Source organism: Pithys albifrons, chromosome 21 (genome assembly GCF_047495875.1).
Source record: "Pithys albifrons albifrons isolate INPA30051 chromosome 21, PitAlb_v1, whole genome shotgun sequence".
NCBI classification, from domain to species: Eukaryota; Metazoa; Chordata; class Aves; order Passeriformes; family Thamnophilidae; genus Pithys; species Pithys albifrons.
In genome coordinates, this window is record NC_092478.1 from 7283291 (window position 1) to 7427469 (window position 144179).

General features: G+C 45.9%; 3 protein-coding genes across 6 annotated transcripts in view; 1 reads left to right on the top strand and 2 right to left on the bottom strand.

The window, feature by feature from the left end:
- Window positions 1-2138: 2138 nt before the first annotated feature.
- Window positions 2139-81613, bottom strand: USP32 (ubiquitin specific peptidase 32). Of its 4 annotated transcripts, XM_071574946.1 has the most exons (35): window positions 81570-81613; window positions 77026-77094; window positions 50795-50922; window positions 46538-46643; window positions 45849-45967; window positions 42773-42932; window positions 33932-34063; window positions 32131-32238; window positions 31257-31372; window positions 30837-30899; window positions 29212-29295; window positions 26667-26728; window positions 26482-26584; window positions 25028-25220; window positions 23580-23755; window positions 22719-22859; window positions 20386-20545; window positions 18067-18221; window positions 16933-17014; window positions 16356-16430; window positions 15678-15816; window positions 15333-15438; window positions 14357-14530; window positions 13437-13611; window positions 12688-12839; window positions 11847-11958; window positions 10799-10998; window positions 9505-9689; window positions 9043-9129; window positions 8018-8138; window positions 7188-7379; window positions 6350-6614; window positions 5528-5940; window positions 5171-5263; window positions 2139-4513 (listed from the first exon to the last, which is right to left on the bottom strand). In XM_071574946.1, the coding sequence occupies exons 3-35, from the start codon at window positions 50855-50857 to the stop codon at window positions 4340-4342; spliced, it is 4686 nt and encodes a 1561-aa protein (XP_071431047.1). In that variant the 5' UTR covers window positions 50858-50922; window positions 77026-77094; window positions 81570-81613; the 3' UTR covers window positions 2139-4339. The 4 variants fall into 4 exon arrangements, with proteins under 4 accessions (XP_071431047.1, XP_071431048.1, XP_071431046.1 ...); XM_071574947.1 differs by lacking the exons at window positions 77026-77094; window positions 81570-81613 and adding an exon at window positions 72364-72618 and having other exon boundaries at window positions 25175-25220; XM_071574945.1 differs by lacking the exons at window positions 77026-77094; window positions 81570-81613 and adding an exon at window positions 72364-72618 and having other exon boundaries at window positions 20428-20545.
- Window positions 81614-93903: 12290 nt separating this feature from the next.
- Window positions 93904-121340, bottom strand: APPBP2 (amyloid beta precursor protein binding protein 2). Its single transcript, XM_071575021.1, has 13 exons — window positions 121172-121340; window positions 110622-110710; window positions 109756-109907; window positions 108960-109083; window positions 103679-103847; window positions 102734-102823; window positions 102185-102252; window positions 102002-102107; window positions 101574-101698; window positions 101305-101390; window positions 100732-100922; window positions 100173-100338; window positions 93904-99390 (listed from the first exon to the last, which is right to left on the bottom strand). Exons 1-13 carry the CDS (start codon window positions 121310-121312, stop codon window positions 99137-99139), a joined length of 1761 nt encoding a protein of 586 aa, XP_071431122.1. The 5' UTR covers window positions 121313-121340; the 3' UTR covers window positions 93904-99136.
- An 8546-nt stretch (window positions 121341-129886) lies between these two features.
- Window positions 129887-144179, top strand: part of PPM1D (protein phosphatase, Mg2+/Mn2+ dependent 1D) — a 23306-nt gene continuing 9013 nt past the window's right edge. Inside the window, exons 1-3 of the mRNA XM_071575047.1 lie at window positions 129887-130504; window positions 135731-135959; window positions 138068-138192. Coding sequence (XP_071431148.1) covers window positions 130057-130504; window positions 135731-135959; window positions 138068-138192 — 802 coding nt within the window. The 5' untranslated portion in view covers window positions 129887-130056. The remainder of the gene's footprint in view (window positions 130505-135730; window positions 135960-138067; window positions 138193-144179) is intronic.

Genomic DNA, 144179 nt, shown 5'->3' on the forward strand with positions numbered 1-144179 from the left:
ATTAGGGAAATTGCTGAAGTCTCTCTCAATGAAAAACATGATTTAATCCCAAAAAGACACATCTATGTGTCTGTATCCTAAACCACCCAGGATGTCACCATCTGTTTAAATTTGGGAGCTACTGAACACTCCTCAAGTGAGCAACTACTTTGAGACTCTGCAAACACACTCAGAAAATTCAATTTACATCAAATCCAGAAGCATCCTTAACATATTTTCACATTTTGCTTAAGGGACCTTATCAAACCTTGCTTTTCATCTTCACAAACAGGAAATCTTTTACACATGATCGAGGAAGTCGGAGGCTTGTCCCAAACAAAAGGCACAATGTCCTGAGCTTCTGAGAGGGTTTTATTTTCCTGAAACGATAAATCAGCAGCATGGATGGCTGCACTTCCATCACTTCTGGCTCCAATTTACTGCACCTGAGGGAGCAAGTGTAACAAAAGGTATGATTAATACCTACGTGGATGCTGCGGGCGCTCGGCCAGAGGCACAGCCCGGCACGTTCTCAGGGCACTGCGGGGATAAATCTCCCTGATAAGGGAGAAATCCATGACATTCAGCTATCCAGACCCAGGGAAAAGCAGGGACACAGCCCCCTGTGCCAGCCAGAGGAGGGCAGGGAGCAGGGGATGCACTCCAGCCACAGCAGCAGCTCCATAGGAGATCAAAGAGCTGGATGGAGAGGGGAAGTTCCTCTGGATTGGGTTTCAGGCCCAAAACGAAGTGCCAGTGGTCCCTCCGTGGGCAGCAGGGCATGCTCAGGAGCTGGGGCATCCATTCCCCTGGCACACTGGGGGAAGGAAGAGGCTTTGGCAGGGGAGGGGCTTTCTCTGCTGTGTCTTTCCCCTCCCTGCCAGGAGAAGGATCAAATCCTGATGGATCCACGTCTGAAAGTTCACTGACCACCCTCAAGTGTAGCACAAGCACTTCCAGCACTTCAGACACAAACATGCAAGAGGAAAATTCCAGCACAGCTCATTTCACATCACTCCTGTCCTGCAAAATGTGCTCTACTAATTTTGGAGTCCTCACCTGGGACTGCAGCTCCACTCTGGGAAGCAAAAGGGATCCAGAGGCAGAAACAGCTGCAGGTTTTGGCAGGAATGTGATCCCTTCATCTATTTAACAGCCCTGCTACACTTGTAAAGCAATAAGCACTTTACCACTGACAACAGCACATGTGAACATCTTTGGTAATTAGAATTTTTAATCTTTTTAAATTGCACTTTCAATACCTCAAAGCCTTAAGAGAGGAAATTCACGATAGGAACAACTAGAGCCCATGTTCCTTCACTGAAATTCAGTGTTCCATATTGAAAGTGCCCAAGTGACTCCTGTGACACTGGGGGATGGTCCCACTGGTGGGGAATGACCACTGTGAGTGCTGTGAGAATTGATCCCCAGGCAGTGGAGATGACTGAGCTGAGCTCAAGTGCCACCCCTGAGTGCTGCTCTGACAAACACAGCATGGCTGGGCCTCGCTCCCAGCGACAGCAGCTCCTCTGGATCACCCTGGAGACACTGGTGTGTGCCAGCCCTTGGAGAAACACCCATTCAGCATCTTGAGGGGCCATAAAATAAGAGCAAATTGTTCATTTTGCAGCCAAACAGCATCTTTGGCAACACTCAATCCCACAGAACCCCCAGCAACAAACACAGCTCACCGTGGGCTTTGGGCTGGTTGCCAACTCCACCAGAGTCACTCCCTTTTTGTAGCCAAAGCTTGCCCAGAGGAGATGTCTGAGCACCTCCTACAATCATGAACTGTGAGAAGCAGCAGCACGTGAGGCTCCAGGACTGCACATCAAGTACCTGCAGCTCCCTGTCCCAAGGACAGCAGGGCCAAACCCTCCTGTACCTGAGGGCTCATTTCACTCCTCAGACGGATCCTTTTCAAATAATAACCACACTCATCAACAGCACCACTAACCAAGGGATTCCACTGAGAAAATACCCAACTTACCTCTTGCAGGCCATAAAGAAGCTGCCAAGAAGTGCTGGATGCTCATTCCCACATCTTGGTTTTTGGATTGGCAAATACATTTAAGTTTAGTGAGAACTACACTAAAGCACAGGCACTTCAAAGCAGGAAAAGGGGTATTAAAAATTATCTGACAAGAAGTGACACTTCATCTGCATCCACAGTATTTAATTTGTTTGAATAATATAGTTACAGATAAACAGGTTCACTCCATATACAATTACCAATACCTTTGTTTTAATACAGCTCATATTCCAGTACATCAACACTATTTTATTTACAAGGTATTTATGTACATTAACATCTTTCTAAAGTCAGTGCATTGTCAATAAGTTTTTATACAATAATTTACAAAGTGAATGTAGTTAATAGTTAACTTAATAAATTTACTACTAATTCATGAATTAATTTAATTTAAAAAATTAATTACAACCAATGTAACAAACACAGAAGATCAAATAACATTAGTAGATTGTGCTACCTGCTTAAATAAAACATTTTAAAGGAAATCAGTTGAAAATCTTTCACTTTTCATGGAGTTTGCGGAGGGAGGAGCAGACAAGTGGGTATTGAAAAAGCTTCTGGCCTAGAAATTCCCAAGTCATGTTTGCTTTTCTTCAGGCTCAATGTTTAGACCACTTTGAAGAACAAGACCAGAGAGGATGAGGAGCAACACCTGACAGGTGGGACAATACTCATTTTTGGAACAGATCTGCAGTCCCTGAAGAGGCACAACCTCCAAAGGCAGGGAGGGCTCTGCCGGAGGAGCAGCGAGATCAGCTGAGACCATATCTGAGAGGGACAGAACTCAGATCTTCCTGGAGTGAGGAACTCACTGAAGGTCTGGCATTCCTCTAAAACACCTCCCCTGAATCCAAACATCAACTTCAGAGAACCACGGAAGGAACAGTTTTGTAAGTGAAGACACAAAATCCAGAGAACTGGGAAGGTGACACATGACAACAGTAATGAGCTGCTTCAACTCAGCCGAAGAAAAAAAAGGCCAAAAGAGTGAAATTTTTATCCTCATTCAGATATGCAAACGATTTAACACTGAAAATGTTTAAGGAAATGCCTGCTCAGAAAACAACCATCTTTTTTTCCAGTCTCTGCTAAGACTCAGTCCCGCTTTCCCTCGTGCAATAAGCCCCTCGAATTTCAGAGCACGTTGTGCAAGGGCATGGAAAGCAATTCTGGTTTAATTGCAAGTATTTGCATAAACTGTTGTGTTACAAAAAAAATGAAAAGGCAACCAAATTTTGAAAGCAAGAAACTCCATTAAATTATGAAACAAACAAAAAAAAAAGATCTCCATCCATGAATGCTACGAGAGCTCCCTGACAGCCACAGCTTCGTCCTCCTTGGGAATACACAGTGGATAATTCACAGCCATTCACTCCAGAGCCCTTACAACAACAAAAACAAGCTATGGTTTGCAATTCAATTATATGCATTTTTTAAAAGTGCAAATTTAAAAGCAACACCAGTCCTGGAACACAAGCTCAAGCATCTCTCCTTCCAAAAGCTGGGAACGTTGTGTGCAATGTGCACAGTTTAAGACACCGTGAGTGCAACCACAGCTACTCTCTCCAGCCTGAAGCTTCTTCTGGAGGCAGCTCAGGAGTCTGAGCCAGCACTCTTCAGGCAGAAAAGCCATTCCTGAAACATGTTGATCTGCACAGCCAACACATGGAGAAAACACAATATAATAAACCATTCAAGTGTAGAAATTAAGCTCTTCTCAAAGGATGATTTGGTTGTGCTCCCAACATACAGAAAGAAAGCAACTGACACACATTAGTGGTGGCAAAACTGGGAACTTCTCTTACCCTTGATGATAATTCTTTCAGTTTGTGCACTTTTCCTTCTCTTTGCTTTCCCTGTTTTGCCAATAAATGCAATAAAACTGCAGGAAAAAGGAGGTAGCAATATCATGTTGTCCAAAGACAACACTACAAATTGGTTTTCCCCATTACCTTAAACCTAACGACAGCCTCTGGGGGTTCTTAGAACAGTTGGTAAACTCTACACTGCTTTGTTTAGCTCTTATTTGGACTATTTAATTTAGGTCTTATTTGGTCCTAGTTGGCTTTTCTCAAACCATTTGATTTAAAGGCCAGTGGCAGTCTCAGCCTGACGTCCAACATCAGAAACGTTCAGAGCGTGTAGTGAGAAAACAGAACAAAACGATACTATTTGATATTAACTAGTTAACCAGGGGGTTCTTTTTGTGCTTTCAGCCCACAGGGGACCACAACTACACGTGGGGGCCGTGTCTCAGGAGCACTCCCAGCACACCTGGGCTGCAGGGGCTCAGCCCTGCTGTCCTCACAGGGCCAGGGCAGCTGCTGCTCACTGCAGGACGCAGTACTTCTTGTAGTCAGACTCGAAGTCCTCGTCCATGCTGCTCGTGTCTGCCATCTTCTTGCCATCGATCTTGGGCAGGAACTGGGCATAGTCCACCCCCTGCTGCTCGTAGAACAGAATGTAGGCAGAGTCTGTGTCGATCTCATCCGGGTGCAGCTCCTGGGGCAGGGAAAACACGGGTGGGAAGATGCAACGGGATGATGGTGTTACTGTCATTGAACTTTAAACACACACGATCACCCTGGAGAATGTATTTTTAACTGGCTGTTTGTAACACAAAAAAAATCACATTTCTGCTCTCTTAATTTGCTATCAGGCTTCATTAATTACTTGGAAAGTCTGACAAATTTTATAGTGATAAATGCAAATACTTCAAAATGTCCAGAACTGAATTATTCACTAATTGAATACAAACTGCTCCCATCATGGAAACGTATTCTTGGATTGCCATTTTTAGTAATTTTCCTTATCTTTGTGCAAAATAAGCATCTTTAACTGTGGGAGCAGCTGATGAACAGATGTCACCTTGAAAAAAAAAGTCTCATGTACAATTTCAGTTAATAATTCTAATATTTATCTGCTGCAGCTTTTGAGATGCTCATGATTGGAAACAACAGCTCTCACCAAGTGCCTGGTTCAGGGGAAGGTGTCCCTGCCATGGCAGGAGGCTGAACTAGATGAGCTTTAAGATCCCTTCCCACCCAAACCACTCCATGATTCCATGCCTCTATAGTGTTATTTCTTTGGCAATAGGTAACCAGATTATTATTTGCTAGGAAAAGGACTGATTATTTGCTAGAAGGAGGAGTGCTTTACCTTACAGCTGCTGTCATTGTAGCAGTACCACTTGTTGTTCGGGTTTTTGGCATAAGTGACATAATGACCCCCTCCCATAATTCCTGAATGGCACTGAGGAAAACGAAGAAGAAAATCAATTCTGGATCAAACATCCCATAAATGATTCACAAATTCATTCTCTGTGAGTGGCAAAGGTTCATGACAATCTATACAAGCAGAGAGACACTTGTCACTTGTACTCAGTGTGCTGACTCAGTGTGCTTTGCTCTCCTTCCCAACAGCCCCCAACCTGCTGCAGGGAACACAGCAGAGTCCTCAGCCAAACCCACACCCCACAGAGGTGTTTTCCCTGCCCAGCAGGGAGGGAGCACCTACCGAAATTGCATAAAGGTTGTAGATGGGGTTAGCACACACATCTTCTCTTTGGTCGTCGGTGCCGTCGTCCTCGCTGTGGGTGTCCCCCTGCCCGCCGAGGCCGTTGCTGAAGGAGCTCTGCTCGCACAGGTACCCGTTGGCCAGAGGCCCCTCGCTGTCCTGGGCACTGCACAGCTCCCCCTGGCTGCCCCCCAGCCCCTGCCCTTTGGTGAGGGCCTCCCCCTGCTCCTGCTCGCTGCCGTTCTCTCTGTTGGCGTCCAGGTTCTCTTTGCTGCTGGACAGTTTGTTCTTGCCCAGCTGGGGCAGCCGCAGGCGCCCTTTGCCTCTCCCCAAAGTCCTTGGGCTGCTGGTGGGGCTGCTGTTCTTACTTGAGGGACAGCTGGTTCCACTTTTCCTCCCCAGAGATGGAGATGCTAAAACAGAAAACACGAGGATTACTAAGACAGGTAAATGCATAGTCTGAATTCCTTCTTAAAAAGTGATTTTTTGAATAAACAAACATTAAAAAACAACCCACATTTTCATTAGGACTAATGAGTAATAAACAGAACTAAAAATCTATCTGTGTGCACACACAAGGACTCCTAGAAACTGAAATTTAACTCTTCTGTGCAGCAGCACATTCCTCACTCCTATTACACAAGTTGTTACTGAGTGACTTTTTTATTTTTCTTTCATTTCTTATGGCAAAGCTTCACTAAGAAACACTGAGAAATATTTCCAAGTGTAGAGCTATGGCCAAACCCCCCAGACATTCAAACTGTGTTCATATTATGACTGTTTCCCTCTGCACTGGCTGGAATTTCCTCTATCAGTGCCCACCTTTGACATTATTCAGGACTGTGGTGCTGAGGGAGGACGGGCTCCTGTTCAGGGTCTCTCCTTCCCCTGGTGTGCCAGAGCTCTGCCCATCTGCTTTCCTGGCCTCTGGCTCCACCTGGAGCGTCAGCACCTTCCTCTGGCAATGACTTGGATCCCTTTGTACCAAAAAGGCACTTGGGTCAAAACTTTCTCTGGGGAATTTGACGATTTTCTGAGATTTTATCCAGCGGCCGTTGACAAACTGAAATCTTTTCAGGTGAATGATCTAAGGAGAAACACATGGAGAAAATTAGAGGAGGACAATTAAATTCCAGCAAATGATTTCAGTGTTTAAAGAGTTTTCCTGAAAACATACACATTTTGTTGTGTGCTAATAAATAAAAGCAACAAAGCTGTGTGCAACAACTTGGACTTTGGGAGCAAGCTGGGAAGATACAAAACTAATATTTTCATGGGGAACTGATGGAAGGGGTTGCTTCAACTCAGTGATCAGCACTGTCTGTTTTGAATAAGTAACCAAATTTGAAAAATAAGAAATGCAGGTGTTCCCCATGTAAAGATCATGTTACCAGAAAGCCCATTTGAGCGTGAATTCAGTGTCAGAACAGCTCACACTGCACACAAACCACCACCATTTCCTGCCATGGAGCAGCTAAAAACATTCAGAAGGATTGGAGGTTTGCTTTATTTGCCTGCATTACAGAATTTCACAAAGCAAACTAAGCCAGTTCCCTCCTGAGACTGAACAAAGTAAATCATCTTCAGAACAAGCGATTCAAATTTGGGAACAACGTACTCTGCGTTTGCTGCTGTGGAGGGAAACTACACAAGATCGTACCAAAATAGGGGGAAGCCTCCAGAGATCCAGTTTTTTGGTGGCCAAACAATGGGTCTTGCACTTGGAGCAGTAGTACATCTCATCCTCACCCAGCTCCTCCTCACTGGTGAAGGCTCTGAGGCAGCTGTCCAGGTTGATGGGCTCTGCCTGAGCTCGGCGGCTTTGCTCAACACTCTCGTGTTCTTCCACGATCTGAGGGGACAGGAAACTGGGTCTGAGCTGGAAACATCCACCCCCTGCTCTGAGGGAGGTTCTGCTCCCAGCATCACACAGGTAACTTCAGCGAGTTGTTTGGAATTGAAGATAAAAACTAGATGTGCTAGGTCCTGGCAGAAAATTTATTTCAATCGTGAACAGGGAGATATAAAAATAATACACTGTCCTCACTCTTGGGCTCTGCTTACAAATCACCCATAAAGCACAACTTTATGGATTCAAGTCACAAGTTTGACCAGTTATTCCAAACAAACTCAGCCACAGCTTTTTAACTTTATATAGGTTTTGTTGACTCAGTGAGGTTTACTCACATGCATAACTGTTTATGGTTATAGAAAATTTATCACATTACCATATTTTGTATTATATCACGAAGACTAGATCAAAAGCAACTCACAACAGACAAAATGCACAGCTGTGGCTCTTTAAAAGCTTCCCTTCCACATAAGAGGTCTACCATCGACATCAATTAATCCAGAACATTCTGCTCCATGATTCCTGACTTCAGTTTAACAGAAAATGGACAAAAGCATCAAATAAATAGAAAGAAACCCAGGTGAAATGGGTTGTGCTTCAGAGCAAACCCAAAGAACAGGGCTTTGTGTTGGAGTTACCCGTTCCTGCGACGTCTGGTAGCGCAGGTGCAGCGCTGTGGGGTCCCAGTCCACGGCAATGTAGGCATTGCCCACGCAGGCTCTGTCCTCAGAGCACTCAATCTTACAGCCACGGCAAAACCTGCACCACAAAGGCAGATTTGGTAAGTCACCTGCCCAGGAACTTTGGCATTAATCCAATTCTGTTCCTGGTTTTGTAGCGCCAGAACCCTCCAAGCTGCAGGCCCTGCCTTGGGTGTCAGGGGTGTTTTATACAACAACACTCAGTGTCATTTGCTGTTTTCCTACAAAGCTTTGATGGAGATGAGGAGCTGAAGCCCTTGGGTGAACTGAGCCAGCTTCCTGCACAGGATCCAGAGGAAGGTTCCTGCAGTGGGAGGTGGCACTGCCCTTGGCAGTGGGTTGGATGAGATGAGCTTTAAGGCCCCTTCCATTCCATGATCTAATGCTGACCAAACCTATGACTCCAAAAAATTACACTGCTTTGTCTCCTCAAGGAATTTACTCCATGATGACTAATCAGCTGCAAGACACTTTTTTTTAAATGAGTATATGCCTGAATACCTTTCCAGCAAGGGGCTGAAATTTTCATCATGTTCAGGGAACACTCCAAGCACCCTTCCAGGGGGAATTTCTTATTGCCTATTTTAGTTCTTACTCTTCAAATGGCACAGAAACTCACAAGGGTAGACAATTTACATCTGAAGTTTGGTTTTGGAAGAAACACCCCCCTAATCATCCAAGTATGTGGACATACATCCCTGCACATGCACACAGAATACTTTGATAATCTCATGTCTGACTCTTAATTTACAGCTTCTGTGCCAACTTTCAGCTCTCCAAGTCATGAAAGCTGCTCTACAGTGCAAGTCTGCCTTGGGAGAGATCTGGGGAAATTAGATTCCAGATTCTCATTGGTCGATATTACCTCTGAAGTCTGAGATGTCTCACCAAGCCATTACCATAAATTCCCTTTCTGTTGGAGTGATTGATTCCCTGCTGTAAATGGAAAAAGGACAATTTACCTGTACCATGGACACCAAGCACAAGAATTCCCATCCTTCTGAACTACCCTGAGGGTGAAGGGATACTGATAGCCCATGCTGTCATCACTGAAACACAAGAGAACACAACATCACACAGCAGCACTCACTCACTGCCAATCACCCTCCTTCACCAGGCTGAGAAAAACCCACCAAAAACTCCTTAAAATTAAAATTTTGATTAAACTATTAAAACCTGCCTTTCCACAGCCTAAATTTGTCAGATATAAATAATTATCAATCACTTGACAAGAAAAAAAATCCATTTGTGTAAATCCACCCTTTAAGTGCAGCAACACCAAAAATTATTAGAAGGTATTTTTATCACTGCCATTATTATGAGAAATCAACTCTGAAAGAAATTAATGTAATTTTCAGTCTTGTAACCACGTTTAAGGTGCTGTGTTGCATCCTGCAGGGCACAGGCTGGGCTGGCAGACTCACCAGTCCTGGGCATGGTTGCTGGCCTCCTGAGGGGGCAAGGGGCTGGCCAGCCTGGACACCTGGATCCACACAGCATCATACAGGTCTCTTTTCCGGGTGTGGACCGTGCAGGGCACGATGAGGGGCACCCCAAAGAGGCTGGGCCGGTTCTTCTGGGATGAGAGGAAGTACAGCTCCGTCCGCATCTGTGTACGGCAAACAGGCACTCACAGCGAGGGTCACCAACCCACCTGCATGGGCACCCTGGGACTTGCTTCAGGCTTGGGCAACTAAAACTAACCATTAATTCTATTAAAAGCACTTCAGTATTTCCAGTATTAAATACTGTAAATTTTGATCATTGACTTGAAAAAGTTGTGTATTTTTTATTATGGGAATTCAGGCACTAGGCCATGTCCAACATCAGCCAGGCAGAAAGAGACCTGGGGGTACTAATTGACAGGAGACTGAACATGAGCCAACAGTGTGCCCAGGTGGCCAAGAAGGCCAATGGGATCCTGGCCTGGATCAAGAATAGTGTGGCCAGCAGGCCCAGGGCAGTGACCCTTCCCCTGGACTCTGCCTTGGGGAGGCCACACCTTGAGTGTTGTGTTCAGTTCTGGGCCCCTCAGTTCAGGAAAGAGATTGAGGGGCTGGAGCGGGGCCAGAGAAGAGCAACGAGGCTGGAGAAGGGACTGGAGCACAAGTGCTGTGGGGAGAGGCTGAGGGAGCTGGGGGTGTTCAGCCTGGAGAAGAGGAGGCTCAGAGGTGACCTCAGCACTGTCTGGAACTGCCTGAAGGGAAGTTCTGGCCAGGTGGGGGTTGGTCTCTTCTCCCAGGCACTCAGCAATAGGACAAGGGGGCACGATGGGCTCGAGCTCTGCCAGGGGAAATTGAAGTTGGAGAGCAGAAAAAAATTCTTTGCAGAGAGAGTGCTCAGGCATTGGAATGGGCTGCCCAGAGAGGGGGTGGATTCCCCATCCCTGGAGGTTTTTAAACTGAGCTTGGCCGTGGCACTGAGTGCCATGATCTGGTAAAGGGACTGGAGTTGGCCCAAGGGTTGGACTTGATGATCTCAGAGGTCTTTTCCAACCCAATCCATTCTATGATTCTATTTCAGTCATACACAACATTCTATATTCCTTATATATTCCTTATATATTCCTATATTCCATAGGATGTGTATGAGAGAAATGTATCCTGCTCCCTCTCCTTAGGAAACAAAGATTAATCATCATATGGACATTCAAAAAAACGCCTTTTTTATCCTCCTCCCCAGTGTGTTGCCCAACCCAGAGCTCTGTGAGGCACTGACCATCTTCCTGTGCACTGCAATGATGTAGCCCGTGCAGGGGCTGTCGCCCAGCGAGGGCAGGTGGCCGTTGGGGGCCCAGCCGGGCTGGCCCCGCTCGCTCCCGCACGGCACCACAGTGTTGGGCATCCCGTTGGGAATCAGCGCCGGCTTGGCCACGTCCCCGTTCATCAGCACGGTGGGCACTGCCTTGGTGGAGGTGTCTGCAGGCACAAAATGAAAGTCCCAGTTATTCCCAGAGCTGAGCCCAGGAGTTTCACCCTTTCCATTCTGGGCTCACAGACCGTCAGTGGACACTGAGCCTGCTCACAGGTGCTCTGTGCAGCACAACTCTCGTCTTGTCTTTAGCACAGAAGGTCAAGTTTTCTCCTGAACTTCTCAATTTGTGCATTTCAAATAAACAGGGTGTGGTAGTTTTGGTTTTAGTTTTAGCCAGGCCTCAGTTCAGCAGGCCCAGAGAGTCTACACAGATTAGAGGGGACAAAGATCACCTGACTTAAGCAATCAAAGAGATATTTCACATCATTTGACATCAAAATCAGGTATAAAAGAAGGTGTAGGAGGTGCCTGGCTCAGTCCCTTCATGGCTGGGTGCTGAGTGGACCTGCTATCATCATTTCTGGGAGTGTTGAGCCTCATTCACCACTTCATAGCTATTTGGTTTGGGAAGTAACTTTGTTCTTTGATGTTGGTTTTTTCCTCTCTTGCCAAGTATCCTTCGGGGGGAGCTTGCTGGAGTGTTTTTGTGAGCTGGAGTGGTGGAGGTCTGTGTTGTTTGGGTGGGTGATTCGGTAGTTGTTGTTGCTGGTTTGGTTTTTTCCCCCACATTTGTATATATATATATCATATTCTGTTTTTAATTGTCTCTCTTTTGTATAAATATAAGCAGTTTGCTATTTCAGGTTTGGGGTTTTTTTTTCCCCTTTTCTCCCCTTCAGTTATTTTCCCTCCCTCCTCTTCCCATGGTGGGGGGGTGGATTCTCTCTCTGTGGTGGGCAGTTGGCACTTTTCCAGCTCTCCCTAACAGAGGGAGATGAAGGTTTGCTCTCACCTGCCTGCACAGGGCTCGCTGCCGACGTGGGGGAGCCGGGGATGGGGATCTCGAAGGCGCACAGGAACCCGCTCACAGACAGCCGAACCTTCTGGTTGTCCTGAGGGAAGTTCTGCAGCACAGAAGGGAAAGTCTGTCAGACACTTCAATGTGTGACTCCAAACGTGTTTTGTTCTTTTGGAAACCGCACATCTATCAGCTCCCCCCTCCCTCCCATCTGAGCCCTTCCCCCCTTCTAGAGAAGGAAGGAACCCACCTTTCTGCAGCAAAACCTGAGAGTTATTGATGGTTCTCTTAACAGACTAACAACAGTTTCATTTCAAGCAGTTACAGTAAAATGTGTTAAGATCAGCTCAGTTGGTTAAAACTTGGTTGTAATAATGCCAAGGTCATGGGTTCAATCCCCTGTGTGGGACATTGACTTGAGAGTTGCACTCAATGATCCTTGTGGGTCCCTTCCAACTCAGAATAGTCTGTGATTCTGTGATCTAAATACATTTACAGATATACATACACACTATAAAGAATTAAGCCAGTCATTATACACCTTGACAGTGCTTGAACTCACCACTTCTAATTTGAGGTTTATTACCTCAATATGATTTTATCCTTTTTTTCCTAAAACTATCATTAGCAATCAATTCTGATTTATTTACAGCAAGCCAAATTACTGTTTAAGAATGAAATAAAAGTTCATATAGAGATATAACTAGGCTGACTTTTTAATCATACTTTCAGTTAAAATATTTCACAGTTCTTGTACAAAAAACTCAATGTCAAAAAGAAAGAAGTAGTAACAAAAATATCCAATGTAAAAATTATTAATTCTTTTTCCTCTCACCTTTATATTGGAGCTGTGCACCTCTGCAAGCAGGATCTGTTCTGGTTTGAGGCCACAGAGCTCACTTAACTGTTTTTTCAATCCTGTGTACTTTTCATCCATGTTCAACCTCAGGCCATATCGAACAGGAGTGGTACCATCTAATTTAATTACTTTAAAGGGAAAGAGAAACACTCTGGTCAGCAGCTCAGAAGAGTTTTAATCAGAGTAATATATGACAGCTCCCTACTTACTGCAAAATATTTTCCCTACTTGAAGATATGATTTGTTTTATTTTCCCAGTCAGTTTTCAAGGTCTGCAGGCAAATGCCAGACAATCCCTTGTTGCACAGGCAGAAAAAACGGTTTCAAAATTTGATTCACTTTTTATCATCTTTTCTTTTGCCTCTTTTCCAGCAATACACAGTCCCTCATAGCACAGTTCATGACCCATATTGCACTTCCCCTCTGCCCTTGTTTTTTTCTCTAGGCCCCACCACAGTGAACAGAAAGAAAGTTCCCCAAATCTCCATTTTACACATTTCTATACTAAGTCCTTCAATCAAAACCAAAAATGGGCCACCTGCCTTCTGTTTTTACAGGTTTTATCTTAGTCAACTGTATTGCAATGAAAATTTTTGTATTCTATTACATTAAAATGACTATAATAAGCACGAACACAAACAGAATGTGAAGTTTTACAGCTGTTCTACATACACAACTTTTATTTTAGCAATGACAGTTCAGAAGGAGTCAAACACTCCACTCACCTGTAATTTCTAGGTGCATGTAGCTGTCCATTGGCAAAGGCAAGGATAGAAAATTAAAGGGGTCAAACCTAACACTTATATGGCCACAAGTCTTACATTTCACTTGTGACTTCAGCTGTCCATGAAATAAATCTACAACAATGGATCTGTTTCTTCTCAGATGGTTTTCCCAGGCCTAAAATGAAGAACAAAAAAATAAGAACAACTTAGGAATTGCAGATTATTTCTCTGATCTCCAAAGTTTCCCAGACCTATGGGAGTCAAATTATTTCCACAGAAGTTGCATAGTAATTTATAATAAATAGGAAGTACTTCAACATAAGTAAAGAAAAGTCCACAACTAACAGAAATATCTGTTAGGACATAATTTAAAGTACTTCTGGAGGATCATCAAGTATCTTGAAATATTTTTACTCTGTAATTCTGAGGAGTTGTTCTAATCTGTTGTGAAGTATCAACTTTATACGTAATACATAAAATTAATTTTCAGCTCCAAGATCATATTGGCTCCTTAAATCAGAGCTCCAGCAAACTCCACAAGATGGTGCAGTCCCAAAAGAGCATGACCACAGAAAACAGAACCCCACCAGCAAACAAAGCCCAACCCCACAGAGTTGAACTCCAAATGCACAGATCTCAAGCCCGGCCCCACAGATCTCAAGCCCGGCCCCACAGAGCCAAAGCCCGGCCCCACAGAACCAAAGCCCGGCCCCACAGAACCAAAGCCCGGCCCCACAGAACCAAAGCCCGGCCCCACAGAACCAAAGCCCGGCCCCACAGAACCAAAGCCCGGCCCCACAGAACCAAAGCCCGGCCCCACAGAACCAAAGCCCGGCCCCACAGATCCAAAGCCCGGCCCCACAGATCCAAAGCCCGGCCCCACAGATCCAAAGCCCGGCCCCACAGGTCTGAAGCTCTACCTCTGCTGCCACCTCCCAGTCTGGCCGACCGTCACTGTCCTTGAGTTCCACATATGGCTTATCATGAACTCTGTTCAGATCCTCGTGCAGACCATCCAGAAGGAAAGCCAGGAGCTCCTGGGAGTCTTGCTGTTGGAAGCCATTGAATCTTGGAGCATATTTTGCTATTGTCCACTATAAAACAAGTCAGAAAGTTGTTTAGTAGCACATATTTTATGATATTATAGCAAGGTTATTTAGGCATTAGATCACATCAAACCTAAATTTCTATTTCAATCATGTGCACTATTTTGTATTTCATATGATCTATGTGAGGGAAATGTATTCATGCTCCCTTTCCTTAGGAAATAAAGATTATTCATCATATGAACATTAAAAAAATCTTTTTATTTTAATACTTTCAAAGTGTGTTACACTTTGAAAATTGTAGCAATAAATCATAATATTGTAGACAAGACAGATGCTGTCAAAGGGCACAAATTCAACTGCCAAGACCTAAAGGGAATCCCTTTGTTTTCAGAACAAAAGCTCAAATGCATCACCTTTTGTCTCTAAAAAGGGCTATAAAAGCCGTTATTTTATACCACAACCTCTGAGTCACATCAGGTCACTTCTCTGACCTCACAACACTGAACCACATATTCCACACAACCCCTGAGCACCAGGACTGCTGAACACTGGCCTCTTCCAGGGCATTTGCCCCTGGCACTGCCCCTTCAAGGGCACCTGCCCTTAAAAGGTAAGAAAGCAAATTCCACGATGAGTTTGGAGCAGCAAAGGTGATGTCTGACTGCCCAGCGTGTCACTGGCTTCAGGGCCAACTTCCAGCACACCCAGGTTTCCTTCCCTTTCTTTAGGGAAGACACTATTTGAGTCTCCACACCATTACAACACAGGTAATAAAAGGAGAAAGTCCCCTAAAATGTTTATTCCAGGAAATTCCTGCCTCCTGCCCCGAGCCCCAGCACAGACTCACCCGCAGCTTCAGGGGTGCAATGTTCTTCTGAGTGCCACTCCACAGCTCCTGCACCAAATCCCCATAGCACTTGGCCATGTGTCCCTTCATTCCTATGGGATTTGTCCTAGAAATCACAAAGTAATTAACACCATATTAAAATTTAGCCACAGTTCAAGCCTGCAGATGAACAAGGCAGTAGAAAGGCTTCTTTGCTCCCAGAAACAAGAGGTTGTATTTTCATGTCTCTAATCAGTATCTGCTGTGCAGCTGGTAACACTGAATTTAAAAGGTTTCTTTAAACGGAGTTTCGGCTTTGAGAACAGTATGAATCCAAAATGCCAATGGTCTCACAGAGAAAATTACCTGTTAAGTTCATAGAGATGCCTTCCTGAGATGAAATAGCGGGTGAGGGGCTGCGTGTTGCTGACACACTGGATGCTGGAGTTCATGAAACACGTGTTCCCCAGATTGCTTAATCCTGTAGCACCCTTTTCAGTGGGAACTGAGAAAAAAACCATCATTAGATCAGCTGTGCAGATGGGAAAATCAGAACGTTCTACCAGTAAAGGCATGACCTTTTCAGAGAAACCAATTTAATTTAACCTGCTCCCAATTACAGTAGCAGAGATGCAGGAGATGTTCAAAACACCTGCTCTCAACTCTGCTGAGCAGAAATTGAGGTGTTTTGTTGGACCTGATCCACCACAGATATCAGTACAATCTACACAATTTATCTGCAGGTGAATAATTATGGTACTGAAAATTCTGGATTCATTTGTTCAAATTAATTCCTGACTTTAAAAAGACCCAAGATAATAAACACAAAATCCAGAATTTGCTATGTGGCATTTGCTGCTGCATCTGAACATCTATAAATTCACCTGCCTATACACTCAACCCACCCACAGTTCCAGCCTTTAAGTTCATATAAAGACCTGTCCCAATGTTAAGAGCACTTATATTAAAATAAATTGTCTCACCATAATACACTCTTGGATATTTCTTCTCATCACAATTCAGTTGCTCTGCTGCAACACTCACCTTTGTGCCTGTCTATTTTACTGCTGTTTGCTATAAAAGACATCTCCTCTGGCCAGCTCATGTCTTTGTTCCGAACTGCAAAGAGATATCAAGAGGAGGTTTTAAAAATTGTTCTTACTCCATAGATTTGAAGAGGTTTAATTAAAATTTTCCAACATTTGAGACTGGAAATTTGTTATTTTTAGTTATTTTTTCTAGTTTTCATCTTTGTGTTTCCAATCCTGATTGGAACTCATTCTAATACTGGCATCCCTCCAGCCATACCAGAACATCCTTGGAAAGCAGCCTTGAGATTGCTTTCCTGCTGGATAGCAAATTTCTGAATGCTTATTCTACCATTTAATAAGGATCTCTGCAGATCTGAACAACTCAGTTCACTTCAGGAATGATCACTAATATTTTTGTTGTTATGAGCCAACAACAGATTCAAGTGTATTTCAAAACAAGGACAAATTACATCTGTTTCCAGATCAAGTGTGACAAAACAATGCAAACTTTCCTACTGTGGCTTTGCCACCACCTCCCTCTGTAACCCCCCATTTTTAGTGCATAAACCAATCACAGGCCCTTTTTATACCTTCTATTACTAAATGCTGCTCATCCTGGATTTTAAGATATTCCAGTCTGTGATCTTCATCATCCAGCAAAGTGAGATAGTTCTGCATGAGGGAAAAAAAAATCCTTCATTTCGTTCTTATTTTCAGGTACAAAACACTCAGAGCTTCAACCTCAAAGCAATGACATTAAAACAGTGGAATGCACAAAAACTGTAAAACAAGGAGCAAGAGTTTGGAGAGGGGCTGATTCCAATGGGATGAGGTTTAACAAGTGCAGGTCCTGCCCTTTGGCCACCCCAACCCCCTGCAGCGCTCCAGGCTGGGCACAGAGTGGCTGGAGAGCAGCCAGGCAGAGGGACCTGGGGGGACTGAGGGACAGGAAGCTCAACAGGAGCCAACAGTGTGCCCAGGTGGCCAAGAAGGCCAATGGGATCCTGGCCTGGATCCAAACTAGCGTGGCCAGCAGGCCCAGGGCAGTGACCCTTCCCCTGGTCTCTGCCTTGGGGAGGCCACACCTTGAGTGTTGTGTTCAGTTCTGGGCCCCTCAGTTGAGGAAAGAGATTGAGGGGCTGGAGCGGGGCCAGAGAAGAGCAACAAGGCTGGAGAAGGGACTGGAGCACAAGTGCTGTGGGGAGAGGCTGAGGGAGCTGGGGGTGTTTAGCCTGGAGAAGAGGAGGCTCAGGGGAGACCTTATCACTCTCTATAACTACCTGAAAGGATGTTGTAGCCAGGTGGGGATTGGTCTCTTCTCTCAGGCAACCAACAGTAGGACAAGAGGGCACGGGCTTAAGCTCTGCCAGGGAAGGTTTAGGCTGGATATTAGGAAGAAATTCTTCAGAGAGAGTGCTCAGGCATTGGAATTGGCTGCCCAGAGAGGGTGTGGATTCTCTGACCCTCGAGGCTTTTAAGATGAGACTGGACATGGCACTGAGTGCCATGATCCGGTAATCACAGTGGGGTTGGATCAAGGCTTGGACTTGATGATCTCCGAGGTCTCTTCCAACCCAACTGATCCTATGATTTGCCAAATTGTAAAGGAAACTTATTTATGGCCACTCTGACTTTTCAGTGCACGTGTATTTAATAGTTTCTAGGGAGGAATAAGATGTGAAAGAGCTGGAGAGGAAGGCAGGAAGCCAAGGGGCCAAGGGTACCTCACTGTTGTAGAGCCAGAGCCGCATGTCCTCCTCCTTGATGCGCAGCCGCTGCGACAGGTACTCGTGGATCTCCTTGATGGTCTGCATGCGGCTGAAGCAGCCAGTGTAGGCCAGCACCCTCTTCAGAGGAGCGTTGGGAGAAGGGACATTCCCTGCATTCACAACAGAAGGGGAAAGGATCATCTATCCCACTGGCATGACCCACAGGGCAAGTGAAAGCAGAGCAGTGACACACCGTGTGTGCCAGCAGGGCCCTGCAGGGGGTACCAGACAGTCCCAAAGCTCGTGTTCATGGACAAAATAATGACTCAGATGGAAAACCAGCTGTTCCTGACCCTCTGGGACAACAAACTTGCTACCACAAAGCAGATGAATTATGTCCCTTCATAGCAAAACCTATTAGAAAATTGCTCCCCTATGAGTCTCTTAGGAAATAAATAATTCCAAAGAAGTTTTACTACTCTTTTTGTCTCTTAAAGACACAGTATCAGAGGCAAAGATGAATTTCAAAATAAAGGGCTTGAAACTCTCCTGAGAATTTTCCTTTTGAGAGAACATTGTAAATAAAAAATGAGGTCCAAAAAATCAGTCTGACTGTTCTTGGGAGCAGCATGAATTTGCTTCAGGTCTTCTGTGGAGCTAAATGCTGATCTGTGCAGAGAAAATCAGCCTGGAGTTCACAATAAAAGTATTCTGAATAACTGAATTACTCAAAACACACCCAGGATTTTCACTAAAATGTCTCAACAATGTCATGTTTGCAAGACAAATTAATTCCATCAAAGACTGTTGCTCTTTATAACATGAGCTCATCCTTAAATAAAACATTTGCACAAGAGATGAGACCAACTCCAGATAAAATTTTTTGGAGCCGTTTGAGTTTAAACTTTGGAGGTTCCCCACTCCTCAGAGACAGGTCTGTAACACACTCCTGAAAAGCTTTTATTATCCAGCCAAACCCAAACTGGGCAACTGCAGTGCTTAAGTGACCTGAGAAGTGACATCATTCTACTTGCACTGTAAAAAGATTAAAATAAAAAGAGCAGAACCATGTGAGAAGATGCAACATGATATTATTACATGCAATCTGACAAAAGAGGAAACCAGTCTGTAATCAGCTTATCAATCAGCAAAGCATCAGTCTTGCTTCAGAATATCAAGCAAAGTAGTCATTTTTTCCCAAGAAAACAAACCAGCATTTTCTGAGATTAGGGATCAGAGGATTAGTTGTAAGATTACAGCAAGAAGCACATTTGAGAACTCAACAAGATTAATAACTGATTGGATGATCAAATTAGTGCAGTGCTAAATAATTCCCAATCAAGATCAAATTTAGCACAGGAGAAGATTGTCTTTATTTGAATTTGGGCATTTGAGGATGGCCAAAGGAAGCAGTTTCCATGTGATGAGGTCAGGTAGGAAGGTGGATTTGGGAGCAGGCAGTTTCTGCAGCAGAACTCGGTCACACAAGCAGCTGTTGGCTGCACCTGAGCTCTGGATTCCAGAGGAGAAGTGAGAGATGGAGCACCTGCAGGAGGGTTCCAAACACAACCTGACACCAGCAAGGCTGAAGGACTGAATTTTCAGTAGCCAGGTGAGCCCATTTCTGGGCAGCTGACACAGTGGATACAAGTGTGGATCTGTGTGTGTGAACATCAGGGATTGCTGCAAACCCCTCCTGCAAGTTTGCAGCTGTGCAGGAAAACTTGGGACAAATCCTGCAACACTTCCCAGCTGGAATCTATATCACAGTCTAAACATTCCTCCTGTACAACCTTCTGGTGAGTGTTACCACACCCATTAGGACAAATACATTTCAGCTGGGCGTTCACACTTTCTAGTCAATTGTCTGTGTGAACCACAACAAATAATTGTGTTCATATTCCATTAATTCAATCTCTTTCTAGAGAGCATTAAAAAACTTTGGGCACCAAAGCCCAGCTGCCCAAACATCTCAGACCCAACTGACTGAACATCAAGTTAATTTATTGTCCCACTGCACTGTCAGACACCCCCACCCCGATGCAGAGGTGCCCATTCTGTGGCTACAAACACCCAAACAGGAAGGGCAGGGCTGGCCATTGCTACCAGCTCAGCTTCTGCAGGGCTCATTTCTCACTCTCAATTCTTTGCAGTAACCATGCAAATCAACCTCCCTGCCAAAGCTCCCTCTGCCTGTTCCTGCAGGAAGGGGCAGGAGGAAAAGCCTTTGGATCATGGCCCCAGAGAGGGGAAGAGCTGGGCACAAGCAGAGCCAGGCAGCTCCAGCCTGGGCTCGCTCAGAAACTGCACATTCTTGCTGCATTCTTAAGTTACCTCTGGGCAAGTGCTGAGGGAACATTCTGAGGCTCATCATACCCATATTGACCCAGATGTTGGGCTGTGGCGAGCGCGTGGCCGGCTGCTGGCGCAGGAACAGCAGGTACCGCGGGAACAGCTCCAGCTCCGCCGCGTTCGTCTTGCTGTTCTTGATCACCTGAGACGGGGGCAAAGGGTGAGCATAAAAAGGGGTTTTGGAGTTAAGAAAAGGCCTTTGGAGCTGCAGGCAGTGTCAGAGGCCTAGTAGTTGGTACTTTTTGGTAGGGAGATGTGAACACTGAGAACTTAATTAGTCCTGTGAGAAAAACCAGCAGGCTGGCAAAGCCAAAATGAGAAAAGGAGGTTTGGGGAAGTTTTATCCATGAGAAAGGAATATTGAAGAGATAAATTTCTCATGGGAGAGAGAACATCTGGGCAAAGAGTTGCATCCAATTAGAAGCTGTAATAAGGTTTATAGACACTGTGATACAACCTATAGAACTTGGCTATGGGTGAGATTTGATAATATATATTGTGTAATTTGGAGTTAGAGTGTATCTTTTTATTCTTTCTTCCTTGCCTTTATCTTTTATTTTTTTTCTTCATGAAGTGATTTAATAAACTATCTCCTGTGGGACACCTGTGACCTGTGTCCCCCTCTTTCAGCCATACACCCACAGCAAAGCACAGCTCAGAGCTCCGTGGTGCAAAGGGTGGGGAATGAATCCCAGTGGGAACAGGGAGCAAAGATTGGAATAAATGAACTGGGTTTATTGAGAGGTGAGAAATCTGAACTTCTTGTGGGGTCTTGGGCAAATATTCACAGGAATGACAATTTACTGATTTCTAAGCAATTTTTGGAGCTTATTAGCTGCAGGTTGTCAAAGGCAAACACCTTAGTTAGTGGAGCAGAGCTGTCTGCACCACACCATGGCAAGAACATTTTTCTCATTCCTGAAATATCTGTGAATCTGCAATGAACCTCATTAGTTCCACACAGTGTATACTGCAATACTGAAGTTGCACAGCTGTTGAAAACACTGACAAGTGCTGCATGAGACATTTGTTTTGAACTTTTTGAATTAAAACCTTCATGTTGTAAGAACAGACTAAAATTTACTTTTGGTACATTTTGATATGCTGACAGAAAAAGCTGAAATTACTCCAAAATAAGTTTGGCAGCTTTTCAGTCACCATTTCCACAAAGGTTTTGCTACCTCAATGTGCCCAAACATAGACATGTATAAATGGAGGGAACATTCACTGATTTTGTGACCATGTGAAGCAGAAGAAAGCACTTAATTGGTGAGAAGCAACATAACACACTGAAGTGCCACAGGACTAAACCTCAGTTATAACAAAAACAACAGTGATGACATTTTCTGAGAAGAAAGCACATTAGTTTGGGTATAAAGTGATGTGGCCTTTTCTGGATCATGAAAGGTGTTTGTTTCCATGGAGAATGTGTGGGAGGAGGGAACAGAAGCCAGTGATTTTTCACTGTAAAATAATTGGCAGGACTGGAGCCAACAGAGAGAGTTGTCAACAATGACAGAGCTGATTCCCTCCCACCTGTGACACTGTTTGTTTGTGACAGCAACCACCTCAATTCCACTGCCAGCACCTAAAAACCCCTTCACCTGCTCTCCAAGTGCAGCTCCTACAGGAGACCAAGGGCCACAGCACACACCAGTGGATGCAGCCAAGAGAAATTTAATTTCTGGCACTTTTAGGTGCACACACTCGTGCAGCTCCAGCTCTGAAGTGCTTCTGAGCAGCTGTTCTGACAGAGAACAGGCTCTGCCTCTTTCCTTCCCTGGGCTCACCTATTGCCATCTGCTTTTCAGCTCTTCCCCAAGTCCTGCAGGTTGGGTTTCTATGACACTGACTCTGAAGGAGCAATTGTTACCTTCCCCCACTCCAGGAAATTGCCAGAGACAAGAGGAGGGTTTTCAGAGCTGCAGGTGTCCCAGTTTCCATTTTATAGGATTTGCACACCAGCTGAAAATTGATCTCAGCTTTCCAAGGTGAGTGTTTGGATGCCAAACCTTTTAAACTGATCTCAGGTTGACTTGGGGCTGCTTTAGCAATCACAAGTGGAGCAGCACCCCTGCCCTGCTGCAGGATCTCCTGGGGGTTGTGCTGCAAACCTCCTGCTGAATATCCACAGCTCTCTGTCCATCTGGGAGACCGATTTTTGCCAGCTTGCTCCTCCAGGCTCTACATTCAGACCCTCCAGCTGGGATGTGTAAGAGGTTACCCTGTGCCACTGGCAGGAGCTTGGACAAATGAGGTGGTTTGTATTTTCTCTGGGGTTATGGCAAGTGAAAGTGGCTAAAATCCCAACTTACCGGCCTGGGCAAGGACAGATTTGCTCCATACCAGTGGTAAAGTGCTCTCCAAACTGGTTCTGGTACCATCACATAGTCCTTTCCTTCAACCAGCTGGGGAGATCTCTTTAATCTTCCACCCTCCATTGTTAATGATGCAGCCTATTAAAAAAACAAAAGGGGGGATTTTGTCACATCTCAAGTGGGAAAATTAGTAGACAGCCACAATGATTTTAGTTCAGGGACACAGAACACTCTTTAATTATTAAAAACCTTCTAAGTAGCAATTAGCAAATGCTTTCCAGGCTGAAAGATGGTATTTAAATGTAACAATGATCAACATGCAAGTTTCACTGTTTACTATTTCTCTAAAAGCCTGTCCAGGATAAGATTCATGTCGAGTTTCTCTGCTGTGTCACCTACTCTGACAGCTCTGGATAGAGAAACCCAACTCCTGCTCATTCTTGATGGTGCTGGTCTGTGTTTCATCTTTTATTTGCATCAACCCTGCAAATCTGTCAGTTTTACTCTTTAATTAACGATTTTCTGTTATGAACAGCAATAAACTCATATTCAGGTGGAAGATACCAAAGTGTTTAATTACCAAAATATTTTCCTTTTAACGCTGCAAGTTGTGTTTTCACAGATGCCAATTATAAAGGCAACTTTTTTGTAAGAACATTTTTCTCACAAAACACAAAGCAGCCTTAGAAGTAGGAGACTGTTTTTCCCTCTTAAAATAAAAGCTGAATTTTGTTTTGTGACAAAGAAGGGTCAATTTAGAATTAAGCCACTCTCAGAAAAACCCCAAGACACAACCAGCTGTGACAACAGGAAGCTAAAATACACTTTTTTCCCTGTGTTCCCAAGGCTCCCACTCACCTTCACTGGTTCTTGTGTCACCAGGGGCTGGTTGTCAATGGCTCCTGGTTTCTGAGGGTTCAGCTGGAGCAGAGCATTCCCGTTGGCTCCCAGGAAACACTGGTTGTTGTTGTCTGAGGTGTTGTGCTGCCTGGCAAAGCACACCTCGCTGCCTGGGCTGCCAGGGAAAGGGGTGTCTGGAACAGAGCACAGGGCGAGGAGGAGGAGGGAAAACAGCTCGTGAGTCCATGGCCACAAAGGAAGGAGTTACACACTTGTAAGAGCTACACCCCTGCAGGAGCTACACCCCTGCAGGAGCTACACCCCTGCAGGAGCTACACCCTTGGAGTTAACACTCCTGTAGGACTTACACCCCTGCAGGAGTTACACCCTTGTAGGAATTACACTCCTGTAGGAGCTATACCCTTGTAGGAGTTACACCCCTGCAGGAGTTACACCCCTGTAGCCCCTTTGTTCTGTGCAAGTTTGCAGTCCCTGACACTGCAGAGTGAGAAATGGTTATCCCTCTGCAAAGCAAAGCAGGGGATGGGTGGGCTCCAAACACCCCTTCACACAAACACAGCTCTGGATGAGCAAATGTGGTGGCCATTTGTTCGTGGTCTGGGTGTTTGGATATCAAAATCCTGAAATTCTTCCACATCAAACTGAATACACATGCAATAATGCCTTATTTTACTTTTTATTTCTGCTCCTTCATGCAATAATGCCTTATTGTATTTTTTATTTCTGCTCTCTCATGCAATAATGCCTTGTTTTATTTTTTATTTCTGCTCTTACTCTGATGGAACCTGCTTTGGGCATGCAGAATGCTAAATTTCAATTAAACAAACAAAAAAAAGAACCTTTAAGCTAAAACTTATCTCTCTTCCTGCCCTTCCTTTATTTCCCCCAACCCCTCTCCCCAAAATGATCAGAGTAATTGACCTAATTTAAATTGAATTTATGATTTTAAAATACCAGATGCAACATTCAGATCACTTACAAGGAAATAAATATCTCCAATTCTCACCAGACCTCACTGAAAACCACCCCTAGAATCTCTTCTTTCACAAAGATGGCTTTGGGATCTGCACAAACTCATTCCAATTTCAATCACATGCCCTGTAAAACTACAGATATGCTTTTCCTGATTTTTTTTTTGCTGCTTCTTTCCTCTTTTCAGTGTGTGAGGTCCTGTCATTGCACAGCAGAGTGTAGAGCCAACAAGGCACGAGCTTGAACAACTTACTGTGAGGAGGGGTGGGGGAAATCCACTCAGAAAATAAAGGATAAGACCAAAAAAAACCCTTGACAAGAATTCTGGAAACTAATCATAGCACAACATGAAAACTCCTAATAACCCTCCAAGTCCTGCAACCCAAAAAACTGTGTCATCCCTGTGGCTGGAGGGATCCATGCAGGGTGAAAAGCTGCTCTACATGAAACCTCCAAGGAAATAAGGTGCTTACTGCTGCTGGTGGACTCTGAGGCTTCGGAGGCAGTAGAAATATTATCTGAAAACTTTTCTTCTGGTGCACTGCAGTAATTAAGACCTCCCACTCTGTCTTCTCCCTGCTCTGAGGGATTGGCTGGAGCAGCCAGGAGGGAATTCTTACCTCCACTCAGCACAGATGAAGGCTCTATCACAACAGGGTTTGCATCCTGCAATTGGGAGGCAAGGACAGAAGTGAATTATGAGCCCTGACCAAAGACAGGGCAGTGAGAACAATCACCCAAATTCACCTGGCACATCACAAGCTTTACTGAAAATATCTGCTACATCTACCACTAAAACATCTGCAGAAATAATGAGCCAAAAGTAAAGCAGTGGAATAAACCCTTCTGCACATCAGGAAAATTGGGAAATGCCAGAATTATTTCCTCTATCCAGATACATAAAAATACACCCATTTCAGACAGCTATCATTACAGACTGTAACTATTTGAAGATCTGTTGTTCAATTTTATCTGGTTAAATGAGAACAGCAAGCACAGGAACAACAAAACATTCTTTCCTCAAACCTGCAGCGTTTTCACAGCAATTCTGAGTTAATGGCCTTGTGCCATCATGGAAAGGCTCAGGGATGAAATCCTGTGCACACTGAGCACTTCCACCAGCACAGGGATCAAATTACCTGCTATTTCAGGCATTCAAGGCATCACTTGTCCAATTCATTGGGCACAAAGAATAATTCTCATTACATGGTTAGTTAATGCCCACATTGCAGTTTTCTGAGTACTCTCAGTTATTTGTTTTCATAAATTCAATCAAATACTTGCAGGATTACTTAAGATGATGCAAAACTCCTTTGAGAAGTTTATTTCACTAGTTTAACCTGCAAATGATATTTATCTCCACCTCAATTAAATTTTATTGGATTTAATTTTAGTAGATACACTTTTTTTGTAAAATTCATAGTGATGCTTTAACTTGAACATTTGAGTTGGAGGGTACTAAAGAGCACCAGTAACTGTCAGGTTTTAGGACTCCTTGGATCACCATCAGGTACTGGAATACTCTTCATAGTCCCTCTAAATCAAATGACACCAATTCCCCCCTGATTTGCCCAGGAAACGCACAGTCTGTACTTGTCCAAGCCACAACAAATTTTTATCAAGTCAAAATCATTCTCAAACGGACCACAAGGCTTGAGGGAAGCACTACTGTGAGTGTGTTCTCTTTCAAACAGTGTTTTGAGATGCAGGACTGAGGGAAGAGATGCCACTTTAATGAAATGCCAGTGAGAACCTCACCAGGTAACAACCACTCAGCACAACAATTATTTCCACCAAGAGACAGGAGGTGCTTAATTTCAAGCATTACTGGTTTGCTCCACAATATATTTCCACCAGCACATTCCCAAATATAAGACAGCACTTATTCAGTGTAGATTATTACTCTTATTATTATTATTATACTTACATATTTGACATATTCTTTCCACTGGTGCCACCAGGGCATAGCAATGAGGAACCAGTTGTGCCCTGGCTGGAGGCCATACCTGCTTTCTCTTTCTAACCAGCCTCTGCACACAGAGAACAGGAATTAGGAGCTGAAATAGGGGGGTTTGAGAAGAATAAAAGGTGATTCTGAGCAAAGAGACCCACCTGATGATCTGCCCCTCCTCCTCGGGGGTGGCAGGTCGCAGTCCCAGCACGATGTGACAAACCTGCAGAGGGAAGGGCAGCCTTGTCAGGGGCCACACACAGCAGCAAACACCAGCTCCAGGGGCAATTAACAGCAGCCTTTTTAATTAGGCAGCAAGATGAACTAAAATGGAACAAATCACTACTACTAAAGAAGCATTTTCAGCTCTGAGATCCACAACCTGTTCCTGCCGTGAAGACAAAGACACTGAGAACGTCAAATGCCCCAAGAGGTGAACAGTTTTCAGTATTTAATGGAGTTTAATTATATAGCTAATCATTATTATATTTACTACAGTTTATATAGTTCCTTTTCTATTAGATGTTACATTTTATAGTTTTTAATTATTATTATTGTATTATTATTAGTTCATTTCCATAGTTTTCCTTATTTTCAGGTGTGAAGGCCACGCTGTGGGAGGTCCCAGGACTGACATGGATCAGAAACACAAGTAAAGGTGTCTGATTTCTGCAGAAAGGGAAAGAGGAATTGGGAGAACAGAAGCTGTGGAAGAGGATAAACTAAAGGTGAAAAAAGGGGAAAGATGGGAGAAGTGGGTACATCTGGGAGTGAAAGGGAAACAGGCACATGGAGAAATGTCACACTAAAAACACTCTCAAAGGGTAGAACATCCTCTGCATGTCTGGGGCTGGTTTTCTTTCTTTTCTCTCACTTTTGAACCAAACACAGAAGAAAAAGCACCATCTCCTGGGCAGCTGCCTGAGCTGGGGGGGGGAGGTTATTCCCAGGACAAGACAGTCCCAGTTCTGCTACTCATACCATGATTTACAGTCTTATGTCTCTTTTGAGGCCATCAATTTGCATCTCAGCTGGAGATTTCTAATGGTAAAATATCTTATTTCAATATCTGTTGCAGTGAGGGAGACCATTCCACAGCCTGAATGAAACAAAGGTCATGAGCTGGGGGGAAGCAACAGATTTCCAGCACCCACACCAGGGCTCTGGTGTTTTCTTCTGAATTCCTGGAACACTGAGCTAACAGGAGAGCCTCCAGATAAACCAAACCCTCTGCAAACAAAGCAAGTTGTTGACAGGCTTTCCAAGATGCTGAATTTTGAGCTCTTGTCTGCAGATGAGGCACAGATCAAATGCCCAGACAAATCAATGCTCTGCCCTGTGCCTCACATGAGAAAGCTATCAAAAAAATAAGAATTAGAATTAAAACCTAAAATCAAAATACAGCAACTGTGCCAGGGGAAAAAATATGTTGTAAATGAGGCTTGCAGTGAGCAATTGTAGCAGTGGTGGTTTGTAATCAGCACTAGGACAGATTTATTACAGGTTCATTCATTCTTTGTCAATATTGCAGAGATATTTGTTGGTTCATCAATATTAAGTTATGATGGGATATTTCATGCTAGACAGGCCAAAAATAAAGGCAGCCCTTCTTGAGGAGACTGCAATGTAAGCAAAACCTGATGCAATCAGAGAGAAAAAGAATCTGAAGAACTCTCTGGTGTTATTCTTTCCAGCTGTGGCCTCAGAATACTCTCAAAATGCCCTAAAGTTCTGGGAAAAGTGTCATTCAAAATACAATTTATAAAGCAGTGATGGGTCACAAACAGGAGAGTCAGCACGTGCTATTCAGGCAGCTTTTCACAATTACTTTATTTTTTAAAAAACCCCACACAGCTTCTCTCTTGCTTAAATATTTTTCTGCTCCAGTCTGACCCTGTCACTGGTTAAGCTTCACTGGGAAGATGAAAATAGAGCCCACTGGTTCTCCTTGGAAAAACTGAGATGGTCAGAGGGGGCTGGAGATGAACACTACAGTAAATAATAATATTAGTAATCCTCAACTCCAAGTATCAACCTCTATGGAAAACAGGAAAGGAACAAACTGCAGTGCAAGAAAATACTCTGAGTTTCTTTTCCTGCACCAAGTGAGCCAGAGCTCAAATATGGCTTTTAAGGATTTACAGAAATCCAATTCAAGCTCAATTAAAACCGAATTCAGCACACCCTTAATCCTCAGCTGCTGCAAGAGAGCAGTGATAGGGTATCACAGCTTTCAAGGGCTGCTGCATCAAAGAAGCAATGAGAGGTACCCCAGAGGGCCTGAACAGAACATGCAGAGGGAAACTGGTTGTAAAATATAAAGGGGAAGAGTCAGAGCTTTTTCCCATTCCCTGTGTCACTTTTCTGGCAAAGATTTGCCCTAAACTCCCTCGAAGATCAAACACAGCCTTTGTCTAATGGAAAACACACCTGCTGAGACACTTGGAATTTCGTTTTCTAAACAGAACACCAGGTTCACTTTAACAAACTGTGCTTTGGGCATCTCCATCCACAGAAAGGAACAACAACCAAGCAGAGAATCATCTGTCAAGGGAACTCTCAGGGCTGCAAAGCCACATCCCTTCCTGCACGAGCCCAAACGTGAGCAATGACACAAGTGCTGAGGCTGCACTTTGTGGCCAGGCAAAGAGCTCAGGGGTTAATTAATTACCATGAATTTCGAGATGAAATTTCCTGTAAACATACCTGAAAAAGCAGATTTAAAAACTCATTGGCAAGTGCACTCTTCACACTCCAGATCTGGTAGTCCTCCAGAGTCAGGTGTCCGAGCTTAAAGGGAAAAGGAGGGAATGGGAAGGAAAAACCATCAAACCACTAACCAAGTTCTGGTAAAATGCTCATTAAATGCCTCACACAAGGCATGACAAAGCCAGTGCTTTGATCAAAAGTAGCATCTACCACTTGGATAATAAAACTTGATCCAATGGAAGAAGAAAAACCCAGTTTTAGCAAAACACACAGAGCCAAGAGAACCAAAAAGCTTTGGGAGGAGAGGAAGGACTATGCTCAGTGTGCAACCTCTGCTCCTTCACTCAGCTTTAAAATTCAGATCCCCACCATCTCCATCTCCCTTTGTGGGTTGGGAAGAACCAGTTTGGATCACCGAGTCCTTATGATCTCACCCAACAACCCCAGTCCCACTAATTCTGAGTCCCTGCCAAGCCCCAGCAGGGCAACACTGTCCAGCACCACTCCTGATTTCCAGTGACTCAGGGCTGGGATCAGTCTGGGGTTTCATATGGGAATAGAATTCCTGGCCAATTTTACAGCAGTGGCAGTTGCTCTGCCTCCTCTTCCAGCCCATTTTCTCCAGGGTTCACACAGGTCAAAGCCAACACACGAAAAGAGGTTAAATAATTTATGTAATTACTGCACCATCAGCTCTTTCCAGCACTACATTGATGATGCAACTATGGAAGATATTCTGAAGACCTAAGTCATTTTTTTAACTCTTGGTGGAATCAAGACTGCTGTACCCTTGTTTATAAACTACCCCTTTTTTTAAAAAGCAAACAAAGGATGAAAGAGAAGTCACATTTCCCACAGCTTTGGCAATTAAAGAATTGCAATAAAATATCTGCCCACCACTTTGTTGGAGAACAAGGAGGCAAAACAACAATTCAAACCAGTAATTAAGCATTTCTAGGCATTTTTTATAGTTTTTCATAAATTATTTATTGTTTCCAGACACTATTCCCAATTAGTGAAGCAAAGGATGAAATAATGGAAACAACTTCCCTTCTGTTGTTGGAGGGTGATAACTCCAACTCTCCTCTCCTCAAAAAGCAAGAACATAATTCCAGATTTACACCCAGCTCACTGTAAAGCACAATATAAACTACAAAGGCTTTGTGTTTTATGTCATGACAGTCACGACAGACCCCTCCATGGTTTCACAGAGGCACATCTCAGCACAGGAGGATAATGTGTCTTTTTACAGCATAAAATACAAGATAAACTTCTACACTGTCTTTTTCCTAAGGTCATTTTCAACATGAAGCACAAGAACAAAAGCATCAGAGTTACAGCTGGTGGTAGTTCTGCACAGCAAAGCTTTGCAAACAGTACAGGCTTTACATTCATTTCACCTGGTTATGCATTTCTGGGTGAGTTTCATACATAAAAATGGCTTATAAAATTCAAACCTTTCACAGAACAATGTGCTATAAATTTTAAGGGAAAAGTGACATTTCTTGAGATTCTTTTACAGACATATCTGCTCTAAATGAAGCACAAGGTTTTACTTTCTTATAAATCAACTGAAGACACTGGGGCATAAAAATGACAAGAAAAGAACAGCGAATCCCTACCTTTGTGTTGTCATGGGTATGCAAAATATCTTCTACAATTTCATCCAAACCCATGTCCAGCTCCTTAAACAAAAGGATTAGAAACCAGAGTTAAAGTCTCCCAGCACTCTCTGGAGCTGAGTGTGATCAGAATGAAAACACAACTGCAGGAGATGTTGATGATAACCATGTAACTCAGAACTGAGGGCTTCCAGAGAGCTCTGCTTTCATACCTAAGCCTTCCTTACATGAAAGAACATTTGTAATAATCCAATCCCTCTGCTTTGGGCAGGTCAAAGCCAAGCAAGGCAGCTGAGACCATGGATGAGGGAGCTCAGGAAGCCTGGAATTCCCTGCTCCCTGTTCAAACCACATGCACACTCCACCTTTGGAAGGATGACTTTAGGAACAGAAGGCAGTGAGGGCCCAGCTCCAACTCACAGGGATTCTGTCTGTCCGATTATCCTTCCACACCTCCAGCAGTGCCACCACCATGTCCTTCAGCTCAGCGCGGGACAGAACCCCGTCCCTGTCCACGTCGAACACCTTGAAGCAAACTGAGAAAAAGGCAATGACTCCTCTGTTAGAACCCCTCCCAGACTCTCTTTTTTCACCTCTTGCAGCACTTTGAGTGCACAGAGTCCCAAAAGATGATTTAGTGCTGGCAGGACCCAAGTGTGGAGGGCAGGAAATGGAGCAGCTGTGCCAAATAAACTGAAATGGAGATTCCTGCCCCCTCTGCTGTGTTTGCTGCTGTCACACAGCAGGGGCCAGATGTGCATCCAGAACTTTCCAGGCACTGGTGGCTGTGGAGTTGCAGCAATATGGCTTTGGGAAAGGAGGGAACAGAAGTGTTTCAAGACACAAGGACCTTGCAGGGAGCCAGCTGAGGACTGGGCAGTGGGAAGCCCCAACATGTCATTTACCACAAGACAATCAAATAGGACATTTGGTTTATATTATATATAATAAGCAGTTAAGTGTTTGCATTTTCTACACTGAGAAACAAACTTCTGCATCATAATGCACAACACTGCAAAAGAACTTCTGAAATGTATTTTTTCCCAGTTTGATAATTTATGTGAAACTACTGGTAAGTTATAAAATACCCAGATTAGGTTTATTCATCCTTTATAAAAGGAAACCTTGGTATTTAAAATTCCTCTAATTTTTTAACTTTAAAGTCTGTCACCTTTCCCAGGCACACATTTGTTCAGTGGAGAAAAAAAACCCTTAAAATGCAAAACCAACCAAACCTCATTGCTCAAACTGAAAAACCCCTCTAAAATTAACAGTTAACATTTTCCATACTTACACTTCTGTCTTTCTGCCAAGGGTCCCCTGCAGCATGCTGAGAGCCCACAGGAAATTTCTTTAAAGTCTATGTGATTGTCTCGGTTTTCATCAAAAGCATTAAACAAACCTGCAAAGCACAAAAGCATCTCCTGTTACAGCCCCTGCCAGTCCCACCCAGCACTTCAGGAGGGGCTGATGGGGAACACTGGCAAGGAGAAGTACAAACACTGATCATTTATTCTTATTAAGTGCAGTAAAGGTAATTAGGCAGGACTAAGAGCATCTGAAGGTGAATTAGATGGCTGGTGTATGGCTGGTCAGGCCAGGGGTGGGGAGGGATGTGGGAATTCTGAAGGTGCTCACACCCTCCCTGTAAGGACTGACTTAGAGGGAGCACCTGAACCAGTGTGGTCAGGACAGGCCTTGCCCCAGACAGTCTCAGATCCAAATGCCTTGACTTTTCCAATGTGCCTGGCAGAAATTCCTACAGATATCACTGAATTTCACAGCAAATTTGCCCTCAGGAGCTTTAATTACCAGCCTTCAAAGGATTTATCAATTCCATTCCTTCAGCATTTACAACCTTTTTTATCCCACACTTGACAATGACTCCACACAAGCCATGGAATGACCAGAAACCTCTCCAGCCTCCCCACAGCAGCTGTGTAAATTTATATCACTGAGCACACTCACGAACCAAAGGATGTGGGGATACATCCCCCTATGGAACTGGACATAAATTCTGATTTCTTAAGTTTGAATCCACTGCAGATGAGTTTTCCAATTGCCAATAAAGCCAAGCATTTGGTGATAAAAAACTGCCACTCCAGGACTGCAGACAAAAAGCTGTGTGCCAGTGGAGTGCTCCTGAGTGTCCTGATGTGGTGCAGCACGTGGCAATTCCACAGCTGCAGCTTCCAGTTCTTACCAGAGTAGCTTCAACTGGACAGACCAGTTGGGTTGTTAACATAAATAACAACATAGAAATCTCCTGACTGAGTGTCCTGAGTTAACTCTTCCTCAACTTACACTGCCAGGGAAGTGTGTTTCATTGGCTGCATGATACAACATCTGACTTGGATGTCTTATTTAAATAATTTATTTTATTAATTTATTAATTGCCATTGAATACACAAAACTCACGTTTTGCAGTTTAAAAATGATCTATTTTCTCTCACTCGGGGACAGCAGTTTGCCATTACAGAATCTTAAGGAAGCCATAGAAAAATTTTAAGCAACTAGAGGGCAACTTATCCATAAATATCATAGAATCAATAGGGTTGGAAAAGGCCTCCGAGATCATCAAGTCCAACCCTTGGCCCAACTCCAGTCCCTTTACCAGATCATGGCACTCAGTGCCACGGCCAAGCTCACCTTAAAAACCTCCAGGGATGGGGAATCCACCCCCTCTCTGGGCAGCCCATTCCAATGCCTGAGCACTCTCTCTGCAAAGAATTGTTTTCTGCTCTCCAACCTCAATTTCCCCTGGCAGAGCTCGAGCCCATCGTGCCCCCTTGTCCTATTGCTGAGTGCCTGGGAGAAGAGACCAACCCCCACCTGGCCAGAACTTCCCTTCAGGGAGTTACAGACTGACAACTCACGAATGAAACACACCGAAGCATCACTTCCCTCATCCATAACTCCAGATTTCCCAACACAGAGATATTTCTCAGGCCCCTTTTCCCATTTGCAAACACTCCCAACCAGTGGAATGATGGAGTCACTGAAGCCTCAGAGACACTTCAGAACAGCCCCACTTTTGCAGTGTGTCTGTGCCCTGAGCAGCAGCAGCAGCAGCAGCAGCAGGTCCCATTCCATACCTTCACTCAGGGAGGGATGGATTGGAGGGGACACCAAGGGCGCAAACGTCTCCAGGTCGAAGCGGCCGGTCCTCGACTGCGCCTTCAGCAGCCAGTAGCGCTTCTCCAGGTCGATGATGTCGGACTCCTCCACTGCATAAATCAACAAGGAGGACACCAATGTTACCTTCTCCACCTCCAGAATCTCCTGCCCTATTCCCCACCAAGGAGTGCAACACCAGGAACACCAGCACAAGTGTTCAGAGATCCAGAAATGACCTTATCCTGCTGCTAAAGGCTCCTGCAGCCTCTTTGTTTTCACCTATTTCTCTCCTTGATGAATTTATATGTACAATATCTTACCCAGTATTTAAATCCCCCCCAAAGATGTAAAGTAGCATTTAAAGAAAAAAATTAAAGTCTTTTTATGGAAAAAAATAAGGTAGTGCTTGGCTGCTCTTGAAAAATTCCCACTGAGATTTTTAGCCCTCTGACACAGTAACAAGGCAACGTTTTCATGTGGCATTTAAACTCTGCATCTCAGCATTATTTTTTCCCAAATACAAAGTCTGTTTCACATTATTATTTATACTATAGAAACATTTAGAATGCCATTCAACATTAGGGAGTGATGACACAAACCTGCAAGACGCTTCATGCAGAGGAACTTACAAGGGAACTTAAAGAAAGGGGGGAAAAAACCAAACTCCAAAATCAACAAGCAAAACAAGGTGCTCAACAAGGGTGGCTAAAAATAGCCAGAGGAAGAAGAACTTGTGCTTTCTTTCAAAACATTGTATACAAATGCTGGTCTCCTCATGCTTGATCCTTGAAATTAAATATATATCTAACAAGATTAAGTTTCTGCTCAACAATACTTTTAACCTTTTTACATATGCAAGTGTGTCACAACACTGCTTTAGGTCAGTGCAAATTAATTGGTGCTCCAATAGATCTGTAATGACAAAGCTGTCTATATTAAGAACCACTACATGTGATCTCATTCCCAGATGGTTCTGAGCCTTTAAATCCACGCCAGCTTTCTAATAGGTTTAACTTGAGCTATTTGGCCTGGTTTAGTCCGAGAAACAATAATAATCCTGTAAGGCTTAAGAGCAGAAGGGCCCTCCCCTAAAAAGTGATGCGTCCAATTGAAATTTTATTGATTTCTTACCCTGTTTCTGTCATTAGGAATAGTAATTGACTTAGAATAGTAACTCAGGTAACCTGCAATGGCATGGACTAGTTGTAACACCCAGCATATCACATGGTGCATCAACACACACACAACACCTCACCCTCAGCAGCAGAAAGGTTGGAAAAATCTGAGTGAAACATTAAGTGGAGTTGGATTGGAAGAGGTTTGCATCTTCCTGTAAGGTACTTTGAGCTGGAAAAGTGATATCAGGGCAAACATGTCCCTTGTCCTCTGTGCAGTCACAGCTGGACCCTGGTGAACAGGGCTGGGAACCCAACCCCATCCCTGCCTCTGCCAGGGCATCACCTCCAGCTACTGCACCTTTCCACGGTGACACAGGAGCTGATCCTTTGTCCTCTCCCCTTCCTTCCTACATGGATCAATTCCCTGGTCTGGTTTACCATCTCCTGGCCCTTGGCTGTGTTGTAATCACAAAGTCATTGGGGTTGGAAGGGACCTTTAAAGGTCACCCACTCCAACCTCCTGCAGGAACATCTTCCAGTGGATCAGGATTCCCAGAGCTCCATTCAAGCTGGCCTTGAATCTTTCCAGGGATGAGGCATCCACCACCTCCATGGGCAACCTCATCCCCCAAAATTTCTCCCTCTTAGTTTAAATTCATCATCCCATATCTTATCACTACAGGCCCTACCAAAAGTCTGTCCCCAACACATATGGAAGCAGTAATTTAAATAAATGAAGGGACATTATTCTACTAGAAATCAAGATAAATAGTTATTTCTTTGAAGATCAGCATATGGAAATATCACAGTCCTGGTATCAGCTCATGATCCCAAGCAGGACAGTCAGGTGATTGAGAACTGGCACATTCCAAGAAATACAGGGAAATACAGAAGGGCATCCCAGGGATGTCTCCATCATCATGCCTGGATGGTTTAACAACATACCTGCCCCTCAACAGTCAGAATATCAACACAGGGGAGAGAATCTACCAAATAAAATCCTTCCCTCAATCTTGCCACCTCTCCAAGTGTCAGGGGGTACATCAGGGACAGGAGGGCTCACCAGGAGTGCCACCAGGAGTGAGGAGGATCCGAGAGCTCTCTCAGTGCCCAAACACTGCCCAGAGAGGGTAGGGCTGTGCTGGCACCTTTGGGGTGGCACATCCCACCCCTGCCCTCATCAGCACACACAACAGCATGATTGGGCTCTCTTGTGGATGAGCATGTGAATCACTTTGTTCCCTTTAAACCTACCTTGGAACAAGGAGGAATAACAAATGGGGGAGTGTCACTTCATTCCTGCAGTGATGCAACACCAAGAACATTCAAGAACCTCAGGGATGCTCAGATTGTCCTCAGTGAAGGTAAATCTGCAGAACCTGCTTCCCCTGGCAGGTGCAGTATTTATCTTTGGTAATTAAGAACTGAAATATTGTTCTATTTTGCCAGAGAACCCTCCTCAAATATCTACAGTAGAAGCCATTTGTATTCTAGTTTTTTAATTGCACATCACAGATGTTTCTACAGCAGTAACTTCTTTGCTTTATTATTTAATCTCTGAAAAGAAAAGTTATCAGGAGGCATTTCAGTCAGGCAGTGGTTGAAATTATGTGATCTTTTAAAAGAGTTTTCAAATAATCACCTTTAAAATAATAGCTGGTAAATATTAGCATAAGTGTTACATATTTATTGTAGCCAGGGCAGACCCAGTGCATTGATTTTTCTGCAGAAAAGCCAAACATTTTAGAAAGTAAAACTACCAAAGTAGTAAATAACATTCTTAGTCCTAATCAGCCTCTCACAGATTAGGCTGAGCACAAGTAAGAATGTGACAAAAGAATCGTTTTCACTCCTGGTCCCAAGGAATTGCAGCCCAGGGCAGCAGCCCCAGGTAAGAAAATCCAGGGGGTTTATTGGGCTGCAGCACCAGGGAAGGGAAGGGGAAGAGCAGCTCAGAAAGGGCAGCTCAGAAAGCAGCTGTTGCATAATTTGATTTCTCCAGAGTGATTTTATGCACCTAATCCTGTAAGTGACTCTCAGGATATGCAGTGCACCATCCATTCCTCCTGAAATGGGAACTAAAACAAGTCTCTGGCAATTTAGGGTCTGTGCACATAACCAGCTTTGTTACATGAAGCACGATAAAGGCAGACTACACTAAACACCCAAACACACAAATGTGCAAGACAAAACACCTGATTCTGAGGAGGTTTTGTAGAGATAAAGGATTTCATCCTTTCAAAATACAAACTTATTTTCCCTAGTGCCTGTTCAGATCACATCAAAAAGTGTGAACTGGACTTCCATTCACACCACTTAAAAAAAAGTATCATATATACAACACAGTCCAACCCATCAGAACAGACTTTCCAGGGCAAGTCATTATTAGTTTCTGTTAATGACCTGTATGATATGATTATTTGAGGTCACAAGGAGATACCACACACCTGTGAAATTTAACCAGTTTACTCCCACGTGCTGTTCTGTGTCTCCCTCATCACTTGTCCATTAGAAAGACCAAACCCTTTCAGATCTGTGAAATTACAAATGGTGTTTCTTGGTTCAGCTCTTTGAGAATTACACAAAAATAACCAGAGGGGTGACAATGTCAAGCAGACCCAAAGCACATTCTTTGTGATGTAAAGGAAGAACAAGTAAACATTTTCAGCCAAAATATGGATCTAAAACTGGAAATCTACTAAAAATGAGTTAATTCAGAACCAGCTGCCACACTGACCAAGTCAGGTTGGGTGACAGTGATAAACACTAAAAATACCCCCCATCTTTCATTTTAATGCCATTCCCATCAAATGTATGCCCTTCTTATACATTCCATACACAGTAAGCCATGAATATTCCTCTGTCTTAGAAAAAAAAGCACATTTTCATTTCAGGCACTATTTGTTACAATTCTTCACACGATCAGAATTCACCAAGTATTTCAACATATTAATTTTTACCCACCTATTGGTACAATCCTCTCTGGTTCACAGCAGCAGAAACATACCATATTCCCAACATTTTACCTGGGACTTGGCCTGTCTTGTTGTTTACCATCATCCCCTCCGGGCAGAGCCCAGTCCCTGCTGGCAGCTCTTCATGGCGAGGCAGGAGCAGAGCCCCAAGCACTGACACAGACTCTGTTTCTGACTGAACACCCTCGTTTGTGGCTTTCAAATTAACCCACAGAACACTCTGGGACTTGGGCACCCAGAGCTGCTTTGCAAGACACAAAATAGCCTGGGAACTAAGAGGATAACAAGTGGCAAAATGCAGATTAAGTGATGCCAAGGCTTTTACTTATTGGCCTGGGCTGATGTCACACTTTCATCTTTTTGCTTTTCCTAATTGAAAAACAAATACACAGGGAAGGGGATATTATAAACTCAGCCAAGAGAGATCCTTGTGTGTGTCAGACATGACTGTGCAGGTGTTTATCCAGCAGAACATGATTATCAGTGCCTTGAGATGGGAACACCCCAGGAGAGGCAGGACCAGCACGGCTCCTCTCAAAGCACAAGTCTCCACACCCTGGGGAAAAGCAGCACAGAAGGAAAGATGCTCCTACAAAGCATCTTTAATAAATGCCAAACCTTCAGGATTGGCTTCTATATGAGATTAAGAGATGGTGTTTCAAGAAGGTAGAACAGCTGAAGTGGAAAAGCTCCAGAACATGAATTTAACAGCCAGACAGGCTTTCAAAGTGAGCAGAGCAAAGGGATCACCTCATTGCACTTCCCTTGTGCACTCCCATCTCCAGTTCCCATCCAGCCCAGGCTGACAAACCCAGCTCTGACAGAGGAGTTCAATTCCACAACACTCAGCTTTTCACTTTTGTGCTGTCTCACAAACTGCCTCTGTCATTTCAACCACCCTGCCTGGTTATCCAGGGCTTCTCTCAATTATTATACTGAATTAGAGGTAAATGTATGTTCTAAAATGAAATTACTACACTGATTACAGGCTGTTTTAATTGCACCTCAGTGGGCAGGAAGAGCAGGAGCATTGTGATGGATTTTTCTGACAACAGAGGAGAGTCTTCAATTCAAAGGAGAATTTGGATGTTATTTAATCACAACTCAGTGACACAAGAACTGGGCAACAAAGAAGCACAAATTAAACATTCTGTCAGTTTGAAACAAGTAACCCCTCTGAGAAATGGCAGGATTTTCCCCATGGAAAAGGACTGAAAAGCTGATTATCTGACACAAACACACCAACATGGCACATAAAAAAGGCAACCAGCCCCTACATTGCAGCAGAAAAGTATTTCCAGATAAATGAAGGAGATCAGTGAGGTCTCACCTGGGTCTGTGTGACAGTAATGTGGGATTTACACCACAGTGCTCTTCAATATGGTCACTTAAATATATATATATATACACACACATATAAATATACATGGTCATACCATGAAACTGAGAAAATCCAAAATACTGCTCATTGGTCAATCTTAAACTTCACATCCCTGAAACTGCTTTTTTAGAAACAGAGGTCCAAAAGAGACTTGAGTTATTTTGTCAGCTTTCAAATGAAATGATTCTTATTTCTGATTTAAGTGAAATGGAACAAAACTTGATTAAAAGCAGCGACTTCCTGTAACTTTGAAATTTCCTTTCTAATTATGTGTTGAGAAATTTAATTCAAGTCATCTGCTTACCAGAATGAATGTTATTTACAAAGGAAAAATTAGTATTCCTTTGTTTCCCTGATAGCTCAGCTCATTAAGCAAATTTAAATGGAGTCCCTGATGCTTTGCAATAAAATGGTTGTTGTTTCTAAATCAATGGGAATAACTCTCCCTATTTTTATCAGTGCAATTTTTTATGTCTCTGACATGTTATCCCTGGATGGGAGTTGGATGAGTGCGAGGTAAGGCTGGGAGGAGGCTGAGCTGGGGCCAGGAAATTCCTGATTGCACCAGCAAGTGTCACAGCTCAGCTTTCATTTTACAGTAGAAGAAATGTCAAAACTTCCCCTCTTGCTCTGTCCTGTCTGACAGTGTTGGCCTCAGTTTCCCAACATGATTTCACTTGCTGGTCCTTCCACAAGGCAACCACCCTCCAAGGAAGGCACAGAACACCAGCCCTCAGTCTGACCAAAGCAACTGTCACAACAGCTCTTGTTGTTTCACACACTCAGCTGGGTTAAAAACACCTCAGTACTGGATTTCTTACTCTTTGCATTGGCCTGATTAGACTGAAATTACCTCTAAGTGCTCAAGCACTTGTATTTTCCTTACTTTGGCATCTGCTGGATGAGATTCCTGTGCTGTCGAGAATCACAAGGGAATTCAGGAATATTGAATCTGATCTCCAGCTCCAAAGTGAAATGTCACATGAGCTTCCCAAGGCTGGGCACAGAAACCACAGGGCAGTTTTCTGGAATGCACTGAAAAGCTCCACCCCTGCCCATGAAGATTTAAGAATCACTTTGAACACTCCCAGGTATTTTCTGTCAGTTTTTTAACTGATTTTTTCCCTCAGTTCCACCTTCATTCCACTCAGCCACCTGTAAGTTATCAGTAAAGAATCAGGGGACACCCCCAGCTCTCAGGGTCATCTCTCAGTCACCTGCTGCAATACAGAGCCCAGACATTTATGGGTTTTCTTTTTTTCCCCTGAGAACATGAGCTGTGTTGAAACACCCAAGGGAGCCCCAAAATGCCACAAACTTATTTCACAAGGCTTTAAAGATGTAACTTCTCCAACAGAACATGCAGCCCCAGGGCCAGCCCAGCCAGAGTGACCACAGCACCTCCTCTGAGGAAAGAAGGAGAAACACTTCCCCCTGTAATTCAGGGTACACTGTCAGATGCTGCAAGACACAGCAGTGGAAGGAAATTCTGATAAGCCAACTCGATCATGGAGAGATTAAAACCAAGTAGAGAAATATGACTGGAATTTCTAGCCCTAAAATATGAGGAATTCTAAGGTAAGAGGAGCTGAGTTGAGGACTGGCATTTCAGAGATGATGGATGTGCTAAGGCAGAGGCTGGTTAAGCTACTGGGATTCTCTTCTGACAAAGGCTGAGCAATTTCAGAAGATGAAAAGGAAGGAAAAACTAAATCCAACAGGAGAAACAAATATGATGTGGAACCATTTTTTTTTCCAAGGATCAGAACAGATTTTGGCCTCACTCATTTTTTTCTAATAAGCTTCTCATCCAGTCTCCTTAATTCTGTTTTTAATTATCACTTCAGCCTTAATTGCTCTCATTCTTGGTTTAAACTGAAAAAAACCACTTAGCCTGGAAATTGAAGATAGAAAAACTTTTTTCTTGATATAACAACAGAGGAGTGGGTTGGATAAAGCAGAATATTATGCTCTTCAGTCATTTCCCTCTTGAAGGATGTATTTTGCACATCCAGCTGGGACCAGAGTTGAGAGCCTGGCTGCAGATGAAACAGTGACAGGTGTGTCAAACCCAGAAAATGAAAACACTCTTAAATATGAAACAAAATCTATTAAAACAGTAGCTCTTAAATTTAATTTTTTTTTCTAACTATAAACCTCAATTTCAGTATAAATAAACTTCCTGCAAAAACACAGTAAAAACTGTTCAGAAAGATTCAATTTCAAAGCATAAATATCCCCAAATCAAAATCAAATTAAGCTCTGAGGTACCACCCAGAGGCCTGGGGAAAAGCTTTCTTTGAACCCTGAGGGTGAAGGACACCTGGCAAGGGTGGGGACGTGGCACATCCCAGACTGGCACAGCCTGAGAGCTTTCCCAGGGCTGAACTCCACAAAGTTCACAGGGTTGGGTGTTTCAGCCTCACCTCTCACAGCTCAGAGTATTTCATGGTGTCTCCTGCAGCCTCCCATGGAATGCAGATAAATTACCTGTTTACACACCCCTGGCTTTATGATGCATTTTCCCCTTAGATGAAAATAATTTCAATGCTCATTTTTAAAACCAAGAGAAGGATTTGAATGTTGCTTTGCTCGTGTGACCCCCCCATTAAGGAGATGAAATGCCACTCCCAGGGCAAAGCTGTGGGCACATCACACCCAGCCAGGCTGCTCAAACCCTGCCACCCCCACTGCATTCCCCTCCTCCCAGGGATCCAACCCCACAGAGGCTCTGCTGGAATGGGTGCCTACAATAGACTTGTGCAGCAATTATCATTTACCAGCCTTTTGGGTTTAGATTTCATTTAAAAACCAGCTGTTCCTTCTTTTGCAGTAACACAGACATAGGGAAGCACTTGTTCTTTGGAGATTATTCCTAACTGCAAATCCTGAGGAGGCTTCTCTGCAGTTAATTTAGTTCCCTGCCTATATCACAAGCCAGGAATACCACTTGTTTCACTGCAGAAGCAAATGAGGAGGCAACAATTATTTTTGAAACAAGCATTATTTTCTCAACTGTCTCAATAGTTTTATGATCCACTACAAAGACCAAATATAAACCCAGCCACTTCAGAAAATTAATTGTCAAAGAGAAGATAATTTTATCACTTTTTTAAACTTGCTTAGAGGCAAAGTTCCACCCCAGCAGTGTTGCAAAGGCAGCATTGTTATCTCCCAACAACAACACCCCACAGTGTCCTTGGCCACAGCGACGTCTGACGTGGCCCAGCACGAGAGGCAGAGAACAAACCAGGACTTTATCTCGCCCAAGGAGCCACCATGGCAGAGCAGCAGCTGGAACTGTGAAGGTTCTCACAGTGTGCAGAGGCAGCAGCCTGTACTCACAGTGTGTGACTCCAGCCAGGGTCTGGTAGAAGGTGGGGGTGTCACTGTCATCGGTGAGGGTCACGTACACACCCCCCGAGAGGAGCCACCGCGAGAACGTGAAAGCATCTTTGTTGTGCAACAGCCACACCCTGAACTTCTCATAGTTCACCTTCTCACCCTGCAAGAGACACCAGAAAATGGGGGCTGTTTTTCTCAGTGGCAGTAAACAGGAACGTCCAGCTGCACGAAGGAAAATCGGGATGATGTCCTGGAAAAAGAAGCACTGCAATGATTTTGGGGTTTGGAGCAGTGCCTGTTTTTCCCTTTGCTTCTCAAATGCAGCACTGGGAGGGACATGAACTTCTCAGCCCTCTCTGCATTTCAACCACCTACTCAGTGTGGCCTTTGGAAACTCAGTTACTCTGAAACTCAGGTTAAAGGGACTAAAAGAAAAATGGTTACTCACAGTCAAAATGGAATAGGTTATTTTTATGAATTTATTATCACAGATAAAAGCCCTTCTGTGCCAAATAACAGGTGCTATAAAATCATAACCATTCTGTCATATCTGTGCAGATATACAAACACTTCACACAGAAAAAAGGGATTTGGGAATAACTAATGCCATGATTAAGCACTGCAGTAACATGTCCATTTTGTGACCAAAGCCCCTTTGGAGCACACATGTGAACATGACATTCCCAGGATCTCCTCCCTCAGTCTCTCTTGCTGGATGTCCCATGGAGCTCCTGTTCAGCACACAAAAGCTACACATTCACAGAATTTCAGTGCTGGAGAGGCTGTTTAAAGCATTTAGTTGAATCCTTTCCAAGCTGTGCCCATAAAACCGTAAGGATCAGCAGACTAATTTCTACAGGACCTACAAAACTAACTAAAATAAAAGCAAACCCATTATCAGTAGACAAACTCATTATACGGAGATTCCAATCTCCAGGGGAAATAAACAGGGGTCTGCAAAGTGGAAGAGGTTTCAAGTCATTGATTATTTAAACTCCCCTCATATCACAGACCATTAAACTTCACTGAATTACATCTCTACAGAATCCAACAATTTGCATTTGGCCACAGACTGTCTGCAAGTGCCAACTGCAGAACACTGACAATCCACATCCCTTTGCCAGGCAGTTCCAGAGGCTCATCCCCAGCACTGCCACAGCTCTGGCTCCTGTTCCCAGGGCAGGGGACAGCTCTGAGTCCACACACTCACCCTTTTTAAGCCTCTTTTCCCCAGACTAAGGACTGCTGCATTTTTCTCCAGCAAATCCCAGACTGGTTTGGGTTGGAAGGGACATTAAAGCCCATCCAGTGCCACCCATGCCATGGGCAGGGACACCTCCCACTGTCCCAGGTTGCTCCAAGCCCTGTCCAACCTGGCCTAGGACATTTCCAGGGATGGGGCAGCCACAGCTTCTCTGGGCACCTGTGCCAGGGCCTGCCCACTCTCACAGGGTAGTTTCTGTAATTTATTATTATTTAATTTCTCAAACAGTTTGGACCAAAAGACAAGATCATTTTCTCACTACCTGCTCCCCTCTTCCCCTCTCCTTTTTGCACTGCTCCCTGTAAATGCAGCAAGAGCTCTCTCACTGAGATTCCAATTGTTCCAATTTGGGAAGGACAAGGAAAAGGGACAGAAAAACTTTGGACAGGAGGAAAAAAAAACATTTGAAGCAAGTAAAGTCTAGAGCTGAGCCATGATGGAACTGGAGCAATACAGGTATCCCTGGATTTGTTCCCTGTGTTTCAGAAACAAAAGGAAAGCTCTGGTGTGTTCTAAAGCTTCTATTTCTAGCTGAGTACATGCAATAATTCTGAAGAGCACAAGCACCTATAAACATCACCCTTGAAAGCATCAAGTCATCCTCCCCATGGCAGGAAGGAAGGCCCACAGCAGGAGCATTAAACCTTCTCACTCTCCTGCAATGGCTGAGGATTGTCAGCCCAGTAAATCCTGCTGAGTGGGCTATTTTCATTTTAAAAGAATAATCAATATGTAGCATCTTCCTGAGCAGGAAAATGCTCTGAAGCCAGATTGATACTTCTCTTTCTGAGAGCCTTCATAAAGTATTTCTGGATTTCTTGGACAGTGTGCAATTAACTTGTAGGGTGCAATTCATCACACCATCCTGATGGGAAGCTATAAATAGGAAATTAGCAGTGTGGGCCAGGTCCAGGAGCTGGACTGCAGTGTCCATCTGAGCTGTGACTCCAGCCAAGCCTGAGGAATGGAGTCACTGCCTGCAAATCCCACATGATCCCAGAGCCAGATCCAACGAGCCTGGCTCAGGCAAAGCCCAAAACCAAAGTTACCTTCAATACAGGACAATAAAATCTGAGGTAATTAAGCAATCTGATATCCACAGATAAAGCTCCAAGTCAATCCATTTGTCAGGGGGATGTACAGTGATGTCTCGATTTTGCTGATCTTAGTCCTCTGATAACAAACAAAGGAACCAGAGCACAAAACCTGACAATTCATCAGGATCTCTGGTACCCAAGAATCAGCTATGAATATATAAACACCAACAGCCTGTTTTAGAGCAGGACTGCAGCAAGCCTCCCAGATTACATCTCCAAAACAACCTAAAGCACAAACAAATGTTGTAGCTCCTGGCAGGAACACTGAGACAAGAGTAATACTATAAAACTATTATTTTTAAGCACCCGTTGCTGCCAGGCATTTTTAAATCCAGGGTGCAGATTTTCTTTCCTCTCAGATCTGTGTTCCAGATTTCTTCCCTAATTGCAATAAAATGGCCACACTAATTAATAAGTTCCCAGTAGGAATATTAGTATTTAAATTTACCTGATAACATGATTACCTTTGGGAAATGGTATCTTTCAAGGCAGCAGAGTAAGGGCAGGAGTGTGGAGAATGCCTGCACTGATATAACCAAACTGCTATTCACAGCCAGACAAAATACACCCAATATTACATCAAAAACCCTTCAGCTTTTACCCAATTTAAACAAGGTCAATTTGTTCCCCTACATGCATGAGCACAAAAAAAAAGCTACTTCATTTAATTTTTATTCTCTTGGAAATGCAATAGGTTAAAACCTGCATGAAATACCTCAGAGAAACATTTCTTGAGGGACTCTGGGACCTTCCCATCAACCACATGCAGCATCTTCTCCATCTCATCACGGACAACATAACTCCCAGATTCATTAGAGAAGAGACTGAAAATATCTGAGGAAACAGAGAGGTGTGTAAACAGCTATGGCAGTGACATTTGTCAAATTTTAAGTTTATAACAGGCTGAGAAAGCCAAAGGATGTGCAAGGACTGAAGGAATAAAAACTCAGGTTGATCCAGTTCCAGTAGAGCTCTACAAGGTTTAGGACAAGATGTCCATTCTCTTTCACCACTGTAATCAAAAGCAAAATAAATACTATCAAGTCAGATTAACAAAGAAGACAAAACAACAGTAGGCAGTAGGCAGATGCTTTCATTTGTTTTGAAAAACATCAATGCCATCCTCCCTCCTCTGCCCACATACAGAGATTGTCAGGCTTTCAACAGGATCCCAACACTTACACTCAGGAGGACTTAGCAAATATTTCATTTGATGATTATAGAAACAAAAATGCACTCAAAAATATAGCTAAAAACGTTTTAAAAAATCTTCTCTTTATTGGGAAATGTATGCCCTGCTTACACATAAGAATAGGGACCACAAGTTTTGTTTGCTTTACATGAGGGTATTTTACACTCCTCAACCACAATCTTGTTGCTACTGTTAAAAGTTACACCACTTACATTTTGTTTTCTCTTCCTCTCTGCCTCTTGTCAGCAGAACTAACCCGACTATCAAGTTATTGAAGTGCAGCCCCTTGGATATTCCTCCAAATGAACAGTAGATAACCTGCAAGAGCAAACCAGAGGAGTTAACCAAGGCCTGGGCATGCAGAGGTGGCAGAGGGAAAAGCAACAGCTTATACTGAGGCTCCATCTCCTGCAGCACAAATCTCTCCTTCCATCCCTCTGGAGCAGGTCCAGGGAAGAGCAACGAGGCTGGAGAAGGGACTGGAGCACAAGTGCTGTGGGGAGAGGCTGAGGGAGCTGGGGGTGTTTAGCCTGGAGAAGAGGAGGCTCAGAGGTGACCTCAGCACTGTCCGGAACTACCTGAAGGGAAGTTCCAGCCAGGTGAGGGTTGGTCTCTTCTCCCAGGCACTCAGCAATAGGACAAGGGGGCACGATGGGCTCAAGCTCTGCCTGGGGAAATTGAAGTTGGAGAGCAGAAAAAACTTCTTTGCAGAGAGAGTGCTCAGGCATTGGAATGGGCTGCCCAGAGAGGGGGTGGATTCCCCATCCCTGAAGGTTTTTCAGCTGAGCTTGGCCGTGGCACTGAGTGCCATGATCTGGTAAAGGGACTGGAGTTGGACCAAGGGTTGGACTTGATGATCTCGGAGGTCTTTTCCAACCCAATCCATTATATGATTCTATACCTCAATCCCAGTGGTGAATCCTCAGCCCAGGCTGGAGGAGATGGGAATGCCAGAGCCCTGTGAGTCAGGGCACTATCACAGGGCTGCTTTCCACCTCGAGGCAAAGTTAAGCCAGGACTGGGAGTGACCAAACAAAACCAGTCATGAGCCTGTCAAGGGCACTGGTTGGACCTGGCCAGCCCCACAGTGCAGTGGTGGCAGGAGGAGGTGAGGGAACACCTCGCACATTGAAGCTGCACCAGATTTCCTGCTGTCCCACAGACTCCCTGCAGACACCTGGACAGTGCCCTGGCACCTGCAGGGAACAGGGAACCCTCTGTGCCCACCCCACCCAGTCCCTCTGCACTTCACACCATTAACATCTGTCTGCAGGCACTTCAGTGCAAAGGAGGGATAACACAGGAGGATTTAATTCTCCTGAAAACATTCTGTACACCCTCAGCCTCATTCCACTCAGACAGCACTGCTCAAGTACAGTAATTTCCACAGGGTGCTCAGCTCATCCTCTTCTATTACTCAAGTTTAATCCATTTACAAATGCTTGAAGGGCTAAATTATTAAAACTAAATTTGTGCTTTATTTGGACACAGGGATTGTACAGGCTTCATAGCAGAGATTTGAATTCCACATTTTATGTCTAATCACTCTGTTTTCACAAGATGCCTTTAAGGCTGCACAGCCCATGTTGTCAAATTACCTTTATATTACACTGGAATCATTACTTATTTTAAAATATGCACTTAAAACATCCACTCACTTCTGCTGACCTTTGTACATCTCAGTCATGGTATCAGCTGGATGCCAAATATTATATTTATGTATTCAACATAACACATTGTCTGCTCCTGATATAAACATAGAAGAGGAAGTCCATGAGAGTGCCCAATGTATCTGTATTTAATATATGGAATTATGACCACGGGCAGCTGGCATTGCTTTGAGTGTAGCTGCTTAATCATTCCTTGGGAAGAGTTCACAGACACTGAATGGTCACATAACAACATCTAACAGTGATTAGTGAGTGTTTTTAAAGAAGGGGCTCCACAATTTTTCACATTAATGTGCTATTTGGAATCTTTTAACAATATGCACCATCCAAACGTGATGCACTTTTGTATTTTCCAAAATTACTTCACACTGTTGCAGCTTTACCTAAAACAGCCACACCAAGACTATCACAGCAATTTACTTTTCAGGGTGTAAAATTTAGTACAATCACATGGTACAGAGTAATATTTTTGTAAGATTTAAGTCTGACATGTTGTGTTTCATGAAGAGCATAACGAGATGGTTCTTTCCTGTTAGAAGCAGCCTCAGTCTGCCCAAGCAATGCCCTTGGGGTCCCCATCCCTGGCTCTGTGCCCACAAGCTCTGCTGGTAGAGCAGGGGATGCTCCAGACATTCTCCTGGCTCCTCTCTCTGGAGTATAAGATGCCCTGGATCCCTTCCTGGTTTGATCCTTATGACCCCTGTCCTCTCCCTCCCAGTCCCTGAGGAGTCTGTGTTCCTGTTCTGGCAGCCCCCTCAGCGTGTCCCTCCTGTCTCTGTTGGCATCATCCCTCTCCCTTGGCATTGCTGGGGCTGCAGCTTGGCAGCACTGAGTCACATTTGGAGCAAAAGCTACACTGACACAGCTCCTGAGGATCCCTGACTGCTCTGTAGGAACCACCTCACAATCACAATGTAGGGAGGTAATTACAGCAGATAGAACTTAATGAGTCACTGGAATGACTGCAGGGCCAAAGGAGGAGCTCCTTCCTCAACACCACTCTCCTCCTCAGTCTAAAACAGAAAACTCTGAAAAAAAGCTTTCTTGAAATATCATCATCCTCCTCCTCCTCCTCCTTCTCCTGTCCCTTCCACCTCCTCTGCCCAACACTTTTACCACCAAGGTGCCCACAACTGCATTTGGTAATTACAATAATTCCTTACATTTAAAAACAAAAGCTGTGTTCAAACTTCTCACCCCTGAGCATCTTTCCTGCAGTTTAACACCACAGACACAGCACACCCCTTAATTTTGTTTTATTAATTTCTCCAGCTCCATTTTCCAAGAGATCTTTTGAGAACATAACTGCCCAGAACATGTAAAATATGTTTCCTGTGTACAACAATCATGCAAATTGACCCAAGTTCCAGTGGTTTCAGTTCTCTGTTCCATGTTCCTGCTGCACAACTCCTGGGTTTTTAATTTAACCAAGTCCTGAAGGCCCATCACTACTCAGATATGAAAAACTCTTACTCAGAACATGCAGAGCAGCCAGTCCAGCAACCTGAGGCTGAAAATGATCTCTTTAATGACTGAAAGGCTGCAAACCCAGCCCAGGGTCTTTAGCTGCCTAATGACTTTGCCTGCCTTTCCCCAGCCTGCAGCCAGGAATTGCAAAGCATCCCTTTACAGTCTGAGCAGAATCCAATCCAAATTTTGTCCAAATCTACAGTATTCAAGCTCACAGACATGATCCAGCTTTGCCTGAGTCTGTGACTGCCACAAGTGCCATCATTTGCACTTGACTTTTGAGATGAGTTCTCATGAGGTGCCATCAAAAACCAATTATGAGTCTTCCATTAATTTGATTCTACCACCTGGAAATCAAGAACTACTGTACAACCATAATGAGTGTTAAAAGATAAAATCATCACCAAAATTGTGGCTTTAAAGACAGATTTTTAAAAAATAAAATAGATTAGCCAGAAGACATTCGAAAATCCAGAATCTCTATTTGTGACCAGATCAGTAATTTAATCCTTAATATCAACATAAAAGGGATACAAAAGTACAAGTTAACTCAGCATTTTATATTATTTCAAACCAGGGTGAAGTGTAAAATACATTTTTGGCTTTATTTTATGGGCTACCAACAGTGAAAGAATCCAGAAAACAGAACTCAATACTGAAGAGAGGCTTTATGGGCAAATCAGACCCTTCCCTTTAATTTGATGGTGTCAACACACACTGAAAATTGTCCTGCTAAGCCTTAAACACCCACACAAACCCCAAACTGTTTACAGAAGTGAAGAGTATCACCCTCTTTGTCAACACTCAGGGAAAGGAGGGAAAGAAAAATGGGGAAAAGATGAAGCTTGGGAAAAAGTCCCTGTGCCAGGGGAGACAAAGTATTTATATCCACACAGCACATTTTGATTCTGGCTACTTTTCAGTCTATTTATACATTTATTATACATAAAATTATTTTAAGAGCTTGCAAAGATTAACCTTGCACTTTGGAAAACAAAGCAAAAGCCACTGGAATCCCAGAGAAACCAACAGCAAATAAAATCCTATTATAATGGCTTTGTTACAAATTGCCAATCTTTTACTTCCCCAAACCTACACCTGCATACTCAGGTTTACTTCAGAGCCATCCACCACCTCTCTGGGGTTGGAATCAGCAGCCCAGTCCAGCTCCCATCCCTGACAACCCAGGATCCAAGGCTGGACCATCATCCTCAGGCAGGGAATGCATGAAAGATGGAAAGGGATTCCATCAGCTCCTGTATAAGCACATTTGTGTGTGCACATCCATGGCCTGTGGCTCCCCAGAGAAACACCAAGCTCAGGGCTCACCTCAGCAACTTTGGGGGGGACTCCATCACCAAGGACTTCCCTGATGAAGCACTGCTGGGTCATATAATAGGAGAGTCCACAAGTCCTCTTGAAAGCATCTTTCAGCCTCTTCAGCTCTATGTCTGTGACTGTGGTGAGTGAGAACACAGGGAAAAAAACAGCAAATAAAGATGTTAGAGAAGGGGAATAGCTTAAGGAATCTCAAAATTCTACATGCCTTACAGTTACCTTTACAATAAAAAGACACAATGAAATTAAAATGCATGATTTCACTTAAATAGGGGGAAATGTGACTCCTGGCAAATGAGATCTGATAATGTAATCATCCCTGAAAAGAGGGAAGCAAAGCAGACCTATAGTTAACATCAATGTGAACACCAGTTCACTGCCTGAGTTTTCAGACTTTCATGGTGTATTATAATTTGTTCTAAATTCAGCACCACAACTGTCACACCAAGGCAAATGAGCCAGTTTTATGATCAGTTTTACACTGCATGTAAGCCAGAGGAATTATCTGCAGCCACCAGTGGTGTTACTGAGAGCAGCTCCAAGAGCACCTTCATCTTGTAACCAATCTGATGTTCTGTGTTAAAAAAGATCAAATACTTCACTATCACTCCATGCTCACGAGACAGTGCAGTGAGGAAGGATGTAATGGGAATAAAACTTTGGACTACCACCTGAGATTCCCTGCCCAGCCAAAATCAGTCTGCCAGCTCAGACTTGTTCAGAGCTGTCAATGTGGATGAGCTGATGCCACCCAACCCTCCTGGGCCTGGAGCTTCCTGGAAAGCAGGAATGCCTTCAGACTTTACAAGCACAAAGCAACTTCCTACCAAAGTGCTGGAGAAGGGAAGTGTCTGGTGGAACCAAACAAGCCCTTTGCCCAAAGCAAGGCTTGGCCTGGAGCCCCTGGAAGGTGCAGGGGGAGTTCTTTACCCTGCAGAGGCTGCACGTGGGAGCTGTGCCACTGTATTTATAGCAAGGCATTTCCCTCACCCTCATAGCACGAGCCAGACAGAATCAACACTGACATGGCCAAAGGCTTGTCAAGCTCTTTGTCAGCCAAAATAAAACAGAGCCCTCGAGGGCTTAACCAGCACTCAGTAAAACTTCTACATTTCAGTTAATTCATTCATCAAAAGCAAAATCAATCCTTAAAAGTAAATCACATTAAAACGTTCCTCCCTAATTTTAATCCTTGTCAACACCAAAGTAGACTATTGGCTCCCCTCAACAATTGTGTGTAAAAACAGGAATTGGGTTAAGTTTCTTCTCAGATTTTATTACAGATTCTGGGTACTTCTGACCAGAAAGAAAAACAGAAATCCAAGTATAGACCCCAAGTGTGAGCCACAAATTTTATTACAGATTTTGGGTACTTCTGACCAGAAAGAAAAATAGAAATCCAAGTATCTAAGAAATAGACCCCAAGTGTGAGTCCCGCAGCCCCAGAGCTATCAATTAGCACAGTGATGATTAGCATCATCACACCTCTTGTTTTACTAAACCAAGCATGCTTTAATTACCTGGCAGAAGAATGTTGGTACAATGCTGTTACCTGCCTCATCTGGGGGTTAAATTTCACTATTTCACAACAACATCTGTCCAGAAAGGCATTTTTTTCTGTTCTTGGGTCTTTACATGCCATGCCTTAATGAGCACTCGAGGAAGAAAGAAATGAAGTGCTTCACCTCCTCTCACCCCTTCTGCACAACAGAAAATTTTCAGCCAACAGGGACAACTCCCCACCAGGTGTTTAATGAGTGAAAGCCTGGGATTGTCAGGAACACAGAAAGGGGAAGCCACTGGCTTTGTTCTTTTGGCAAGGCAAAGCAAACAACCTGGATCCCAGGCTAAACCAAGCAACAGTTCTTTGATGAAAATACCCTCATTTATTGCAGGTTTTATAACCCTACACACAGAGATTTTTAATTAAAATAGACTGGGTTCTGGGTTCATTCTCCTCAATTTTTTTTTGATCTTCTCACCAGTTAATCCAATCAGGTTTGGGGTCATTTGGCAATCAAGTTTCTACCCAAACAAAGCATTAACAAGGCTGAGCTTACAGCACCCATGACTGCCCTGTGTGGGCTTCAGGCAGTGCTTGGGAGCAGGAAAATCCCACATCAATGTGTGTACCACGATGGGTGGGAACAACTGGAGTCCTGGGGAAGGTGAGGGGAAGGTTGGGAACAAACCTTGTCAACCAATGCCACCAAGACCTTCCAAAAGGATATTTAATAAATGTGATAAGTTGATACTGCTAGTCCATGTTGTATCTCAAAAGCAAGTTATTAGTGCCAGAGACCACTTAATATTATTGTTTGCATACAGAAACTACAAAACAGGTCATGGACTAACAGGAAAGGTAATTACTTCCATTCCTTCCCCAGCAGCCATTAAAGTGACTGATGCTGGCCATTTAAAATCATCTGCAAAGCTTTGTAAAGATAAGTTCATTATGCATCAAGATCCAGGCACAGCAAAGTACAGCTGAAATGAGCAGGGTATAAATCAAAGATATTATCAGTGTTTACTACGAGTCTGGAAGACAAAATATTTGAATACCAAATCCCAACACCGAAGTACCAATTACTCAACAGAGATGGAACCCGATGGTGTGTTGAGAGGAAATCAAACTAAGTCTTCAATTATTAAGGACAAATTTCCAGAAGCAATACATCTATTACTACAATAATACTAGAAATCAGAACACATCCCCAGAAGCCACCTTTTTCCTCTCCATTCCACAAGCCCTACACTCAAAGCATCACACACCAAGAGGTATTTTAACCCTGCCTTCAGATGTAACTAGACTTGACAACTCTGTTTCCTGAAGTTCTTTCATTAAGTACATTCCCTTTTTCCAAAGGCACAATCCAAACACTTTGAGTAGCCAGTTGTCTACAAATACCTCAGAAAGACCATTCACAAGCTGCTGTCCTTGGACACAGACACTGCACTCCTAAATACACTGTTGTTGCATTCACAACCTGACAGACACAACCAGAACATTCACAACTTCCCAAAATAAGTTCATGGCAGTGAACACAGCCAAACCCACCTCCCCATCACACTCACCCATAACAGGTGGCACCACCTAAAAATTATTGTAGGGAAAGGGATGAAATTGGAACTGCAAATCTAATCCTTTACAGCTGAAATTATAGAAGTTTTTTTTTTATTGAGAGTTCCTAATTGAAAGTAATAAAAGTTCCAGCAGTTAGACACTGTGTGGTAATTCTTTAAAATGTATCTGCCCACTTCCAAAAAGCATCATCAAAACCAAGGGGCTTTTCCTCAAAAGGGAAAAAGAAGTCAGGGGCTGTCTCTGTGTCTGGGTGAACTTTGCTAACACCAGCTCGGTGCTACCTCAGCTGGAGGGTTTCCAGCAAAGCTGCAGACAGTTTAACAGGAGATTAGCACTGCATCCACCTCTCCAGGGAACAGTCCAGCTCCAGTTTGTTTAATAAAGTTTAAATGAAACCACACAACCTCAGCTAAAGATGTCACCCAGCTTTAAGTAATTGTTCCAAAGCTCCAGCTCACCAACTGCTGAGGGTATTTTTAGTTTCACAGAGTTACTTACACTCAGTGCTGTTTATATGGACGTACAACCCCACCTTGCTTTCCAATTCCCACCTATCCAGGGAATGACTCGGGCAGTGCCTTCCCCAACAGTCCATGCTGGAGTCCACCCTCCCTGCTCTGCCCTCACACACTGATCATTAACCATCCTGGAGTTTTCCTTCCACACTAAAACAGTACCTGAAGCTCAAACTCTGCGAGCCCAGATGCCCAACTCAGTTTAAACCTTAAACCTGGAAAACTGGCCTGACTCTCAGAGGGATCCCTGTCAGCTCTGCCACAGACAGCAATGGGAGCTGCAGGGCATCTGGCTCAGCAAAAAATACCCTGCTTTTATGCAGAGGCCTCATGTTGGACACCCCAGCCTGGGCTCCAGAGGGAAGTTCCACTGGGAAAGGAGGGCAGGACACACAGCTGAAGTCACCACCCTCCTCCTCCTCCTCAGAGCTGGTTCATGTCTCCAACACTTATTGTCTAGTACTCAAATGCTGTAACATCCACATCAACTACTCTCCAGTTTAAAGACTATTCTGTATAAAACCTGTCACCCAAATAGTGTAAATAAACCCTAATTTATGTATCACATAGTTCCTCTTCCAGCAGGAGAAACTAATCTTTTTGCTTACCCAGTCTGGAATATAAAAGTTCAATTTCAGAGGTACCTTAAGTTCTGTTTACACTAAGCTGGAGGAAATCAACTGTTATAGTGGAGCTTTGGCAAGTTTTGCAGCCACATTCTCTATTCATTTTAGAATCTCTATTCACTTTAGAGACCTTTATTTTTTTTCTTTCCACATCCTGTAGCTCTAATCCCACCTCCACCTTCTTGACTTTCATCTTGGAAGGCTCCAAACCACTCTGGGACATGTGGGTTGTTCAGGTCCAGCCCAGCCTCTGTCCCTGCCAGACAAAGGGCACACTCAGGGCACTGGGCACCTCCAGACAACAGAAGCTGGGAAGCAAATCCCTGTCTCAGCAAAATCTGCCCTGCTGTGACCAGACTGCTGGTGACATTCATTAGGAGTCATCATAAAAATACATGACTGCATGGCCAAATACACCTAATATTGATATTTTTGCTTGTTCACTTCCTGTTTTGGAGAAAGAGAAGAAAATGGTGACACCAAAGCCAATTCTTCACTAATCAAAGTACCCACACTGCATATTCTGTGATACTTCCTTAGAAACCACACTAAAATTTGCAAAAATTACCTCAATAATATTTTATTTAAATACTGTAAGAAAGTAGTTCAAATCTTCCTTAATTACATAATCTTTTTTAATGATTCAACACTAAGAAATATTGGCATCAGGAATTCAAGCACTACATTCTCTTCTTGGCCCCAGTAACTAACCTGGAAAGCAAGAACAGTCACTCCCCTTTCCACGTTGCTGCTCGAAGAGATTCAAATGAAAGATTTCCAGATGCACTGAGAAGCACCAGCATCTATGAGCAAGCACTGCTGCTTAAGCTGCAACAGCTCACACGTGAAGGAGAAGCATTAAAAGAAACAAATGTTCATTTTGAAGTGAGTTTGTCTAAAGGTTAAAAGTGGTCAGGCAGGCCCAGTGGATTTATTACAGCTTAGATAACATCAGCACTACACACCTCGCCTGGGACACCTGCAGGGAGGACGAGCACAACAAATGCATTTAAAATTCCTATTTAGTGTTTATTTGGAAAGTCAGACCAACCCCAAAAACACCTTCCCTCACAATTCTTTTTCCCCCCTGTCCCAGAAAATCCAATGGCAATGATGTCAAATGCAGGAGAGATCCAGAATGAGATAGAAAGCACAGCTTTGCCAAGCAGAGCTGTCTGTTGGAGCAAAGGGGAAGAATAAAAGCATTTGAACTCTTAATCCTGCCTGAGACATTCAGGCAAGAGCCACTTAACCTCTCTGTGTCCTCTCTCCACACTAAAATGGAGATAAATTCTACTCTGCATCAGACAGATGTGTGATAAATTATCTAAGATACTGCAAAAGTATTACAAGCTGCGACTAAGAAGCTGCTTTAATGAGTAAAAAGGGCAGAATCCTACGAGTTTAACTGGGGGAAGGTGGAATTAATTTGTCCTGGCTACTAAAACTGAGCAATTAACATCACCTAGAACTAACTGGACACAGAAACAACACCAAAATCACAAAAGCAACATGCAAATCCTCACTGCCCTTGGGAGGAGGAGCAGGAACCACAACAAAAAGCCTCAAGTATTTGACTACATGAAAAGAAATTACTTCTAGTTCACGGCAAAAAAGAAAAACACCTCAGCCAAATCAAGGCGAGAAGACCACAATGTATCGACAGTGATGACAATCAAAACAGGAAACAAAGTATTGCACAAGCAGGAAGAAAAAGCCAGAGGATAAAAAGGTCAGTTCAGGTGAAGGGTCAGGGAACTCTGAGCTCATCTGCCTGAAGTGTCTCTCTCTCTCTCTAGTAGGGCTGGTACTTTCCCCCAGAAATAAAAGCATCAAAATGCCCACAATACTCTACAACACACACACAAAATGTGAATTTCCAATGTCACCACTCAGTGAAAACCAACTTGCTAAAAACCCCAAATCCCCCAGCCCTGCAGATCTCAAGCACACAAAGCAAGCAGTAATTTGCAACCATCAGCATAACACTGCATTTATTCTTTACTAAAAATAACCAAACCTGAACTCTAATAAAACAACTTGCTCATTCTTCAGAAAGCAAGAAAAAGTCCCTTGTCTCGAGCTCTTCCTCACTTCCACCTCAGGTTTTCAGAATTCTAATATTTTGATTTTTAAGTGACAATTTTAAAGGTTCAATATCAAACTCACAGGGCATATAATTCTCTAACCAGACAATTATCTTCCCTGTAATCACTTGCTCAATATTTCCCCCAGGAATCTTCATCCTAGTTATACATGGAAATTTTATTACTTTTTTCATTAGTCTTTATTGTGACTTAATGGCTGTGGTTATGAAGTTGTCAAGAACCAAAGCAATTACTAAAAAAGCTTCTAAAAGAGGTAAAATGTGCAAGTGAACATAAAGAATGTTTGGGAACAACCCCAAATAGGGACAGCAAACTGCAAAATTGCAACTGAGATAAATGAACCAGCTCTGAGTAAAAAGTCAACCTCCACACCCACACATCCCTGCCAAAAGGGAATCCACTGGGGAATATTTTGGGCAAAAACACAGTCAAAAAAATCCTGCCTCCCCTAAAGGAAAAAATTAACCCACTCTTCAGGAATCTTTCATAGCTGGAGTATCAAAAATGACACCACTGAATTTGCACCTCCCTGAAGACTTCCCAGTCTCAACATGCCATTCACAAACCCCAGGAATTTAAGGATAACACCACCAAAGTTTTGGCATTAAAAAAATGAATTATTCAAGCCAGCTGTGCTTTTTTTTCTCCTCCCATCTGTGCTTTGGGCAGCAGTGGCTCATCCTGGGGATAAAGCTCTGTCAGCCCCTCCCCAAAGCATGTCTGAGGTGTGACATCTCAGTGCAGGGAGTGGAAGAGACTCAGTCACTGCAAAAGGACCTGCCAGTTTTCTCCAAAACCAGCACTTTGCATTGATGGGACGCTGCTCATCCTCAAAGAGCTCCCTCCCAGGGGTTCCCAACCCCAGAGAATGCCAGCATTCCTGGGTCATCCCTCTGGAGCTCCAGCAGGACACACTTTCATCCCTCTGGAGCTCCAGCAGGACACACTTCCATCCCTCTGGAGCTCCAGCAGGACACACTTTCATCCCTCTGCAGCTCCAGCAGGACACACCTTCATCCCTCTGGAGCTCCAGCAGGACACACCTTCATCCCTCTGGAGCTCCAGCAGGACACACCTTCATCCCTCTGGAGCTCCAGCAGGACACACCTTCATCCCTCTGGAGCTCCAGCAGGACACACCTTCATCCCTCTGCAGCTCCAGCAGGACACACCTTCATCCCTCTGCAGCTCCAGCAGGACACACCTTCATCCCTCTGCAGCTCCAGCAGGACACACCTTCATCCCTCTGCAGCTCCAGCAGGACACACCTTCATCCCTCTGCAGCTCCAGCAGGACACACCTTCATCCCTCTGCAGCTCCAGCAGGACACACCTTCATCCCTCTGCAGCTCCAGCAGGACACACTTCCATCCCTCTGCAGCTCCAGCAGGACACACGTGGCACTGCTGGCATTATGTTGGCTGCAGGCAAAGCCCACAGCAGGAGTTTGGGGACAGCCCTCCCAGTACACCCAGTGTGGAGAGGAGCTGGGAATTAACAGCCAGGGAAATAGTAACAACGGTGTAACAATGTTTTCATGGAAATCTTACTGGCTGTATTTTCTGTCCTCGGGAATTAAAGGAATGGGATTTGATTTGCTGCCTGGCCCCACCCTGGGAGCCACAGCAAGAACCTGAACAGTCCCAGAGCTCTGCAGAGCAGCACAGGCAATGCCACCACTGGCACAAGGGCACACAGGCACAAAGCACTGCCATGTTGGGGACTACAGTAATCCCTGTGGCCAGTTAAGGAACTGGGAAACTCATTCTCAGGGATGGAACAAAGCAATTCCCAGCCCTGGATCATCACAGGAGGCCACTTCTCTCACCCATGGGCTCCTCCCGTCCTCTGCTGGGGAGGGAAAGGGGGCAAAAAAGGGGAGGGGGCAAAAGGGAGGCAAGTCTTAGGTGGTTTGACACAGAGCACGAGCCATCTTGCAGCAAGAGCACTGAAAACTGAACTCCTCTCCAAAAGACAGAAGTGTGGGCTAAAAATAACCAGGAGTTTGGGAAGCCCCAAATGACCCCTGTCTGGGATGTCCATCCTCACCTGAGTTCCCAACCTTCTCATTCCTTAATTTTCTTTCCACTACTATTTTGTTCATAGTGGTTGTGGTTGGTATGTGATTTCCCAGGGTTTAGCACTCTGTCTTTTCAGCATTTAAATTAGTATTTTGTCCTATTTAGATGAGAAGCTGAACTCTGCTCTTCTGAGCTCTCCCTCCACCAGTTTTCCTGGCAATTACTCTGCAAGTTTGTGCTGTTAGAGGTGAGCAGAGCAGCTTCTGTCACAATTCAAAAAAGCTGCTCCCACTTTATCACCACCATGAAAATCATCTAGACATTTATGCTTGTTAAGATTCACAAAATTACAATATACAACTCATTTCCAAGAAATAAACAGCCTGTTAAAATGAAAGGCAAATGCCAACTATGTAAATGCAAACACCACATAAGGACCTTGCTACAAAATAAATTGTAATACAACAAATATTTCATACTCTATCTCCCAACAGTGCCAAAGATACTAAATGGAGTTATAATAGGAATTGTTCTTTAAATAAAAAAATATAACCTGCAACTTGTGCATAGGAAGGCAGAGTTTGTATCACTTTTGGTGAGGATGAGAGGCAAGGAAGGAGGTCTAATATGGGACTGCTGGTGTAGTTTTGATCAAATACTCACTGCAGTGTTTCCCTCTGACAGCTAAAAGAGCCAACTCTAGTAAAGCACAGCACATAAATACTATGACAAGAATAATATAAGATTCAGATAATATTTATACATTGCTATATCTTAATTTCTGAAGTCGAAAGAAAAATATTACTCACTTGCAAGTCAAGTGTTCTGGCACAAACACACTCCATGCATGAATTCATATATTCATATATGAATATTCATATGGCCAGTAAAAGGCTCTGCACTTCCAGCCTTCCTATCCCCAACTCCTGGGGATGCATCTGCCTAAAATATCATCTCAAACTCACAAGCAAAGTGAACTATTTTACTGCCAGGTCACAAATTCACGCCTCCTGTTGCACTGTTAAAAACACATAACAACAACTGGCCACACAACCTGGGAAAGACTGAAAAATAACAGCAGAATCACAAAGGGAAACACAGGCCTGGAGAGTCAAGAAATAAAACAAAACTACCATGTGGTTAGTTCTGGGACCCCATTACAGGTTTGGTAGAACACCAAGAACTGAATGAGAGGTTTATTTTTTAACAGACAACAGCAAACAATTGGCATTACTATTCCCAAACTCCATTCCCACTGCTCCATCTCCTGTTAAGAGAATTCTCAATTACTCTCAGAAGATTCCTATTTAGAAGATTTACCCTAAAAGGTGCCATGCCAGTTTTGCATCACAAAATTTATGTCTGAAGATATTCAGCATTAGGTGTGTTTTATCCCTAAGGTGCTCCCCTGGGAAGAATGAAACAGCATATTGGAGTGTTGTGTTCAGTTCTGGGCCCCTCAGTGCAGGAAAGAGATTGAGGGGCTGGAGCGGGGCCAGAGAAGAGCAACGAGGCTGGAGAAGGGACTGGAGCACAAGTGCTGTGGGGAGAGGCTGAGGGAGCTGGGGGTGTTCAGCCTGGAGAAGAGGAGGCTCAGAGGTGACCTCAGCACTGTCTGGAACTGCCTGAAGGGAAGTTCTGGCCAGGTGGGGGTTGGTCTCTTCTCCCAGGCACTCAGCAATAGGACAAGGGGGCACGATGGGCTCGAGCTCTGCCAGGGGAAATTGAAGTTGGAGAGCAGAAAAATCTTCGTTGCAGAGAGAGTGCTCAGACATTGGAATGGGCTGCCCAGAGAGGGGGTGGATTCCCCATCCCTGGAGGTTTTTCAACTGAGCTTGGCCGTGGCACTGAGTGCCATGATCTGGTAAAGGGACTGGAGTTGGCCCAAGGGTTGGACTTGATGATCTCAGAGGTCTTTTCCAACCCAATCCATTCTGTGATTCTGTGATTTAGCCAGAGCCTGTGCCAGCTGCTTGGGAAGCAGTGCCCAGTCCCTGCACTGGCACTGCCCACTCACACCAAGGGGGTGGCTCCAGTGCAGGGCCCCACACAAACACACTGCCCATTGTCCCACAGACACACAAGAGGCATCAGAACAACTTCCCCCAAAGAGCTCCAGTGCCCTGAGCAGCAGCAGCAGCTGGAATCTCTCCCTGAACCCCTAAGGAGACTCACAAGATCTCCTCAAGGGCATTACAGTCTCTATTAGCAGCAGTACATTTACATAATAAATTATGAACATTTTATAGGATTCTATATTTACCAAATGTTTTACAGTCTGCTTTGTAACCTCTCCCTGTGCCACTCTGGGCTGCTGCAGATATTCAGCCTGTGTGCTGCCCTGGACTCAGGGATGTTGTGGTTCCTTCTCCTCTGACCTATCGACAGCATGATCTACTCATTATTTAAAGAGCAAGATCAGTTCTCACAAGACATTTACACCACTGTTCTTTAAACGAGGTGATTAGATTTGTTAATGGCAAAAAGATCAATTACAATTCCTGAGGAAAAGCAAAGCAGCTGCGAGATTGGAACACAGAGACCAGAAGGTTCTTCCATCAGTGTCCCACTGCCACCAACCTTCCCTGGGACCCTCTCAGAGCACAGACCACGCTGTCCCCTCTGCACCCACTGCTGGTGAGGACTGATCCTAAAACGCTGCTGCTTCAGCTATGCCAAGTGCAAACCCACTTTTTAAATGTCTACACTAAAATCCAGGATTCAACTGTATCACATCACAAGGAAAACGTGCTAAAAACCTTCTTTACAAGGCTGGGAAATTTCCAGTGCAGAGTAAGGTCTTGGTTCTGGGTAACACCTAACAGCTAGAAACAGGGATTGAAAAGAAGTGCTTCTTCAGCCCAAAATACATTCATGATGCCATATTCAAGTTCATTTTTAGAACAAATTCAATCTGCAAAACTCAAGTTCTCATAATTACTATCCCAATACTTTCAGTTCTTTTTCTCCACATCCACAGACTTATTCAATCTGGCACTTCCTGTTCTGTTTAGGGCTCTGCGTTTCTTCCACTTTTTTTTCCTTCATTCAAAGTCTCAGAATTCTACAAGAACAAATTTTGCAAACTAATGGAGTAAAATGGATCATTAAAACACTTCCAGTAACTGAAGGGAGCCTACAACAAAGCCAGAGAGGGAACTGTCGTGGAAGGACACAGAGAAATGGGTTCACACTGAAAGAGGGGAAGTTTAGGTTAAATATACAGAAGAAATCCTTCCCTGTGAGGGTGGGCAGGCCCTGGCACAGGTCGGGCAGAGAGAAGCTGTGGCTGCCCCATCCCTGGAAGTGTCCCAGGCCAGGCTGGACAGGGCTTGGAGCAACCTGGGCTGGTGGGAGGTGTCCCTGCCCATGGCAGGGGCTGGGACTGGATAATCTTGGAGGTCCCTTCCCACCCAAACCATTCCATGATTTTAACTCAGAAAATCCAACTCAATCAGCTTTGTGCTTGTACAATCCCACTGAGACAGAAACATCTACCTGTTAAAATATTTCAGCTCAGGATTTTGCTGCCAAAGCCTCTGGCACAGGACTGACCCTGAGCACTGCCATTCTCACCATACTTGAGATAAGGAACATCAACTCAAAACATAAAAAACATAAGCATGTGCTCTGTATTAAATACTTAACATGAAATTAAACTGTGAGTGGATGACAACTGAAAGACCAGCCAGCAAAAAGACAGATATAATGTGAATAAACCCACTGTTTTGGAGGAAGAATTCAAAAGGGCTTGTAATAGGTTTTATTTTTAAAGAATGAAGCACACATTTTCACACAGAATGCAATTATCTCTTATTTTGGCCTGCTGACATTGCTTCTCACAACTTGTGGGTCTAATTCAGACTCTAAGTGAAACAGCTTCAAAGGATTTAGACATACAGAAAAAAAATCCTCAAAATAAGTGTCATTCATTCCTTTTGCCTTTGTGACTGCCCAGCACTGCCTGTCCCTGTGGCTGCAGAGAACCTGGCCTGAAGGAAGCCAAACCTCTTTTTAAGGCACAGAATGTCTCAGTGACTATTTAAAACCACTCTAAAAGGCAAAGCTGAAGCATCTGACAAAGCCAGAGGTTATTTCTGCCCATCTCAGTCTGTCTGGCATCACCCACCATGAGGAAGGGGTTGGTCCTGCTGGTTCCAACAGCATCCCTGTCCCAGCACCCTGGTGTGCAGAGCACTCCACCTTAGAACCCACCTGGTTAATTAGTACCATTATTCATACCCTATTTTGCCCCAAATTCCCTCCATGGTAAACACAGTTTGCATCATTTCCGTGGGACAGGAGAGGCTTGTCCTGTGTTGTGACAGGTGGGGGTTGGTCTCTTCTCCCAGGCAACCAACAGTAGGACAAGGGGCACAGCTTGAGCTCTGCCAGGGAAGGTTTAGGTTGGATATCAGGAAGAAATTCTTAACAGAGAGACGGCTCAGGCATTGGAATGGGCTGCCCAGAGAGGGGGTGGATTCACCATCCCTGGAGGTTTTAAACTGAGACTGGATGTGGCACTGAGTGCCATGATCTGGTGATCACAGTGGGGTTGGATCAAGGCTTGGACTTGATGATCTCAGAGGTCTCTTCCAACCCAGCTGATTCTGTGATTCTGTGACAGGTTAGAAGGAGTGAGGAAAGCAGGATTTAAACAGCCTGGAGAGCAGGGCATGTCACCTGAGCTGCCACGTCACCCCACCTGTGCCAGCTGATCTCTGCAGGGCAGGCAGGGATCCAAGCAGAGATCCAGGCAGGGATCCAGGCAGGGATCCAGGCAGGGATCCAGGCAGGGATCCAGGCAGGTGACTATTTCAGTGCTTCCACCACTTTTACAGTAACTAAAGAATGCAATGGTAACTAAACCCAGGCCCTCACAAACTGCCTGATGATCCCTTGGCCAGACCTTGCTCAGCCAAGTCCTCTCTGATTCAACTCCAAATAAAGGCCTTGCAAATATTAGCGTATTTTTTTTCAAAAAAGTGATTTTGTTCAATGATTCTATTATTTAATCAAGAATCTCACATCTCTGTCTTCCAGAACTCAGGCTCACGTCAGTAACTCACTCAAATAATTAAGGGACTTTTCTTTAATTGCCACTATGATGAATGACTTAGTGGTCTACACAGATTATACCCTGCAGATTTGGGGAACCTCTACAAAAACCACGTGCAGACACATTTGGTGTTAAACCAGGATCTGAACTGGTTTATCCCCATTAAAAATCCAAAATTCAGAGGAACTTTTACCCCAGTTTAATAACCCAGCATTTAAATTAAACTTTCCAAACACATCCCCACCTACAGGGACTGCATCAGCTAAAGACAAGCCCGTAAAAACCCCCTTCCTCAGAGGTGTTAAGAATTCATCAGGTAAAAAAGAAATGCCAGGTGTTATTACACAGCTGAGCTGAAAATACTGAGGCTCCACAGACCCAGCCATCACAACCACAGGTAAGGTGTCCCTGAAGAAATCACAAAAGAAAATGTGCATTAGGATTTTGCTGCTCTTTAGGTGAGCAGGGGATTTTGATTCCAGTAAGTGCCAGCAATGATCAAGCATTCAAAGTTTTGTGAATTGGAGCCTTTCAAACTCTCAGGCAGAATCTACCTTGATGGATTTTTCTTCTACATTCATCTTTGTCCAAAGGCTTCATTGTCTCATTATGTAAACGACCTTTTCATATGAAAATTAAATGTTAAAGATGCTTTTTGTAGTTCTTCAATACTGCAAATATCACATGGACATCCACAATAATTCAGACTAAGCAGAACATAAAGAAAAAGCACCTGTTTTAAGCAATAGAACAAATGAAGAAATAACTTGGTTTTAAAAGACTTAAAAATTGAAAGTCTTAATTAGAATTAACCTCCAGAATTTTCTTTCCTATGCAGAAATTCAAACTAGGAAATCATCAGGCAAAGAAAGGCTTAAAAGGAGGCCTTTAAGAGCCCTAAAACCAACTGGGTAGTTCAGGTTTACGTCAGTCTTTGAAATAACTGAAGTCAGTGGACAGAAACAATTCCAGTATTTGAAAACACAGCACTTATTCTATCCCTCCTCTGTTGGTTTTCTGTGTGCTCACTGTTTTTGGAATTTCTTCTTGGACCAAAAAAAGAGCAGGATTTTTTTAATTACTTAATAACAAACTCATAGCAGGATTATTTTAATAATAATTAATAAATAAGTCTACTCCTTCCTGCCATGGTGTCAGGAGCCAGAAAGCCTCTGACTGTTACAAGTCAAGTAAACAGGATCCAAAGTAGACCCCTCTTATTTTCTTTCTTTCACATTTTGTTAGAGAAGCTTCATCTTGTTCTGAAAGACTTCCTAGTTTCTATTTGTGTCATTTTTGTTTGGTTTTTTTTTCTCTGCCAGGTGGATTCAGAACAACATCAAAACAAGGCTTCAGAAAATTCAAGGTGAACAGAAATACTCCACAGAATCTATCAGGTTGGAAAGCATCTCAGGAGGTCACTTAGTTCAACCCTGTGCTTGAAACTGGGTCAACACTGAACTCAAACCAGCTTTGTCCAGGCAGAGCTTGAAAACCTCCAAGGATGAAAGTTCAACAACTTTCTCTGGGCTTGTATATTTAAAAAAAAATAGCCTGGTGTTAGAGGAGGAAAAAACAGACACTGATTAGAAAGAAGTGCCCATGAAAATAACTGATCTCAGTGATTAAAACACAAGAAATAAAGCAGAACAAGCTCAGTTGGTCTATGAGATACACAGGCACATAATCCATAAACCAAATAAATGTTGTCAGGATTGAGTTTTAGTCTATATCAAGCTAAGAAAATACATTAGGTATAGAACAGCCCAACAGTGGTGCTTTCATGTATATTAAGATGTTTAACACTCCATAGGAGGATTTGTTCAGCTCACCCTTTAACCTCCAGCCCCATTCCCTCCCCTTTGGCAGCTCTGCTGACACCTTTAATTGGAATCTCTAACAGCTGACATGACAAAATGCAGCTGATACTCAGACTATGAGTATTCAGAGAAGTGATTCACCTGTGCAGTGAGAAACCAGAGCATTCCCAACATTTACTGAATCATATTCCCAGTTTTAAGAGGGTTTTTTCTTTTAAGATGTTTGACTTTTTTTTATTTATCAAATGCCTACACTCATAAATGCTCTTTTCTCAGACTTGCATCTCTCTGTGCACATCCAGCATTGAGCACTCACCATGCTTGGGAACCACCTAAGAATTACTAAAAATCTACTGAAAGGTATGAAATCAGCTCCCAGAGAGCCACAGCACTCCCAGGAGCATAAGCAGAGGCAACATTTTCCCCTAATTCCTACGTTTGCAACTGGTGTTTCATAAAGAACATCTACAGACCACAGAAGGCAGCTCAGGAAAGGAAACTCAGTTGACTCCACTGTACAAATGTTCCTCATTTCCAATAGGAAAGGACTTGGGTAGTTCTAAGTGAGAGGCTGAAAACCCCCGAGGACACTTCTCTAAACTTGGCACATGACATAAAAGAAGAGAAAGTTGCTTAAAGTTGGCAGATGAAGAACCACAGATTAAAAAACCCTCTTTGTTCCAAGAGATCAAGAGCAGCCCTGGGGAGAAGGACTTGGGGGTGCTGGTGAGGGAGAAGCTGGACATGCCCAGCCCAGAAGCCCCCGTGCCCTGGGCTGGCCCCCAGCATGGGCAGCAGGACAGGGGGGGATCTGCCCCTCTGCCCCACCAGGTGGGACCCCCTGCAGAGCTGCCCCAGCCCTGAGGGACAGCACAGGAACACGTGGAGCTGTTGGAGCAAGTCCAGAGGAGGCACCAAGTTGATTAGAGGGCTGGAGCAGCTCTGCTACAAGGAAAGGCTGGGAGAGCTGGGAATGCTCAGCCTGGAGAAGAGAAGCTTTGGGGTGACCCAATTGTGGCCTTGCAGTGCCTGAAAGAGCCAACAAGAAAGATGGAGAGAGACTATTAACAGAGGCCTGGAGTGACAGGACAAGGGGATGGCTTCAATCTGAGAGGGTAGTTTTAGATTAGATATTAGGAAGGAATCCTTCCCTGTGAAGGTGGGCAGGCCCTGGCACAGGTGCCCAGAGAAGCTGTGGCTGCCCCATCCCTGAAAGTGTCCAAGGCCAGATTGGACAGGGCTTGGAGCAACCTGGGATAGTGGAAGGTGCTCCTGCCCATGGCAGGGGGTGGGACTGGATGGACTTTAAGGTCCCTTCCCACCCAAACCATTCTGTGGTTCAGTGAACAGCAGCCTCTTTTCATTAGTTTGTGGAAGTTTAAGCAGAGTCCCCAAGTGACTCCTGCCTTGCAGGACATGTTCAGCAGAGACTACACTGAGGTACCCTCCCAAAACAAGCATCACAACTGAATGCCAAAGTTGTGAAATAATTACTGCTCTGTGAATTTGAGTGGCTACTTGCAGCTCTGCAGCTTTATAAACAGGAAGTGCAAAGCTGTGCATTCATACCTGCTTTCATCATCTGACAGAGCCCCAGAGCCATCACACAGTGGCTGACAGAACAAGCCTGGCTGTATAATCTAGACTGTCTCCACAGTGGCTCCTATTCATTCTGATTGCTGGAAAAAAGGCTAAGAGAGATCCAGGCATTTTCATCACATGCCTCTGAAACACAGAGCAGAAAGACACAGGTTTATACCCCTAAAAACCAACACATTCTGAAGAACCCTCACCTCCCTGGAATGTTCATGCACTTTTTTTCAGATATGAGAGAAAATAAAGCAGAACAGTTTCCTTCTTGGAATACAGAAAGAAGAGAATAAACCACCAAAATGGTTCCCTGATCATTTTTCCTAAAAACACAACCGGGATTTAAGAAGTTAATTTTATAATGTGGAGTAATAAAATACCATTTTCTATGGGCTCAAGGGCTGAGTCCATGGATTTTGTCACCACACTGAGATGGACACCCTCAAATAGATGATTATATATTTGCACAAGTTTTCCATCATCCCTCTGTCAGATTTATTACATCTGCACGCTTGAGGCTGTTAATGATCAGACACCAGATATATTTGCCTTGATTTAAATAAAACAAATGTAGCTATTTTTCAAATTCAATCAAGACACAAAAGGTCATTAACAAGATTTATCCTCTGCCCATCACACAACATTAGTCACACACACTAAAACCAACCTTCTTGTGAATTAAAGTGGGTTTTCATCGCTTTGACGGGCTTGGAGTTCTCCAACTGGTACCATTTTTAGAGATACCCAAACAGGAAAGAAAACTGCCTTCAAAAATCACTATTTCCTGAGCTCTCCAGAGGCAAAACCTGTGCAATTGATACACCTGCCAGTTTTGCCTCACTGTTAGCTGGCATTCTACATTTCTGAACAACGGCACTATTTTTGTGCTTTCTTTTTGCTCTTTTTCTCAGAGATCACTGCACAAAAAACCCAACACAATGCCATGCATTTACCAGCAGCCCCTGGTTTCCCCAAACTCCACACTCCCTGACCACACTGGTGCTGTGGCAGTTCCCTTTCTGCCACCTGAAACAAAAATTGTGCCTTGCTTTAAGCAGAAGGAAAACTGTGCCTTCCCCTCTGGCCCAAATCTGACAGATCCCTGATTATTCACTGCCATTTCCTCTGTTTCAGTGGTTACCTGACTCACTATTTGGTGTAGATAAGCTGGAAATAGCCTGAGTTAGACCAGCTCTAAACAGCATTCACAGAAACTTTGCCTACAGATTCTACAGTTTCATAATTTTCAAGTGTCTTCACGGATTTCTGCTCAGTCTGTGATTATCCTCTGGAAGTTACTGAAGCAGAACATGTTAACACTCACTGGGAAAGACAGTCCTGAGGGATCTGAGCTGAACTGGCCACCACCACGGAGCCATCTCCTTCCTGGACAATTCTTATTCAAATATTCTACAGACAGCTCAGTACAGTGCAGGAGCTGCTGGGATAATACAGCAGTAATAAAACACAAGGCAATAGCACTGGAGATAATACAATAGACATAAAAGGTTCTTCCTTTTATAAAGTCTTAGTGGCCCAATGACAGCACTTTAAGGAACTGGATGACAAGGCTGGGAGCAGAATAACTACAAGATAAAGCATATTTTAGAGCACCATCTCCTTGGCTTAAGGCAAGGCCTAACACTGGGCAAGTCTCAGGGGTGAGCACCCAGCCATCCTGATGGACAGAGTGGAGGAGAGCAGTGGGAAATCAGAGGCACACCTTGGAAAAGGCACCAAACCAAAAGAGGACCCTGACTGACCTGCAGCACTGCCCAAGGAAAACTGCTATTGGAGCTCAGGACTAACAAAAAAGCAACAAACTCAACAGCCACAGAATCAGTTTGTGCCATCACGAACTCAGTTTGATACAATAACCAACAATTTTATGCTCAGTTTGGAACCAAAGGCTTCTTACTTCACCTCCCATGACCTGCCTGTCAAGTTCACCTCCCCACAAAATCCATCTCCAGGAGGGGCTCTGCAGATCCAGCTCTCCCCACAGTGACAGATCCCACACCTTTCCCACAGCAACACCCAAAGCAGTGCCTGTGGCTACTAAAAATAAGACGACCACAACTGGCAAAATTCATAAAAAGCAGTGTCTGAAATAGCATCCCTTCCTTTCCCCTCCCAAACTGCACAGCCAGACCCAGAGCCTGGGGACACCAATGTGGCTCTGTGTGACCCGCACTGGGGGGCACAGGATGATGGGTCACCCACAGCACAGCACAGCCAGCTGTGCCAGCCAGGGCAGGGCAATAACACAGCAGTCCTGCCTCATGTTCGAGGTGGAAAAGGCCAATAACACCAGCCTGCTCCCACAATTTCCTCTCCTCCAACTGAAGTTGCATTTTAGCTACAGTTATTTATGTTGTGAGCGTTTAACCACAACACCTCTGCTCACCTTTGGCTACTCCCAACATGCAACTGCAATAAATACAACTGCAGCCATTCAGAGTTTCAAAGAGGGCCTTGCTTTCTGAAGCAGCATTCATGCAGATATTCTGAACAACTGAAATTAAAACCAGTGTCTCCAAAATATGATCACAACTCTCTGAATGATTACCACAAGTATAGTTAACCACTACAGATTACACATGAAGAATTCAGCTGAAAACCTGTACAGTACCACCTAATACAAAACTTTCTCAGCGTTTAACAACCAGACAACCATGTCAGAGAAGGCAGATCTAATCAGAGAGAAATGTATTTGGCTTTCTTTTATTAATGTTTGTGTTTATCCATTATCTCTGTTTGTGTCCACAGAAATGCCCCAAGTACCAGCACCGTTCTGTGCAAGTAAGAATGGTCTAACAAATAATGTTTTGATAACTAGCCTGTTTTATACATACAATGATTCACTGGTTAAGTAAACAACATAGTTATTTAGCAAAACATCAATTTATAATAGAGTGCCTAAAACAACCTTTCTGTTCTCCTACAGAAAAACAGTATTAAATGTCTCATATAGAGAAGAATAACATGAAAAAACCAACAACAAAGGAAAATATTATATTCACTGCAGAGAAATAATTTTAAATAACTTTTTAAGAGATCAATCTTATTAATTATGCAACATCCAGACCAACTTAGACTTTGAAGCATTTAAATCTAATGTTAAAATTCAAACCACTAATTTTTTCTTATTTATGAAGTTTAGAATACACATTTTGAGCAAATGAATGTCTTTTCCACTACAGAGCTTATTTTAAACACTTCCTGGTATATTCAACTTCACACCTCACCAAGCTGCATTTGTGACTCCAGCTCCTCTAAAAATACGTGCAGCAAAGCTTTTAAAGACTTTCTATACTTTCACTAGCAGTGGAATTCTTCAGGGCTGTTAAAATCTGTAACACAGGTGAGTTTGAACCACATGTTTGTTTCTTCTCCTTGACAGTACCTTGCTCCATTTCCTACTGACATGGCATTTGTCAGAGGCTCCACCAAAAAAATTAGAAAATATTTAACAAAAACCTCCTTTCACATCAGTTTGTTTCTCTTTCAATGAACACTCAGCGGTTCCACCCAGTTCTCCCTTATCACTCCTGACATGCCTCTCACATTCAGGCAGCAACAAAAAGGGCGGCCATAGAGTGGCCTGAGCTGCTGAATTTTATCAGTGTTCCCGTATCAAACAGGTGAGCTGCTCTACCTGCACCACGAACACACAGCAGGGCAACAGCTACAACCCCCTGTCCTGCCCGCAAACCATTCACTGCTGAGAATTCCTGTCCCTCTTTGTCCTTGGCTATCCCTGCAGCCCGAGGAGTGCCCGGGTGTAGCTGCGGCCGCCTCGGAGCCCCGCACTGCGAGCATTCACCGCCCGGCTTGTTTATGTCCTCCCTTCGCTGGTTCCTCTTTAATTCCCCAGGAGGGCTCTGGAGAGGGACTGAAGCAGCGACAGCGATCCCAAACCACGCGCGGCACATCCACATCCACCTCCCACCCAGCGGATGCGCGACCCGCGGGCACGGGGGGAGGAAACACGGGAGCGGCGGCGATGGGAGGGCCGGGAGCGGCCAGGGCTGGCACACCGGGAGGGCAGTGCTGGCACACCGGGAGCGGCCAGGGCTGGCACACCGGGAGCGGCCAGGGCTGGCACACCGGGAGCTGGCACACCGGGAGCGGCCAGGGCTGGCACACCGGGAGCTGGCACACCGGGAGCGGCCAGGGCTGGCACACCGGGAGCTGGCACACCGGGAGCGGCCAGGGCTGGCACACCGGGAGCTGGCACACCGGGAGGGCAGTGCTGCCACACCGAGAGCTGGCACACCGGGAGCGGCCAGAGCTGACACACCGAGTGCTGGCACACCGGGAGCGGCCAGAGCTGACACACCGAGTGCTGGCACACCGGGGGCGGCCAGGCCTGTCACTCCGGGAGGGAGGGCAGCACTGCCAGATGTACCCAGGGCAGAGCCGGCGGAGCGGCGGCCAAAGGCCGGGCCGAGGGCAGAGGGGACGAAGCCGGCGGAGGGGAAAGGAGAGGAGGGGAGGCTTGGGGGGCCTTCCGCGGCCGCGTTAGACAGCGCAGAGACAGATAAACACATAGATGGCCGGATAAATAAATAAACGACGGGCTGGGGGGAGAAAGGGGCGGGGAAGCAGCGCCCGAGCGGCGCAAGTGTCTCCGCGCTGGGTCCGTCACGGAGGGGCCGCCTCACCGCCCGCTGCCGGGGGGGACACCCACCCTCTCTGCCTCCCTCCCTGCCGCCTGCTCCCCGCGCTGCCTCACCCCTCCGCAGCGCCTCGTCGTAGCCGAGAAAGCCGATGCGGGACTCCTTGGCGCCCATGGTGCCGCTCAGTCCATGGCCGCGGCGGCGGCGCCCGGCGGAGCCGCTACCGACGGGCGGGCGGGGGGGGCGGAGGCGGGGCCGCGCGGGGGGAGCGGGGGCAGGATGAGGGTGAGGATGAGGAGGGCGATGCTGAGGAGGAGGACGAGGAAGAGGCGGCCGCGCTCCCGCCCCGCCGCCGCAGCCTCCATGCCGCGGTCACGTGGCCCGGGGAGCTTTGGGAAGGGGGGGGGGGGGGGGGGGGGGCGGACGCGGACGGCAGCGCGCGCGCCGCGTCACGTGACGGAGGGGCGGGGCCGCCATTGGTGGGGAAGCACCGCCCGCCAAAACGCGCCGGCGCGCGCCACCCCCCCCACCCCGACATGGCCCCTCAGCCCTCAGGGGCGGCCCCGGCGGGCGCTGAGCGGCCTTTGGGAGCCCGAGCGGCCGCAGAGGAAGGACCTGCCAGCAGGAAGGGTTGCTGGCGCTGTCCTGGCGCACGGGCACTTCGAAACCCGGCGCTTGCGAAAGTGTCGTGGGTTCCCGTAAATGCGCGCCTGTGAGAAGGGAAAGGCTGCGGTGCAACGGGGCGCAGGGCGGAGCTGCCTCAGGCCGCTGGTGAGGATGAGGGTCCGGCTCTTCATCCCTCATCAAAGCTCAGAGCGATCTGGAACCTCAGCCCCTCCAAACCTTCACAGCGAACTGGACCCTCGGCCTGCTCAAATCTCGCAGAGGATCAGCCCCTCAAAGCGCACAGGGAACTGAATATTCATCCCCCTCACACCGCGCAGGGGAACAGCCCCTCATCCCCCTCAGACCCCACAGGGATCAGCCCTTCATCCCCCTCAAACCCCACAGGGATCAGCCCCTCATCCCCCCCAAACCCCACAGGAATCAGCCCTTCATCCCCCTCAGACCCCACAGGGATCAGCCCTTCATCCCCCTCAGACCCCACAGGGATCAGCCCTTCATCCCCCTCAGACCCCACAGGGATCAGCCCTTCATCCCCCTCAGACCCCACAGGGATCAGCCCTTCATCCCCCTCAGACCCCACAGGGATCAGCCCTTCATCCCCCTCAGACCCCACAGGGATCAGCCCTTCATCCCCCTCAGACCCCACAGGGATCAGCCCTTCATCCCCCTCAGACCCCACAGGGATCAGCCCTTCATCCCCCTCAAGCCCCACAGGGGATGGTGTTTCTCCTCCAAAAGCCCCCAAGGAGCAGGGCTGCAACCACGGGGTGACAGTGGGAAGTTCCTGTTCCATTCAAATGCCCTTTCACTGAAACAGAAACACGGGCTGAATTGTAAAAGGATCGGAGCCACCTCTGCCCTTTGCTGTTCTCCAGCGTGTTTGCTTTCAGCATTCAGCCCAGCGCTGCCACAGAATGGGAGGATTTCCCAAATGGCTCTGTTACAACACCGAGCCCGGTAACCTACCCTGGGTCACTCCTGAGCACAAAATAAGGAGTCTGAAAGAAAACACTGATTTCCAAGGGCAGCTTGTTCCAAGGATTGTTCCTGCGCTGAAACAAAGCCTGTGAAAACACCAGTTGCGAGTCATTCCCTCAGTTACTGTTTCCACAGGGAATGATGTGGCCACATCAGAGCTGTGGAAAGGTCACGCCAAAGGTGCTTTCTCGCTGATGTAAGTTCATGCGTAGGTATTTTTATAGCAAACATTCCAAGCAAATTTCATATCTGATATGCACGGCCAGGAATGCTGCTTACAGAGACGGGGCCAAATTTCCCCTCATGTGACCCCAGTGCAAAGACACAACAAATGAAATAAGCTTCTTAAAACCTCCCTAGGGTTTTCTTTTTTTTTTCCTGCTATCATCTGAATTGTTTATTATCTTAGACTGTGACATATTCAAGCAAAAAATCTCCTACAAGGGACCTTTTGGCTCTGGAATACAGACTATGAGGGTGAGAGGGAGAAGGTTAAATGATTTTTAAAAATATAAATTAAATTGTTGGAAATATATTTCACTTACCAGCCACTTGTTACATATTTATCATTTAAAGAGTAAAGGTAGCATAGGAATAAGATGAGTTAAGCTCTCTTGAAATATATATCCTCTTATTTCTACGCTACCTTTACACATCTCCTTTGAATATAGTGCCTCACCAAGCAGCTTTCAATTTAGATACAATATAAACTCTTTAAAATATTTGAGAGGATGAATTCAACAAACATGGCAACCTGTCAATCAAAAGTGTAAGTTGGCAATGCCAGAAACAGCTGAAGTCTGTTTTATCTTGTGATTAAGTGCAGTATTCCAGCCCCCAAGGGTGGCATTCCTTGTGCCACACACCATTTGTGATGGATCACTTTCCAAAAGTACTGACTTGCAGCTGAGGAGCCGTGGATTAATCCCTGACTCCACTGTGGCATTCCCGTGTGACCTGACATGTGGGGATGATCTTTTCATGTTTTGGTTTCTCTGAGTTCCAGGGATAACGATGCAGAGTCGCCTTTGGCTTGGAGCACTCCCAGGTCTGTTTCACAGTGACGGAACCAGCCAGGACAGCTCTGGCTGAAGCTGCTGCAGCCATTGCAGTTTAACTGTCCTGCATCTACTCCAACGCTGCAACATGGGGGAACACCCAACATCCCTTTCTCTGTGTGTACAGAAACCCATCCACCTCTTTTCAGCTTTCAAAAAACCTCAACAAACTCACCTTTCCTAGTTGCTCTTCTCTAAAGTGCATCACTCCCCCAGTTTCTTAGCAAATTCCCTTTAGGCCAGTTTCAGCTCCCCTTTTCAGTATGGATAACCAGAATTTTGTTCCATTTTCAGCTGAGACCCCACCAGCACTTCACAAAATTATTTCCATTTTTATCTGTTGTGTTCTGACAGGACCTCTATCTGTAGCATGAACAAGCCTTGCTGTCAGGCAGCAGAGATTATTAGGCAGTATTTGGGTTTTAATGACACCTGGTTCACTTGCTAGACCATGAAAAAAATTAATGTCTAAAATTATAATCACAAATCAGATCCTGCCACCAGCTTAAAGTCACAAACAGCTGACTTGGTACAAAGGAGGAAGCAGAACCCTGTAGTGAGCAATTCCTTCCTCTAGAGGAAGAAAAAGGGATTGATGGTTCATAATAATGGTTAACACTTCATATTAAAAAAAATAAGCTCTTTCTGAAATACTTTAAAACTATGCATTACCTTAAAAGCTTGCTGCTTTTCATAGTTTCTGAGACTTAACCCGAATTTTTGGATAACATTTTAAAAAATCCCAACCAAAGTGACATCTCTCATGTCCCAGAGATACAAACAATGTCTAACAAACAGTAGAATTCTGCTTGAGGAGTACTTTAAAATAATTTTTTCATCCATTGCATGCACCGTGGCTTGCACCAAATTTAATAACAAGGATATTCCAGAGTGGAAAGTCAGGCTGGAGCTCCCCTGGCAGTGTCTTTGTTCAGATTAAATTAAGCATGTTCTCAAAGGCACTGAAGCAGGAACCCAGAGATAAGGCTGCCTGTGCTAACCATGGATTAGATCTGGCAGTAACTTTTTAATGAAGCCTTATTGGGAAGCACAAGATTATAGATGTTGTTACTATTTAAATGCCATGTCAAAGGTAAATCAAATTAAGGTAGACTGAGTTTAGACTTGTATTAGATGAACTGAGCTCCTCTTTCAGGTAGAGAAGTGCTATATATGCAAATCGAACTGGCTGCATGTCCTTTGGATTGCTGGGATTTATTTAAATTTTCTCTAATCACAAATTAATTCATGAGCATTTATCAAATATCTTGAAGTGTCTTTGCAGCACTGTCAGGTATCTGTGACAAAGCAGGTATTCCCTGCTGCCCAGGAGCCTTCTTGGCACAGCAGCTGTTGGTCACTGGGCGTGGGCTGCAGTCCACAAGAACACCAGGAACAGGGAAGGATCCAGCTGAGGCTGGAGCAGGCACCTGCCAAGGAGGAGGTGTCTGGAGTCACAGCAAAAAGGCCTGAGCTCAAAAGAGAGGAGTGGAACTGCTGCAGTGACTCAGAAAGAGTTCTGAGAAGAGCAGTATAAGGCTCTGGGATTTCCTGATTAGTATCTACTAAAAACAGAAGCCAAGAAGGCAACTTTGAGGCCCTGATGTGTTATTGGCTTCTAAATCTGTGCCTCTCTTTCCCCAGTATCTCTCTCCCACCCCAGGACATGATTAATCTTTTAAGGACTGTGCTTGGAACTGGACGAACACCAGACAACTGTTACCAATTCCTGCTTCACAGACAGCCCTGACAGAAGTGCAGCAGAGCACATCCCAAATGTTTGAGAAGAGCAGAAGGTGGGAGACAGAGCACTCAGTCACTGCAGGCCTACAGTGTTCTGAGCTAAATGGTTTCATAGCTCTCTAATTACAATGAACTCATGAATGAGAGAAATATCCCAAATCATTTTCTGCCCATCTGATTCTGATGTTTTCAGAGGGAGAAGGGAAACACAAAACACTTCCTCAAAGAACAACAGCACTACATTTGCAAACTGAAACTTCTATCCCATTCCACATTCTCTAGAAAACAAGTGGTTTAGAGTGTAGCAGAAGGTGACATTTGTTACAGATTTATATGAACTAGAGGGGGAAAAAAAAGGGAACAGATTCTTACCAGGACCCTTCTATTGTCATACAAGCTGTACTCCCACACTATTGCCAACATGGACTTTGTAGCAGAATACTGCAAGGGAAAATTAAAAATTTAATTTATTTTTTTAAATTAGATTACATTGAATTTAAAAAAAAATAAGAAAACAAAGGTAATAATTCTAGAATCCAGTTTTAATAAGCTCATTATAACTAGCAGCAGATAAGAAAATGAAGTCTTAACATGTTCTTCTTTCTCAGGAAGCACCACCCAATTTTTAATAAAATTTGTGTTTACTTTTTAGCCACAAATACTCAAACAGTATTTCTGCAAATGCAGCAATCAGCTTCCTTGATGAAGGGGTGTGCTAAGGGATGTGTTGAAGGCAGTGCTCACCAGGGCTGCAGCGTGGCGTAGTCAGGGGACTCTCAGAGTGAGATGATTGGGACTTTTCCCCTCCTTTTCAGTAGGAGGACATTTCTCTTTTCACACCTGCCCTAGAGATCTCTCACAGCTCAAGCAGTTGCTCATCCCCACCCACCCTGACACATCTGCCTCTGCCCCACAGCCAGGCCTTCACCTGGCATCATCCCCTGCTACTTCCTGGCAGCAGCAGACACCTCATCCCCTCCTTCTTCCTGATGAGTTACAGGCAGGGCGGGGAGGCAGGAGAGAACAGCCTGTCCCTCTGTAGGGCTGGGCTGTAGTGACAGCACAGCGTGGGGGTGACAGGCAGGAGTGACAGCCCTGCTCTGCACACCCACCCACGCTGCCAAACACCAGACCTGTATAGCAGGTTGTAGCAGATACGGAAAGGGGCTTTGCACAGCAGTGCCCAGAAAAGACAGCAAGGGAAGTGGGAGCATGTCACAGCCTCATTTGAGCTGTGGATTGCCTCTGTTTAGTTCTGCCACCCCTTTAGAAGAGAATTAATTACTGTTTTTGCTGAGCTGCTTCCCCCTGGTTGTTTTTGCTCAGTGAGCCAGTGCCAGGTTTGAAGCTGCTCAGAACTGCTGCTCACATTACTACTCAATCCATATTTCAGCTCATGATATTAATAGTGGCATCTCCACAACCAAGGAAAGTGAGGCACGTCACACGCGTCCGCAGCTATTTTAAGGTTTGTGGGTAAGTGATCCCCCACTTTTCCTGCAGTTGCCTTTGAAAGATACAGAAGAAAACACCATAAGGCACCCTCCACTCTTGATGTTCTCTTAAGCAGAGCTTCTCTGTGCGTGGAAGGGTGGCACGATCACACTTGAGGCCCACAAAGAGCAGTAAAAACCCCTTTTTTTCTCCTGCCAGACCTTGCTGACATTCCTCCAACCCAGAAGTAACCAGGTGCCACAGCTAGTGACAGTCACAAGGTAAGTGATAGTAGATATTTTTATAAACACCATGTCCTTCACGATTTTCTATCAACCTGTTTGATTATGCCATACACAGGGAAAGTGTGACCGAATTAATGAGCCTGCTGGGGTGCACAGTGAGGGAACAGACGAGCTTTGGCAAGGCTGTTGTTAGCACTGAAAAACTGTGACAAAAAAGAGGCAGACTGCAACCCAGACGTGTGTCATTCACAAAGTGAGACATGCTATGATTTATCAACGTAACAACAATTGACAGGAACACAGATCTCCCATTTCAAAGTGTTGTCTCTGTGTAGATTAAGAGTAGTATCTGTCATCAGGAAACAATGGGAAAAGAAATATGTTTGATAGAAGCAATTCTGTGCTCTCTCAAAGACAGAACCCTCTGTGTCATTGGAATGGAATTAAAGGATTTCTCTGCCGTTCCATCCTTGGCAGCAAAAAAATAAAAGGTGTTGTGACAAGAGGAAGTGCAAATAATAACAGAAGATCAAATGAAAGGAGTGGCTTTGCAAGAAGTGACTAACGTTGACTCTGTTCCAGAAGAGTCCAGATTGCGTAGTGGAAAGAGGAGCTTGTGTGGCCCCCAGAGTGCGGCACACACAGCGGGCACGGCCTCACCACGGTGGCACCACGGGGCAGCTCTCCCTCTCAAAGAAAGGGCTTCTTTCTTCTCAGCTCCCCAGCTGCTGCACACAGGGTCCCCAGCATCGCAGCAGTTTGATTGTTGTGTACACAGAAAGCAACAGCAAAGCATCAAACATGGAAGAGCCTCAGGAACGCTTTGCCAGCAGCTGATACAGTGGGAAGTGCATTTCAAACCAGCAGGGCAGCAGCAAAACAAAAGCCATGGAGCCAGTACTGTCGTGTCATTTGGCACATCCTTGCACTTCCCTTAGTTCTGCTTCGGATCTTGGAAGGGAAGGCCAAAGCTTCTTATTTGCTAATTAAGGTTTCACCCGACTCAAACACTGAACAAAGGACCTCCCCAAACAGAGGAACCTGCCAGTCTTCCTCACCCTGCCAACGGGCTGATATCTCAGTTCGGTGCTCTCACAACACAGAGAGTAAAAGAGCCCTGGATAGTGGCAAGTACAAATGTGTGCACACACACATTGTTGTGCTGGCACACACACAACAACCTGATCAGGATCCAGAAGTTCCCCCTCTCTGTTTTTGTTCAGAACACTGCAGACACCCTACTGACAGGGGCAAAACAGAAAGACATGAAAACAGCAGAGCTCTATTTTATGGTGTCAAATGGCTAATGATAGTAATTAAGGATTTAAAAGGCCTTTATCGGGCCATTATCTAAGATACCATCATGCCTGTAATCAGTGAGTGAAGAATTGCCTGATCAAGCCAAGAAGGCAACAAAAATAGCCCGATGACTCTCCATCTGCTCCTCCAGCCACCACATCCCACCTCACTCCCTGGACACAGCAGTAGGTCACAACAGGACACAGGTTGTTTTCCTGTCACTTCAGCTGAACATGCAGTGGCTGTTGATGTGTGGGCTCCCAAAACAAAACATACATCGCTGCTGGACAAGTAGCTCCAACTACATTCTGTCTTGCTGCTTTTGTGGATTGATTGTGCCCATGCAGCAAGGAAAAGCATTAGGGGCTAATCAAAAATTTGCCTACTAGATTAAGTATTTGCAGGTGTATTTATTTTATAAAATCTACTGTTAAATTATCAATGAAATCCTTTGGGTAGAAGTCCAGCTACTCCTCAAAGAGCTTTCAGCTACTGTAATAAAAATTAGGCCTGGAATATGGAGTAGACTCTTGAACAGATTGTTCACAAAAGAAGGCAAGTTCAGAGTAGGTGGAGGTTGCCAAATTGTCACAGTTTGAAAAAGAAAATTGTTACGTTCAAGGAAGGAGCAATTTGAAGTTCTTATAAAGCACTTGGACACGAAGATGATAGCAAAGAGTTTCTCTACTCATTTTGTTTTCTCTTATCACTTTCCAGCTGTTCCTTCCCCTTTCAGGTAGTTGCAATTTATCCTTCTATTTTTACCCACACAGTTTGCTAACAGCTTTGGAGTTGAGATTCTGCTGCCTTTAGTGATGAGGTGCCAGCTGTGCATCCCTGCAAGCTGGGGCATGGACGACCTTGAAGTGTTCTGGGTGGCCAATCAGGAAATGCCTCTGAACTGTATTTCCTCTCTCCCAGAGAGCACCTCTCCGTTTTTAGCAGGAGATATATATCACTTTACAGCATCCAAAGCGTTGTGCAGATGTTTGCCAGCTAATGCCAACCAAAATCCCTCCCCTCCCAGCCTGGTGTTGCCCAAGCACCAGCCCCTCCGTCCCACTAGCCAGCCTAGGGAGCTTTTTTCTTCCTTCTCTGCAGGATTATTAAAGCAGAATGAGAATGAAGATAGCTGTTAATTTTATGTCACAGTGAGAAAACTGAAGGTCTTCAGATCACACTTTCTGCTCAGTCTTTTAATTGCAAAATTGTACGTCAAGGTTTGACACAAGTTTCTCACCTCCTCATTTTCAAGCTACTAGCAAACAAAACCAGACAAAATTGCCTTTTTTCCCCTACTCTGCAGAGCCTGCACAATGGTTTCATTTCAAAGAGGTGAAATGTTGCTAATTGCTAGCATATTCTAACAAAACTTGTGATTTTACAGAGAGCTGTGTCAAACTAAACCAAGTTATAGGTCAGATTGTGCCAATCTTTTAATCATTATCACTAATTCCCTTTGTGATTTACGTCCCTCCCCAACTTGTGTCTTCCCAGGTTCTTGGAGCCCCTGCCTAGCACTGCTCAGCTGCTCTGTAATTATTCCTCACACCAGATCCAGCAACAAGACATTCACAGCACACTCTTCTCACATTTTTTTTCAACTTTAGGTACAATAACAGAAATAGAAACTTGAGACTTTGAGGCAAGAGACATGGGATTCTGAGTGGAAAGAGATGACTAGAAGATTTTTTTCTAAAAAAACCCATAAAGGATTGAAAAAAAGATTGTTGAAAGGACATAGTGCCTTTCTTTTTCTGGATAAGCACTACTCTAGACCATGGAATACTCCCACTTCTAAATGTGATGCTTAATAACCTGTTCCTAATTTAAAATTAAATTTTAAAAAAATGGTAATATTCCCTAAATAAGGTGGAATGTGACTTTCTGTGATCCTCTTCCAGGTCCCACACTTTGTGCCTCTGCCATCAGCCTTACCTTAACTCCACAGTGCTTTGTCCCGTGGTGTGCCATGACCCTTCCCTGGCATCCCAAGTCGCTGAGCCCCACCATTCCCTGCAGCCACCCACAGCCTCTTTCCCTTGGATTAGGCTCCACCTTCCAAGATGGAAAGGCATGTCCTGCCTCTGGGTAACACCCAACACGAGGGGATCTGAGCATTTAGAGCCTCAGCTGGGAACTGCACAAGCAATAAATCACCCAAGCCCGTTTATTTCTGCTGATCAATGTTACATAAGGTACACTGGCCATAAACTATAAACAGCATAAAATGCACTTCTTTGCATTCCAGAGTGTTGGGGGAGATCATAAAAGCACTTAATGCATTATTTAAGCCATTTAAGGGAGATAGCACAACTGCTGTAATTAGCAACAGTTCTCCAAATCCCCATATGCCAGACAAAGGATCACGTTCAGCATTTCCAGGCTGGTAGGAGGGAATCAGAACATCATAGAAATTAAATGGCACGCACTGCTTTTTTTTCCCCTCTGCCAATCTCAGCAGAGCCCATGTTTCATTACAGCCTCCCCCCTGCACCATCATGCAAGAGACTGAAACCATCACGTAAAGAAGACTGGCCTTTTGGGGGCTTATTATTTTAAGCATAACAGGGTGTTGAAGGCTTTAAGAAAGAGAAATTAAGCAACTTCTGACAGCAACATTCTGCAGGCTGGAGGGGAATTTCCTTGCTTTTGTCTTTTAATAAAACCAAAATGAAAAAACCCAAACCTGACTTCCTCATGGAAAATCCATGAACTGAAGTGTCAAGTGGAAAGTTAAAAGCACTCCAATGCTTTGTGCACTCAGAGTCAGGCCGAGGGCAGTGGGGTGGAAGGCACAGGTACAGAGCAAGAGAAAGGGCACCAGTGACAACAGGGATGAGACTTGAACACAGCCAGGAGCCTCAACTTCCTCACCTTGGGCAACCTCAGGGCACAGCCCCTGACCAGAGGCCTCACCGAGCCTGGTGGCACCCACTGCCCTGGGAATCATCACCAGTCTGACACTCCTGTGCCAGGAACAAGATCACTGGGGGCAGGTATCCAAATCTAAAGGAACAGGGAAAGGAGGTACAGACTGAAGAGCCTCTACCCTAAGGGGAGGCTTAGAAACTGAGGGTGCCATGACTCAGAGAGGAGAGAGACCTGCTGCAGGCAGTCTCCTGGCTCTGAGCTCAAAGATTTTCCCCAGTGAGTTGTTCAGAGAAAAGCATCAAGACTGAGAACGTAAAACATGACAGGACAGCCCCTTCTGGTGGTCTGACATTTGATTTCAAAAAGAGGAAAATCCCTTTTTGTTCTTTTACAGCTTTTATTATTTTTGCATTATCTCTCCCTCATTTCTTTTTGTTGCTCCCTTTGTGGGCTCCAGTTTGCCTCACACATTCAGGGCCTCCCTAATCCCATGCCATCCCCTTCTCTGTTCCCCAGGCATGGCTGGCTGGGCAAATGTGATCCAGTCTCATCATTTTCCAGGCTTCTCTGACTCATTGCTATGATGGTGGGTAAATTTGTTAGGGAGGGGAAGTGAGCAAGGCAGAAATCACCTAGGGAGTTCACATTATGTGATCCAAAAAGTTAATAAAAGAAGTCAAATTATTTTCAATGCCCAACTTGTTATAAATTTGATTTTACAAGTGGCACCAAAGGGATGGGCTTATTAACATCTCATTAATAGTGCCTATTTCGATTTGCATAAAAACTTATGAAGCACAATAAGAAGAAAAGCCTTTAACTATCTTGTTTCTCACAGGGTGGAAGTTGCCAAGTATGGAGGAAACTGATAATGCTCTTTCAGTTCCTAAGGACTTCAAGCAACTTTAAAAAGTTTTATGACAGTAGCAAACACCATTAATAAGCTCATGAACAGCTGGCTGAGAAGCCAAGGACAAACATCTACAAACCTGTTGAAGCATAAAATAATGTAGGAACACCTGAAGATACATCTGTGGAGGAGGAGGTGACCAGCACCTCAGGTGAGTCATGGGTAACTTTGGGCACTGTGGAAGATCTGGCTGCCTGTGTCTTCCAGTGTGGGAACACTTGGAAAGCACCTGATTGGATTTTGCAAGAAGTGGATAAAAGAGATGCAGGTGTATTTATGCTTTGTACACACCACTGGTCACCAATCATGTCAGTGTTTATACCACATTACTTCTAACAAGGGGTTAAATGAGCAACTCCCAACGCTTGCCAAAAAGCAACTCCTGTGGCATGTTAGGATGCCTCTAATAATGCCACAGAGAAACAATAACTGGCCCAAATTCTCTTTCAGATCTCTTCCCCTGATACTAGTTATTAACTTGAGCTGTGTTTATTGGCACCCAGCTGCAGGGAGGAGATGGGTCTTTGGTTGGCTGTGAAAGTTTCATCACCCTTAAGCACCAGGAAAGGAATTTCCAGGTGGAATTAGCAAAGCCTCCACCTCTACAGTCCAAGTAATTGCTGAGTATCATTAATCACTCCATCAAATGGAGAATTCACCACCCTCCTGGTAAGAACAGGTTGCTGGAAAACATTCCTCATTACAATTCCTATTTGGCATTGCATTGCAATACATCTGGCAGTGATATTTGGGGTTTATGTTTAACTAAACCACATGTGCAGGCAGTTGGTTTAAATATAATGTAAAATACCTGTGTATTTATCTACCTTTATCAGCTCTCCTTCCTGGGATTTATCAGTAAATAAATACCCTATCATATGCCTGCATATATCATATGCAACCAGATCCAGCACATCACACGTGGTAATCAGGCTAAATCTGCCCAGAGCAGCAAATTACAAACAGCAGCACACACAGAGCATCTCCCCAACTGCTTCCTTTCTGGCTCTGTGCCTCCTCTGCACTGCAAGAGCTGCTGCACTACAGGAGTTGGGTAATGTTTGCACTTGCACAGCTCCTGGAAGACGAAGACACTCAAATACAGAAATTAATATTCACAGGAGAGCTGTCAGGGGAAAGGGAAGAGTTTTCCCTGAGGTGCACTGTTACAGTACAGTGTGTTTGACTGGCACTTGGGCTCCTTTTCTTCACAGGGAGAAACAGGAGATGCATAATCTGTTTGTACTCTGACTTTCCCCCATCCAATTAGAACATCCTTTCAATGCATTCCTGCCATAAGCAGGCAGTAGAATCCCAGAGATTTACATAGATGTGGTCTGTGTTATGCCACTCTCCAACATGAGAGGCCTCAGAGTAGGAAGCCACCTTGTGTTCCAGAGGAAAGGGGGAAGTGGTGCAGCCACAGCCTTGTGAGGCTCAAAGACACAGCTCACATCTGATCTCGCAGGAGTCAGCCAGGCTGATGGACAACTGCTAAATACAGTGAGATCCTCAGATGAAGCCTGGCCAGAGAAGTCCATCTGTGCCTCCTACTTGTATATTCCTGGCTTTGGCTGAGCTCCGAGTGCTGCTTGCACTGAAAGGTAGAACAAAGACCTGGCTTTTCAAGGGGAGCTCAAGGCCTTCTCAATCCTCTGGAAAGTAAAGTGTACACATGATAAGCCAAGAGAGCCATTCCATGCTGTGGTCACATGCTGTGTGGAAGCTGTAATCTCCCAAGGACACAGATATGGCCATGCAAATATGGATTATGCCTATGCTAACAACCAGCTCATGTCCCTAGAGCTCCTAAATGGCTTTTAATCTGGCTGCTAATGCCGGGGAAAGCTCGTGCTGAGGAAGTTTCATTTCTCTTGTGCTCCCATTAGCCAGGAACTTGCTGCCCTTCCATGCCCTGACTTGGGAGGTGAGGAGGACATAAGCTGGCAACTTTTTGGTTTAAATCTTTTTGGAGGTGGAAAGGAGAGAAGCTGCCTGCCACAGAGGGGACAGATGTCACGATTGCAGGCAGCAGGCACAGCAAGAGCCGTTGGGAACAGGCATTGAGAAACCAGCTGCATTTTCAACACCCCCTTCAGCCAAACCACCTCCAAGAGTCCTCACAACAAGCAGGCTGAGGCAGCACAAGACACTCTGATGTGTGCTATCACCACTGCTTCCCTCTGATGTGTGCTATCACCACTGCTTCCCTCTGCAGAGCTTACCTTGTGTAAAGTGGCACATAACACGCCGTGAAATCCTAGCATGGGTTAGACAAGCTGCAACATACCTCAGATGGTCCAAGCAAGCCTAACTGCAAAGTGTTAGCAGGGAATTGTCTCTGCTTCTGCTCAGCACCAGCGTGTGAAAGACTCCTGCATCCAGAGCTGACAGCAACATCTCGGGTGTGGGGGAGGAAGGACGCAGACACAGGAGGGAAAAGGCTGCAGACATCTTAAGGGGAAGGCTTGTCTTAATGAATGTTTGTCATTATTGAATACAGTCATGGGGAAAGGCCAAACTTCCCTAAGACAGGCTGAAAACAAGGTCGTGTCTCTGTCTCAAGACCCACCAATTGGTGCCTGCCCAGGGTGAGTCCCTGCACGGGCAGTTGGCTCGGTGGGAGCCCAGCACTGCCGGCTGCTCCGAGGAGCTGCTGGCCTAAACCATCCACACTCCAGCCAAGAGCAGAGCCAGGCCCGGGGGGACCTCAGGGACAGGGGCCTTTGTGCAGCCCTTGCCAGGACTGTGGGTGCCAGAAGCGACCTGGCACAGGAGCCCAGCTGAATCACAGCTGCAGTAATTACACTAATTGTCCAAGGGACACAACAATTGCACTTGTCTGACTGGTCAGGGCATGATGGAGTCCAGCACATGTTCCTTTGGGAAAGCATTTCACCTGGAAGTAAATTTCCAAAGCAGAGTCCCTTTAACTCCAAGCCTTGCCAGACTTCTTCCTGGCAAGGGCAGTTTATTCATTCCTAACAGGAGAGCTTTAACAGAGATGTCACCCAGGAGAGAGATCTCACTGCTGTTGGCTTTCACCATCATCTGTGAAGGAGGTAACCCTGAACTCCCAGTACACTGTGATGGGAATTGAGGTCTCAACTCCAACCAGCTCCCTGAAAACACCCAGGGTGTAGCCCAAGGTCCCTGTTCCCATCAAATGGGACTGTAGGTCATCACCAACTCAAGGCCAGTGCTTCCCCACAACATGGCTCAGCAGAGCCAGTGGGAGAGCTGAGTAAGACCCATCTTGGACTTTCTGGTGCACAATCTCAAGAGGGAAACTGTGCTTGCTCAGCCCAGGAGCTGTGCCCACACTCCCGAGAGCCAACGCTTTTCAGAGCTGCTTAATGAAGTAGGTATTCAATTATCATTAAAAGTGCATAAGAATTAGGTGCCTACTTTAGATCCCTTTTGGTAATCCTGCCTTTAATAAATTACAAGGTAGACAATGGCCACCATTTCCTAATGGCATCAATCAAACACAGGCTGGCAGGCCCTTGTGAAGTGGAAGTGTGTGGTTAGGTGGGTCACTGGAACCTCACTGTGCTTTGTCTGCAGTTTGTACTCCTGGCACTGACTCACTGCAAAGCTGTGCAATGGGTGTGTCACTCCCAAACCAGACCTAGAGAGCAGAATGAGGAAGAGAACCAAGTTTGTATTCATGTGCACAATCCACATCTTTCTTTCCCCAAGGATGCTGGAGCAGTTTGTCCCCCTCTTCTCAGGATGGATGGGAAGCACCTGCAGAATCTGTATGAGCACATAAAAACCAGTCAAGGGAGTGTCTGGTGAGAAAACAGGAGGGTTAATACCCAAGAGTTGTTCCTGCTGTTCTGACTCTCAGGGGGTGACTATACCCAGCAGCTCCATGGGCTGATCCATGTCAAAGGAGATGCCTGTTACTGAGAAATCTGTTCATCAAAAGGACTTTCCCCGGTGCTGTGGCAGCTGAGCTGCTTTTCCCAGCACTGTGGGCACAGTCCTGGGAGCTGTTTGCTCACCCCGTGCTTCCAGTCACGCTTTACAGATCAAATCTGATCCAGACCTTTATCTGAATCTATAGAAATTAAACTTTGAAACTGTAAATTAAACTTTGAAATTCGTGACTGGTTCAGGTAAAGCCTGGGTTTGCCAACAGTGACTTCTGTGCCTGAGCATCACCTACAGATGGGAAGGAAACTGCAACAGCTCCCTGGGAACACCAACTCCAAAGGGTTAACACATTTAAGCACACTCATAGCCAACCATAAACATATCTCCTGAGCAAAGGCTGGGTACACCCAGGAAGTTCAAAGGTCCACAAGAAACACACACTTCAGGAGTTTATTAAAAAATAATTAGAGTCAGATCGACTAACAAAAATACAAAAAAAGAAAAAAGTCAACTAAGAAATTGTTTTGAGTAAACTAGAAAACAGGGACAAGCTTACTGGGTTACTGGGACACTGCCTTGCTTCACACAAAAGGGAGCTGTGGTCATTTGATAGCTGGCAGTGATAAGGCCACAAATCAGTTTTGGCCACAGGTAAACAGCTCTCTCCTCCAGTTAGAGACAGGGTAAAACAGCCAGGTTTTGTTCTCAGTTTATGGGGAAACAAAACCATTTATTTTCTCTCAAGGCGCCAACAGATATTCCACCAAGGAGGAAACCAAACCTACTGTAAGGAGAAAAACCCTGTGGGCAGCACAAGACACTCGAGATTAATGGAGAGGTATCAAAAAAGCAGCTGGGGAGGCAGGTGGTGACAGGTGGTGACAGGAGCTCCTGCTCCTTCAGACCTGAGGGACTGAGCTCCATTTCCAGCACAGCCCTTTCCAGAGGCTTGGGACACGACCTCTACTAAGGACAAGCCTTGATCCCCTGCACTGTCCCTCAAAACAGGCATTAAAAGCAAACTACCCCCCAAACACCTTCCCATCCTTTTGCTCTCCAAAAAAACAGGGCCAAAGCACACAACTCTACATCATCTTTCCAAGGAGGGAAAAAAAGGCAAAGCCCAAGCGGTGGGTGAGGAATTACCACGGATGCACCGCGATGCTGAGCTGGGGACGAGCTGCCTCCAGAGAGACCGCCGGGAACAGCGACAAACGCCGCCGTTATGTAACGGGTGACAAATGCCTTTTGTTATGCAAGACAAGTGGGAGAAAAAGAGGCATCTTTGCCCTTTGTGGGAAAGGAAGAGCAGGCGGCTCCTGCCTCGAGCACAAACAGGCTGCGGATTCGAGGGGCATCAGCACACTCGGCACGACAGGAATAGAGCCTTGGGAAACGCCTCGTATTGGGATGAGCCAGCACAAAAACACAGAGTCGATATGGGATTAGTAAGCGATGGAGGTTTCCAGCACCCTAATGTGGTAACTCTGTGGGGTTTGTTCAGGACAGAGGCTGGAGGGCAGCGATCCCCCAGCTCTGCTCACCGGTCTGCTAAAAGTAGGGATCCACCGCCCCTTGGATCAGTATTTGGGCTTTTAGGCTTTCTTAAAATTAAAAATTTACATTGCTATGAATATAGTTTAATTAATAAAAATAATAAAACGAAAAGCTATAAGAGCAGCAGTCCGTTTCTGTCCTGGCACCTTTTCCCCGGGAGGAATCTTTGTCCGTCTTCAATTCTTGGCTGAAAAATGGCAATTTCCCAGACCCGCACGTGCCAAGGCACGACTGAGGTTTGCGCCAAGCTCCACACATCTGAATTTAAACATTGGACCCAACTCCTCCTTTTCAGACTTGGTGAAAATCCCGGAGGCACTTTCCAGCTTGGAGCCGGAACGGAGCATCCTTTCCCTCTGTAACCTGCTGGCTCCTGAACGCGGCTGAATCCGCAGAAATCAGCCCCACGTCTTGGGATGGGGAAGAAATAAAGCTCTGAGTTCTCTGAGAAAAAAAAGCCAAACAACGTGACTACTGACGAAAGAAACGTTATTTTTCCCTGGGCTCGCCCCAGAGATGCGCAACCGGGCACCGGCCCACACCGCTCATTGCCTCGGCCGCTCCGCGCTGCGATCCACCCTCCCAGTGCTCCCAGTGCCGCACGGCGACAGTGACATCCAGTGGCAGCGACACCCGGCCACGGCAACCCACGCCCGCTTCAAGCGCAGCCACCCGCCGCCTGCCTGAAGCGCCTGGAAAATGCCAGTCCCTCGGTGTGCCTTTAAATCACAGTTTTAGGGGCTTGGGGGGACTGGGCGGGGTGTCAGCGCCGGGGACAGGACAGCGCCCAGCATGGCACAGCCCAGCGGGGTGGCAGGACAGACAGACACCGCCCGGGGCAGCGCTCAGCTCGCTCCATCTGCCACCCCACAGCGCCACGGCCGAGCAGGAGGTGCTGCCCAGGCAGGAGTCAGCCTGCACAGATTGCTCACAGAAATCTCTCTGAAAGTGGGGTTCTGCTCTGCTTTGAAAAAAAGAACGATTATGCTGCCCTTCAGAAAACCCCAGGTCTGTTCAGAACTCAAAGGAGAGAAAGTGAAGCAGCTTTAAAGCAGTTGTAGCTCCTCTGAGACCTGCAGGAACACCTGGGCCACTGAGAGGTGCCACCAACACACCTGCAAAGGAATGGCAGGTGAGGGACTGGCACAGTCACACTGTTACCAAGCAGGGTGAGCCTTTTCCTGTTCATGCAGAGCCTTCCACACTTGGCATTTCTGCAGAAGGATGAGCAGGTGCAGACGTGATCAGTGGTGGGGCTGGAGGAGCTGGGCTGGTTGAGCTGCTGTCTCAGACACAGGAGAAGCTGCCACAGCACAAGGAAGCAGTGGGGACTAAGACACCCCTGTGCTGGCCCACATCACCCAGTGCTAACTGGGGTGTCTGCCCAGCAATGTGGGTGCTCAAAGCATAGCTGTGGTTTGCCCTTGGGCCACCCCAGCCAGGCAACTCACTGCTGCTCCAGAGCAAAAATGCAGCCCGACCTGTGGCAGGTGTGTTTGGCACCCAGCCCCTGGGAACTCGGTTACTCCAGCAAACCTCAGAGGGGGCAGGGAACAGGGAAGTCAGAAGCCATTGCTGGTGGGGTCAGGCTGCCCAGGGAAGCAGGATTTGTCCCACATAAGCCTATTTTCAAGCTGATAAAATACAATCACCTGTCCTGTGGGAGTTCTCATGCACTCAGAACTATGTTGCTTTCCATCTGCTTTCTCCCCAGTCTCTCTGTTTACCTCTAAAAAAAGTCCAGTCTGGGCTGTAACAGTTCTGAGGGAGCACTTCAAAACTAAACTAAAAGTCAAGGCCCAGGAGCTGCCAGTGTGATGTGGGAGGCTGAGTAGGAGTCCCCCATGCCGTGCTGGCTGGGGCCCCAGGGATCCTCCTCCCTTGGCTGCTTCCCTGTGGGAATGGGGAAACACCACCCAGCCAACTCCTCCACACGCAAATGCACCAGAGACACAAACCACGTGGAACACTGAAAACTGCTGCACTTAGAAAGGAATGAACATCCCAAGGGGTGGGGATTGCTCCCTGCTGAGAGCTGGGGTGGGCCAGCAGGAGCAGCTGCTGTGGGCCCCCTGTGGACCCCCAGGGATGGAGGCAAACACAGAACCCACCCAGGTAAGCCCCAAAGCACCGACTGGGCTCACCAGTGTCCCCTCTGCCTTCTCTGCACTTCATGGAGAATTTGTTTTTAAGGTCCCCAGACAACATCAGAGATCAGCAAAAAGACCCAGAAGTTGATGAATGCAGTGTCACCACCTGAGCAAAAAGCAGGGAGTGAAAACTGTCTCCATGGTTTCCCAAACCCACAAACTCTGCAATACTTGCAGCATCATCATAGCAACAAGCTTCAGCCCAGCAACATGCAAGTTCTGTTGTTTGGAGCCATGTGAGCTTATTTATTCTTATCCTGGAGATCCCCAACAGTTGTGCACCAGCACTGCCACTGGACTAAGGCTGTGGAAGCACCAGACCTGCCTTCAGTGCCTCATTCCTTTCATGGAAGAGCAGTGCTTGGAGGCAGCAGCAGCTGATCCTTTCCTTGCTGTGGCAAAGCCCTCTCTGGGGTCTGGGCATTGCTGGGTTATGGTTGGGCCTGATGATCCTAAAGGTCTTTTCCAACCTGAGTGATCCTGGCTGGGCTTTGGGGTCGGCCAGATTTAATTTATGGTGGAATCCAGGTTTTACTGAAACATCAACAACTTGGCTCAGAAATCCTTTAGCCTGAGCAGTAAAACCCCCAAAGATCCTTCACTCTCATGTGCTGAAAAGGAGATGTTTGGGTGGGGGGCTCAGTTATTGCCTCCAGATCTGAACCCAGCCAAGAAAAATCCCTCCCAGATCCTTTGGAAGGACAGACAACAACAGGCCATTTTTAGAATCAAGAAAACAGATTTCCTTTTTAAATGTGGATTCCATGACAGCCCTTGGCAAGGCACTGCAGTCCCTGGCTGTGCTCCAGGGGGTCACAGCAGTGTCTGGGCGAGGCTCTGGGGGGGATGTCACACACTGCCCTCATAGGCAGCACATTTGGTTTCTCTGGGCATGAGAGTAGAGACTGGTGTGCTGCAGACCTGGGTCAGCAGCAGAACATGAGGAATTTTCTCAGGATAACAGAATATTTCTTCTATCTAAAGGTAAACCCAATGTAAGAGCACAGTGGCTGCATCAGAAAAATCCTGTCTGCCCTCAAAGTGTCACAGTTGTTTAAGACAGAACTGAGCAAGATTAAAGGCTGCTCAAGACTTGGGTTATACTACAGTTTTTCCAGTAGGACTTGAGGTGACTTAGAAGTGACAGGAAAGCTCTCAAGGAAAACTGAGCTCTGCCAGAAATAACCTCAGTTTCCTGAGCAGATGACACGGGCAAAGAGGAAAGACTCACCTTTGAAGGTTTCTGCTCTAAGTATGATCAGAAAACCTTTGGAATAAACCACAGGATGCATCAGTGCCCCTCACAGGGACTGTCTTCTCCTGCTGCTGGATTTTGGAAGCTGGTGGGCAGTGGTGCTCCCAGACCTGCACAACCATGATGGGCATTCCCTGCACTGTTTGGCCGTTTCCTTTCAGTGAAGCATCAGGGAACCCACAGGAATGTTGCACAACCTTGACTTTGGCTCTCAAGGAAATTCAGATTTTCATGCATTTTATGAAGCGTCAATGAGTGATGAAACACAGGGGGGGAAAATCCACAAAATCCCATTTCCCCCCACAAACCACAGCCTGAAGAGATGGAAACAGAGGCCACTGGTGACATTCAGGGCAGTGACACACATTTTGTGCCACAGGAAGCAGAAATGTTGTTCAGGGAGAAACAAAGGATGTCAGGACTAAGCAGAACTTGCTGTGCCCACAGCCCTGCAGGAGTGACACCAAACTGTCACCCTGGGCCAGGCAGCCCCAGGGCAGGGGCTGGCCCTGTCAGAGAGGAACCAGATGTTCTGCCAGCCAGAAAGAGCTTCCAGTGCTCCAGAAAGTCCAAGGGAGCATTTTCCCTAATGCCTAGAAAACCCCAAAGCCTCAGGCAGGTTTTGAGGAATTGTGGCTCCGTTTGTCAGAGCGAGGAGGAGCCGACCCTCGCTCGGGTCAGGGGTTTGGGCTCTGCTCACACCAGCCAGGCATGGAAGGGCATTTCTAGGAGGCACCTGGAGCTGGTAACTCCCCCAAAATCAGCAGAACAGCCTCACACCTCCATTCCCCCTCACCTGGGCAGAACAGTTGCAGAGTTGCTGCTCTTGATTCTTCCCTTGTACCAGCTGAAGCAAAGAGATATTTTTATGGCAAGTCTTGTTGTTGGCTGGTGCTTGGCAGTTCATCTTCAGCACTCCCCAGGTGCCACCATTGCCCTGGGGAGAAGGGGAAGCATTGAGAAGCTGCAGGAACACCCACAGGCACCCAGGGACCTGCATCCTTCACCCACTGCAGCTCCTGGATATCGGGATACACAACCACAGCCCCGGGGACTTGGACCTTTCCCCTGCACAGAGCCCCCCCCACCTCCACGGTGGCAGGAGGTGGGCCTGGCCCAGACCCCTCCCCTGGAGGCTGTCCTGGGTCTCCTCACAGCTGGGGGAGCCTTGGAGGGTGTTTTAACTTTGAAAATGGAAATCTCAGCCCAGAAAAGGAGGGGAGGCCTCTGCCCGAGCCCCAAGCACAGCTGGGGGACTACAGGCCACTCAGAATGACTCAAACCTGATGGTTTAAAAACAAATCCCCCCAGAAATGCCCATTTTCAGCCTCACTCATGCTCAGACAGCTACACAAGACACTTCACTGCTCACTTGAACAAAAAACTTCTGTGCTTCCACAGCTACTTTAGAGAGGGAAAGAAGAGCAACGTGCAGGGAAGGATCTGGGCAGGACCCACAGCTCGCAGGTAACTCGGGCTCTCACTGCACAGGGACCCAACCAGGCTCATCCCACAGCCCCATCCAAGGAGATCCGCCCACAAAGCTTGGAATTGACACCTTCTCTTTGCACCGTGGAGCGACCGGGAAGAGGCAGAACGTGCTGGAAGCAAAGTTGGAACCAAGTCAGTGCAGATAGTCCAGGCTGCAGGAACACTCTATTTATTAGGCCAATATCTCATGTCAGCAATACAGTCACAGAATATCACAATGCTGGTTACAAACAAAGGATGGCTCCGTGGGGACAGACAATGCTGGGCACTGCAGGTGGGGCAGGTGGGACACCAGCGCCCGTCCTGGCACAGGGAGGGTGGGCTCCAAGGGCTGTCATGGGCAGGAGACTCGTGAGGAGATGAACGTGGCACTACAGGTAGAGTCTGGTTTAGAGGTGGGTTTGTGTAAGTATTTCCATTTATACAGTTATACAGTTCAAGCAACATCTTTTTTTTTTAAATGCTATTAAATTAAAATTCCCTGTAGTTCAATAAAGTATAAAAATAGTACTGAACCTGGTAATATTCAATAAAATGTAGAGTTCATTCACATCATTAAGTAGTAAAGAAATTGTAAAGTTGTAGTTACCATGGCAACATTGCTTCCCAGAAAGGAACATACAGAAAAGAAGAGTTACACATTATGGTACCTGCGACGATTATAGCGATCCAACACTGAACTTGTGCACCACAAACCGAGTTTCTAAATAGCTCTATATATTTATATAGTATATATCTTTTTCATCTTAAAATTTACTTCTGGAAAGAAAAGAAAATGTGCACTTCAACAAACTCACTAAGGCCACTCATGCTATAGATACCGAGGATTGCAAGGAGTAGTGTTATACGAGACCCGAGAGCACACACACCTTCCCATGGCCAGGGCCACCTGTGTCACTCACTGCCCAACACGTTCCTGAGATTTGGGGACAAGAGCATGCCATGCCTGGTGCTGCCAGGTTGGCTGGAGCTGTTTCATTTCGTTCTGGCTGAAGGAAACCCTGAGGCTCTCGCAGGGCCCAGCGGCACAAGGAGCCCCAGGCCAGGTGTGCCCAACACCCCCAGAGCAGAGCCAGGGCTGCCACAGACACCTGGCCAGGAATCCTCTCCCAAAACATGGAAAAGAGGGATAAAACCCAGTTCTGTAGGGGCAGCAGAGGGCAGATCTGCCTCAAGGTTGGTAAGAGCAACACTGCACTGTGCTCCCTGCTGCCAGCCCGAGCCCAGCCCAACCACAGCTCCCGAGGGGAGGCTTTCCAACACTTCCCACCCTGTTTGAGGCACGATGCATTTTCCTTTCCATACTCTACCACATGTAGGACTGGAAAAAGGGAATTGGCTTCAATGTGCATTTTGTACCATGAGAAGCAGCAATGGCACCTCGAGCAAATTCCAGACTGCAGCACATTTACAGCAAATCTTCAGTATGAGAGTCACAAAACCATCACTGTGCTAGTAAGTTAGAATTCAACAAAACCCTCCAAAACTATTTAACAAAAACTGTGTGCAAAAAGAAAAGAGGCTTAAACCAAAGGTCTGGCTCCAGAGCAGGGAGTGCATCCCAAGAGCCAGACACAGACACTCCCTGGCTGGAATTAATATCGGGCTAGAAAGTGACCAAACAACAGTTTGGGGCCAAACACTCACTGGCTCCTTCACTTCAAGTAGGTGAGACAAACATTTGCAAACACATTGGCCCTTCCCCTTCTGTCAGCTCTTCCAGTCTTGGTGTCCTTTCCCTCTTCTGGAACTCTCACCCAGAGCAGCCCCAGCAGCAGTGGGGGAATCTGCATCACCTTCCTCCTTCCCTACAAACTGCAGTGGCCACTGCAAACAGGGCTCACCCATCACCCATCCAAACATTCTGCTGAAGTGTTAAGAGTTTAACTTAACACTGAAAATGATTACCTTAAGGTGACACCCATCCTCACCCTGGCACCCAGTGACTCTGGAGTGATTAATTCACTCACCTACAAGCAGAAGATGCATTTCACAGGATTTCCACTCCCAGGTCTCCCCTTTCACTGCCAGCACCAAAGAGCCCCGTGCAGCTGCCAGTGAGTGTTCTGTGTGTCTATAAATGCCAACAATTAATGCACTGAACTGAGTGTTCCATCGTGCCAGGCCCCCCATCCAGCTGTGCATGGAAAACTGCTCCACAGTTTGGCCAGAGGGGACACCTGGCAGGGCACTGGAAAAACCCACAGTAGGAATTACAGCCCCTGCTCCTGGAAAACCCCACAGGATGGAACATGTAAGGGATTTCACTCTCTGCTCCTTCAGCTCTGCCCAGGACAGTCAGGCAATGCTGGAGTCTCACACTACAACATCAACCCCAGCCACACTGGCACCGAGGGACTGGGTGCCTCTGTCCCTGCCTCTGGCATCACCCCCTCGGGCTCCAGCCTTCTCACAAACACCCAACTGCACCAGCAGAGGCGGCACCAGCAGCACAGCAATCCTGACCAGCCCCAGGTGCCAACAGGGACACCTTTCAGAGTCAGTCTGGGACACACAGAACCCAGCCCTGGCCAGGCCAGCTCTGTTATCCCAGCCCTGAGCCCCATGAGGCAGCAGCAGTGTCATCCTGCCACCCACCCTCCCACAGTGCCAGCCATGGGCCACAGCCCCCCTGCTCCACGGGGACAGCCATAGCTCACAGTCCCCCTGCCCCACACTGCCCTGCCATGGGTCACAGCCCCCTGCCCCACAGCTCCATGGGGACAGCCATAGCTCACAATCCCCCTGCCCCACACTGCCCTGGCACAACAGAGGCTGCAGGGACACGAGCAGGAGCTCAGCCTTTCTGCAGTCACAGGAGAGCACACCAGAGCTCTCAAGGGCTTGTGGCCAAGGCACATTCCTCAGCCAACCTTCTCTACCAAAGAGTGTTCTCAGTGAGTTTTAGGACCTTAATTCCTTCCAGACAAGCCAAAGCACCCAAGTGGGCAACACACTGAAGTAGCCTTAGGAAAGGACAAGGAATGACATCCACCAGATTTGAGACTAAAGTCACCAATGGAACAAACTGAAGGGACATGTCTGGTTGTGCATGAACCAGCCCTGGCTGCCCCAGCTGAAGGCAATCCATGGACCAGGGACACAAAGCAGGACTGACACAAGAGCAGCAGTTCCTGCAGGGCACTCACTGGGGCCAGACAATGCTCCTCATCCCAAACACAACCTCAAGATCTCTCAGATTCCTTGGGCAAATGCTGGAAAATGAGACCCACAGCTGGACAAAGGATCTCCAGACCACATCAGTGTAAATCCACACACCCAGCTGGGAGATTAAAGCACTTCTGCAACACAGAACCACTCAGCTTCCTTAGGACAACTTTAAGCCACTCCCCTGTTACAGACTTTGTTTGACTTTAGGTAAGTTTTAATAGGATTTAAGAACTCATAAGAACTTTATAACTCACCAGTGCCTTGGACATTTATGGAGAAAAAGGTTTTGCCTTGTATAGCTGAACTGTAGTTCCTACACAGCCATAACCTAAAACTACTATAAATAAATGAGATTTTAAGTCCATACATAAAGTTGGATTTTCACTGAGCAGCTGTTGAGGACATTTTGCAGTTAAGCCCTAACACCACAGGGGGTTATAGGCAAATATTACTTTTCACCTCAGTGAAGATATTCCAAGTATGCAACCATTAATCTTCATTCACTAATTACATAATTACATAACTGCATTTTAAATTTGATATTACTCAGCCTTTCCCCCCAAAATACACTTGAAGGCACCAGTATATGAACTATTGGCCTGTACAATTTCACATCCTAGAAGAGCCATTGAGCTCCAAGTCATGTCCAAAATCTTTATTTCTTCCCTGCACTCTGAAGACCTTTCCCTGCCACAAACCTCATAAACCAGTTAAAACCCAAGTCCCAAACAGAACAGCAGTCCCAGTCCTGTGGGCAGAGCCAGTTAAGATCCAAACCCTGGAAAGAGGGGGATCCCAACTCCAGGGGCACTGCCAGTGCCGCTGGAAGAACTGAGGTAACAGCAGCAAGTCGTTCCTAGTTTGTGTTGCACAGACTTCCAAATATGACCTCAACACTGAGAAATAAAACAAAGCCCAGAACAACCCCCAAACCCAAACCACACAACCAAGCAGCCCCCAACAGCATTAAGACAAGCTAGTGAGAGAGGCATTGTCAAAGGTCTGTACAGCTGAGCTCTGCTTCGGGAAGGAACGTGAAGGAACCAGTTTCTGGTTGTACTGTTGTTTAATGTAGAAATGAAGCATCACAAAAAAAAAAAAAAAAGACCTGTTGTGCTTTTTGGCATTTTCCACTGGCCCCTGTGAACTGTACAGCGAGTTGTGTTCTCAGAAACAGAGAAGGGACTGGGTTGTCATACAAACTCCTCTGGTACAAAGAAGGTACGGCCTCTGTTAGCAGGTGACAGCCCATCAGAGAGCAGGGAAGAGGAGGCTGCAGCAGAGTCCAGCGTGGCTGGTTTTGCCTGTGGCATTGACAGGAGTATCTGTAGGAGCTCACTGGGTACAGACGTGCCATGGCTAAAGAACAGTCACTTCCTAGCTCTGGATCTATTACAGGAATATCATTTGCACTGATCATACACCTAAATGAAAGATCTCTACTGTAAAGGTGAATGCAGGGGCAGAAATATTCAATTAAAGCCACTGGTCCAAAAGAGGTTTCTAGCAGGCTGGTCCACTGTGGGTTCTGCTGGTCCTGCTCAGGGCTGAGCACTGGTGGTGGCACCAAGGACACTACGATGCTGGTCTGGGGGCTCTGTCCCACTCTCTGAGCACTGGTCCAGTTCAGGGCATCCACAGCAGCACAGGGGGTCACTCCATGTCCGAGCGTGGGTCACAAGCCAGTGTTGCTCCCAAGTGGTTCTTGGCCACTTTTCTTGGTAAGGCAGCAGCCCAGGCGAGGGCATCTCCTCCCTTTGCTTGTTATTTACCATCAGCTTTGCTACAATGATACAGCAGAAAGACCTTTCTCCTACAGCTCCTTATAGTACAGCTTTTATTCTCTCTCTAATCAGCAGAAAGCTCTTGGTGAAACCTTCCATCTGTAATAAGAATGCAACTCTTTTGAACTCAAACAGTTTTATTTAATGTTTTCTTGCAGACTTTCTGCAAAGTAGCTTCTTTAGAAAGAAGAGAGAAAGAAGGGGGTTTTTAGGAATACCAAGTTAAAAATGTGAGCCGAACTAAACATGCCATACACATGCTGAGAGGAATTTAACACACATTCATCCGTATGGGCACTCTTCAGTAGACTGGACCAGTGTTTCAACGCAAATTCCAGCCCCCAGAGAACTACATGGTTTAGATTTCACAGTATGACTTTTCCCCCTGGAACCCAGAGGAGAAAACCTTAACTGGTTAAGTGACCAAGTTCTTAGCTGCTCTGTCCATCGAGGCTCTGAGACATCAGGAAAGACTGGACCACTTCCTCGGTGGACTGGGGGCTGGTGCTCACGTCCTCCAGCGCATCCGTCACCGAGAACTGCCGGTCCCGCAACCGGTTCCAATTGGCCAAGATATTGTGGTATTCAAACACCTTCTCGTAATTGCCAATGGAATTGTACAGTTTAATGAGACCTCTGTAGTCGTATTCAAGTCCACTGTATCCTTCACCAAAAAGCTTCTTTCCTAAAGGAACCCAAAAGGAAATGGAGTTCAGAGGTAGAACATCCATACTCTGATTTCTCAGGTTGTTTTTACCAAAACACAAATCTTTTTGTCAGGGCAAATCATGAACACAAACAACACAGCATATGGTCAAAAAGCTTCCTGTATAATGGTCTGAATTCCATCTACCTTCTGCTCCAAGGGTGCTGTGACTGCTCCTCAGGGACCCTACAACCACATCATTACTTGCACCACAGCTCTGCATGTGTAGAATTTACAGTCCCATATAGGAGACTCATTTTGTGCCCTAAATATGCCCCAAATTCAGTTTAAGCAGTGAAGTTGGGTTTGTGTTCTACCTTAGAACTGTATTTGTTTCTGCAACACACTGTATATAACTATATGAAACCAGACTGTGCCTCAAACCTGGGCTACACCATGGCCCAAGGATGCATTTGATTTGGAATTAAAAATTCACTGCCAAGGGTAACAGCCAAGAAAAAGATTTAATGAGAGTAGTTATGATGATAGGCACAATAATTGTCCATTTCTTTCAAAATTTTACTACATTCTGCACTCAAGTTCCAGCCACAACTCCAAAATGTATCTAATGAGTCCATTTTCCATGAATTCTGACAAAGCACTGAAAATAACACAATTTCAGAATTCAGTCCCCAGGGAGAACACTAAAGAAAAAAATCACATTTACATTGAAAACCCGTATGAAATAAACTCCCTTGTATTTCATTAAGCTCTTTACAACACAAGTTCCCTGTGTGTCACAGTGCTCTGCACTCACTCACCAATTGCTATGGACCTCAAATAAAGCTTCTCAGCATTTTCATACTGGTTCATGTCATAGTTGTAGAGGGAGGCGAGATGGCCCACGGAGAGGGCAACTTCGTAATCCTCCTGACCCAGGAGCTGCTCCTTGATCTGAATCGCCTTGATGTGCATTTCCTCTGCTTCCTGGGAGGGTCAAAGGCACACAGGTCAGTAAAGAGACCGCTCACCATCCCACACAGAGGGAGAAAAGTTTGAAGAAACTTGACTATGTAGTGGCAAAACAGTCTGTAGTATTTTATAAAAAAGGTAAAAAGTAGCAAATCCAAACACAAAGCAAGTTCTCCAAACTCCCAGTTTAGAGGATCAGCAAATGGTATCCCCAAACTCGCTGCCACTCTCTGAAGGCATCAAGCACCAGCACAGGTTATTTTGAGATGAATGATAAAGCACAAGCTTTCCAATCACAGAAGTACCAACCAAGGTTATGGACTGTGGGCACTGAAATCCCCCGTTTGTTGGAACAACTTTGGATGTGCTGCAGGTGAAGTCAGGCCCTTCACACCAACACGGCCTCACCTTGAACTTCCTCATGGACTGGTAGAGCCTGCCCAGGTTGCCGTAGTGTTTGGCTGTTTGCACATTGAACTCCCCAAAGGCTTTCTTGGCCAGCTGGAGCGAGGAGAGGTGCAGGTCATGAGCTTCCTGGAGCAGCCTCTGCTCCGTCTCCTTGTTGTGACAGTCTATGGCAATCTCCTCCAGGATGAGTGCTGGGGGGGGACAGAGGGGCTGTGACTGTGCTCCACACAGGGTGTTCCACAGAGCCATCGACCCACACCCCCAGGACACACCTCACCAGGCTCTGTGTCACAGCCTGCCTTCAAACAGGGGTCACCAGGTACTCAGTGCCCAACATGTATCTGTATATTCTGTACTTTTATACCCCTCCGGCCCCCTCAAAGCCTTCCAGCTGAGTTTTAGAGTTTTCTTTGTATTTCACAAGTGTGTTGACAGAGAACATCAAGGATTACAAACACCTAGAGACACCTCCACTGAAAACGACAGCTCAAGTTATATTGTCTATCAGGGAACAGGACAAACAAATTTATATGAAGGATTTCAAACTCCCAGTAGCACAACAAAGGGAACTACCTTTCACTCTCTTTGAGGAGGCCAAGAGAAGATGGTCTTCTGGGAGAATGTGAGTTATAATGCCAATAGCACGTTCAGCATGGAATCTGAAATCAAGGGGAAATAAAAAATTCAAGGTACATTTCTAAGTCAGCAGCTGATGATACAACATCAGAATAATGGAATCCACATGCACTTAATTCTATTTGGAAAGCCTGGATCATTCAGGAACATTTCACTCCATTTACAGCACTCAAGGGGCTGCCAGAACCCCGAAGAGCTGCACTCACAGTGCATTGTCGAATTTCCCAGAGCTGTACTGGTGAACATACGAAGAGTAAGCCAAGTCCTCGTGAGCTGTAGCCACGTGGATGTTCTTCCCTCCAAATACTGACTGCCGGATATCGAGCGCTGTCTGCCAGGGTGACAAAGATACAATTACATCAGTTAATACAGAAAAACCTCTGTCATTGGTGAACAGGGCAAAAAAATCTGCTGGCTCTGAAATTCTCTACACACTTCAGATACTAATTATATAAAAGACACAGTTCAGGGAAGAATAAAGGAAATAAAACCCCAGAGCTGATGGTGGTTGGGGTTGTTTTTAAGAACAAGCATTGCAGTAATTAAAGTAGTAGCTGTCTCTATGAATTAACGACAACATTTGAGAGATTAAAAGTATGAAGAGGAGCTGAAGGCAGACAGTCCTGCTGCCTACCTGATAGATGGCAACAGATTGGCAGATATTGTCGACGTTGAGCAAGTAAAACCCATAGTCTAGTAGCGTGTCAGAGTATTTGGGGTGCTTGGCTCCAAAATGCTCCCTGGAGAAACACTCCCATTAGACATCAGAGGAAGTTAAGCATATTTTTAGGAGGGTTTACTTTGGGATGCTGCTCACCTGGCAAGGTACACGGCGTGTTTTATCAGCTGCTCAGCCTTCTTGAACTCCCGTTTCACCACGCAGGCCTGCACAGGGGGATGCAGCATTGAGGAGCTGGCACTCAGCTCATCCCCTCCACTCACTGCTGCAGTTACTGGTGTTTGTCATTTCAAAGCATCGTTGTTGTTGTTAAAGGACTTTCCAGTTATTTAAGAAAAGGATCACAGTATGAATAAACTTGGGCTTTATTCTGCCAGAAGTGCCCGACTGAAGGGCTTGAACTGTACCTAGTGCAGATCAAAGAGGGAACAGAGCACCTTTCTATGGCAGGTCGCAGGTTAACGTTGTCATGATGGTCACTGTGCAGCTGAAGCTCAGCTTGAGAAAGGAAAAACCTCAGAAACACATCCCTCCCCAGGTCTGAGGTGAGCCAATTAAACACAAATTACAAGCCTTAAGGCTCCTGAAATAGACCTGGCCACTAAGAATTCTGGAGGTACAAACTACTCTGCCCCATTCCTGGCTGCAGCTCAGCCAGCACAGCCACAAGGGAGATGCTCAGCTCACCTTCGAGGCTTGTCGTAGCACATCCACCACCACCTTCACGGGCAGGCCCACCGTGATCTCCTTCATGGCTTCTATACACCACTTGTAGGCCTGAGGGACAGAGGCAGCACCACAGTGAGGCTGGGACTCACAGCCCTGCAGCATGGACAGAAACACTACCTGGCTCTGAAAAGCTGGTAATTCTCCCTTCCAAAATTTAAAATATATGGTTTGATTGCTTACATGGAATGAAACTTGTCCAGTTATGTCTTAAAAGGCAGATGTAAAACGACTTTTAAGGTTAATACTGAGTAAGTAAGTGTTTTATACTACCCTAAGACATGTATTATTACAATTACTTTTACAGACAAAACAGGGTACTTAATAATCTTTAAGTAATCCTCACAATCCCCACTGTGCAGGACAACATCCTGGTCAGTGGGCTCAGGAGCCTGATACCTAAGGATTTCAATACATTTTGTAGATTTTTGAGATTATACAACTTACATAGATTCTCCTAGGTTGTTCATATCTTAGGTGAGTTACTAAAGCTCTTTCTCACAGATTGGTGAGCTTTCCCATGCCCTGCCAAGGCCATGGTGTTTGTAAGAAACCAAATTAAAATCACAGTTTATACAGTAGTTACACCTAGGACACAGGTGTAAAGCCTTGTTACCTGTGCTCTGCTATTCATTTTTACCTATTAAAATAGGCTTTAATAACATTTAACTCGCAGATGACCAACACATATCCCAAAGGTATCACATGTACCTTAATGCTGGTTAAAGTGGCACTAAGAGCTCACAGACTAACTGAGAAGAACACACAGAAAGCTGATAAATCCAGCGCTGCCCTGGCAGTGCCACGCAGGTCCCAGGAGCTGAGGGCCATCCCGTGGGTGGTGATGGAGCACCTGGCAGATCCCAGTGGCAGTTTGATGGAGAACAGCCCCCCCAGCACCCTCACCTCGTCGTAGTGGCTCTTGGCGAAGAGCAGGGCGCACAGCTCGCCGTACAGCGCCGCCTTGTTGGCCTGCTGCCCGTGCTTGGCCAGCTTCTCCATGTAGGACTGCGCCAGCTTGAACGTCTCCTCGCCCAGGTGGTACTTACAGTTCCCGTTCCGGACGTGCAGCAACCTGGGGGGACAGACAGGTGTGCTCAGGGAGGCTGAGACACCATCCCCACACACACAGCACCGTGGGTCAGGCTGGTGGGGCACCTGCACAGCTGCACCTTGGTCTGCCATGGCAGGAATTGTTACCTGTGGGGGTGACAGGGGGTCTGTGGATCCTCTAATGTCTGAGGTAATTGATGAGTTGTTCAGCCTGGAGAAGAGGAAGCTCAGGGGAGACCTTACCCCTCTCTACAGCTACCTGGAAGGATGTTGTAGCCAGGTGGGGATTGGTCTCTTCTCTCAGGCAACCAACAGTAGGACAAGAGGGGCTTAAGCTCTGCCAGGGGAGGTTTAGGTTGGATATCAGGAAGAAATTCTTTCCAGAGAAAGTGGTCAGGCATTGGAATGGCCTGCCCAGAGAGGGGGTAGATTCTCCAACCCTGGAGGTTTTTGAGGTGAGACTGGACGTGGCACTGAGTGCCATGATCTGGTAACCACAGTGGGGTTGGACTAAGGGTTGGCCTTGATGATCTCGAGGTCTCTTCCAGCCCAACTGATTTTATGAGGAAATTGATCTTGAACAGTTCAAGGTGTATCCTTGAAAGAGGAACAGTTTAGAGTGCACCCTTGAGGAGGAGGGAGTCACCTGAGGAGTGTGGCAGACCTTGTAGCCAGTGAAATGTTTCTGTCTATGCTTAACAGAACTGAATAGCCAATTATGACACACTGTATACAAGAAGTAGATAAAGGTGAAGTTGTAACTAAAACTAAAGTTCTTAGTTATTTGTTCTGCTGCTGCTTGAACCTGTCTTGACCTCTTCTGTCCGCCATAACTCACCCTGTAACCGAGGGAGACGGGTTTCTGACCTGCTGAGACGACTTCACAGAAGTTACTGCAACAGGCAACTTTATTCATCCGCTCACAAAACTCTTACACACTTCAAAAGCTGAATTCCTCCGCAGCTCCGCCACCTTGGCACTGATAATTGGTTAACAATGCTGTTTGCATGACAAAGCCTGCTCTAATTAGCCCATTACACACATCTGTTGAGAGGGTGGCAGGAGCCGCTGACCTCATTAACTAGTCCTTGAAGCTACAACACGCTAAGTACAGAAACAAGTTCAATACACAACTTTAGATCTAAGAGCATATGAAATCCCAACATCACCCCAACCCCAACAGTTACTCTTGGAGATGTCAAGTGATTTTATGTATTGATACAGTTCTGCATAGCCAGTGCTTGAACCATTCTGGTGTGGTGGGTTTGTGGTTTATTTTTTATAAAACCCATTCTTCTCCATGCTGATGAAATGCCATTCCCCAGACCCTGTTCCATGCACTGTGAAATCCCTTCCACCTCCTTCGCAAAGGGTGGTAACTTCAGACAGTCACTGAGCACAGACAGAGCTCGTTTTCCTGCAGCTCTGCACTGCTCCCTCAAACCCTCACCAGCCCGAATGGGCATTTCTGTGGTTTAGGGGTTTCTTCACAAAGGTTTAGTCACATCCATTTGACATGAGATGCAGCACCACCAGAAGAGACCCACTCCACGACAACCCACCTCCCTGCCCTGCCTTCTCCTATCCCACTGCCTTTCCACCTCAAGGATTCAGAGAAGCTTCAAGAAACAGCCAAATGCAGCCAGAACACACAGCAGTAGTGAAACCTGCTCCTGCCTCTCTAAAGAAGTAACAGTTTCAGCTTCTGGCACTTACTTAAAAACAAAGTAAAAAATGTTTTCATTAGTGTAGGCTGATACTTATTCACTTCAACGAGATACATTTGAATGGGTGTGTCAGCATAGTCCAAGCCCAAAGGGCAGAGCTGGATTCCCAGCCAGGGCAGCTGTTCCTGCTCTGTGGCAAATGCCTGCATTGAGCACACATGAAATTCTAGTGAATTAACCTGCACAGGCCCTCCTGGAAATGTGCAATTAGACAGTGAGTAACAGGGACTGAAAGACACCAGGCAAGGCTTTGGAAATCAGGACAACATTACACAGGGAGAGAACTGCACAGAGAGAAGGGAAGCAGGACATTGCCTGCACTGCAAACAGGCTGAAACTCTGACAGTGGGAGTTCATGTGTTGGAAAAGCATTTTATTCCTGTTATGATATGCTAGAATAAAACTTCCAATAAAGTGTTAAGGTGGAAGGAGTGAACAGTGAGGCTTTTGCTCAGATCTTTTCTTCTCTATCCCTGTTTCCACTTACTCCAGACAGGGATTTAAGTTACTGTAGCCATGTGCTGTAGCACAGTAGTACAGTTCAGTTCACACTAGAAATTCAGCCTGTCCAACAGTCTCTTCCTCTGTTTCCTATCCAATGTATCATCCATCTCAAACACTGACAAGAAAGGAAATAAAGTTCCCATTTCCCCAAGGAAGGAGTGGAGGGAAGCACATGACAGATGTCTGTTTGCTGCATAAAGAGAACATCAAAGAACAGACCTTCAAAACCCTGCAACCAGCTACACAAACACCAGCCTTCCAGTGGGAAACAGCAACGAGGCTCAAGCACAGACAGCAAAAAGCAACACCCACGTTTTCCCTTAAATCTGGTCTGAGAACTAACACGATGTACAAGTGCATTGTGTGCTTGGTCACAGGAACACTCAAGCAACTGGAATTACAAAGAAACTAGAGAAATATTAAGCAAACAGCTTTCCTAAAGAGGAAATCCATTCTGCCTACACCATTCAGTTGGGAGCAGCTCTGCAACATCAAAACCACGGAGCCCAAATCCCCTGTAATGGTATAAGCCAGTGGGGATAGCACTGCAATTTAGATAAGCTCCTGGGAAAGATCATATCCAGTGTCTGGATGCTTCACTGATAGTGTCTAAAAACAAAGAAATCTCCCCAAAACCCAAGCTAAACCTAAGCCAATCCTATAGGATAAGCAGAGTTTATGTGATCCAGTTTTGAGTGACAAAAAATCCTTTACTAATCCAAAGGAATTTTAGAAGATAAAGCCAAGAGGAAGAGAAAAGGCCTCAGGACGTTTATGCTAATGGGTCTGAACCTTCTTTGATGTCTGCAACAACAGCTTTTGGGGACTAACCTCCCCCACTAAAATCAGTCTCTAAGAGCCAACAGTGTTGTTACACAGCAGCTTAGGAAGTCTGAAACCACCAGAAAAAAAACAACCCAAGAATCAGCAAAACGTGAAACAATGAAGTGGGAGAACCACGTATTTGTGTTATGCATTTGTACCTTATTGTTTAACACATAATAATGGGAGAAAGCAAACCAAAAGGAGCACCACACATGCAGGAAAGCAGTACACAAGCTCACAGAAACCTCAAATCTTCCCAGCTTCCCATAAAATTTACAACTGCTGGTAAAAGGAAACAGTTATGCTTAAAAATCACACAACTTCACATTCTATCCACAATGCAATGTATTAATTCAACTCCCACAGATCAGACTTAACAGCTGTTAGAGCAAGAGCTGCCACTTTTTTTCTTTAAAACTCCTCCCAACTCCAGTGCAGGCCCAGTGTAAGAAGACAATATCCTACAGCAGGGATCAGGTGGCAGCCACAGTTACCTCTGAGTCCTGAGGCAGCAAGCTGAGTGTCTTTACTGCTCCATTTTGCACACTTGGCCCTTCTCAAAGTGCTTTAAACTCCTTCAGTTCAACACAATTCCAAAAAAAACGATGTTGTGGTTTTGGGAGGTGCCAGAACATTTTCCCACTCCCACTGTTGCCCAGAGGGATGATGTTCCTTACAGAACAAAGGCTGGCTCTACCAAACACAGTCACTACTCCCAGCTCAGAAGGGCTCCCTCTAACACAGGATGCTTTTTTCCCAGCACAGAATGAAAATCTCCTTTCCACAACCAGTGTCCAACAGAGTTCCATTTTCCCCTGTCTTCACCTTCTTCTCTTTTTTTTCTATTCAGAGAAGGCAATAGAGTTTATTTAAAGCAACTTCTCCAGCTTGCCAAATGGCCTGATACAACCAGGAACCTTTTTTAGATTAATTAGAAGGCAAAGGACCAAGTACTAACTGTGGTTCTGTATCCAGCACTGCTCAGTTCTAGGAAGGTGGGTATGTGTGCCCAGGCTCCTGGCACCAGTTTATTTCTGGAATGGCAGCCAGCAGAACCAGGCAGAGCAGCGTTGCCATGGCCCTGGGGCTGGCACAGCACATCAGCAGCTCCTGGCAAAGCCTCTTTACTCTTTGTGTTTGCACAACCATAAACAAGGCGCAGGGCTTTTTTTGGAGCAGCTTTCCTAAACAAGTTTTGCTCTATATTCAATACAGCACATGCTTTGTTCTTCTTTGCAGCAGCTAAAAAAAGTTCAGTCCAGTTCTAGCTCTGCTCACCAGCCCCAGGTACTCATGTGCACATCTGCCAGCCCTGGTGTGACCAACAAAGCCCACCTGGCCACTGGCTGCAGGTCATCACAACTCCTTAGTGACAATCTGAGTGCAGACCACTGACTGAAGGTTCATCACATCTCCTTATAGAGCTGCAAGAGCTACTGGAAACTCCAGTGACAATCTGAGGCCTCTGTCCATGGAATATGAATCTCAGTGGGCCCCACGACAGGCCCCAAGAAACAAGACAGGTCAAAACCCAAATGCCTCCTAACAGTAAAAAAATTCTTTTCTCAATGTTTTCAGCTGTGGCTGAAGGTGCCCATGAGAGTTGGACATCCAGATCTTTACCAAACCCCAGAGCTAATTATGAAGTAAGAGAATTCACCGGATCTGGAATGAGGAAAGGTAAGTTTTGCTTTTACTTCTGCTCAAACGCATCTGTATCGTTTGTGCTTGGATTTGGCAAATTCTTCCTGTAGGAAACAGAACTTCAGCAAAGTCCAACAATGAACTTTTCTTCACATGCAAAAACCTCTGAGAAAGCAAAGTGCTGGACCACTCCTGCCCCTCCCTGCTATCCATGAGACACTGAGAAGGACAGTGGGGTTTATCCATTGCACTGTGCTGCCAAAGCTTACAAGTTGAAACCCCAGGGATTAGTGTAAAACAAGCACCTCCTGATCCTCAGCTCTGGCCAGGGAAGTGCTTTGGTGCAGCAGAAGAGCAAAGGAGCAGCTGGGGCTGGATGGCCCCAGGGCAGCCAGTCCTGGTGAGTGTTCCATGGGAACCAAGGGCGAGCTCACCTCACACAGCACTCCACGGCACGGAACCAGTGCAGGATTTCATCGTGAAGGGTGCACAGCTGAAGGCAGGAAAGGAACACCTTCTCAGCATCACTGTACCAGCCTGCATCTGACAGGAATCCCCCTGCAGAGAAACAGGGACAGACAAATGTGAGCAGCAAAACACACTGTCAGCAAAAAAAGGGCTTTGCTCAAGTCTGGCAAGACAACTCCTTATTTAGATATGGGAATCCTGTCAAAGCCAAACCCTCTAGTCCTGAACTAAAAAGGATGAAATGCAAGAGTAGAATTCTACAAATGAAGGAAATGATGCTTTGGTTTACAGAATCACAGACTATTCTGAGCTGGAAGGACCCACAAGGATCATCAAGTCCAACTCTCAAGTCAATGGCCCACACAGGGGATTGAGCCCATGACCTTGGCATTATTACAGCCAAGTCTGAACCAACTGAGCTATCTCAGGGTCTTTAGGATGACTCTTTGGTATTGCATAGATTTCCCACAATTTTCTGTCAAGAAGAACTTACCAGCAATAAAAACATGCAAATTCCTCGTGTTTAGCATCACATCTGCAAACCAATTTCAAATCTAAACCCTTTGAAAAAGTCTATACATTCTTAGATATCAAAATCCAACATATTTTTCTTAAGACATTGAGTAGTCTTTTAAAAATTACATTCTAAAACACACACATTCTTTAAAAAGAAGCCATAGAATTAACATGAAAAAAAATCCAAGCTGGACTAACTGAAGCTTGCCTGAGAGAAAGCACACACAGCCCCCCAGCCCCAGTTACCTAAAACAAACCCAATCTGGATTGCTTTTTCTTTCACAGCAGCATCTGACTCTGCAATGTAGGAGCACCGTCTGCTGAAGGAATAGGCCAGCACAGAAGCCACTTTGACTCCATGGTCCATCAAAGCCTGGAAACAGTGATGGAGCAGATGCCTGGAACAAAAGAAAACACAACTCAATTCCACATGAAGTTTTTAAAGCCCTGCAGTCCGTTGGCTCTTCAGTGCCATGAATTCACATGAGAAAAATAAACCCCAACCCTCCCTGAAAGCCAAACCAGATGAGGACAAGCATCACTGGGAGTCTCCAAACTAATGCACTACAGTTGCAGGATGAGCCAACACAAAGTGAGTGTACACAAAGTTCTTCACAAGGACACGCCAGTGGAAGGAAAACACAAGCAGCCCACGCAGCATCACAACTGGCAAACAATGTTTTCAGCCACAACTCAGGAGGAGGAAGCCCCAAATCCACCCTCCCCCAGCAATCACAGACAGACAAGCAATGACTCCATTAATACCACACACATGCCATGTCTGAAGACTCAAAGCTCGTCCTGATTACAAAGAATCTGATCTAAAAGAGTCAAGTTCTGAGTGTAACACCACAAATCATAATATTTAATGTCAGGAAAACTCTTCAAACTGGGGCAATCCTACCAGCCTTCCCCAAGGATTTGCTCAACCAGCAGAAGTGGGTGCTGTGACTGCCACTGCTCAGGGACTAGCTGGGCATCAACCACTTGGTGTTCAGAAACTGAGGGGGTTTTGCAGCATTTGTTTTTCTTGTTTGCACCTTCCCCCACCCCCCTTCCAAGATCAAGAGGTTAAGAGCTGAAATGAGAATTATTATCATTAAGACACTCACCTTTTATCTAAAGCTCGTAGCACCTTTGCAAAAACTTCTAGTTCACAAAATTCACTACCCAGCTGGCACAGGCGGCCCTGTTGGTAAAGCTGAAAAAAAACAGGGAAGTTAATCTTAAAATTTGAGTTTTTCTGGAAAATTTAGCTTAATAGTAAAGAGGACTTATGATGAAATCAAGACTTCAAAGCATTCAAATACAGCAGGGGAATAAGTAACAGTTCCAGTATCACAACAGGGTGTCACCACAGGAGCACAACTTCGGTGTTTAAGGACAGCACACCAGCTCTGAGAGCTCCACAGGTGGTTTCAAGGGTTCTTTTATCTATGAATGTATTTTCAAGTGTCTCTGGCCATCTGCATCACCAAACACAGCCACACATAAGCCACAAACCCAAGACAGAACCAACCTAAAGTCAGCAAAAAATGCAATTAACAGCTTTGATACCAAGTGCTTTCAAAACATGTTTAAGTGGCACATAATCTAGAGCACAGCCATGTAAATATGTGATATATATAAACAAACCCAATCCCACGAGTTCTGCAAGGGTTGACTCACCAATACCCAGCACCAGACAGGCATCAACACCTGAGCTTACCCAGGTAATTCCTCCATCAGGAGATGGGAAAACTGGAGTGAAGCTGGTCATGCATTTACTAAAAGCCATGGCCTGTTTCATGCCCAGAGTGATTTGTGCCTGCAGGTAAGCACATTTCTCAGGGGAGTTATCCCCACCAAACCATGCAGTGCAGGGTGAAGCTCTGCCACAGCAGGTTATAAACACCATGGATTTACATGGGCACAACGGGGACTGTGCAAATACATGCCAGAAAAACCCACGGTGAGCTGTTAATTGCCATTACCCTGAACCCCCCGGCTCCCAGATGAGCAAAGCAGGGTGTGTGACCCAGGGAAGCACCACTACACACCAGCCCCTGCCACAGGTACCATCAGTGCTTAAATGAAAACATTCACATTCCTCTCAGTTCTAATCATGTCTTAAAATACTGCCAGTGAAAAGCATCTTGTGCCTGGTTCACCTTTTTCTCCACAAACACTGGAAGCTGATGAATTAGTATTCCAAACACAGCATGGGAGAACAGCTCCTCCAGCCAGAAATTTAGTTTTAGTCAACTCTTCTTACAAAAACACATGACACTGACTCTACAGCACAGCAAGTTTGTTATTTTAACAACAGCACCTACAAAAAAACTTCAAAAATACTTTGACCTAATAACGTCAATTGCCAGAAATGAATGTTTTCCTTTGAGTTATCTATTTTTTCTGGGGGATAATAAAAAAAAAGGAAGTCTTTTTAAAACCAGAGCAAGTTTGCATGCAAAGTTACTGCTCAGATAAAGCAGTGATGAGTCCTTGCACTTCAAAGGGATCAGAGGCCCTGCTAAAGCTGGATCCTCTCTGGCACTGAAGGAACAGCCAGTCTGGTGTATTTAAAAGTCATGGTTAAATGGTCTCATTTCTTCAGCACAGCTGTCTCACAGGAAATGCTCTATAAAACATTTTCTGCAATAAAAAAGGCTGTTTAAATTGCCTGGTTATTCCATGCCCAAACTGAGGGAGGACATTCTCTCAGTAACTGATGGGATCATTTCTGGAAGAGGGTAAGGCACACACCCAAGTTATCTCACCAGGACTGAGGGCAATCAAAGTAGCATCACATGGTACACAATTCTCAGGCACAGTATCATTCCCTCCTATCACCACACAGAGGTAACTAAAACACCCAGAGATTCCTGGTTCACCAAAAACTAACTGTACTTAGACTTTCTGAAATTAATACTCACGAGGTTACATAAACACATCTTGTAGTGCCCACTGTTATATGTGGTTCCTAAATTGCCAAGGTGGGGTGGGAGTGAGGGGGAAGTTCCCAAGCCCCCCTCAGTTCTGACACATCCTTTATTTCAGGCACACCTCATGTCTGGCTCAGGGCCCCAAGGTCCAAGCTGGTATTTCTCACAGCTCGAAGCAGAGATACAACATCCTTTGGACATTCACCACACCAGTCAGCCCTTCCCTCCACACACTGGCACTAACTCAGCTCGCAGCCTCTTGGAACTGTTGTAGCTGTTACAGCAATATTTTCAAACAAAATTTGACATGGAAATAATGAGTACACGTCAAACTGTGCAGTAATTCCAGGAGACTCAGTAACACTCATTTGTTCATTGAGAAGTAGTTGGAGGGCTGAAGAAATGGTTCTCTTGTCAAAGCTCCAGAGAGACAGAATTCCTGACCACAGTCTTGCAACACAAGACAAAATACAAAACAAAACAGTGATTCAAGAAAAACATGTCCTGACACAAACAGCAGAGCGTGGACTACTCTTTTCTGAGAGAGAAATGTTTCTTAGACACCAACTTAACCTATCTGGAGCTTATCAAGGATTTATTTTTCTTTAATTATGGAAAAATTACTAAAAACCTGCAATATGACTCCCAGCTCTATCAGCTCACACTGACAGGTTAATTCTGGCACTGAAAACAGGTATAAACTTAATTCATAGCTGTGTTATCACACATAGCTGTGTTGTGCCCAGCTGTGAGAAACCCACCACGATCCATCTCCAACATCTAAAGCTGAATATTGAACTTGTAACACACCCACCTAAACATGCAAAAGCTGCACGTGCCCCCAATTAAACAGGTTCATAATTAACTCATAACTTATCTATTATATCATGATTCTATTAAAGTTTGTGTTGGATTTCTCTCCTTGAATAGATTAAGAAGAAATTCAAAAACCCACAACTTTTTCTAACTATATTAAAACATAATTTTAAAAATCCACTTTTTAAAAGCAGCTGGATGTTGATTCCAACCAGTTGCACAAGGACCTCCAGAAGAAGAACTGAAGAAAACACAATTTGAAAAATATGCTCCCATTGCTTCACTTTGGAAGAGGACTGAAAAATATGGATGTTTCAGCAAGAATTCCAGAGGAAATCCAAGGAGCTCCCCAGCATGTTTTGTAATGCCTCATAACGTAATACAGAGTATCATGCCAGACTGGGGGAGGACTCTGTACTTCATAAACAGCAGGATTTGGGAAAAAAGTTTGGCTGAAACCACCATCTTCCTTCCCCACTTGCAAGGAAGGAAAAAGTTTCCTGAGTCCACAGTGCATTGAATGAATCTGTTGACAAGTGACTCATTACTGATGGGGCAGAGGGGACAGGCTTGGAAAATCAGCAGTTAGAAATTTAGGGACTTGGGATATTTAAAAGCATCAATGTCCTTAAATCCTTACAAACCTCCATGAAATAAACAACCAAAAGCAAACCAACAGTGTTACTGAATGAGCCTGACTCAGAGACAGCTTTTGGAGCCCACTGGTTGCACAGCCCAAACCCTCCACACCTGCCCATCCACCCTGCTCTGTGTGGCACTGCAGCCAAACTGGTGTTTCACAGGGATTTGTATTCCATGAGGGATACAAGTCTGAGCCTCACAGTGCCACACGTGTGAGATTCTCCTCAGCAGGAACCAGGAAAACCCAGCCTGCTCTGAAGTTAAATCAGCCCAAAGGAAATGAAGTGGAAATAGGAATTATTGTTCAGCAGGAGCCGAACACCTCTGTTGGTGATGTGACCTCATTATCTCAATTATGGTGAGTTGTAGTGTCTCAGACTCAACAATGATACTGAAAAAAGAAGAAGCTACACGATATGGGGGTGAGAAAATATGTCCCACAGTCAGAGGTTCAAAAAAAACAAAAACAAAAAACCAATCTAAGTAGTACAAGTCGGAAGGCAAGAAGTTTAAAGGCAGTAAAGACATAACAAGGAAAGATGGTTGAGTTCACATCTAAATTTAGGCTACAGAAATAAGGCATGTGTTAATAATAATAATTGGAAAAACTCATGAGGTGATGACTCTGCTTTGCTGGGAGGCTTTAAACTGGGGAGGTGATGGAAGGACAGAGGTAACTCAGTGAGGTCGTGCTGCAAACCGTGCCCCAGCCGAGTGACACGAGGGCTGTGTGTGTGCACACAAACTATCAGTGCTGCCCACAGCTCAGACACACACACACCCACCCCCATCAGTGCTGCCCACAGCTCACACACACACACCCACACCCATCAGTGCTGCCCACAGCTCACACACACACACCCACCCCCATCAGTGCTGCCCACAGCTCACACACACACACACCCACCCCCATCAGTGCTGCCCACAGCTCACACACACACACACCCCCCATCAGTGCTGCCCACAGCTCACACACACACACACCCACCCCCATCAGTGCTGCCCACAGCTCACACACACACACACCCACCCCCATCAGTGCTGCCCACAGCTCACACACACACACACCCACCCCCATCAGTGCTGCCCACAGCTCACACACCCACCCCCACCCCCATCAGTGCTGCCCACAGCTCACACACACACACACCCACCCCCATCAGTGCTGCCCACAGCTCACACACACACACACCCACCCCCATCAGTGCTGCCCACAGCTCACACACACACACACCCCCCATAGTGCTGCCCACAGCTCACACACACACACACCCCCCATAGTGCTGCCCACAGCTCACACACACACACCCACCCCATCAGTGCTGCCCACAGCTCACACACACACACACACACCCCCCATAGTGCTGCCCACAGCTCACACACACACACCCCCCATAGTGCTGCCCACAGCTCACACACACACACACACCCCCCATAGTGCTGCCCACAGCTCACACACACACACACACACACCCAGCAGTGCTGCCCACAGCTCACACACACACACCCCCCCCAGCAGTGCTGCCCACAGCTCACACACACACACACCCCCCATAGTGCTGCCCACAGCTCACACACACACACACCCCCCATAGTGCTGCCCACAGCTCACACACACACACACACCCCCCCCATCAGTGCTGCCCACAGCTCACACACACACCCACCCCCATCAGTGCTGCCCACAGCTCACACACACACACCCACCCCCATCAGTGCTGCCCACAGCTCACACACACACACACCCACCCCCATCAGTGCTGCCCACAGCTCACACACACACACACCCACCCCCATCAGTGCTGCCCACAGCTCACACACACACACCCACCCCCATCAGTGCTGCCCACAGCTCACACACACACACACCCACCCCCATCAGTGCTGCCCACAGCTCACACACACACACACCCACCCCCATCAGTGCTGCCCACAGCTCACACACACACACCCCCCCCATAGTGCTGCCCACAGCTCACACACACACACACCCCCCATAGTGCTGCCCACAGCTCACACACACACACACACCCCCCATAGTGCTGCCCACAGCTCACACACACACACACACCCCATAGTGCTGCCCACAGCTCACACACACACACACACACCCCCCATCAGTGCTGCCCACAGCTCACACACACACACACCCCCCCCCCATCAGTGCTGCCCACAGCTCACACACACACACACCCCATCAGTGCTGCCCACAGCTCACACACACACACACCCCCCATCAGTGCTGCCCACAGCTCACACACACACACACCCCCCATAGTGCTGCCCACAGCTCACACACACCCCCCATCAGTGCTGCCCACAGCTCACACCCACACGCCCCCCATCAGTGCTGCCCACAGCTCACACCCACACGCCCCCCCATCAGTGCTGCCCACAGCTCACACCCACACGCCCCCCATCAGTGCTGCCCACAGCTCACACACACACACACCCCATCAGTGCTGCCCACAGCTCACACACACACACACACCCCATCAGTGCTGCCCACAGCTCATTCTGAGCCCCCGAAGTGCAGCAGCACTTCCAGAGTGCAATGCAGGCTCTGAGGTCACACTGTGGGTCACAGCAGAGCCCTACAGGACCAGGCTCTGCCTGCCTGAGCTTGTGCCCTTGCTTGTCCTGGACAGGAAACCTCAGAACTAAAGCACAGCCACACTTCATTTCAGTTCATCCTCCTCACTTGCATCACATACCCAGGAGACTGAAGCCCTGCAACAAACTAGTTTTATTCTAATTTACAAAAATTTTGCTTATAATGATTCTTCATCAGTAAACTCTACTGCAATGCAGAGAACGGATGTTCTGCTCCTTGCTGTGAACAGTCAGCAAATTCCTCTTTATTCACTTTCTTTGGTTCAAAAATACCTAGACATGATAGAAATCAAATTAATGCCATTTCCAACTGCTCCTGTGGTTAATGATCTCATCAGAAAGCCTTCCAAGAACATTGGACCCCAATTATTTTCAAGAAAAAATCAATTGTAAAAAAAAGAAAAACACACAATCCAGAAAAGACATTCCAAAAGGAAAACAAACATGGGATGAAACTCTTTGTTAACCGATAGGAGTCCAAGATGAGCCTGTCAGTGTTTAACAGCAACAAATACTGCTGGCAGAGAGTGCTAAAGCAGGGAAGCACCTTGAGAAACAAAAGAAATGAGATAATTGCACCAAACAGAACATAAAGCCGGGGCACAGGGGCAAACAACTGATCTCTATGTAAGACACTGACTACAGAGCTCACTATCTGACTTCTGTCAACACAAACCAGATTCTTCACAGTAACACCTCCCTCAGAAGACCATCCTCACCCCAAAAAACTACAAAATATAACAATTTGATTTTCTCTTTTTTTTTGTTTTGTTTTTTTTTTCCTCTTTTTCTGAGGACTTGCAGTTTATTCCAGCTGTCACTACTTTTTAATACAGAATTTTGGCATTTTCCTCATATGCTGGATATCAATTAAATGAGATGCAGCATAATTTTTTATTTGGCTTCCGAAAACTACACACACACTCTCTCTTTTCCCCCCACAAAAAACAAAAACAAGAAAGAGAACCTAACTAGTTTAACTAGGAAACAACCCAACCAGGATGTACACACACCTGCAAACACCCAAAGGAAACAAAATATATGTGAGCACTCTTATTTTTTCCCCCCAGAGGCAGGTGTTACTTGTAACAATACTAGTTATTAAACTCTTCAAAATACAGCTGTGATTAATGAAACATTTAAATATTTTTTAGTTCAAGTTAGGCTTGGAAATTTCCAGGATATCCTCCCAAGCGTCCTGCTCTGCCTCTAATGGTTGCAAGGAAAAGCCAAACACTGCCTGATAAGAAGATATCCAGTGACACCCTGCTGAACCAGTACAGGTTTGTTGTTTTACCACAACCCTGATTATTTGATATTGCCTTGTTTGGAGCTTTAGTCACTGTTTGAGAAGGCTCCAGAAAGGTAAACAGGCTCAGGAGGAGGGACCTGCCTGCTCCTCTCACCCTGCAGCAGGGCCCGTTTCTTACCAAAGCCACAACACGAACGTCCTGCAGCAACCCCAGGGTCGATTCCTCACTCAGGTTAACAAGGCAAGTCTCCAAATTTAACAAGGTGTAAAGTTGCAATGAATTGGATTTGTTAAGGAATGGGAAATAAAGGCAATATATTATGACAATAGAGCCAAACGCTGGATCAGAGGGGACCCTGGGGAGAAAACCAAAACACTCTGCTGGCATTTTGCTGCCTTTTAAATACCAGCACATTGACTGTCTCTGCTGCTGTGTCTTATCTGTGGCTTCTGAACACCTTCACAAACCTGTGCAAGTCTGGCAAATGTAAAGTTTGAGTGTTCATGTCAATGAACGTGATAAAAAAAGGTTTGTATGGCCACAGCCAATTAACATCTGTACATCAAAATAAAATCTGATACCACCATTTATTTTTTGCAAAAGTCACTGGAAGCTTCTCCAGTACCACAAACCACGACTACGAGCCAGACAACAAGCCAGTACTTCCAAATTATACCTACTACACGTGAAAGACTCAAAACATTCTCTTTCTTTTAATAATCATAGAATTACAGTGATTCACTGCCTCTTGTAGGTCTAAATGCAGGTGTATTTGTGAAAGCCCTCAATCACACACCACTCTTGCACAGATATATTTAAGTACTGTTCCATTAACAAGTAACTCACAGTAACCCCAACCAACACAGCAGCAACAAACACCATGCAGTCAAACAAGGACTTAATAGTCTTCTAGTCTGTCTAAATCCACAGACTGGCTTTGGAAAGAACTCCATGGTCAGAACAAAGGGAATATTGCCCACCATGCTGAAATGGCATTTAATATCCACCTGATTTTCAAAGTCACTGTATCCAAACCCAAAATAACACAAGCAGGACACACGGGGAGCCTGCCCAGAGGTGGGATGTGTCCTCAGCCTCACCCAATCCAGCTACACCTCCTGTGCTGCTGCCACCACCCAAACTCAGCAACCAAAGACCAGGCACAAAGAGTTCCACAGGTGCACAGGAAAAGGCAAACACTGTTTCAGAGGATGTGTAATCTGGGCTGGGCTCTGAGGCACTCGCTGCAGGCACACACTTGGTGAGGGCTGAGGGGGCTTGCACAGCCCAGCCAGGGTTTAGGGACATTACAGATAAACTCTGGATGTGACTATTAAGGACAGTTATGGAGTCACAGAGTGGTTTGGGTGGGAAGGGACCCTGCAGACCCTGCTGTTCCAACCTGCTGCCATAGGCAGGGATGCCATTCCCTACACCAGGCTGGTCAGGGCCCATCCACCCCAGCCTGAGCTGATTCTCCTGCACAGAAAAGGTCACAGTGAGGAACAGAAGCCCAGCCAACCTGGGCAGCCACAGAACAACAATCACTGCACGTGTTTCTGTTTATTCTGCATGTGGACATCCCACAGATGCAGAGTGGTGAAAGGAATATTGGTGCATCTCACACATTTCAGGTTACCAAAGACTGTCCTGTTGTAAAACACAGAAATAACAGAAAAGGCAAGGGGGAATGGTTACAAACTGCCAGAGAGTTGGTTTAGGTTGGATACAAGATAAACATATCTAAGGTGGGCAGGCCCTGGCACAGGTGCCCAGAGAAGCTGTGGCTGCCCCATCCCTGGGAGTGTCCAAGGCCAGGCTGGATAAACTTGGAGCAACCCAGGCTATGGAAGGTGTCCCTGCCCATGGCAGAGGCTGGACCTGCATGAGCTTTAAGGGCCCTTCCAACCCAAACTATTCTGTGAGTTTATGAAATTACTGTCACTAACAGCAGCAATCCTGACAGTGTAACAGAAACATTATTTTGGGAGCAGGTACTCAGCACATTGATCACCATCTGCCCAACAGGACACCAAACCAACATACACAACCAGAACAAACAGGTTAGAAAATCTCTTCAGAACTTGCTGCTGGATCTCTTTTCATCATGGAACAGCTCCACATGAATCTGATTCAATGCAATCACTGAACACTGCTAATAAAAGCATCAGAAGTCAATGATGTATTAAGTTCACCTCCAGATGAGCTTTTAAACAACCTGGGAATACATATGTGGATATTTCTATCATTAGAAGGAGGTTTTGTTTTTATGCTTTTAAAAGCCACAGGGCACCATTCTCTCACCTGAATGAACATGAGGATAGACAATGCCAAGGAAGTTTATTTTTTCTGTGCTCACACCTACTAACAGCTAAAAGTGACCCACAAAATATTCTTCACATTGTTATTTCCATATGTTTGACCTTTTTCTGATGATGACCACATGTCAATCACATCATTATCCATGAGCAAGCTCATGTGTGGTAAAAAGGGGTTTCCATTCTCCTCAACACCCAAGGCAGACAAGTAATCCCCAGTACACAGAAAATATTCATTCCTGTTTCAATGTAAATTCTCTGTGTCCAATGAAGACATTCCTTATAAATATTATTACTCTGTATGTATATAATAGGTCACTACATCTAGTTCATAAAAATTTGTCTTAAGAATTGTTTCACTCAAAAAAATCTTTCACTTTAAAAATTAATTGGCAGAGGAATGAAGGGTTATCCCCCATCTTAGGTTTGCTGGGGGGTTTTATACACATTGCCGAATGCTCATTTCCAGCAGTTCCAGGAATGCCTGTTTAGTGGACAATAGAAATTACTGGACCATCTCAGTGCACCTTTTACACACACTCACTGTATTTCAGGGGCAGCTGAATGAAAAACAGCCCTTTCACCAAGGAATGATTTAACGCTAGTAAACCACAGCACTAACGACTCTCAGTTCTTCCCATCTGGCTCCTACTAGATCATTAATACAAGACCACGGCAATACTTCAAACACTGACATCACCATTTCCAATGTATTTTGAAAAAAAAATGAAATAAGGCGAACAGGAGAAAAAAAACCCATATTCCAACACATGCAGCTCAGCCTCATCCTGCCCCAACCGCTCTCCAACGGCGCCGAGGCCCCTTCCCCGGCCCCATCTCGGTGAGCCCGGGGGGCTCCCCGGCCCCTCAGCGCGGCCCCGGGGCCAGCCGCGGTGCCCCGGCCCTGCCCGAGCCCGGACCCGCCGCTCCCGCGGTCCAGGCGGCCCCCCCAGGCCTTCAGTACCCCGGCCCGTCCTTCGGGCCTCGCCCCGCACCGCGGAGGCCCCGCAGCCCCGCCGGGCCCAGCCGCCCCCCGGGCCGCTCCTCCTTCCCGCTCCCGCAGGCCCGGCCGGGCCCGGCGCCCCGCCCGCCGTACCTTGTAGTACACGTCGAACTGGATGTTCTCGGGCAGCGAGCGGATGTCGCGGCGCCGCGCCCGCCCGTAGCTGTCGACCACGGCCGAGATGGCCGTGTTGTAAAGCGTCTCGGGCACCCACTCCAGCTCCACCGCCGCCATCTTGCCTGTGCGGAGCCGCCTTCCCTTCCCTGCCCGCCCTCCCTGCGCCCGCCTCCCGCCCCGCCTCGCCCCGCACCCGGGACTGCCCCCACCTCCCGCCCGTCCGGCCCCTCGCGGGGCTGGATCCCGCAGCCCTGCCCGCCCGTTTATCCCTTCACCGGGCCAGATCCCGCAGCCCTGCCCGCCCATGAGGGGCCGGATCCCGCAAGCCCTGCCCGCCCGTGAGGGGCCGGCTCCCGCAGCCCTGCCCGCCCGCTCGGCCCCTCACGGGGCTCCCGCCGCCTCCCGGGGCTCCCGCAGCCCTGCCAGGCGGTTCATCCCCTCATGGGCCTCCCGTCTCCCTGTCCGTCCCCCCTCATGGCGCTCTCGCCGCCCTGCCTGCCCTTTCCCCAACCCGTTTGTCCCCTCACGGGGCTCTCATCCCCCAGCCCGTTCCATCCTCACGGGGTTCCCGTTTCCCTGTCCGTTCGTCCCCTCACGGGGCTCCCACTTCCCTGTCCGTTCGTCCCCTCACGGGGCTCCCGTTCCCCGCCTGTTCCCCCTCACGGGGCTCCCGTTCCCCGCCTGTTCCCCCTCACGGGGTTCCCGTTTCCCTGTCCGTTCGTCCCCTCACGGGGCTCCCTTTTACCTGTCCGTTCGTCCCTTCACGGGGCTCTCATCCCCCTGCCCCTTCCCTCTCTCGCCCCCAGCACCAGATCCAGCAGCCTTCTGTGCCTCTTTTAAGGTGTAACCCCATTATTCACAGCCCACCTGTGCTAACACAGCTCACACTGTCCTCCCTGTGCCCCCAGGTGTGCCGGCAGCTCCTGTGGCGCTGTTTGAGCCCCAGCCTTTGAGGCTTTGCTGCTGCGCCCAACACGCTTCTCACTTCCTGGGCCTTCCTCGCAGGCTGCCAGGAGGTAAAAACACTCTTTTCCTCCCTAAATGAGCTCTGTGGAAGTGCCACTAATTTCGTCGATATCTCATTACCTTTAGCAAGCTCTGCAAGGCAGGTTTTTCCTCCTGAATTTGTGCTCCACGCAGAGCACTCACACACAACTGGGAATACATTGGATGGTTCCTGGGCACGGATCGAGGTTTTTAGGCAGTGGCAATTAATGTGGTTTGGGTTCAAATGATTCAGCGACCCCTCAAGGAAAAGGATTTTATCCTTTCTCCATAAAATCATATGGTCCTTACTAATTTTAAATCAGACCTGTACTAACTTTGTGTTTGGTTTCAAATGACTCAGGGACCCCTCCAGAAAAAGGATTTTATCCCTTTTCCCTGAAGTCATATGGTCTTTACTAATTTATAATCAGACCTGTACTACCTTTGATATTAATTTTTGATGTTATACCTTTATCTGTCAGTTATCTTAATCATGCAGAGCTTTAGACAAAGAGGAATTAAACCCTGTAAGATGAACTTTAAGAAATAAACCAAAACCTTGTTTGGATTAGAGGCTGTGCTGTAAATGAGAAAATCTGTATAGGTTGAGGCATGAAGTTGTAATTTTGTTTAGTTAAAAGGAAATGCAGAGGTGCAGAGATAAGAGCAGTTCATTAGATCTGTTAAAAGGCACCCAAAATATCCTGTTAACTTTGGGGAGGGGTTATGAGCTGTAACTAAGTATATAAACCTGGAAACACAAAAGTCTCCTTGAACATGTCTTTGGTGGAATTATCCCCCATGCTCCCAGCATGAATAAAAGGCAGAATTTTATTCTATTCTATTGGATTTGATTGTTTCTTAACTCACCAACAGGCGGTGATTTAATCCCCCCAGGGCAGCACAGCCAAGGACTCAGGTTACTGCTGCGTGTGGGGTTTGACATCGCACCAAGTTGGTATCACTCACGTTTGACTGCCCTGGTGTGGCCTCAAACAAAACTTTTATTCAGAGTAAAATATTTTGCATTTTTCAAACTCATGGGCACAAAGAACCCAAACTGTTGATGTACTGACTGTGGTGGGAAATATTTCTGCTTCTGGCTAGTCTTGATTGGGGTTTCTTGGCTAATGTAGGAGGGCTACTGGCACTGATTCTTTGTTCTTTTTTATTTTAAAATTATAACAGGCAGAGCTACTGCTGTTTCACTTTGGGTAGTTACTTTTAATAATCCCAAATCGTTGTTATTCCTCCCATTTTGTGAGAGGACATTATTCTTTGTCCTTTGCTTGCAGAAAGAAACGTTATGGGGTGGGAAGAAAGGAATGTGACAGAAGCAGACCATGGAACGTTGCTTTGTCCTCTTTTTCCTTCTGCTTTCCTTGTTGGTGGGTCCAGGTTTTTCCTTTATTTTCTGAAATGCTGTGAATTTGTTTCAGCTGAGGGAGTGCAGCTGGTTTCTGTTGGCAATTAGCCCCCCTAGAAGAGGTTATTTATCTCAGTTACTTTGGGAGAGGCAGTTTGGGGAGCTCTGTTAGGAGGGGACAGAGAACTTTTTCAGTGCATGAGGGAAAAAGTGTTGGTAATATATTAAAAATGGTAATTCTTGAACTCATAATGTTCTTTTTTCATTTTAAAATAAAGGATATAATAAATTTTCTAAAAATAACAGTTGAGGTAAATATACTTTTCTAGCACTGTGACCATGGAATTTATATTCTTGATAAACTGCTATGTTTTGAAAAATTAGCCAGGCTACACCTTTTACTGCCTAGTAATTTTTTGTAGACATAATTATGGTGTGCATATTCCAGGAGAAGAAATAAATGTATCTATAAAAGAAGGATGTTGTATAAACTTTCTCTGGAGCACATTATATATTCAGTCTGTAATTCATTTTGGTGGAGCCTGAAGAATAATCTTCGTGGCAAAAGTGATTTAATCTCTTGGTAGAAATAGAATTTAAATATAAAAGCATTTGTTATTTATTAATACTGAATGATCTAATATATTTATGTATCAAACAACTTGGTGCTCTTCTACCATTAGTATTAATTTTTCTTTAAAGGTGTTATTGGAGAGTTGTTGGAGTCCTTAGTTCCCTGTATGTGTTTAATGTTCAGATAGTAGGTAACCATCAAAGTAACACATTTAGCAGCAAAACTGACTTACAAAGGTCTATTTTATTAAATAATTTATTAGTCCTCTGAATATCTTTATATTTAGGAGTTATCCAGTTTGTTTAATTATTTTTCCCCTTAATCTGTATTGAGAACTTATTAGCAATTTGGCTCCATTCAACTCTGTGCTCTTCACATCAGTAAGTTATTTTAATGCAATTGCTCATTAATAATTGCAGATGTTGGAAAATCCTTCTGACTCCAGTGCTTGTTGGCAGAGGTTCTGATGGATATTCTTATCTTTGTGGGTATCTTTCTCTTTTCTTTTGTCTTCTTTATGCAGGGAAGCATTTAAAGGACGCTTACAAATGCTGCCTGTGTCTGAAAGCAGAGTGGTAATGGATGTTGTTCAGGGAAAAGCCTTCAGTCAGTCAGTCTGTCTGTCTGTCTGCTGGAATCTGAGCGTTTGAAGATGCATCTGGGCCTCTGAACCCCTCACATGTCCAGCGTCTGGAGCACTGGGGTGTGGGCCATCTGTGTGTCATTGGAGGGGAAGGGGTGCAGGGGATGCAGACGAGCCTCATGAGGGGCAAATGCAGAAACAGAATCTAATCATAGTCTTCCATTGTAAAAAACCCCTGCCCCCAGAGATCAAACAACCCCTTTGGTTGTCAGAAGTTCCCTGTGTGGAAGGAGTTCGTATGGAAGAGATTTTAGATCTGCAGAGATGGTTGTGCAATTTCAGTGGGGTGTGGTTGGAGCCTGATGCTGTTCTGCTGCCCCAAAACCTTAAATGCTTAAAGAAAAAGGATAAATCCCAGCCAGATATGGGTACTGAGTTACTATTTCTGGACAACAGTGAGATGCTGGAGCTCATCTTTGCCACAGGAGGTTGTTCCCAGGAAAGGCTGAGAGAGTTGGGACTGCTCAGCCTGGAGAAGAGAAGTTTTGGGGTCACCTAATTGTGGCCTTGCAGTGTCTGAAGGAGCTACAAGAAAGATGGAGAGAGACTATTAACAGAGGCCTGGAGTGACAGGACAAGGGGAATGGCTTCAAACTGACAGGGCAAGTTAGATGGGATATTGGGAAGAAGAAATCCTTCCCTGTGAGGGTGGGCAGGCCCTGGCACAGGTTGGGCAGAGAAGCTGTGGCTGCCCCGTCCCTGGAAGTGGCCAAGGACAGGTTGGATAAACTTGGAGCAACCTGGGATAGTGGGAGGTGTCCCTGCCCATGGCAGGGGTAGAATGAGATGATCTCTAAGGTCCCTTCCAACCCAAACCATTCCATGATTCTTTTCCAGATCTGTGTGTGAAAGCATAATTTGATGACTAATAAGTCAATCTGGTTGCAGAGAGTAACAGCATTGTCTTTGTCTCACAGTTTATTGACTCTGTGGCTGAACTGCAAGCTGAAAAGAGGGGGTTTATTGTTGTTTGTTTGTTTTTTGTTTGTGGTTTTTTTCAGTTGTGCTTGTAGGTTTATATTTCAGCCAAACGAGGAGCTGTACCTTTGTTAGAGCTTAGGCAGGAAGCAGAATTGCCTCTTCTGCTACTGCTTTTTTCTCCCTGTTCTGTTCTTAGGTCAGGTTAACTCACCTGCTTTTAACTGAAACCAATTAGGAATGTTCAGATAATGAACATTTCCAGGGGATGGGCATGGATGGGATTTTGGTCAGGGAAGTGGTGATGGTGTTTGTGTGAGCCCTGTCACTGACTCAGTGAGGAACTGAGAGGGGAGGCCTGAGATGCTCTGCCTTTCATATGTCTGTCTCAAATAACTTTGTAAATGTGCTGTAGTAGTATAACTACTGCAATTATTACTAAATAAATAAATACTTTCTTTTTTTAGGAATATACTTCCATAAAGCCTGGATGAAAAATATGGAATCCCTTTCATGTGCTGCCAGTGTCAGAGTGTTGTTTGCATGTTTTCCTCAAAGGTAAGATGGTTGTCAGAGAGCAAAAAAGTGTTTGTGAAATGGATGTGGCAACCAAGATGAAGTTCAGGATGGATGTAGTTGAAAATTCGAGCTAACTCATCAATGGAAAATTAGGATTTGGATCATGATCTTGGCACAGTTGAGGCTTTTCAGATTAGACCAGCAGTTCTTGTTTTGTCACGGTTTAAATATGAGCTTGTATATGTGAACAGCTTTATTCTTTTAATTGCTGTAGCTGGGCATAGTTAGTGGGGGAAAAAAGGGTTCTGAGAAAACAATAAAAACCTGCTGAATTTCCCTGCAATGTGCTTATTTTGAAGTGGGAAGGAAGCGAACTGACATGGATAACATATGAACCTACTCTATCTCCTTGATGTGGATATTAAAGGAACCTTGAAAATAGTTTATGGGGAAGTTGTTGGAGGCTTCTAATTTTAAATTCTTAACAGGAAATCATTAAACTGTGGAGGAGCCAACTTAACAGACTGTTGCTCTAAAACAAGAGCTGAATGCAGAGCATCCTCATGAACTTGTCAGATCTTTTTTTAATGATGTTTTTTTTCTTTCCCTTCATGTTTACTGCAACCCAGATAGATACATTTCCATTTTTGTTTTTCATATGCATCAGTTCAGGAATCCTGCTCTGGGTGAGATGTGAAAGCAGTGCCCTTATGGTCAGATCTCAGGGAATGTGGGGAAACTGGGATTATCCCTCAGCCCCAGAGGTGTTAACTCCTTGTGTGGCCACCCAGGCCTGGCCTGCGATGTGGAATTGGGCTGAATTTCAGTGTCTTTCTTGGTTCTTTTTATTGTCTGCTGCAGCAGAGGGGCAGGAAAGCTGCTGTGAGAAATGGGACTGATTTAATTTAGTTTAAGCATATCTGAGGTTTTTTAAACTCTAGTTAAAAGAAAAACAGAACTTTTCATCCACAAAAGAAATTATGGCCTTTAATTTTGAGAAATTATTAGAATTAGTAGAAAGAGAGTAAGAAATCCTGACACTTGTACAGTCCCTCTGGGATGGATTTATTTCAGTGTTAGCCAAAATGAGGATAAACTATCATTAAGGTCAAGTAAATATCTGATTGTATTTGGGTTAGAAACATTTTATGTTTAATTATTTTAACAGTTAGATAAAAAATGCTGTTGACTGTGAGCTGTTTAACCTGAGTTAGGTGTTGGAAATAAAGAGCTGAGGGACATTGGGCAGTTTCTGCTTAGCATTTGCTTCCTTGAAGTACAAAACCAAGAAAAGCACTCCCCATTTTTAAATATAAGTGAGAGGTGCATAAAAAAATGCTCATTTGCCCTTCAGTTATTGCCTTTACTTACATCCTGGAGTGTGGAAACTGCACTGGTACTTTCCATCAAGCTTCATCTTTATTAAAAGTTTTTCTCCCTGTATTAAACTTCATCTTTATTAGAAGTTTTCCTCCCTGCATCTTTATCTTTTATATGTTCCTATTTCTGTGGGGGTCTGGTTTAGCTGAAGGTTTTTTTGTGAGCTGAAGGACTTCAGGAGAAAATTAGGAAATATGGTTTGAGTTGCCAGAGGATCTGCTGGTTTTGTGTGCCCATAAATCTTGAAGCACTTTGGTTTTCCAGCAGTGGTTTGGGGAATGTAGTTGTTGCAGGCAAAAACATCTTTAATGTATTGTAATTTGATTAAATTTGTGAGTGTAGGTATGATTTATATGTGGTGATTGTAGGAGTATCGACAGAGATGAGGCACTTTTTCACTTGAAAAGGCAAAAGCAATACTTGGATACAAAAAGACAGAAATATCTTGGGGTTTGAGGAGGAGTTTCTTCCATCATAACTCTTTTTTTTCCCCTTTCTTTCCTCAATTTTACAAACCAGACTACCTAGAGCACGTTTACATCAGGCAGAGGGGTAGGAGTCCATCTGTGTGGTTCTGTTCCTGGAGTAACTTGTGATTTTCCACTCTGAGTTGTTCAGGAAAGCATTACCTGTATTGAATGGGACTAATCCTCACATGACAACATCCCTGCCCACATTTATCCAGCTATGAAACAGAGTTTTGGTCTTTTTGGAAGGAATGGGCTTTAGTTGTCCCCGTGATGCTATAGATGTGATAATATTACTGTTATTTTTTTGTCAATAGTTTTAAGTCAGTTTCCTTGTTTTCTGATTATTTTGTACTAAAAAGTAATTGAGAAATATTTAGTGCACCCCTTTTATGTGTGCTGTGATGTGGATGGCAGTGGATCTGCTGCAGGCCTGGCAACTGATGGGCCATGTCCATGTTTTGTATGTTAATTAAAAGGGAAACAGTGATACATTGTGATGTTTGGGATTGTATAAAGCTCAAATTAATCTTTATCTCCTTTACACACCATTGAAGTGCCCAATACACTTACATAAAATACTCTTATGAAACTCAATGGTCAGATTTTTAAAGCAATTCTATATTGGGCTGATGATCTGATGATTGATCTGATGGTATAAACACCTGTAAAGTAGGAAAGGATCGTTATCTTATTGGATTAGCAGGGATTAATTCATTAATGGTTGTAACAGGTTTGCAAATCCCTCGGCGCTCCAGGAATCCGAAGCTTTGTTGATATATTTCTTAGTTTTTAAATACTGTGGACTTTAATGTGGTTGATGGAAGGAAATCCAAAGGCCTTGCAGTCCTTAAACTGAACAATTATCTCCATGGAATTATTTTTGCTAAATTCCATGGTGGTTTTTGCTGTAGCGGGAAGGGGCTCTGGGAGTTGGAAGTAAAACAATGTGTAGAATTTCAGCCATAAACCAGAAATGCACAAATCCCTCCTAAGAGGAGGGAACGTCTTAAATAGTGGTGAGTGTGAAACGCGCACGTCCCGCGGGATGTGCAATTGCAGGGGGATCGCTGGCGGGAATGGTTACTGTCCAAGCGGGAAAGCAGCGATTTCAGCCTGGAGCAGGGAAGGATGAGGGGCTGAGTGACAGGGGGTCCTGGAGCAGGGGAAGATGAGGAGCTGGAGAGACACTGGGGTTCTTGGAGCAGGGAAAGTCTGAGTCAAAGGGGATTCCCGAGCAGGGAAGGATGAGGGGCTGAGTGACACCGAGAGGTTCCTGGAGCAGGGAAGAATAACATGCTGGGACTTCCCGGTGCGTGGAAAGGCGGTGTGGGGACTGAGTACCAGCGGGGATCCTATAGCAGGGAAAGACGGGGGGCTGGAGCAACACTGGGCTTCCTGGAGCAGGGAAAGACGGGGAGCTGGGACGATGGCGGGGGGGGGACGGACCCCTGTGCTTCGAGTTACTAGCTGGCATCCTACTTGCAGCTGGGGGGGTGTCCTCGGAGCCCTCTTGCCAAGGAGAGGGGTGTTCCCTCCCGTCGCGGGGGGGTCCCCTCCTACCGCGGGGGTCCCTCCGGGAGGTGGCTGGGGGTGTCCCTTCCTGTGTCCCGGGGGGATGTCCCGTCCTGTCGTGGGTCCCTCCTGGTGGTGGCTGGGGGGTGTCCCCTCCTGTGTCCCGGGGGTCCCTCCCGTCGCGGATTCCTGCCGGCGGTGGCTGGGGGGTGTCCCCTCCTGCCGGTGGTGGCCGCGCGGGGCGCGGTGGAGCCATGGCTGCCCCTTCCGCCGCGGCGGTGCCGGGCGGGGCCCGCAGGGGGCGCTGGCCGGGCCGGGCCCCGTTCCCGGCGCCGTTCCCGTTCCGGCGGGCGGAGGGAGAGCGGCGGGAGCGGCCCCGGGACGCGCTGCGGACATGCCCGAGCGCCGCCGGGGACACCCACAATAGTCGTGGTCGGCGGCTCCGGGCGGGGAGCGGCGGGCGATCCGCCCGTGCCCCGCCGCCGCCTCCCCATGGAGGGGCCGTACGCGCTCGGGGTGAGCGTATTCTCGGACCAGGGCGGCAGGAAATACATGGAGGACGTGACCCACATCGTGGTGGAGCCCGAGCCGGCCGCGGGCGCGCACAAAGGCGGAGCGACGCCCGCAGGCCCCGGCGCTGCCGAGCCCCTCGGCGACAGCGGGCGGCGGCGCGGGGGGACCCCGCGGGCAAACGAGGACCCGACGCTGCCTCCCGGGAGCGGGAGCGGCCCCGGCCCCGCGCGGCGGCCGCGCCGCTCCGTGGCGTTCTTCGCCGTGTGCGACGGGCACGGCGGGCGGGAGGCGGCCCAGTTCGCCCGGGACAACCTCTGGGGCTTCATCAAGAAGCAGAAGGGCTTCTGCTCGGCCGAGCCGGCCGAGGTGTGCGCGGCCCTGCGCAAGGGCTTCATCGCCTGCCACCGCGCCATGTGGAAAAAGCTGCGTAAGTGCCCGCGGCCGCCCGGCACCCTCCGCTCCCTCCCGCGGGGTCAGCGCCCGCCGCACCGCTCCGCCTTCCAGCCGCCTTCTGCTCCCCCGCCGTGGCACTGCTGGGAGCTGCCCCCTTCCTTCCATCGCTGTGGCCCCCTCTGTCCCCTTTCCTTTCATCGCTGTGCCCCCCTCTGTCCCCTTTCCTTTCATCGCTGTGCCCCCCTCTGTCCCCTTTCCTTCCATCGCTGTGCCCCCCTCTGTCCCCTTTCCTTCCATCGCTGTGCCCCCCTCTGTCCCCTTCCATCGCTGTGCCCCCCTCTGTCCCCTTTCCTTCCATCGCTGTGCCCCCCTCTGTCCCCTTTCCTTCCATCGCTGTGCCCCCCTCTGTCCCCTTTCCTTCCATCGCTGTGCCCCCCTCTGTCCCTTTTCCTTCCATCCCTCTGCCCCCTTCGCCGCTCTGTCCCCTTCCTTGTATCGCTATGCCCTCCTCTGCCACTTTCCTTCCATCGCTGTGCCCCCCGCTGCCCCCTTTCTTCCATTGCTGTGCCCCCTTTCTCCCTCTGCTCCCGTCCCTTCCATCGCTGTGCTCCCCTTTGCCCCTTTCCTTCCATCGCTGTGCCCCCTTCGCCCCTCTGCCCCTTTCCTTCCATCGCTGTGCCCCCCTTGCTTCCGTCGCTGCCCCCTTCGCCTCTCTGCCCCCCTTCCTTCCATCGCTGTGCTCCGTCGCTGCCCACCCTGTGCGGGCAGTGGGCAGGGCAGGATTCGAGGTGTTAAGTCAAGTGGTTCTGTAAAACAAGAAAAACTGGAGAGCGGAGTGGCAGAGTAAAGATGTAAACAGAGGGCGAGGACGCGCTGTTGTGTTTGTTGTGTAGCTGGGAATGGCAGAGCTGCGGGTTCTCAGCGTGTTAAAAGTCGGGTCTCTGAATTGGATTTATCTGGAAGCTTTCATCTTATTGCCCTGGGGAGTTGCACCAAACTCCCCGTTGGACTTCCCTTGTATCATGAAAAGAAAAAAAAAGAATTTTAACAAGCCGAAATGGGCTGGGATAGTGTTTTTTTTTCCCTAAGTGTGCTTCCAGTTGTCTTTGTGAGTCCTGATGAATGGGTTGAAATGTGGCCGGTGTGTAACTCGCTCCTGTTGTTGTGTGAGCAGTGTCCCTGCCAAAACAGCAAATACAATTTTATATATTGTTTGCTTAACTGCAGGAGGATAGAAGCAGGGATCCTAAATATGGAAGGGTAAAGGAGAGCAGAGTGCCCAGACAGGTGACAGTCATCATTCCTTGTACTCTTCTCTCTCCCTGAGTCTAATGAGACCGAAGACCTGAGTTTCTGAAAGGTATTTTTTTTTTCTTGGTGCGGTGAAGGTTATGGCTTAGAGTATGGTGGTGGTTTATATATAATGTGTGTATTGTGTATGGATTTACATATTCAAAAAACTCAGAAAAACACAAAACCAGTGTGCTGGATATGGAGATAGGAAGGTGTGGAGCTCAGTAAAATTGGATCCAAAGCCCAGTGACATAATGACAGTTGGGCTTGGGAGGGAAACCTGAAAAGCAAGAATTACACTTGAGCACCCCAGGGATTGCAGTGAAGTGATTCAGAGGGGTGTGGGGGGGATTAGAGTGTCAAAACAGTTTCGTTTTCCTCTTTCTTCAATTGCAAAATGGAGAAGTTGTGCAAATGTCAGACACTGAAAAGATACGAGGGAAGAAATACCCAAGTCGAGGGCACTCTGAAAACGGTGCAGAAAGGAAAGGGCGTGAATTGTACAAGCACCAGAACTTGCCCCAGCCCTGGTGTTGGGTGGGCACCCTCCTGGGCTGCGAGCTGGGTGATAAGGGTGTGATGTGTGAATAGGAGAGGGTGGTATGAGGGGGAAGATAAGGAGTTCAGTTTTCTGGTTGTTGTGGCCCTGGTGTGTTGTCACTGGGACTCTGTGAGCACCAAAGGCAGAGGTGAAGAGCCAGTGCAGGAAGCCCTGTGTTAGTAATGAGTGTTTAGCAATTACCACCGGGGCTGTGGGAGCAATTGAAACTGTTGTGAGAAACAACACGGCTCTGGCTGGGAGTGTTTGCTGACAATTTGAGGTGTTTAGTAAACTCCAGAGTATGTTTGGTCTTACTGATTTCTGCTGCACGTGCGGAGCAGCCTGAGTTCTGTGGGACGAAAATATTATCTCTAGTTTATAACTCCACACTGTGTTAGAGAGATCCCAGTGTGAGTTTTACTTATAGGAAATAATTTCCCATATTATCCCATGTGTGTAGGTGACACTATGGGCATGAAATGCAGCCTGGGTATTTTGGTATCCTGGGAAGTGGGTGGAAGGATGGTTTGGAATTTTGGTGTGGAGGAGGGAGGTTTTACTGCTTCCAGTTGGCTGTTGGAAGAGAAGCTCACACTCTGCTGCTCTGTTGGTGGTTAGAAGGTCTGGGATCATCCCCTGTATCTCCTGACACTCTGTACTGGGCAGTTGGCATTTTGCCAGCTCAACCCAAGACAGATGAACACAAAACATTTATCACAAGAGTACCAAGATAAAAAAGAAAGCAGAAAAATGAACAGAATAATAAAACAGAAAAATACCTCTTTGCCATTGCTGGTAATTTTTTTGGCATTAATTCTATAGTAATAAAATTCTCTGTACTAAAGGGCTTTGGGAGTAAAGGTTCATATGGGAAGCTACAAATCCAGTTGAGTTTATGAGCACAAAGTTACAAAGGTGAGGGAAGGGAAGTGGTTTTCAAGAAGAGGGGGAAATTGTTTTAGAAAGACACTCTTGCTCAGGTTATGAGATTGCTGAAGACACGCTCCTGGTACTGGAGGAGTTGGGTGAGTGGCTTTGATTTTATACTTGAGCTCAGGAGAAAACTCGGTGGGTTTGGTGCTTTTGCTGATTTCTGATGAGACACAGTATCTAAAAAGAGAACTGTGCTGTGCTGGATCTAATAGTTATCTCTAAACAGCAGCAAGGCATGAACTGCAGTCCCTTGATGATAAGCAGATCATATCTGTTCTGTTGAGCCCCAAATCTGAGGCTGCTGTATCATTCCTTTCTCACAAGTGGGTGATTTCCCTCTCTGTGCTCCTCAGCCCATAAAGGCTGATTTGACTCTCTAATATATTTTATTGCTGTTGAGGGGTTGTTATACTGACAGAAACTCATTAGTTGCAGCTTGTTTTCTGTTAAGTGCATGGTTGAAGTCCTCATTACCACTTGGCTTCCTCCCTTGTTTGCTTTCCATTTGGAATGTGTTAGATTTAATATCCACAGTTAAAATTGTCAGACAAAGTACTTCCAATAAGCTGATTGAATGTTTGTGTTCCTGAAATAAAGCTTCTCCTAGGGAGAAAGTGTGGCTTAGTATTTAGAACACAAAGCTAGAACTCTGTTAGAACTTAAATGTTTAAATTATGCTGGATGTCTTGGTAGCTCACACTGAGGAAATGCAGCTTTTATCTTCATGCTGTCTGTAAATTCTGCTTCTCCTTCAGCACTTTGCCCATCATTCAGTGGCCCTGAAACTGAAGTTCCTATTTTTTTGGTCCTGCTTAAAACTGTACAAGTTTAACACACCCATTTTCACAGAGGGCAAGGCGTAATTGTGTTTTCTTTTCCTTTTCTTGTCTGTTTGTTTCTTGTGTGTTTGTTGTGCCCCAGGAAAGTGAAGAGCCCAGAGCTTTGGCAGCCTGGCTTGGGTATTTCCTGCAGACAGCTTGTGTCGTGGTGGGATTGTTGTGTTGTGCTGTGTGAGCCTGACTTGTGAAGTGCAGGAGATAGAATGTGACAGGGAGATGAGTCTCCCTGCAGAGTCTGTCTGAAGACATGAGTGGGTGCAGTGAAGAAGAAACATGAGGTTGCTGTTGACAGTTGAAATCAACTGATAACTGGGGAGTGGGGTTTGGTTTTTGGTGGGTGCTGGAGTGGGGAGGAGGGTGGTTGGGCTGAGCTCTCTGAATGGGGATGTTTTCTCCATGGAGTTTTGGGAGAAGATGAGCTTTAGTAGATGTAAAAATAGAAAAGGCATGAAAGGGAACTTTGGGTTGAACATAATTGGGGAGAGTAGTGTGATAGGAAGTTAATTTAACTGGTTTGAGGGCAAAGGTTGAGAGAAGGTTTCCCTAACCATGTGTAGTTGACACCAGTATAGGGATGTTATTGCTCTGGGTTCAAGGGGTATTCTGTAGAAGTTGGATGTTGGGTTAAGGAGAGCATCTCTGAATATCCTGCATTATTCAGTCCTCTCAAAGGAAATGTGGGCAAAACAGTTGAGATGTTACTCAGATTAAAATGCTGTTGTTCAGCTATAAAAGTAAGATAACATTTTCTTTCCTTCCAAGGGGATCAGGAATGTCCAGAAATTCTGATTGTCAATCAAAAACGCAACAAAATAATGGAATTTATGACATTTCTGCTTCTTCAGACAGAGAAATGAACAGTACATCTTAATGAAAACTCAGTTCATCCTGTTCAAGGAGCTCATGGAATCATAGAATGGATTGGGTTGGAAAAGACCTCCGAGATCATCAAGTCCAGCCCTTGGTCCAACTCCAGTCCCTTTACCAGATCATGGCACTCAGTGCCACGGCCAAGCTCAGTTTAAAAGCCTCCAGGGATGGGGAATCCACCCCCTCTCTGGGCAGCCCATTCCAATGCCTGAGCACTCTCTCTGCAAAGAATTTGTTTTTTCTGCTCTCCAACTTCAATTTCCCCTGGCAGAGCTTGAGCCCATCGTGCCTCCTTGTCCTATTGCTGAGTGCCTGGGAGAAGAGACCAACCCCCACCTGGCCAGAACTTCCCTTCAGGTAGTTCCAGACAGTGCTGAGGTCACCTCTGAGCCTCCTCTTCTCCAGGCTAAACACCCCCAGCTCCCTCAGCCTCTCCCCACACCACTTGTGCTCCAGTCCCTTCTCCAGCCTCGTTGCTCTTCTCTGGACCTGTGTTGCTCTGGTGATGCTTGGAATGTTAAGCCACAGCAGAGAGTTTTTTGAATCCTATTCTGCTGCTTTGGTACTGGCTTTATCTGTATAGATGTGTCAATTCAAGCTGTAGCTGCAGGTGATGTCAAGAGAGCAGGGGTGACCTGGGGGCACCTGGCCGTGCTGTAGTGAAGCTCAGGCTGTGCTGTGATATTACACAAGCCTCTGACACACCCTTCATCCTGATCATCAAGACATTCCCACTTCCACAGCAGTGAAAACATGATTTTTTGGGCCTTTTTTCTCCCTGCAGCGGAGTGGCCCAAGACCATGACGGGTCTGCCGAGCACGTCGGGCACGACGGCCAGCGTGGTGATCATCCGCGGCTCCAAGATGTACGTGGCACACGTGGGGGACTCAGGGGTGGTGCTGGGAGTCCAGGATGACCCCAAGGACGACTTTGTGAGGGCTGTGGAGGTGACACAGGACCACAAGCCGGAACTTCCCAAGGAAAGGGAGAGAATTGAAGGCCTTGGGGGCAGGTAAGTGTGTCTGATTTGACTGAACGAGGCTTGAGCTTGCTTGTTTTGGGGGTGGATCTTCAGACAGTTCATGTTCACTGAGAACTTTGAAAGTGGAGATGGTGATATTTGACTTATTTTTCATTGGATTCTGCGAGTTGGGAAAATGATCTTTCCATACAGGTGAAATGATACGAGGTCTAGAATGCCCAGTTTGCCAGATTTTGGCACAAAACCCCCACAGTTTCTCAGGCATTCTGCTTTGTTCCTGAGATGACAATGGCAGCTGTTGAGTGGGCTCCTCAAAGCTTTTGGTTAGGGAATATTAAAAAAAAGTTAGGTTTGAAACAAAGTTGTGCATTTGTTGAAACACACTCTGTACTTTTGGAACGCCACAGTTCAGCCCCTGTGTGTACACGAGTCATTTCTGCTCTGTCAGCAGCTGGCAGAGGTTGGCACATCTGAGCTGGGGTGGGTGTGTGTTCCCTGTGAGGGAGGGGGAAGCAGGCAGGGCTGGCAGGTGGCACAAATGTTTGGAGACAAACCTCAGGGCTTGTGCTTGGCAGAGCTTCACAGGAGCTCTGTGTTCTCGCGGCCTGCGGTGCCACAGCAGATGGATGGGCACGGTTTCCTTCTCTGAGCAGGGCTCACTGAAGGTTTTCCTGTTGACATCATTCATGTGAGAACCCTGTCAGCCCATTGACCTTCAGACACTTGTGTCTCTGGCAGCTGGGAGTTGATCAGGTGGCTCTGCAGAGGGGGCAACCTGCAGTTTTGCTGGGTTAGTACCTGTATAGGTTTCCAAGTTGTGTATCTCAGAGGCTGAAAGTCTCTGAAGCTTCAGAGAAGCATTCCCTGAAACTTTGTGTTCACAGGAATGGTTAATTTTTTTTTTCTTTTTACTCTTTTATTTTTGCTGGTGCTCCTTTTTGTTTTCCCAGGCTGGCTGTGAGACATGTGGTAGGAGTGAGGTGGAACTGTGCAGCTGTGCTTTTTAATGTCTCCTCTTTCATGAGAGCAGACTGGGAACAGTTAAGGGGAGACCATAATTGAGTCTTCCATTAAAATGATATTTTCCCAGTAACAGTCTGAGTGTGGGATGAGGTTTTCTTTCCACTAATGACTGAAGTGAGCTTTGTGTGGTCATTAGTTGTACAAGTGGATGAGATCAGTTTTTAGGACGTGGTGTTTGACTTTGCCGTGCTGTGGATGGAGCTCAACATGCCCTTGTTGTTAAGGCCTTTGAAGTCTCAGGAAGTGCATCTTGAATAGCTTCAGTATGAGGAATTTTCAGGCTGTTCCAGAGCTGCTCAGTTTCTAATTACCAATGGCTGTTCCTTGGATAAAAGGAACTTGAAAGTATCTAGTAAAAGAAATAAACTTGTTTGGGACCAAGCTTTGCTAGTTCCTGGTTTCATTAGCTCTTATTCCTTGATGGTTCATGCACTGTTGTTTCTTCCGTGCCTGATACATCTGCCCCATTACTTGCTCTGTAGCTGCTGTGACCCTCCAGTGCCATCTGTGAGAGCCCCAGCAGTGCTGGCTGCCTTAGAGCAGGTGTTCACATGCAAATGCAGAGTGTCTCCTCCTCGCTCCTGCCTCCAGCAGGGAGGAGCAGCTCCTCCTGTGTGCCTGCCCTGGGTTGGTGCAGCAGTGAGGGGATCCCATAGCAGCTGCTCCTTCCTCTTCCCTTGGTCACTGTGCTGCCCTTCACTGCTGAGCTGTGGGATGTGGAGAAAACTGAAGGAGGCACTGCCTGGTGTTTCCATCCCAGTGAGTTGGTGTTGATGGCCCTCATCTGAGGGAAGCAAAGGCAGTTCTGTTCTTTCCCTGGCAGATTGGAAAGATAATCTGGTAGCTATTGCAACCAGACAGAATTTCTTCCAGTTCTTCATTTCCCTGCTTTTTATTTTCTTCTGCCCTTCATCTCTCACTTGTCCCTTTGGCTTAATATGAAATGAAACTCTAAGTATGTTTTGAAATACTTAATTGTGCTGTGGCCTGCCCTGAGGGCATTGCCATTATTGCCTCCACATCTGCATATTTCACTGGTTTTGTCTCATTGAAACCAACTTCCCTGCTCTCACTGCCATTCCTGTTTAACCTCTGCCTCTTCCTGCTGGTTCCAGTGTGATCAACAAGTCTGGTGTGAACCGGGTGGTGTGGAAGAGGCCTCGGCTGACCCACAACGGCCCCGTGCGCCGCAGCACCGTCATCGACCAGATCCCCTTCCTGGCCGTGGCCAGAGCCCTGGGTGAGTGCTGGGCTGGGCCCACCAGGCCACCTCAGCTCGATTTGTACCCTGCTTTGCCAGGACATGGAGTTTAAAGCATTTGCTCACTTGCCTTCTGAAGGTCTGGGCCTCTTGAAGTGTATTTTTAGTACAGTCTGGATTTGTCTTTTTTAAATAAAGCTGCAAAAGGTGGTGTTGGTGAGAGAAGAACCTGCCTTAGAACTTGCAGGATTTGCAGTGTCAGTCTTGCCTTACTTTCTGGTGCAGATGAAAACATCCAAGCCATGCATGTCTCCAGGTGGAGGGCACGTTTGTCTCCTTCTTACTCAGATAATAGGACTGTTATTTTTGACTAGTTGATGGTAAGAGTGAGCTTTGCTGCATTGCATACAAATAATTTTGGTCTTCCTTCTGTGGTGAATCTTTTTCTGGTTTTGAGCATAGAATGGGATGAAAGTCAAGTCTGTGTTTTATCTATAACTTACCTTTGTGGGAGCACTTAGTAATGGAAAACTGTCTTTGAGGAGCACCTTAGTCCAAGGACAAAATGCATATTGCAGTACTAGAAAACTAGTGATGAATGGATTTTGGGGAAGTACTTTGTAATTGAATCATTGGATGCCTCTTAGTGTTTTCTGGTTATTTTTTCCCTTAAATTTCATCACAGAACGCCAGTCATTGGCAGTTGGTTTTATTTCCTTGCTGGCTTTGCTGCAGTGAATTATCTTCTGTCCAGAATAGGTTTGATTTTGTGGCAATGTGGTATCGTGTTTTTACCTGTAAGGGCATGGGCTGTTCTGGGTCTGTGCTCTGACTGTGGCATGGCCTTGCTGTGTGTTATTTCAGAGCCAGGGCTGGCTGTTCCTCAGGGATTTGTCCAGGCTTAAAGGGGAATTTTGCAGTGATAATGAACATGAAAAAGCCGGATTCGTATCAAGGTGGTGGAATGGTGATCTTATAAAAGTTTATTTTTATGGACATTTTCTCAGTCTTTGTGTTCCACATATAGATAGGATAGAGTTTATTTTGTGGTTAGTAGAACTGACTCGAGAGTTTGAGTAAATCCTGAGAGTTACTGAGTAGCAAACGGATTCATCCACTGAGCAGCATTTCCCTCCTGCAGGACAGGGCAGGTGTTCCTCAGGGACTGCAAATTAATATTGATGAGACTTTCATTCCTGTGATTGCAAGTTTGCTGTTTGTCTAAAGAGCTCCCTGACTTTTGATCTGATTCCTCTCAGCAAGCTGAACAAAAGCGTTTGGCTGGGCTTTGTGTGCAGGTGGGAATTCAAGGAATGATGTATTTGTTAGTCCTCATTCAGTGGATGAAGAGAGCATTCAGGGAGAAGGATGAAGGAGAGTTTCAGGCCCCAGGAGTGGGAACATCTATGCTTTAGCCATTCCTGGTTTCACAAGCTTTGAGAGAGGGCTTTGGCATCTTGGCAGTGTGAGGGTGTTGTGTTTGCTGGCTCGAGGAGCCTCTTCCCCCCTCCTGAGGAGGAGTGGCAGCTCCTGGAGCAGGAGAGCAGCTGCTCTGTGGGACGCAGATGGTGCACAGACGCTCTCTGTTTGGAGCAGGATTTCACTGCTCCGGGTCAGCGTGTCCCTGCTCTGCTCCCAACACCCACCAGGCCAGAGCCACCTGCCTGCCTGACCCCCTGCCTGCCTCCCAGTTTGTTCCAGTCCCTGGGGCCTCTCCCAGCACAGCAGTGACTGTCGGGGCTGAAGGGAAGTTCTGGCCAGGTGGGGATTGGTCTCTTCTCCCAGGCACTCAGCAATAGGACAAGGGGGCACGATGGGCTCAAGCTCTGCCAGGGGAAATTGAAGTTGGAGAGCAGAAAAAAATTCTTTGCAGAGAGAGTGCTCAGGGATTGGAATGGGCTGCCCAGAGAGGGGGTGGATTCCCCATCCCTGGAGGTTTTTCAGCTGAGCTTGGCCGTGGCACTGAGTGCCATGATCTGGTAAAGGGACTGGAGTTGGCCCAAGGGCTGGACTTGATGATCTCGGAGGTCTTTCCAACCCAATCCATTCTGTGATTCTATGGATGTGGCACTGAGTGAGAATCCATCACATCTTGATCCAAGCCCACTGTGAGAATCCACCATGTCTTGATCCAACCCTACTGTGATCACCAGCCCAGGGTACTCTGTGCCCTGGGCTGGTGATCACAGTGGGGTTGGATCAAGGGTTGGACTTGATGATCTCAGAGGTCTTTTCCAACCCAATCCATTCTATGATTCAATGTGCTGGGTACCAGGACTTGTCAACCCTGCTGGGATCTGCTCTGTGGTTCCTGCTGCTAAATCCAAACCCTGTTCTTGATAAAACCCCCCACAGATCCCAGGCTGGACAGGGACTTTTTGGCAGCACAGCAAGAGCCTCCCAACACTACCCTGTGGAGAGAATCCTGGAGTTGGGAATTCACTGTTTTTAAAGTAGAAGGTCATTTGATGACCCTGAGATAGCTCAGTTGGTTAAAACTTGGTTGTAATAATGCCAAAGTCATGGGTTCAATCCCCTGTGTGGGCCATTGACTTAAGAGTTGGACTCGATGATCCTGGTGGGTCCTTCCAACTCAGAATAGTCTGTGATTCTGTGATTAAATCCCCTAAAATTTAGATCATAGATGACATTTTAAGTGTCTTTCTCTTACACCACCTTTAAAATACTCTGATGTGGTCTCGTCCCTGCAGTCCTTAAGTCTGACACTCATTGTAAGGAATATGGTGCAAAAGTTTTGGAAATAGCAGGAATAAAACACTGTGGGGAAATGGTTGCAGTGATCAAACATTCAGCCACAGAAAGAATCCTGGTCTAAGAGAAATCTTTCTGGCCAGATGAATTCTGTTCACATCCCCTTTCCTGCTCTGATTGTCAGACATGTCCTTCTGCCCTAAAATAAGCATTTGTGGTATGCACAGTGGCTGTGTTTAAGTATTTAAATAACGTTTAATTTATTTATAGCTCCATAACAAGTCAGAAGTATTTGGGCTTCATACTGTCTCTGTGAAGTATCTTTAAGCTGCTTTTGCTGAATACAGAATGTTTCTGGGTCTTCTAATGAAATGTTTTAAGCTGTGGCAGAGTATTCTGCATTTTCATAGCTACTTCTGCTGACCTGGCCATGAAAACACCTCTTTTTATATTAGTTTTCCTCCAATAGATACTTCTGAATCCTCTGCAATCCCAGAATTGTTCACCTTGGGATTTGCTCCCTGATCAGAAAGGCATTTTGTTTCCTTAGTGTGGAATCATGTGAGTTTCCTGACACCCATAATTTTGTGGTAATTATCTATTGTTTGTACCTGTCCCCAAAACAGGTGTGAGGTAACTCAAATGATTTGAATTTCCTCTCCTGAATCAGAAATGAAAGAATTAAGTGACTTCTGGACATGGTTTTGCTCTAAGAAGGCTTTGGGCTTAATCCAGTCCAGTCCAATTTCATGATGGGCATTTTTGTTTGTAGCTTCAATGACTTCCCTGGCACAGCTGAGCTACCAGGAGGTTTTTGTTGTATTTTAAAAGGTAACTGAGCACATCAGAGAGACTCCATAGTTTGATATATTATTATAGGCAGCTAAATTAGAGTCCTGCTCCTTTAGTATCTGATTTCAAACATTTCATTTTGTAAGATGAAATTTAATTTTAGTGTCGATCTCTGTATGTTATTCTGGTTTGAGTCAGCACTAAGGAACAGGTATGATTTTTTTTTCCAGAGAATATGGAATTAATAACATTAATACATTAATAACATTTTTTTTCCTTTGGAAAAGCAATATGCAAACCTCACACTGAAAGAAATACTTCCAGCATGCAAGTTTTTAAAGAACAAGGTTGTTAAGAGTTCTGTAAATGTTTGGGTTTTAATTGAGAACCAAAATAGTCTGGCTGCCCAGTGGGACTCAGGGCCTGGCATTCCAGAGCTGTAACAGTAGCCTTTGGCACATCCACCATCTGGGATCTCTCCTTCCCAGCCTGCCAAGGGGTCACTCGGCTGTCTACTTGCTTTGGAACAGAATTAAAGATTTCAGAGCACTTTGAAATGCTTAGGGGAAAGTGTGCTGTGCTTTCTGGCTGGTTTCCCTCTCCCTTTTCGCTCCTCAGAGCTGGGGCAGAGCCTGCCATGGGGAGCAGCTCCAGGGTTGTCATTCCCAGCCCTCCAGCTGGGCAGGGAGGGAGGCACAGCTGACGTTGGCATTCCCTGTGTGCAGCAGCTCCAGAAGCTTTGGCTCAGCCTGTGCTGCTCTGCCCTTTAGGGACAAAATAAATCACAAATGGATGTCCCTGGCCCCGTGGCGAGGGTTGGGCTGTGAGGAGCCCTCTCGAGGCAGCTCCATCCTGCCAAGGATCCCGGAGCTTTATGGAGCAGCCTGGTGATAAATCACCAAAACCAATTGTCCTGTTCTTCAGGGCAATCACAAGGCCTGGCTGTTTCCTTCTAGGCTGAGGAAGGAAGAATCTGGGTTTCCCTGTGTGCCTCAGGCTTCAAATATTCTGTGTGGCATTTTTCCTTGGTTAAAGAACAAGAGCTTTGTTTTCTTTCAGTTTGTGACTCCAGGAGCCCGGAGCTCCTGAGTGGTCTGGACAATTCCTGATTGGGCTTTAATGCTCTTACATCCTACAGCTGTAGGAGTGATTTATTGTGTATTTCCTCCTTATAACCACTGATACTCCCAGTTATCCCTGTGAGGAGCCTTCTTCCTCTTGGAGAAGATGCCCTGAAATCAGTGTGATGATTACTTGGCAGCATGCTCAGGAAGAGCAGCAGATGGACACGATGACATGTTCATATAAGAACCCAAATGATACCATCAGGTTATTTTTATCATCCAGCCCAGTATTTTTAATTAACAAACTGATTCAGCTAATAACATTTGTCATTTCTTCTAAAATGAGTGTGAACAAACAAGCAAATAAAGGCATAAAAACACTATGCCTGTTGGAAATTGCTGCTGCCACAATTCCAAGATGTGGTTGTGTGACCCCAAGCTCTTCTTTATTTACCTGCTGTGTCCATGACAGGTTGATGGGAGGAACTCCAAACCTCACAAGACTTTTTGTGGCAATTCCCATCCAGTGTTGCAGTGCTGGAGCTCTTGTGTTACAGCATTTATTTTGATGTCATTGCCAGCTGGCTTTGTTGGGCTCTGAGCAGGCCGAGTGCACCTCTGTACAAGCAGGCTTGGGTTTTAATTAGCGCTCATTAGCAGCATGTGCTTGTGGGGCTCTGCTGCAGCAGAGGAGAATTGGGGCTTTAATGGGCAGGACCGGCCCTGCCTGCTGGTGGAGTGCAGTAATTGAGTTCAAGTATTCCCTTTCCTCGTTCTGGAAAAGTCTTTTCAACCAGTTGATGGCTTAAGGCAAAGCTAGTGGAGGGAAGTAGGAAGACAAAAAGCTTATTTATTATCTTTAAGAGGGTGGAGATGGATGTGGAAGAAGCTACAGGGCTAGTGAGGCCAGCAAAGAGCCTGGCAAAGCCTCACTCTTGAGTTGGAGTTGTTGGGCTTCTCTTTGCTGTTCAACTCTGACATTTGAATCAATTTCTGCTTTTAGAGCTGTATGTTCTGCAGGGAACAACAGCCAGTGCTTGCAATTAATAATGTTACTTTTTGGTGCTTATTACTACGGGAAGTTGTTTATGAACATGGATATAAATAAATGCACAAATAATTGCATTCTTAATTTAAAGGCCCAGCCTCAGAAAAGGTTTTTAATTTTTCCAAGTATACTCGACACATAAATTGAAATAAATTGATATGGAAATGGAAATGGAGTGGGTTTTACTTGCAGGTGGTTTGGAGGAAGCTCTGGAACCAGGGGGTGTTTGGACTCTGTTGTTCACCTTCATTGCTGCTGAGGTGACCCCAAACCCATCCACACAGCGAGGGAGGTTTAAAAATAGAAAGGTTCCCTGCATGAGGCTGTGCTGGGGAGAGGCTGGAGCTCCTTCTCTGCTGTCCTGCTGGAACTCAGCACTGCTGGTGTTGCTGTGGCTTCTCTCCAGCTCT

What these genes read in the sequence shown, in the direction of transcription:
- APPBP2 (XM_071575021.1), bottom strand. Translation starts at nt 121,312, where the DNA reads ATGGCGGCGGTGGAGCTGGAGTGGGTGCCCGAGACGCTTTACAACACG. An exon ending in TGCTACGACAAGCCTCGAAG is followed by an intron (nt 102,253 to 102,733) that starts GTGAGCTGAGCA and finishes CCCCCTGTGCAG; the next exon opens with GCCTGCGTGGTGAAACGGGA. An exon ending in GGGAAATTCGACAATGCACT is followed by an intron (nt 101,391 to 101,573) that starts GTGAGTGCAGCT and finishes CCTTGATTTCAG; the next exon opens with ATTCCATGCTGAACGTGCTA.
- USP32 (XM_071574944.1), bottom strand. Translation starts at nt 72,421, where the DNA reads ATGGGCGCCAAGGAGTCCCGCATCGGCTTTCTCGGCTACGACGAGGCG. An exon ending in CCTGGCTGGAGTCACACACT is followed by an intron (nt 34,064 to 42,772) that starts GTGAGTACAGGC and finishes TGATTTATGCAG; the next exon opens with TGGAGGAGTCCGACATCATC. An exon ending in AGTCCTGAATAATGTCAAAG is followed by an intron (nt 5,941 to 6,349) that starts GTGGGCACTGAT and finishes TTTCTGTTTTAG; the next exon opens with CATCTCCATCTCTGGGGAGG.